Source organism: Leptodactylus fuscus, chromosome 1 (assembly GCF_031893055.1).
Source record: "Leptodactylus fuscus isolate aLepFus1 chromosome 1, aLepFus1.hap2, whole genome shotgun sequence".
In the NCBI taxonomy this organism is placed as follows: Eukaryota; Metazoa; Chordata; class Amphibia; order Anura; family Leptodactylidae; genus Leptodactylus; species Leptodactylus fuscus.
The window spans coordinates 147,818,867-147,963,045 of NC_134265.1; the positions used below are offsets into that span (position 1 = coordinate 147,818,867).

Genomic DNA, 144,179 nt, shown 5'->3' on the forward strand with positions numbered 1-144,179 from the left:
CAAACTGTTTTACTTACGTCAGTTCCTTAACAGTGAAGTAATAAGGTTTCTTTCATGCTGTGTATCTAATGTAATTTCCAACTCTATTTCAATTCCCAAAATTAGACTGTAAGCTCCACAGCAGCAGGTACAAAATGTGTGACTAAATATTTCATAGGCTTTAAAGAACCAGTAATTTAAGGCTGCAGAAAAAGTCGTCCATCAACAACGGTAACAGATGATAAGTAGTGAAAGGAAGTCAGCCATGATCGCTAATGCTTATCTTATCTTATCTTAAGAAACTGTTTGTATTATCGTCCATAACCTAAGACATACAGCCTTCCTTGGGTTGCCTATGATTGTGCCCACTGCTAAGCTTCAAATCAAATAATGCCCTTACACATATAGGGAGATCGCCCGGGAGCTTCTTCAAACAGTGAAATTCTGGTCAATTTCTTGCAGTCAGACATTAGTGGAAACATTAGAGTAATATAACATGATCAGATGCAGAATTATCTTGAGCACCTTCATATACAATTATTGCCACAGAGATTGCATAGGCTGAGAAACTGAGAGGCATAGTGTAATAGACTAGGCTTAAATATACAGATGTGTCCTTCCATACCCATTCTTCTGGATGGACATACCAATAGATGTCCATTGCATCTGCAGCTCTTCTAAAAGAAGCATGATTCGTGATAAGTTAGCACAAAGGGAAAGGCTATTCTACAGCGTTTGCATTAAAGGGAGTCTGTCAGCAGGAAACTCAGTATCACTCGAATTACATTAATTGTAGGGCTGCTTATACACTTTCCAAAGATGCCTTTGTTATTATGTATTTGAGCTCCATTTTCATTAAAATAAGCCTTTTATACCTATGCAAATTAGTTGAAAGGGGTTTTAGGGCCATTTTTTCTCTTTCTCCTTTCACTCCCCACTCCAAATAACCATGAGTAATTGAAGGGGGGGGGTGGATAATAGTTAGGGGCAATTATCTAAAGCAGAGAGCCCTTTTCAGCTAATCTATATAAGATTAAAATGTAGTAGCAAGGCAGAATGAGAAAGGCATCTTTGGAAAGTGTAGAAACCACCCTACAAGGTATTGTCATTAGTTTGATACCAATTTTCTTGCTGATAGACTCCATTTAAAACAGGCCATTTTGTTGGCAGGCTTTTTTAGCATATTGATATATTGTACTAAATTGGGTTATAACGTTCTATTCCTTTGCATTATTCAAATAATTTTTGAAGGGTATTTTTCCTAATAAATAAGGCTTTAGTTTTTATGTTTTTATTGTTCCACGTTTTTTCTTTATTTTAATATCCAATAAAATGTTAAAAAAAAAAAAAAAAAAGGAGGAAAAATCTTTCATATTTTTTGTGGGGTTTTTTATTAAAAAAGAAAAATGTAATTGTTTTCTCTCCCTTATGCTATAGTATAGACCTTTTTAGGGGGGGGGGGTTTAACTTTCATTTTTTTTATGATTTCTCCTGCAACTGGGGCTGCAGCAGGCTAACTTTGCAAGACATATATATACATCCTTGCAGCATTAGAGATGGACCTCCCAGGCGTATATAGTCTATGAGCGGTCCCAAACTGGTTAACAACCAATTTGAGGACCAAAATGATTTTACTGGAACCGGGGGTCCCACGATATCACAACCCCTGGTTCATGTGATCAGAGGCAACGTTTGGCTCCTTGAGTTTCTCCGCCCACTCTTTCCCCGATCTCACAGGTAATTAATTACCTGTGCTATGGGGGCTGGTTTTATTACAGTCAGTCTCCATAGCATAGGTAATCAATTACCTGTGTGATTGGGGAAGGAGGAGGGTGAAGTAAACTGGGGAGCCAAATGTTACCCTCGATCATATGACCTGAGGGTCGTGATGCCATTGAAACTCCCAGGTCCATTAGAAGCATTCTGCTGGACCAGGTAAGTAAATAAATACTCCCTGGACAACCCCTTTAAGTGTGGATACATACATGCGTACCATTAAAAGCATTATATGTGGCATACTGTAAAGGGACTTAATAATTATTACAAAAAGTGCAATAAAGTTTTAAACAATACACAGTAAAAATAAAATTAATATATTATTTACACTGCAAAATACAACATATTGTTTGAATCAAGTTTTGATGTTAAAAGTTTTTTCAGAATTTGTGATGTTTAATTTAATTTTCCACTAGCGTCTGCCCGCGACTTCGTCTGCGGGTCAGCGTTGGTGCTGAGCCGCGTACATGTTGGCAATTGGCGATGGTTATGGTACGCTGTGCCTAGGCCACCCCCCCTCCCGCAGCACCCAGCTCCGGCGGCACCCCCTTCTCCCCCCTTCTACCCTTTAAAATGCTGGACTTAGATACTTTGTGCTTTGGTGTCTTTTTCGCCAGTAAAAAGAATTACAAAATTGTAAAGTGTGGCATAAAACCACCAAAAAAAACTAACAAGGAAATATCAAATGGAATCCCATTAGTTCCATTTCATTACCATTGTACATCAGATTTCTGACATCTACAGTAAAACCACAAAGCCAAAACCGCAAAAACAAGTGCCCAATATGAAGCTAGCTCCTGTTACCTACCACGGATTACGTAATCCAGGTTAATTAACAATAAACATGTGAGATGATATAATAAGGAGAATGGAGCCATCTAATTATTGCCTGCGTATCAGATAAAAAGCAACATTCACAGGTTCACGGGGCAGAAAGGTTCTGTAGCTGGATTTGTTTTGCTTGGTACCACCGCACATTGTAATCAATAATTAGAAAGCAAGCACTAAATTAGCCTAATAATGGTCATTAGCGGCTAATGAAAGTGAGACTTTATACGGGTATTAAAAAAATCTGTCATCTCCAGTCTCCTCCTGTTATCAGCAGAACAATCCTATTGTTCTAAGGGTGATGCCTGCGCTTCAATTCCCAGCAGAAGACACGAGCACGGCTTATCCTCTTGGAAGCAATAGTTAACAGAAAACCAATAATGTCTTTCCTTTCAGGCACTGTTGTTCTTATCGTTTTTTTCATATCCTCCTAAGTAAGAACTTTAACAATATGCAGAAATCATAGCTGTCTTACAAATTCGCTGTAGGACTGACCTCCCCTGACAGTTCTTAAATTATTCAGCTATCAAGGGCCTGCTAAACATTAAATTAAGCATCCTCTCTCCTCTGTCCTAAGCCATTAAGTTATGCAAATGCACAGATAATGGGGCATATGACAGCTGGGGGCATTAATCAAGCAGCTCTGTCTCTGGGCTGTTGTTATGTAGAAACCACATCTGCCAACAGACAGAACAGCCACAATTAGATCTCACTTAGAGAAATGAGAAGGAACTACCTCCATCGCCACACTTATGTTGTTTTGTATAAATTAGGCACTTGGGAGAAGGATTCGCAAAATAAAACCAGGCATTCACAAACATATACTATATACTCCACAACCCTGCCTTAAATCCTGGATGTATGCCCTTTCACAAAGAATGTAGCTGTCTTGTGCAAGCATTCCATGTCAAAATGAACAACCTGCTGTTTACAAGCTATTGATGCTACGGGTCCCACTAGAGCTCACCTGGGACTGCTCCAATTGTTGTTGTAACTGATGATCAGCTTGCCGATGAAAAACAAACAGGCTACAGATCAGATGATGTAAGCAGGGTTGAGATTTCAGGTGCCATATTCACGTGGCTCAGAATAGTTCTCTTTTTCTAAAACCATCAGGCATTTCATGGCTTTATTCCACCAGTGTTATGTATTATTGTATATTATTGTCCTTCAAATGTAAATCACCATGGAATTAATGGTGCTATATATATATATATATATATATATATATATATATATATATATATATATAAAATAATATTTAATTGACAATTTTATAAAGCACATGAAAATGAAAAAGAATAACGTATACTATATAATATAATTGGGATTAAATGTGGATTTATACCTCGAGGTCAATATATGATTTTTACACATCCACTCCATAATCTACATTATGTGATCACTCTTACTTTAAAGGAATGTCTGATATTTCACTTCACTTTCACTCATTGCAATTTAGTATGTAAATGATAGATGTGTTTATATTAAAGAAAATGGTTAGCTATTTCTTGTCAAATACTACCCCGGAGGCTGCCATGTTTGAGGCAGACTCTCTCTTTCTGTATTGTCTGGAGGCTGTCATATTTGAGGCAGATTCTTCCTTTCTGTATTGGCTGGGTACCAGCATTAATGCTTTGTAGTCATCATTGCGTATAAGGCCGGGGCCTCATATGGCGTAAACAATGCAGTTTGGCCGCAAAAAAAAACTACAACATTTTAGGCTGAGGCCTCACGTTGCGGAAACGCAGCTTCTTTTGTTGCAGGTTTTGCTGTGGTTTTTTGAGCCAAAGCCAAAAATGGCTACAGAGTGAATGTAAAATATATAGGAAGCTATTCACATTTCCCTTCTGCTCAATCCACTCCTGGCATTGGCTCGAAATAACGCATCAAAATCTGCAACAAAAAAAGCTGCGTTTCCACAACATGAGGCCTCAGTTTAACAGTCACTGTGTAGTGGATGGGATTCCAGTGAATCCCAACACAGTAGTGAAATACGCAAAAGGGACATACAGTGATTTCCAAAACCGTTACAGCATTGGAAATCACAATGTTAGGAACCTGAAGCAACAAATAACTCAGTAAGTCCTGGGCAACTAGAATCCCCAAGCGCTGAGGCTTGTGCCTTGCTCTCCTAACCGGAGCGGAACCAGGCCCCGAAGTTCTTCACTAGAGCTCCCGATGGTGGAGTTGGACTTTGGTAAAAGTCCGAAGCCCGGATCCGCAACTGCCCAGAGAGTGACGCACACCCAGCGAACCCCAAAAATGAGGACCCAGAAGGACCCAGACACTAACTTTAGAGAGAAGTCCAAGAGAGCAGGAAGGAATGGAGTGCAGATGAGCAGGAGGGTAATCCAGGGAATATACACAGATATCCGAGGAACAATTCCGTGGTCAAGCAAGCCTGGTCGATAACTAGAGGTCACATGGTAGAAGAGGCAGAAGTGAAGTCAGGGAAGCCAGTTCATACATAGGAGGTCAATGGAGTAGCCAATTCAGGATCCAAAAGGGAGGTCAGGTGGAAGCCAAGGGTCATACACAGGAGGTCAGGAAGGTACCAAATCAGGATCACCGAGGAGAGGTCAAACAATCCAGGGAATCCAAAGAGCAGGGACAGGAGGCAGGAGATAGGTGACAGGGAGCAGGAGAGGAGCAAGAGAGGCGACGCTAGGGAGCTGATACCGTGGAGTAACGAATAACCAGAGGCGGGCCAGAGCCAGAATGAGGCCTAAATAGCCTCTGGCCCACCACTGACCCTCTGAACATGGAAGTGCTGGTTGGCAGTACAGCAGAGGCCCCAGCCCCCCCCTAACACACAGCATGTCAATTATACGTACGGAAACGGTTTCCTTGTAATAGGTATTATTGAAGCTTATTATTGTGAGCTTTCTGTGAAAAGCCCTGCAGGAAAAACCACAATGTGTTGCAGGTGCAGTGTTTCTCGCAGCACTCTTTTGCCGTGGGATACTATATGGTGCCTTAGCCCTACAGAAAACAGGTAGTGAAGACTATCTTAAAAGCCATATGCAGGACATACATTATTCACAGCCTTTGAAGATCGGAGACATAGACCCTATTACAGTATGTTCACACTAATGATAAATGGTCTTGTAACACAATCAGGAATAAATTATTACTTGAACCTCTATGAATTGGGTGGTTCCATCTCCTGCCCCCATCTTGTCTCACTTTATTGTAGTATTCAGAAATTACACAGCTTTATTATTTGGGCATGCCATGCTTATTTTACTCTGACAATGATGTAGCGAGGGGGGCAATCTGAACATGTGCACAGGGTACTGATCATTGGGGGAATGCCAACAAGCCACTTCTATGTATTTAGATGCCGATTAAAGCCAAACTGAACTGAACTACTGCCCAAGTGACAAAACGCATAGATAGAGCTCTGGCATAGAGGCCTTCGGAGACTGTGACCCAGCACTGAAAACAAGGTAAACTTTTCTAGAACTGCTGTATTGGTTACCCAGTCAAGTCAATGGGAAAAAATAAATGTTAAAGGGGCTCTATCACTAGGAAAAGTCATTTTTAACTAATCACATCCTTGCACAGCCTTTAGAAAGTCTATCCCACACCTACCTTTAGTATGTAGATTGCCTCAGTGGTTTCTGAATAAGTCCGTTTTTATTCATATGCTAATTAGTCTGGTGCACGATACATCGTGCACACCTCTCCTGTTGTTTCCTATCTGAGGCTGCTGATGATGATGATGACAGCTTCCTGTTTGCCTCACACACATAGGAGATAATAGGAGAGAGGAGGCTGCTGGGAACTTCCTGTGCTGGCTGGAAGCTCATTAGCATGTTAATAAAAACGGACTTATTCAGACACCACTGAGGCAATTTACATACTAAAGGTAGGTGTGGAATAGACTTTCTAAAGGCTATGCAAGCATGTGATTAAATGACTTTTCCCAGTGATAGAGCCCCTTTAACTTTAAAGGGGTTGTAAAGTTTCAGCAAATAATTGTTATTGTGTATGTAACGAACATACAGATGGTGTTAACCCAAACTTCTGCCATTGGTTAAGCTGCTGCAGTGTGATATCCGATCACAGAAGACTACAAAAGCAATGAAGTCATTGTAAAAACATTTATCATAACTTTTTGTTGTTTTTGTAGTCTTCTGAGATCATATATCACACAGCAGCAGTTTAACCAGTTGCAGAAGATCAAGTTAAATGGTTACTAACGTTTCAGTCAACTTATTCTCATTTAATAAAGCACGTGATTCTGGTCCAAGATGTAATGCAACTTATATTAAAAACGTTCAGTTTTTTTTTTTCAGAAAAAAATCTCTCTAAATTCCTGCAACTAGGCGTCCTCCTTCTAGCTATTTTACAGTTCACTCTCTGTTGCTAGGTTAGTTGTCTGCATAGATGTGAGACAGATCAAAGTGAGTAGAAGGGGAGTAGTTTGTCTCTTCACCCAGTGAATGCAGATGAGGGGCTGATTCTTATCATGGACTCCTTACAACACGTCTGCAAACTGCTAAAACTGAGCATTATGCAGCCTCTCACAGCTCACAATGTACAAAAAGTCTACTATGTACTTGTACTACTATGTACTTGTACTACTATGTACTGGCCGCTCACATGGTTAAAAATGGGATATTATTCACAGACAGCGGCAGCTTTACTGACGTGCTCATAGATTGTTCATGTGTCATGTCTGCACGGTATATGCTAGAATGGAGTGGGTATCTGCATATATCTGCCCTATATTTGCAGCTCAGTGTTCCTGGATCTTCTATATGATGGTCACTTGGGCTTTTCTTAGATATTTGTTTGCTATTGTACAATTACTCCTGGCAGAATTACATATAACCGCAGAATTATATATTGGAAGGTGGAGAGGCAGACTGCTCCATATTGTACACACTCACAGCCTCAAAGTATAATGCAAAATGTGCTTTGGCCAAAATGGGGACATTGACAGATGAAAAAACTGATCAGACATCATGTATGAAGGCTTATACGGCCAGAGAACAGACTGCCTAGCAAGCATGCATTTTTACTTTCCAGTATAAGGAAAATGTTCGTTCTTGTACCGTGTTAGCCAGTGGGTTGGAAATATAAAAAAAAACAAAAAAAAAAACTTGATAGTCTTCAGTAGTTGATACCTTTTTAATGGCTAACTCATAATGATGACAGATTTATGACGTTTCGGAACTCTCAGCTCCTTTCTCAAATAAATTTAAAACATTTCTGAAGGATGCATATTTACAGTCCTATGAAAAAGTTTGGGCACCCCTATTAATCTTAATCATTTTTAGTTCTAAATATTTTGGTGTTTGCAACAGCCATTTCAGTTTGATATATCTAATAACTGATGGACACAGTAATATTTCAGGATTGAAATGAGGTTTATTGTACTAACAGAAAATGCGCAATATGCATTAAACCAAAATTTGACTGGTGCAAAAGTATGGGCACCTCAACAGAAAAGTGACATTAATATTTAGTACATCCTCCTTTTGCAAAGATAACAGCCTCTAGTCGCTTCCTGTAGCTTTTAATCAGTTCCTGGATCCTGGATGAAGGTATTTTGGACCATTTCTTTCTACAAAACAATTCAAGTTCAGTTAAGTTTGATGGTCGCCGAACATGGACAGCCCGCTCTCAAATGATCTGAAAACAAAGATTGTTCAACATAGTTGTTCAGGGGAAGGATACAAAACGTTGTCTCAGAGATTTAACCTGTCAGTTTCCACTGTGAGGAACATAGTAAGGAAATGGAAGACCACAGGGACAGTTCTTGTTAAGCCCAGAAGTGGCACGCCAAGAAAAATATCAGAAAGGCAGAGAAGAAGAATGGTGAGAACAGTCAAGGACAATCCACAGACCACCTCCAAAGAGCTGCAGCATCATCTTGCTGCAGATGGTGTCACTGTGCATCGGTAACAATACAGCGCACTTTGCACAAGGAGAAGCTGTATGGGAGAGTGATGAGAAAGAAGCTGTTTCTGCACGTACGCCACAAATCGAGTTGCCTGAGGTATGCAAAAGCACATTTGGAGAAGCCAACTTCATTTTGGAAACAAAGATTGAGTTGTTTGGTTATAAAAAAAAGGTGTTATGCATGGCGTCCAAAAAGAAACAGCATTCCAAGAAAAACACATGCTACCCACTGTAAAATTTGGTGGAGGTTCCATCATGCTTTGGGGCTGTGTGGCCAATGCCGGCATCGGGAATCTTGTTAAAGTTGAGGGTCGCATGGATTCCACTCAGTATCAGCAGATTCTTGAGAATAATGTTCAAGAATCAGTGACGAAGTTGAAGTTACGCCGGGGATGGATATTTCAGCAAGACAATGATCCAAAACACCGCTCCAAATCCTCAGGCATTCATGCAGAGGAACAATTACAATGTTCTGGAATGGCCATCCCAGTCCTCAGACCTGAATATCATTGAACATCTGTGGGATGATTTGAAGCGGGCTGTCCATGCTCGGCGACCATCTAACTTAACTGAACTTGAATTGTTTGTCCAAAATACCTTTATCCAGGATCCAGGAACTGATTAAAAGCTACAGGAAGCGACTAGAGGCTGTTATCTTTGCAAAAGGAGGATCTACTAAATATTAATGTCACTTTTCTGTTGAGGTGCCCATACTTTTGCACCGGTCAAATTTTGGTTTAATGCATATTGCACATTTTCTGTTAGTACAATAAACCTCATTTCAATCCTGAAATATTACTGTGTCCATCAGTTATTAGATATATCAAACTGAAATGGCTGTTGCAAATACCAAAATATTTAGAACTAAAAATGATTAAGATTAATAGGGGTGCCCAAACTTTTTCATAGGACTGTATATACAAAGAGGGCACAAAGGGTTAGAATTCCAGGAGGAAGGGGTGTGGGGGGGGGGTTGTTAGTAATTGGTAGAGACAATGTAAACACTTACAGGTCCTTATCAGTTCACAGGTTTCTGTAAAGTGACATAAGACTGTGTGACAAATTTAGCCCCCTCTCCAGTGTTTGAAGCAGGGTCATAAATTTGCACTCATGAATGCGTCATTCTCTCTTTGATCTGAAATTCCCTCTCAAAACTAGAACTTTCATGTGATCCGTCATATTATGATCCTCATTGCAGAAATGTTTTGATACGGGGAGGTCCATTCTTCGTTCTTTAATTGTATGGCAACGAGTGATTATGAAGATAATCTTGTTTCCCTTAGTCCTAACAGCGGCACAATGTGGGGTATTTCTGCCCCTGTGTGCTGGTAGGACAGGCGGATATTTAATTAGCCAATCAAATGCGTGGCAGGCCCTATAAGAGGGCACAAGAACCTCCCCTCTGCGTGTAAATACAAAAGTACCTCCATTACATTTATATACAGTTTTATACATAAGATATGATTCCCAGGGTGGGAAATCTTGTGCCGCTGTTAGGACTAAGGGAAACAAGATTATCTTCATAATCACTCGTTCCCTGTCGTCCTCAACAGCGGCACAATGTGGGGATATAGCAAGCAGGTCCCCAAGATGGGTGGGACAAACCCATGACCGAACTTAAACTGGTCTGGGCAAAGGCAGTGGAATCTGCCACTTGGTCCTTCAGGCGGTAATGCCGAATGAAGGTGGATTCAGATGCCCAAGAGGCAGCTGCATATATTTGGTCCACAGACAAAGCACTTCTTTCTGCCCGTGAAGTGGACACTGCCCTGGTTGAATGGAGCCGACAGCCCTTGGGCGGTATAGGCGACTCTAATTGTCTCGGTAACCCACCGGGATATTGTAGCTTTGGCGGCTTTGGTGCCCTTGTTTTTCCCCGTGTAGCTGACCAACAGGTTTTCAGTCCACCTAAAGGGGCGAGTGCGCTGCAAGTAGATCTGCAGGCATCTAACCACATCCAGCTTGTGCCATCTTTCTTCTTCAGCAGAAGAAGGGAACGGAAAAAATACTGGAAGGGAAATCAGTTGGTTCCTGTTTACAGCAGATGGCACCTTGGGACGAAACCCAGGGAGGAACCTAAGCTGTACATGGTCAGAGAAAAAGGTGGTATATGGCTCCTCAGCGGACAAAGCTTGTAGTTCACTAACGCGTTTGGCAGGTGTGACTGCCAATAGCAGCGCCATTTTGCCGGTTAGCGACTTGAGGGAGACCTCTTCCAGAGGTTCAAATGGCTGGCCACATAGGGCGTTCAGGACCGGAATAAGGTCCCATTGGTGGACAGGGGTGTTTACCACCGGTCTCAGCCTAGTTGCCCCTTTAATAAAGGTGCTCACTAAAGGATCCTGAGACAAACGCCTCCCCAGATAGGCGGACAGGGCCGCTACGTGTACCTTGAGTGTGGCCGCAGCAAGACCTCTGTCTAGTCCGTCTTGAAGGAAGTCCAGGATCGCCTCCGTAGGGGGATCGGTGGAGTCCACTTGATGCTGCAGACACCAGGCATTAAAGATGTTACCTATTCGACGGTAGTTCCTGTTAGTCGAATCTGCTCTGGCGCTGGATAGGGTCTTCAAGACGGCTTGTGACAGTCCTCTATTTCTCAATAGGGACTGGTCAACCTCCAGGCTGTCAGGTTGAGTCTCCTCAGATCCTGGCATCTCAGCTCTCCTTGGGTTACCAGGTCTGGGAGTGGGGGAAGCCTCCAATATATGCCCTGACTCATTTGTATGAGCTGAGCAAACCAAGCCCTTTTTGGCCAGAACGGGATTATGGCTATTCCCGAGGCTTGGTCCTGTCTTATTTTTATCAATACCTTCGGTATGATTGGAATTGGAGGGAATATGTAAAACAGCCTGAACCTCCATGGGATGGACAGGGCATCCACCGCCAAGGGATTGTCCTCCTGGTACAGAGAGCAGAAGGTCCCCTCCTTGGCGTTGAGTCGGGTAGCCATAAGATCGACCTCCGGGAGACCCCATCTCTGGACGATCTGTTGAAATACGTCTGGATTGAGAGACCATTCTCCTGATACGGTAATACCCTGACTCAGCTGATCCGCTACTATGTTCAGGGAGCCCTTTATGTGAACAGCGGATAACTGGACCAGATTCTTCTCCGCCTAGGCAAATATGAGATTCGTCTCTCTCAGCAAGGTTGGTGACCTGGTGCCCCCTTGTTTGTTTATATAGACTACCACCGTCATATTGTCTGACCGGTTTTTGACAGACTTGCCTTTCAATTCTGGGGCAAAGTGTACTAGGGCCAGGTACACTGCTCTGAGTTCCTTGAGATTGGATGACCCCAGCTCCGGACATCTCCATCGTCCTTGTACAGTTTTGTCTTGACAATGGGCTCCCCATCCCCACTGGGATGCATCTGTTGTCAACAGGGTCCACACTGTCGGGACCGTGGACCTTCCGTCTTTCAGGTGTATCCACCATCTGAGGGAAAGACGGGTAGCGGGAGAAAGGCAGATCTTCTTGTGCAATCCCCGTGGAGACCTGTTCCAGGTTCTCAACACTTCCATCTGCAGGGGACGCAAATGCCATAAAGCCCAAGGCACCGCCCTGACCGAGGATGACATCAGGCCCAGGACTCTCATGGCGGTCCGGATGGTTACCTGCCGAGTGCGCAATAGGAATCGTGCACTGGCTTGGATTCTTTCCTTCCTTGGACTGGAGAGGAAGATCTGCATCGCTTCTGAATCCACTATAAATCCGAGGAATTTTCTTCAGGTGGATGGAACGATTTCGGACTTCTCCCAATTGATAATCCTAACTCCTGTAGGAAGTTGATGGCAAGGTTGAGCTGCTGGAGGAGGGCAGCAGGAGACTGAGCTTTCAGTAGCCAGTCGTCTAGATAAGGGACGATGAAAAGACCCTGAAGTCTGAGGGCCGCGGCGACCGGAGAAATCACCTTGGTGAATACCAGTGGGGCAGATGTGATGCCGAATGGCAGAGCTGTGAATTGATAGTGCTCCCTGTGGCCGGCCATAGCGACGGCAATCCTGAGGAACTTCCTGTGGAAATGAGCAATGGGGACATGTAGATAGGCGTCCTTCAAATCGAGGGTAACCATCACCTCTCCTGGCTGAAGAAACACAGCCACGGAATCCACGGTTTCCATTCAAAATGACCTCTTCCTGATAAACCGATTGAGGTACCTCAGATCTATTATCATCCTCCAGCCCCCGGTGAACTTGGGGACCAGAAAGACGGGGGAGTAGACTCCCAGACCGAGGTCTGAGGCTGGTACCTTCTCCAGGGCGCCCTTGGTAACATATTCGGCAACCAAGGCTTCTAGACTGGCCTGCTGAGAAGGTGGAAGAGTTTGGGTGGAAACGAACCGATCTGGAGGTGGAAGATGAAAGTCGATGTGATACCCGTGTTGTATGATCTTCAACACCCATGGGTCTTGGATATGGGTGAACCATGCTCTGGAAAAGGAGGAAAGACGTCCTCCCACAGGAAGGGGGGCCACAGGGAGCTGCCCCACGTCAAAACTCAGGCTTCCTCTTGGTGTCCTCCTTGGAAGCGCCACGACCAGCTCCCCTAGGGCGATATCTAAAACGCCGTTGTTGGGAAGGGCGTCTATAATTAGAGGAAGAACCTCTGCCTCTAGAGGGAGCACGTCTGCCCCTGGATGCTTGAGGTAGGGACCTTCCCCTACCTTCAGCTAATCCCTCCATAATGGCGTCTAAGCTTTGGCCAGACACCCTTCCCGGCTCAAAGGGGAGAGCACAGAGTGCTGCTTTAGATGCAAAATCTGTCCGCCAAGGCTTTAGCCAAAGGGGTCTACGGGCCGCAGTAGACAACGCCATAGATTTGGCGGAGATTTTTAATTGATGGCAGGAGGATTCCGCCAAATAATCTGCAGCCCTATGAACTCTTTTCATAGAGGCCAGAATCTCATCTCTGTCTACGCCCAAGTCTATATCCCGCTCCAAGGCGGCTAAGCGGTTGCGCAAAAAGTCACCAACCATAGAGGAGGCTATGGCCACAGAGGCTTGCGCGGAGGAAGCTGAGTAGACCTTCTTCAGAACGGAGTCCACCCTACGATCCAGAGGGTCCTGAAGATTTGAACCATCTTCCAAGGGCACCAGGGTTCTGCGGGACAGCTTTGCTACGGCCAAATCCACCTTCGGGAGAGGCCCCCAGGAATCCCACTGGGTAGTGTTAACAGGAAACAAACTCTTGAAGATCCTGGAAAGCGAATGTCCTTTCTCTGTCTGTTTCCACTGCTGCGCCATAAGGTCGGTCAGCGTGGCGTCCGCATGGAAGGCAATATGTCCCCCAGAGGCAGACGTGGAGGCTTCCCCGTCAACATCTCGGCCCACTGTAGACCGGATGGACTTCAGCAGCCTGCCCGTTTGTTCATAATGGAACGCAGTTCTGCTGGAATAACTGAGTCGTCCTCGGAGGAATCATCCTCTGCCACCCGCAGGTGTTACAAGGGGGGGGGGGAGAGACGAGGAACGGAGCTCAGAGCATGGTCTCCTGGTGAGCTGAGACAAGGTGCAATGGATCCCTTTGAGGGAATCATCCTGCAAAACAAAAAGGAGAGTACAAGCAAGGGAAAAACTATTTACCCAAGCGATGCCCAAACTCACCATCTCCTTGACCCATGCCATCATATCTCTGGGAGAGGGCTCCACAGGTGGAGGACCTCTGCACCCGCGACAACGGGCCCACTCATAGCCTGAAAATAGGCAAGTTATAGGACCAGTAGTACCCCGCAGGGCACAACCTTTCAAGCCGCTACCTACCATCAGGGAGCGGTGTGTCGCAATCGAAGCAGGAAAGATGTTTCCTCTTGGAAGAGGTTTTCCTCCTACCATCCCCAGGAGGGGTAGTAGAGGATGACATATCCTACAGAGAGAGATAATAGACCATGCAACACTGTCACCATGACATCATACCAGCTTTTTAAAAAAAGGGTAAATCTTACCAGGTCCTGTAGACCGGACAGCGAGGTGACGGATCCCAATAAAGTTTGCAAACTGGAAAAGAGTTCAAGATCAATGAACACCACAATCGCACGCCTTCAGCAGATACTGCAGGAAGGTCTCTGACACCAGGCCAGCCAGCCTCTTAATTCTGGCCGGCTGGAAGTGGGCGGAGCCACAATCAAAGCAGGTGAGGCAACCTGCCCAGACAACTAACCCTGTAATCAGGGGTCTGCAAAGATATACATTCCCCCCCACCAAGAGGCCCTTAACACGGGCACTTACCCCCACATCTCCCCGTCTTTTCCGGCCTTTAATAAGGCCTGAATCTTCCCTGAGTGAGCGGCCGCCAGCGCCAGGCCGTTGCCATGGCGCTATGATACTTCCGGCGAAACCGGAAGTGCGCGCTTACAGCGGCCGGCGGGGAACAGGATACACAACAGTGTGGTTCCACCCGCCGGCAGTCCGCGCGGCCACCAGAGGCGGCATGCGGAGTCCCCGGACTCTCACCAAAATGTCAGGTAAGTCACAAGGAGCAGGGGAAGCGGAGGAGAGGGGGGGCAGGGGGGATAGAGGGGGGTAGCCACACATGGCTAACAAGCACCTTCTCCCCGCAGGGCACAGAAGGTGACAAGAAAAAAACAACCGCTCAGGAGGTGAGTGATCCTGCTGAGCTTCTCTAAGAGGACACAAGTCCTCCCACCTGTCCTCTGTCCACACAGGACAGAAAAAAACACGCAGAGGGGAGGTTCTTGTGCCCTCTTATAGGGCCTGCCACGCATTTGATTGGCTAATTAAATATCCGCCTGTCCTACCAGCACACAGGGGCAGAAATACCCCACATTGTGCCGCTGTTGAGGACGACAGGGAATGTGAGTTCATCCGCATTCTAAGTTTCTGTTCGGTCTCTCCAACATACAGATTTTCAGTGGAACATTTGGTACACATTATTAAATACACTACATTGGGTGTGCTGCAGGTGAACGTACCTGGGACTTTATATTCTCTGTTAGAGTTTGGTATCTTTATCCTGTCCATTGTCAGTATGTGGAGACAGGTTTTGCAACGTTGCCGTCCGCATGGAAATGTTCCTGTGTTAGTTGGAGGTGACAGTGAGCTGCTGACAACCATATTCCTGAGGTTTGGTGGCCGTCTGTAGCACAGGAGAGGGGGATCTGGAAATATGGATGTTAGACGGTTGTCTTTTTGTAGTAGTGGATGTAGTTTGCATGTGATACCTCTCAGCGTCTCCAGGTGGGGGTTATATGTGACAACCAGGGGCACCCGATTGTTTTCCTTTTTGGTATTGTATCTTAATAAATCCGATCTTGGTATTCTGGTGGCCCTGGTGATTTGGTTATCAATTGTTGCATTGTTGCAAATATGCATCCTTCAGAAATGTTTTAAATTTATTTGAGAAAGGAGCCGAGAGTTCCGAAACGTCATAAATCTGTCATCATTATCAGTTAGCCATTAAAAAGGTATCAACTACTGAAGACTATCAAGTTGGGTTTTTTTTGTTTTTTTATTTTTTACTTTCCATGAAAACTTGGGCACCCATTAACTCTGCTGCATCTGTATTTATACTTTCTGAGCCAATTTCTCATGGTTTCCTAGACCTCTGATTGCTGTTATTGTTTGTTGACTTTAGATGGATAAAAGCTAGTCCATGGTTATGCGATAGACAGCAAAGTTCTCAGGGTCTTTTAGCTTCCAACCACATCAGATAATAGATCATATACTACCTCTCTATTCAACACAGATTATCTGCTGCTATAAAGACCTGCCCCCCTTAACCTATACCCACCATCTTCTGATATTTTGAAAATGGTGGATGGTTTGTGTTGATCTAGCCCCCCATGAGCCTTAGAACCTGAGTAATTCCTAAATCTATCCCTTCCAGAGTACTGGTTCTCAGTTGTGGAGTATATCCCCTGAGAATACATGGTGTACCCCCTGAGGTACATATACCAAAAGTTGAGAACCACTGATCTAGTGGCTAGAAGCCAAACCTAATCGTGTCAAATTGGCAATTGAAAGGTATAAGAAATATTTTTGTTTGATGCAATCTGGCCATTTACCACTACTGGAAAGCTTTAGGTGCAGCGCTACCGTGATGCAGATCATGCCCTTTTCTATGAAAAAATAAAAGATCACTTACATCTCTCAGGATGAAAAATTTCTTTTTAACAATTACATTAGTGTCTCTCTCCAGGTCTTGGTTAATCCTCAAGCACAAATATTAGGCTCTGTGTGGCCTACTTGAAATAAATAGTTCCAATATATGCATGCGTGTATTGAAAATTTCAGTGGGTAGTCTTTTCCATCCTAATGACTGCTAAATAATATAATTGCTGTAATTACTCTCTACGTTTTTCATCCCTGTAAAGCACAAAGAAAGCTGTTAGGACCATATAAATCAATAACGAAAAAATCTGATCCCATTTAATAGGGATACTGTTCATGACATTTTTTTTAGGGTTTGCTTCCCTCTAGTGGATGATGTATATAACCACAACTCATCTTTAGGAAAATCAGGACGCGAATAACATATTTTAGGTAGACGTTAGCTCTGGTTAAAGTGTTCATTTAGTTATTCTTTTATAGATCAAATATTGAGCATATAGGATATGATATGTATAATTCAGGAAAGACAGGCAATGGTAAGACAGCTGTCTCTCATAAATGTTCCAATTTGCTCTTCTCATCTAGGTTTTATCACCCATTTTATAAATCATTACTTATTTACTTAAAACGGTGCCATACAGAATGATAGTGTGCTCAAAAATACAATACAGATGGGTACCGAATGTTCCTAGCCCTGTCACACTAGACACATTGAAGTCAACATCAAAGAAGAATTAATACATAAATGTTGCTTGCTTGAACCCTTGACAATATTTTTCTTTTAGAATATAATATTCTTGGCTCTGAATCCCAGGTTTCGAATAAATTACATTTACATGTTGAAAAATGTATGCCTGCTAGACAGGTGACTGACTTCATATCTGTTCTTTGAACATAAAAAAGATTACTCTAATGCCGGAATATCACGCTTATAGACACATTAAAGAGATATGGTCTCAATGGATCCCTGTATTTAATAATGAAGTCTTTTCGCCCTCTCCAGTTACTGCACAAGGTCAGGGATACATAACCAGTCTTGTACACGAATCTTGCAATCTGTCAAATTGCAGAACTCCGGCTTCGAGTGACACTCAGTGCTCATTGAAGTGTTCTGACATGACTGTTTCTATTACAGATGAGGGGATATCGTCATGGAAGTCAGATTTGCATATTCTTCCCATGTTCTATTACAGATGTCAATTATCTATATTGTCTTCATTTAAAGGGCCACCCTGCAACTAAACCACTAAACCTGTTATATGTTTGTATCTAAATTAGTACATTAGTTCTTGTTGAAAATAATTTTCCCACAACCATTTAGCCACAATTCCAGAACTCAGAACCTACAGGCTGAATTTTAACCACTTAACGCTCCATAACGTAATATTGTATCATGTGTGTTAACCAGGGTCGGACTGGCCCGTCGGGGAACCGGGGAATCCCCCGGTGGGCCCCGGCCCCCGAGCCTTGACTGACAGTAAGCTCGGGGCCCCAGGCTGCCGGCAGCATTGTAATTACTAAAGATGGCCGGCTTCTGGCAGTTTCCCAGGGCCCCGACACTTACACAGAGGGGCCTCCTGCCAGTGGTATACGTTCCCTATTAATATAGGGAAAGTATACATCGGGACTCGGGAGCACACCAGGGGCAGCAGCTCTTTCTCTTGCAATATTTAGAAGTGCTCTCTCTGCAAGCCGGGACTTCCCCCCTCCCCCTCCCAGAAGTGAGTCATTGCTTACATCGGACCGTGTGGGGACAGAGGAGTCTGCTGCTGCAATGATCCACAAATGTGAGTATAGAGTATATTTTTTTCTTTTTTGGGGGGTAAACTGTAATATTTAATATGTTTATGTGTACATTTGTTTAACCCTTAAGTCCTATCATGGAGTCTATCATACACCACTACCATACACATATCGTTATGATAGACAACATGATAGTACTTAAGGGTTAAAGTATGTGTCTTGTATACTGTGTGAGGACTGTATGTTTGTATACAGGTATGTGTGTGTATATACAGTATGCTATAATACTGTGTGAGTGTATGTATATATGGGAGTATATATGGTATATGAGTGTATATAAATGTCTATATGCTAATTATATATATGTATGTGCGTGTGTGTGTGTTTATATATGAATATAAATGTATGAATTTGTAGGTAACTTGCAGTTTTTGGAAATCGCGGCACTTATACCTACAGAAACACCGGAGGTGTCCCTATAGGTATAATGGAAGCAGAGAGTCCTCAAAGGAAACCTCTGTGGAGTTTCTGCAAAAAGCACTGCAGGAAAAACTGATGTGTTGGCGCCGGGGTTTTTCCTGCAGCGCTTTTTTGCTGTGGGACGCTGTGTTAGGTCTTATCCTTATAGTGTGATGTACAGTATATTGAGATGTTAAAGAGGAGCTCTCACCACCTGGAACACTTGCGGTTTTATATACTTCTAGAAAGCCGACAGTGCACTGAATTCAGTGCAGCTTTCCTGTTCTGTGCCCCTGGTGAAGAGCTATCGGTCCCGGTACCGTAGCTCTTCACTGTCAGAAGAACGTCACAGAATGTGAAAGCTGCACTGAATTCAGCACACTGTCGGCTTTCTAGCGGTGTATTAAACCGCATGTGCCCCAAATGGTGAAAGGTCCTCTTTAAGGATTAGGCACAACAGTGAGACGCAGTGTTTTTCAATGAGCTTTTGTCCCCAGCGCCCCATTATCCTCCTGCCTGTGTCTGTTCAGTCTCATGGCCTTATTTCTGGAAATCCTGTATCTAATTAGTGTCAGTGGTCCCATGAGGTGCAGGACTCCCAGCATGGAGGTGGCGACACGAGACTAAATGGAAACTGGCGGCAGACAATGGAGCAATGGGGACAGGTGAAGGCGCTTTCTATTTATTTATTTTTTATTTTCCACCTCCCGCCCGGCACATGGGTTGATCCAATTCCTGGACAAATCTTTAAAAGGATTTATCCATCTTTGTAATATTGATGGTCTGTCCTTAGGATAGGCCATCAATATTACATCTGTGATGATACAACAGCCAGGACCTCTGCAGATCAGCTCTTCCAGGACAGTGTGGCTACAGGTAATGGTAACATTTCTAGGAGTTACGCTGTTCACTTTCCATACAGAGTGTAGCAGTAGGTTTAGGTAGTATGTTGCACATTGTATGGCGGGTGAGCAGCATGGCTCCCGAGATGGTATTACCTTTAGCTGCCCTGTCTCGGTATCGCTGGTCTGCAGGGGTCCTGATGGTGGGCCCCTAGAAACAATTCCACTGGTGGGCCCTAGACACCCCAGTCCGACCCTGGTGTTAACACCTTAGATGCTGCAGTCAATCATGGCCGTGGCATTTAAGGGGTTTTAGAAAGTACTTCGTCAACCACTCCCTATGCCACCTCCAGGTGAATGGCTGTGTTGTTTCTGTGGCAGCCCAGAGTAATGTTAGGTCTGCCTTCTTCAATTCCCCTTCGGACCCTGTGCCTAGTGATCAATTACTCTAGGCCAGTGGTTTTCAAACTGCTGGCAGTATGTGTATCCCTGGGGATATGCTCTAATTTCCCCAGGAGTACGCGTCTCAGTAAAATCTCCCCACCCACAAACTATTAATAATGATTTTTGTTCAAAAAGTTTTATGTATATCAATAAAAACACATGTTCCTGCAAAAAAACAGGCCTCGATCAGCTCTGTTGATGTAAAAAATAAAAATGTTATGCGGCAAAGTTTTGCCAAAATGTGTTTTTATTCTGCAAATTTAGTAAAACATAAAAAACTATATAAACTAAACATCACCATAATACTAACCTATAGAATAAATATAATATATTGCTTATGCTGTATAGTGAAAATTGAAGATTAAAGATTACAAAGCAAAAACAGAAGTGATATTTTTTCTTTATCCCTCCCCAGAAAGAGTTAATAAAATATAGTCAATAAGTTACAGGCACCTCTAAATGATGTCACTTAAAGTTGAATCTCATCCTCAAAAAAACAAGCTCTAATAAGATGACATCAATGAGAAAAAAATATAGCTTTCATGATGCGACTTCGAAAAAGCAAAAAATTACCACATGGCAAAACTGGCTGTGGTAGGAGGGGAATATATAAGGAACTAGCAGGAGGACCTGGCTATGCATGGGTATATTACATTTTTTGTTTGTGTAGTGGCCCCTTAAGAATTGTCCAATTTTGCACTGGTGTATTTTGTATGTCGTTTGTGTGTGTCCATAAGTGTCACGTGATCATGTGTATCTCATTTTGGATATCAGTAAAAAACCTGTGATCAGTTGTTATGGATACCTGGAGTAAATCTGTGTGTATGTGACCTTGTGTAACAGTGTCATCCACAGTGCCCTGCTTCTTTAAAGCTGACATACAGCAGTGAAGAAAAATGGCTGGGTTGCTATGGAAACCTGGAGTAAAACTCCAATGTGTGGTACTCTGTGCAGAGCCATCTATCTAATCCTCCAGCGTATGGTACTGTGTGCAGAGGCACGTATCTAATCCTCCCTGTGTGGTATTGTGTGAAGAGGCGCATATCTAATCCTCTGGTGTGTGGAACTGGTACTTTAGAAAATAGTTTTTCCTCTCCGTTACAGTAATTTTTATTTTGTATGGTGTTGTCGGGGGTGGGGCTATAACTGCATTTTATTGGTGTATTATTTTATTCATTTTTTAAATTATTTTATTTACATTTTTTAACTTTTCTATTATTTTTTTTTACATTGTACATTGTGTCCCCATAAGGTCATAACAGACCTTGGGGGACATGTGATCACTGTTTCTTTTGTGTTGGAGACTGATTTCCCCTGTAACTGGGGCTGATACATTTAGCCCCATTTGCAAGAGGAACACAGCCTACTGTACAGTTCAGAGAGCTGATCTGGGTCCTGTAGGACCCAGCAGTTCTTGAAAGATGCTGAGCCTGGCGGATCACATGACCACCGGGTCAGAGGGCGATCGTATCATGGCTGCACCCACAGCTGTGTATGCAGTGCTCATTGGTCGCTGTATACACAGCGATCGAGAAGGCAGGGAGGGTAATAAACGATCTCATGCAGCTGCTGTGTTCTTCTTGGACGTACTGTTACGTCTTGTCAGAACAAGGGAGCCACCTTTCGGACGTATATACCCAATGGGTGGTCCAGAAGGGGTTAAGGCTCTATTTATGCTGAGCCAGACCACATTGCGTTTGCAAATCTCAAATCCTCACCTTGTAGCAGGGCAAACACTCTGCCGAAGAGTATTGCTCACAGTTCTGCAAGTGCAGTGTAACTGCAGGTTGGTGTGAGTCGGCTCTAAAGGCTCACTTTAAACAAGGTTTGTGTGATCGTGTGAAAAAGGTCTGGGTTGGTCACCAAGATCCCTCTACTCTTGAGCAGGCCATGACTGGCCATCCATATTGACCATAGAATCCGGGAAAATCTTAAAGAGATAGTAGGGCCTGTTTCCTCCAAGTTTTTTGTCTCTTTCTCTCTCTCTTGAAAAACCTACTTGTTCTTCTATCACTCCTGGTGAGGAACTCATGCAACTGGGAGCTGTGAACAGCAAGACTCGAAGCATCATCTCTGGAATAATCTTTGCCTGTACTGTGGTACTTCAGGTCCTATCATCCGAGACTGCTCGATCAGACCCTGCACACCAGTAGAAAAACTTAAGTGCCTGAGTGGTAGTTGTCAGAACCACTCAGGCAACCAGGTATTTTCCTAAATTAGCAATAAGATGTAGAGATGAGCGAGTAGTATTAGATCGAGTATGTATTCGATCGAATACTACGGTATTCGAAATATTCGTACTCGATCGAATACTACTAGCTATTCGCAGTAAATATTTGATTCAGAACTGGCGTTGATTGGCCAAATGCTATACAGTGTATAGCATTCGGCAAATAAATGCTGGTTCTGCAGCAGGCTCGTCCTTGCTAGTCGGGAGAGCTGGCAGCTTCCTGTTACGAGGGAGCTTACTTTTTCTCATAGGAATGCATTGACCAGCGTTGATTGGCCAGTGTACAGCAGTTGGCCAATCAACGCTGGTTCTGCCAGAGGCTCGTCTGTGAGGAGGCGGAGTCTAAAATCGGACCACAGCAGTCTCCATTGTGGTCCGATCTTAGACTCCGCCTCCTCACAGACGAGGCTCCAGCAGAACCAGCATTGATTGGCCGAATGCTGTACACTGGCCAATCAATGCTGGTCAATGCATTCCTATGAGAAAAAGTCAGTTCCTTCGTAACAGCAAGCTGCCAGCTCTCCCAACTAGCAAGGACGAGCCTGCTGCAGAACTAGCGTTGATTTGCCGCAGGCTCGTCTTTGCTAGTCGGGAGAGCTGGCAGCTTGCGGTTATGAGGGAGATTACTTTTTATCAGCACAACTGCAAGTGCTGTGCACTTAAAGCGCACGGACCCCATAGACTATAATGTGGTCCGTGCACTTTAACTGCACAGCGCTCCTCCTAAACACTCTCCTCCTGCTACTTGTGAACTTATTGACTCTCCTTTAGTCGAATAGTGGTTTCCCCTGAAACGAGCATTTTTTCCCATAGACTATAATGGGATTCGACATTCGATGGAGTAATCTAATGTTGAGGCTCTACTTGAAACGAATATCGAATCTCTAATATTTCACTGTTCGCTCATCTCTAATAAGATGTTGTTATCTGTGTTTCTGTCCTCAGGGGACAGATCTGTTTCTGGCCAGGTCCTAGTTGACTCTGGGGCTGTGGTAAACTTGGTTGAATTTCCATTTGTCTCAGTTTTAGGCAGTTTTTAAGCACTTTTGCCACTCGATACCCCTCTGTCGGTTACTGGGGTGGATTTTGCTTCACTGGTCAAGGGTAAAGTCCAATTCAAGACCCCCTTAATCACTTTGCAAGTGGGCTCTGCACATTCTGAGCTTATAAGCTTTTTCATTATGGAGCATCTGACTTCTGATATTATTTTGGGGCTCCCCTGGTTGAACCTCCATAATCCTATTTTTGATTGTGGTAAAAGGGAGTTGGCAAAATGGGGAGATCAGTGCTCATACCACTGTCTTGCTTTACATGCCTTAGATTGTGTCAGTGAGGAGACACCCCTCTAATCTTAAAGCTCAAAAGTATCGGAAATGCCAGGCAAATAAAAAACATTTGTCTGGCCCACCAGTGCCTGTTGTTGTTCAGGGAGATTTAGAATATGAGGCAGAGAAAATACTGAATCCTTCTAAAACTGGTTTGTATGGTGAGGGACCGGTGGCCCCTCATAAAAGAGAGGGTAATGTCTCTTCCCATTCGGGTTTCTGTGCCACCCTCTGATTGCACACTGCAGCGTAGGAGGCATGTTCAGTTTTGAGTCCTTGCTTTTGGTTCTGGCTGAACACTGCTCTATTCTCTCATCTCTGTAATTGATTTTCCACCACATCCATCTCCTTCTTCTTGGTTTTCCTGTGCTCCTCTAATAGTTAATCTTAGCTTTACCTGTGTAATTGATAGCCTATCTACCAATCAAGTCTGGAGTGGGTGCTTCCTATAAACAGGTCATCATGACTTCTAACCTTTGGCTTTTCTTGTGACTACTCTTTTGGATTGCAATTTGGTACTGCTTTGTCTCTCTGGCTTTGACCCTTGATTTGCTGACTCCTCTTCTGTGTTGTGTTGTCTTGTCCATGTTTAGTGTTACACTTATTCAGAGAAGGTACTGTCGCCCAGTTGTCCCTGTAATTAGGACAGATGTGGTAATTAGATAGGGACAGGGGCTGGGTCGAGTTTAGCACTCACTGTCTCTGTCTTTCCTTTTCTCCCTGATTTTAGCAGCAGCACTGGGGAATTGCTCAACTGGCAATTCTATTACAGCTGGGATTGCCATCATTCTGGTCCACTGGGGAACCTGAATGACAGAGAGCCCATCTGCTAAAACAGCGGTATCCCCTCCTGGCCTTCCTTATTGCTCCTCAAGCACACCTTCTAACTTCCCTTTTTTTTTCTTCTCTCTCTCCCCACCCTTTCCTTCCTTTCTCTTTACCTCTTCTTCTGGCCTCTCCTTCCTTCCCTCCCTCAGGTTATGCATATACTTTTCTAAGTCTGTCAATTGTGTGGTATCACACCTTGTTATGCAGATTGTCTCGGTATTTTTTACAGTTTGTTTCCAGTGCCTATTTGTATGGTGGCCATTTTTGTATGGCGTGTGTTTATATTTTTTATATAAATAAAGAATTTATTTAAAAAATTAAAAAAAAACTAAAGTAATGACAATCCTGGGAGCCTTCAATATGTTTTCAGCTGTCATGACAACTGATCACAGCCCTCCAATGACGTTACAGAGAGCGGAGATCGTTAAAACAAGGCAGGGCCCATGGTTCCTGTGACTTAAGTTGCCGCATTTGCGTTGAAAAGGCATCGCAACTTTTTTCCGTAGTGTTTTTCACAGAAAGTCTTCCTCTGCTGACTTTCTGTTCCCCTTATACCTATACGGAAAATGCCGGTGTTTTCATAAGTATAATTGACATGCTGTAATTTGCATTTCTGCTGCAGATTTTTTTCTGCGATGTGTGGATGGGATTAGCCAAGATTAGATTTTATTGCATGGTATTTTGAACATTCTCTATACATTATAATGACTATATGCATGGGGTTTTGCCAAATCAGAAAAAAAATTGTTTCATGGAAGTAAACAGCAAAAACTAGAAAAGAAACCATTACTCGCCTGCTGATCCCTACTAGTCATTGCTTTTTTCCCTGCAGCAGAGAAGGATGCACAATGATCACTGCTGCCAATCTCTGGCTTTCTTAATTTTCCTACAGCGATGATGTTCTGAACACCCACATGAGTGATGGAGAAAATCAACCAAGACCAGCAAGGAACACCAGAGCAGCAGTGCTGGAGCTTTGTAGGGATTATCAGTGGGTTTTATGCCACTTCTTTCCTTTAGCCAATGTTATAAGATCTGCATTATTAATTTCTTAATAAAACTCATCATTTAATAAATTCTTAGGGGAACAATAAATTAATCTATTATGGTAATATAAAAAAAATATTCTGTCACTCTTCAGAGACTACCAGTGGAATTTGGTTATGGATTATGCTGGATATGTCCCAATGAAATGAGATGAAATGATGTGGTGTATGTCATTGATAATGATCCAATCCAACCCTGACATGCACACCAATAATACGAGCAAACTCATTAAATCAGCCTTATTTATTTGTAAAGTAGACAGTGTTTTCAGTGACTGCCGCTTTTGCCAGCTCTGGCTAATGACTCATACACTGTCATAAATAAACTTTACAGCCTGTGAACTAAATGACTTTCCAAACAGCTTCTCCGAGCCGCTCCTTAGTGTGTTTTTCTGACCTTATTAAGATCAAAACAGCATTTTGTTGTTTAAATGATTCAATTAGCAATTGCTTTTGTCTCAGTAAATTGGCTGTAAATTATTCAGGGGTTGTAATTTCTATTGATTTAATCTTCATATACTGTAAAATGCAACTTCTAGATGAGACACAAATGTCACAATAGAACATGTTTTTATATAGCAATGGTTTACAGCAGGTGTCATATTTTATTGATGTAATACAACGAGTGTAATCACTATAATTAGTGGGATTAAATGAGTATAGAACCCATCATTAGGAACCACAACTGGTACCGGCCATTCTGAGCTGGTGAAGACAATGGAAGAGATTTACAAATACAACACTGATCAAATGGGGGACTATAGGAATATCTGATGAACTAAGTTGTATGGCCACTACCTGATGTGCATGAAACGCTCAGCCGACCTTTGTTCACTATTTGTCAATTTGTTGACATTAGAGATGAGCGAACAGTAATTTATTCGATATTCATTTCAAATAGCCCCTCAATATTCGACTATTCGAACGAATATCAAACCCCATTATAGTCTATGGGGAAAAAATGCTCGTTTCAGGGGATCCCACTCTTCGACTCAGGAGAGTCACCAAGTCCACTATGACACTCCAGGAAATGATGCCAACACCCTGGAATGTAACTGGAACAGCAGGGGAAGCAGGGGGAGTCTAAGATCGGTCCACAGCAGTCTCCATTCTGGTTGGATCTTAGACTCCGCCTCCTCACAGACGAGCCTCCGGCAGAACCAGCGTTGATTGGCCGAAACTGTACTCTGTATGGCATTCGGCCAATCAACGCTGGTTATTGCATTCCGATGGGAAAAAGTCAGCTCACGCATATTGCAAGGTGACAGGGATCCTGACAAGATAGAGCCCCAAAGAGCTGGGTGAGTAACATTCCCACCTAAATAAAGGTAATCCCTAGCTAACCCTGCCAGTACATCTATCCCTGTCGCACAATCACATAGTTCACAGTCTCAAATTAACGGAATGTTGAATCTACCATTCGTATAAATTGGAGGTCACCTGATTTAGCCAGCCAATTACTTTTTCCAATTTTTTTTTTCGATGCCTGCGTTGTCGTAGTTCCTGTCCCACCTCCCCTGCGCAGTTATTGGTGCAAAAAAAGCGCCAGGGAAGGTGGGAGGGGATATGAATTTTTAGTGCGTTTGCCTTGTGGCATTTGATTTTAATCGAATACCTCGAACGGCCTGATATTCGATCGAAAAGTGTTCACTCATCTCTAGTTGACATTTAACATGACTGACTCCTTGTTCGCAAGTAAAAAAATTGAAAGTGGCTTATTTTCCTTTTCCTATTGAAAAAACATGCTCATTCAGCTGCGCATGCATATGGGAGGTTGTTAGAATTACTGTCAGATCAATGAGAGTTTGACCAACAACATGCCGCAGGCTACTGAGGTACAAGGGCAAAATAACTTTTGTTGTATTCTTGTACCATCCTAACCCTTCTCATGTCTCTCCCCCTTCCTTACTCACTCCCCCTCCTATACACTCCCTCCCTGTCTAGCTATCCTTCCTATCCCAGCTATCCTATATGTCCTACCCAACCTACTCATCCCAACCCCAGACCCATTATACATACTTACCCTCCATGGCTTTTTCCTGTTACATGGCCTCTTCTCCTCCTACACTGTGTGCATGCTCCTCTAAAGAGTCACCCTTATTGCGTATGCGTAGACATGCAGTAGAGGTGATTAACTGGCAGCAGTGCACGCGCACTGCTAGGAGAAGAGCGCGCACCCTGCCAATACAGGAGGAGGACTAGCCTGTTTTGCCGGAAGAAGCCGTGGATGGGTAAGTATGAGTGAAGTGGTTGGAGGGAGTGGTAGTAACAACACGTTTCCAGAAATGGGGAAACTGATCCGAATCGTCAGCGGATTATCAGAAAATGTCCCTGGGGCAGTCACATGACCGCACCAGGGATATGGGTAAATATAATTTTTTTCTTAATAATGTTATTTAGAAAGTAGGATGTGGGAGGGTGTTTAGATTAGTGTAGGGATTCCATATCATTCCGGACAACCCCTCTCGTCTATTGACTCTTCTGCATGTGTGTGTGCTTTTGTAAAAGTTAAAACAATAACAAAGCGTAGCACCTGATAATATGCCCCTTATCTGGAATTCTAGGAAGGCTATAGAAGTAAAGAAAAGTGACATTAGTAAGACAGCATGTTTCTTTTTACCTTGAGATGATCAGATAGATGTTGTAAGTACAAAGTCCATAGCTCTTTCAGAGATGAGCTGGATCATTTAGTTTATCTGTACAAACAGCAGATAAGGATATGTGTATTTATTGTGGACAATCTTAGCTTATCTGCTGAGAAAGTTTTGTAATGCAGAACAAATCTGCACGAGGGAACATTTCAACGTAAAAGTTGAGGTGTAGATTTCTTATACCTAGCCTTTTCTAGTAAAAATAGTAGAAATCATAAAATAGAAAGGCTAGATGCATACAACCGAGGTCAAAAACGGCCATGAAAAACATTCATTTTTCACGGCCGTCTTGCACCCAAGGTGCCTCTGTCTTCACATTTCATTGTATGGAGGAATCCATGAAAACTACCAAAAACAGGACATAACCTATATTTTAATAGCCCCCATTCATTGATAGTGAAATTAATGCTGTTGTGTGACGTCTACTAAAAAAACAGACATTACATAGTCAATTTTCACATCATGAGAATGTACTTGTGTGATCCATGATGCATATGAGTGATTATAGATTTTATGGACTTAGAAATCAGATTCCTGGAAAATTTTGTTATTCTGCCAATGAGGAAATATGGAAAGTTGATGGACCAGAACAATGATGTAAGAGTGAACAGGAGAGCTTCAAAGGGTGGTTACATTTTGGATAATGCCACTGTGCTAGAGTTATCCAATGCAAAGTTAGTAACAGGGCGTTCTGCTGTGAAAGGGTTCACTTTTTTTTTTTTTGCAAAACCACCAAAGGGAAATTGTATGACACAGTTTCACTGAAATCCGTTGGCTGTCCATATAGCTTACAAATATGGATATATACTCCTTTATGCTTCCAGGCGCCCTCATGTGTGGCTGCCTTTTGTTTACAGCTGCTACAAACTAAACTGATCTTCTCATTCCTTTCCTATCTTACACTCCTTGTCTATCACTATAAGGAACATTAGTATGCTGGATCTGCTGGACTAATATTGCTGGACTGAAATTTGCGGCAGAACACTTTTTCAAAGGAATCTTTTGAGCCTTTGTTTGTGTGGGACAATGCCTTCACACACACAGGGGAGACTTGTGTACACAAAGCAGGCTTTGTTACAGCTTGTGGCTGCAGACATGCTACAGGACAGCAAGCATGCTCTCATCATCCCACATGAGCTAAGAAGAAAACTCAGGCGCTTCAGGAAACGTGGACGGCGGGCCGGTGTGTCAAAACAGGCAAGGAAAAATCGCAACAAGCATGTGATTCCGGCTATCATTATGGGGAATGTGAGATCAATTGTGAACAAGATGGATGAACTGACAGCACTGACCAGACATCAACAGGAGTTTCGTGAGTGCAGTATGATGGTTTTTACAGAGACTTGGCTTACTGAAATCACTCCGGACACACTTGCATCCTTGGTGGGCTTCAAACTTCTTCGTGCGGACAGGACACTGGAGAGCGGTAAGCGGAAGGGAGGAGGGCTTGCAATATTTGTAAATGAGAGATGGTGTAATCCAGGACATGTTGTAGTTAAGAAACAATCGTGTGGAAATTATATTGAACTACTAGCCGTGAGCATGAGACCTTATTACCTGCCAAGGGAACTATCACATGTTATCGTGCTAGCTGCATATGTCCCCCCCTCTTCTAAAACTGACTCTGCCTGTGAGGTCCTCCATGCTGCTGTGAGCGAGCTGCAATCATCTCACCCCCATGCCCTGCTCCTAGTGTCTGGAGACTTCAACCATTTCTCTCCAGCATCCACTCTACCAGGCTTCACCCAGTATGTATCCTGCCACACAAGAGACAACAAAACGCTGGACTTGCCAATGTAAGGGATGCATATAACTCATCTGCCCTACCACCCCTAGGCAGATCGGACCACAACCTGGTACATCTGCGACCCACATACACTCCACTGGTGCGCAGAGAACCGGCGGTTACCCGTACAGTGAAAATCTGGTCAGAGGAAAGTGTTGAGTCTCTAAGGGACTGTTTTAATATAACTCTATGGGAAGTATTTCAAGACTCATTTCCAGAGGACATTGAGGGGCTCACACACTGCATAACAGACTACATTAATTTCTGCTTTGACAGCACGGTACCAACTAGAAAGGTGAGGTGTTTCTCCAATAACAAACCATGGATCAACTCTGAAATTAAAACTCTTCTCAAGGAGAAAAAGCAAATTTTTAGGCCTGGGGACAAAAATAGCCTGGGGGAGGTGCAGAAACAGCTAAGACAATTGATCAGAGAAGGGAAAGCCAACTACAGGCGGAAGATGGAACTACAGATGGGGGAGGGTAGAGTCTCAAAGGTCTGGGACAGTCTGAAGGTGATATCCGGACACAAACAAAAGGCAGCTCATCAGATAGAAGGTGACAGGAAGTGGCTTAATGAGCTTAATCTATTCTTCAATAGATTCGACTCCAAACCAACTCCCCCCTCACAAGCAACCCCCCTCCCCTCACACACCAAGACCCAACCCCCACCGACTGGCAGTAAATTGCAATCCGACTGTCTGATCCTCAAGGAGTCTCTGGTGTGTCGGGAAATCAAGAGGATTAAAGCAGACAAGGCTGGAGGACCCGATGGTATAAGCGCAAGAGTTCTTAAAATGTGCAGTGACCAGCTGTGTGGTATTATTACGCACATGTACAATATGAGTCTAAAGCTGGGAGTGGTACCTCAACTGTGGAAAACATCTTGCGTGGTACCAGTCCCAAAGAAACCCAACCCAATGGACTACAATGACTACCGACCTGTAGCACTGACATCCCACCTGATGAAGGTCCTAGAGAGACTGGTCCTGACACACCTACGCCCCCTGGTGAGCCCCGCTCTGGACCTCCTCTAGTTTGTCTATCGGCCGGGCATTGGGGTAGATGACGCCATCATCCACCTTCTTCACAAAGCTCTCTCTCACCTGGCGAAACCCGGGAACACTGTGAGAATAATGTTCTTTGATTTCTCCAGTGCTTTCAACACCATTCAGCCAGAGCTACTGAGGGAGAAGCTGAACCTTGGTGATGTGGACCATCACCTGTCCAACTGGATCCTAGACTACCTGACAAACCGCCCTCAGTATGTGAGAGTCCAGGACGGTGTGTCTGACACTGTGATCTGTAGTACCACAAGGTACAGTTCTTGCCCCATTCCTCTTCACACTGTATACTGCTGACTTTAGGCACAACTCATCCAGCTGTTACTTACAGAAGTACTCTGATGACTCTGCTATAGTCGGCCTTATCACTGATGGCGACGATAGGGAATACAGAGATTTAAACCGGGATTTTGTTGAATCGTGCCAGCAGAACCATCTCAGGATTAATGCTGGGAAGACCAAGGAGATGGAGGTGGACTTTGGGAAACGGAGGAGTGCTCCGACCCCGGTGGAGATCCAGGGGACATGCATTGAGATAGTCAGAACCTATAAGTATCTGGGTGTGCTCCTCAATAATAAACTAGACTGGGCTGATCACCTGGAGGTGCTGCACAGGAAGGGTCACAGCAGACTCTACCTGCTCAGGAGGCTGAGGGCCTTCGGAGTACAGGGGTCACTTCTTAGGGCCTTTTTCAACTCGGTGGTTACTTCAGCTACCTTTTTCGGTGTAGCTTGCTGGGGGAGCAGTATATCAACCAGGGACAGAAATAGACTTGACAGGCTGATCAGGAGGGCCAGCTCTGTTCTGGAGAGCCCCCTGGACCCAGTACAGGTGGTGGGTGACAGACGGTTACTGTCTGTGGTGACCTCCATGCGGGAGAACAAATCCCACCCCATGCATGAGACCTTGATGGCACTTGGCAGCACTGTAAGTGACCGTCTGCTTCACCCCAAGTGTGAGAAGGAGCGCTATCGCAGGTCCTTCCTTCCAACCGCGACCAGGCTGTATAATCTACATCAGACCAAGCGAAGATCACTCCGCACAGAGAACTAAATGACTATGAATGTCCTCCTCCTTTCTTCTCTGTTCCTTAGCTGCTATGGACTCCTAGTATATCTTTCTCAGCATATGTGTGTCTACCTCTGTAATATATTACTGTGTATTATCATGTATCTGTATTACTATGCAGCTGTAACATACTGAAATTTCCCCACTGTGGGACTATTAAAGGATTATCTTATCTTATCTTTAACACTAATATGCAGTAACAAAGGTGTCTGGCAGTGCCTTATTCATGCACACTTAGCTGAGCATAAATATGGAAGGAGGTGAAGTAGAAGATATACCTGTAGATCTCATAAACGCTCAGCTGTATAAAACCACTAAAGTGTATTTTTCTAACTACAGTTGAAATATACACCTTTAAATGCACTTGTTGCATGATTTTATAGTCTCCTGTGGGATGGGAAATAGAAAATCTGCAAAGAATACACCATTACTGCACAACACCTGGTTTTCATATGTATTGAGCAGTGTTTACATGTGATGCCTGTTGTGGCAATAGTAAAGAACCTGATAATTTGGCCATTGTAAGTTTGGCAATAAAAAACAGATGTATGGTTATAGCACGCTTATTAAAACAAAACAAAAATAACATCAATCATTACATGGGTTTTTGGGTCTATTGTCCTTAACTCTCTCTTTACCTATTGGTATGTGTATATTTTTCTCTCCATACCTGGCCAGACAAACAATGGTGGAGCTACAAAAGCTGGGAATCCTGTCAATATGTAGAACAGAAAGATTATGAATGATAATCTGTTTTCCCTTAGCCCAAACAGCAGCACAACTGGGGTATTCCTGCCCCTAATGAGCTGTTAGGACAGGTGGAATTTTTAATTACCTAACAGCTTTTGACCCCTATAAGAGGCCGGAAGTCATGCTCCTTCCTTGTGTTAGTAACAAGTATGATATACAGAGAGCAATTTATGCCAAGAGCTACACACACATACACAAAATCTGTACAACAGTACCTCCTAGGGAGGGAGCCTTATGCTGCTGTTTGGGCTAAGGGAAAACAGATTATCATTCATAATCTTTCTTTCCCCTTACGCCCAACAGCAGCACAACTGGGGATTTAGCAAGTATTGTTTCCCCTAGGGCGGGTCCTCCTGGCAGGCTGATGCCAAGACGGAGTGCCCAAATGCTGTAGCATCGGCCGTACGCCAGTCCAATCTGTAGTGTTTGGCAAAAGTCATCTGTGAGCTCCATGAGGCTGCAGCACATATCTGGTCTAGAGAGAGGAACCGTGTCTCTGCCCATGATGTCGCCACTGCTCGGGTGGCATGGGCTCGTAAGAAATCTGGAACAGGAAGATTCTGGGCCCAAAGGGAACAGCTGATAGCTTCTCTGATCCATCTCGACAGGGTTACCTGTGATGCTTTAGTGCCTCTATTGTGGCCAAACACATTAACCAGAAGATTCTCTGATCTTCGGAATGGTGCTGTACGGTCTAGGTAAATACGTAGTGCTCTTACCAGATCCAGTGTGTGTAGCTTCTCCTCCTGCTCTGTAGCAGGAGAAGGAAAGAAGCCCGGTAGGGTGATCACTTGGTTGGTGTTCTGAAGTGTTGGTACCTCTGGCAAAAATCCCAGAATGAACCTTAGCTGTACCCTGTCAGGGAAGAAGGTTATGAAAAGTTCGGAGGCCGCTAGGGCCTGCAATTCGCCAACCCTCTTGGCGGAGGTTATTGCCAGCAGGAAAGTCACCTTAAATGACAGGTACTTCCAGTCCACTTCAGATAATGGTTCGAAGGGGGGCGCACATAGCCCTTGTAGAACCGCGGCCAGGTCCCACCTGGGGACAGGGGGCCGTACCTGGGGGCGGAGCCTGGCAGCCCCCCTAAGGAACTGTTTGACAAGAGGATCTTGTGATAACCGTGTCTCCAGGAGAGCAGATAGAGCTGACACTTGAACCTTGAGGGTGGCAGGTGCTAGTCCTCTCTCCAGGCCGTTCTGTAAGAACTCTAGGACTGCATCTCTGTCTGGATCGCGGTGGCTGCCTGTACACCAATCTCGGAATATCCGGGCGATCCTTTGGTAGCTCTGATTGGTTGCCTCCGCTCTTGAATGGGCGTATGGCGCGGTTAACCTCCAGGCAGTGAGGTTGAATTTGTCTAGGCCCAGGCACGGCCGACTGTTCAGTGATACCAGGTTCCTGACTGGTGGAAGCCTCCAGTAGTTCTCCCGACTCATAAGGATAAGGTCGGTGAACCATGCCCTTTTTGGCCAGAACGGCATGATCACTATTGCCGAAGTCTGGTCCTGCCTGAGTTTCACCAATACCTTTGGGATCATCGGAATGGGAGGGAACACGTATGCCAGTTCGAACCTCCATGGTATTGACAGGGCATCCACAGCCAAAGGGTTGTCTTCCCGGTACAGGGAGCAAAACCATTCTACTTTGGCATTGTGTTGGGTGGCCATCAGATCCACCTCGGGGAGACCCCACCTCCTGGTCAGGTAGTGGAAGATGTCCTGATTCAAGGAACATTCGCCTGCGGTCGGGCGGCCTCTGCTGAGTTGATCCGCTAGGATGTTCAGGCAGCCCTGGATATGTACCGCGGCCAGCTGGGAGAGGTTCTGTTCTGCCCAGGAGAAGATCAGGTTTTTGACTTGCAGGAGTGAGGGGGACCTGGTTCCTCCCTGCTTGTTGATATAGTGGACTGTCGTCAGATTGTCTGATCTTACTTTGACCGCTTTCCCTCGTAGAAGTGGTGCAAATGACAGAAGGGCTCGATGAACTGCGGTAAGCTCGCGCCAGTTGGATGAGTGCGTCCTCTCCCGCTGATTCCATGTACCTTGAACCGGGGTCTCCCCCAGATGAGCTCCCCAGCCTGTGAGGGAGGCATCTGTAGTCAACAGGGTCCAGGCGGGCTGGACCGAGGACTTCCCATCTCGCAGATGGGTCCACCAGGGCAAGGTTTGCCGGGTGCTGATGGTTAACTGGATTGGCTTCTGTAAACCTGAAGGACTGTGATTCCAGACTCTCAAGATCTCGTTCTGTAAAGGGAGCATATGCCATAGGGCCCAAGGAACTGCATCTAGGGTAGCGGACATCAATCCAAGGACCTTCATAGCCGTCCTGATGGTGACCTTCCGTGTAGAAGACAAATGATGTGCTGCCCGAGCAATTTTCCTTTTGCGAGGAGAGGGTAGAGAGACTGTCATGTTGAGAGAGTCTAGAATAAGTCCCAGGAACTGAACTCGTGTTGATGGCACCATTACTGACTTCTGCCAGTTTACCAGCCACCCCAGCTTGTCTAGTAGAGCTACGACGGTCTGCACCTGCATGGTAAGAACCTCCTTTGAATGAGCCTTCAGAAGCCAGTCGTCCAGGTACGGGACTATGAATATGCCTTGAAGGCGCAGGGCGGCAGCGACCGGAGCTATGACCTTTGTGAAGGTGTGGGGGGCGGAGGATATGCTGAACGGGAGGGCTGCGAACTGGAAGTGCGCCTCTTTCCCTTCTATGTATACGGCAATCCTTAGGAACTTTCGGTGTGCCAGAAAGATGGGTACGTGGAGGTAGGCGTCCTTCAGGTCCAGAGTGACGAAGTGATCTCCAGGGTGCATGAAAGGTAGTACTGACCTTATGGTTTCCATGCGAAACCGCAGCCTGCGGATAAAGCATTTCAGATACCTGAGATCGATGATCATACGCCACTCGCCTGATGACTTGGGGACCAAGAAGACTGGAGAATAGATGCCTGTGCCTTGATCTGTGCGAGGAACCACCTCCAGCGCAGCTTTGTCCACGTACTCCTGAATCAATTTCTCCAGATGAAGTTGTTTGGGGCCCTGAAGAGGGCGGGTTCTTACCATCTTCTCAGGCGGCTGGGCAACAAAATTAATTTTATAGCCTTCCTGGATCGTCTGGATGACCCAGGGGTCCCGAATATTCTGGCGCCAGGCATCCACATAGTGGGAAAGTCGGCCGCCCACCCCGGGGGCGAGGAGAGGGGAGGTAGGGTGGAAGGATTAGAAGGAGGTGCCCTTATGTTTACGAGAGGAGCCCCGACTTCTACCTCTGCCGGATCGTTGCTGGCCTCTAGTTCCTCTTCTGGAGGTGCCTCTTCCTCGAAAGGAGGGACTCCGACCTTCAAGGGGCTGTGGCAAATTCTTGCCTTTGGAGTCGGCCAGAGATTCCATAATCCGGTCGAGCTCCCTCCCGAACAGCTGTCCCGGCTCAAAGGGGAGACCACACAGGCTATTCTTGGAGGTGAGGTCAGCCTTCCAGGGCCTCAGCCACAAGGGCCGGCGAGCAGCAGTAGCCAGTGCCATAGATCTGGCGGCCAGACGGGTCTGAAAATGGGTCGCCTGCGTCAGATGATCCACCAGCAGAGAGATGTCCGACATTGTTGCCAGGAGGTCATCTCGATCCACTCTGGAATCTATGTCCTTGGCAAGTGGCGAGAGCTCTGCCCGCAGACCAGTGGCCACCTCGTTCGCAACCATGCCCAGGGAGGCCTGGGCCGAGGAGACCGAATAGACTCGTCTCAGTGATCCTTCCACCCGACGATCCATCAGATCCTTGAGACTCGACCCGTCCTCTGTCAGGAGGACAGTGCGCCTTGACAGCTTTGCCACAGCTACGTCAACCTTCGGCGGAGGACCCCACGCCTTTAGCTGACCCTCAGGGACCGGGAATAAGGTCTTAAATCGCTTGGATGGCGCAAAGGGTTTTTCCGGGTGCCTCCATTCGCTCTCCATCAGGCGAAGCATTTCCGAGGACGGTCTGAAGGTATGAGACCTTCGACTTGGGCCTTCACCACCTTCCCGGTCTCTGAGCCTAAGTGTCTTGAACACCCTGGACATCTTCTCTAAGGGGACAATCTCCTTTTCCGCCTCAGAATCGGATGATGACTCCTCGTCCCTAAGGCACAGGTTCTCCAGGGGCGGAAGGGACAACTCGCAGTCCAGCCGTGGTCTTTTGGCTGAGGACTCCATCCTTTTCATGGAGTCCTGGACGAAGCCCTTCACCCAGGATACCATCTCCCGCATGGGGGTTGCCTCAGAAGGGGGGGCTCTACATCCTGGACAAAAACGAAACTGGGAGTCGTCCTCTTTGCCACGGCCTTCCTCCGAGGAGGAACAGTAGAGACATTCTGAGAAGGAACAAAGAAAAAGAATACTAACAACCTTTGCCCTCCCATAGTGGGAACCGCTACCACCCCTTCCCCCTGGCCGCCTCCCCCAAACCTGAATCAACGGAGCTGCTTTCTAGGACAAATTGACCAAGGAGCTTCTCTAGTTGAGGTGCCAGTAACCGGAGCAACAGGCACTGAAAGATGGTTTTGGAGGGGATATATAGGCCAGGGGGCGGGACTAAAAAAGGGCACGCCCCTTCCTTCTTTGGGGCAATGTTTTTGGGGGGCAAAGGCAAAAACTCACAGGGGGTTTCGTTCGCCTGCCGCGCGAACCGCATACCGCGCATGCGCGGCGGACGAGTAGGGCGGTGGACCCGGGGAACCAAAAAAAACGGTTCCCAGGAGAAAGGGTCCTAGCCGCGCAGGGAAGCCCGGCTCCGGCGCGGCAGCACTCCAGGCGCACGCATGAGCCGGCGGGGGAGGAAGCAGCAGAGGCTCAGAAGAGCAAAAAGAAAGGAAAAATATAGCAGTCTTCCGCTTGTCAGGTAAGAAGGAGGGGGAGAGAGAGTAGCAGAAACCTATGAGAGGTCAGAACCCCTGCTCCCCCTACCACCTGTCCTGTCCCACAGGACAGAAAAAAAACACAAGGGAGGAGCATGTCTTCCGGCCTCTTATAGGGGTCAAAAGCTGTTAGGTAATTAAAAATTCCACCTGTCCTAACAGCTCATTAGGGGCAGGAATACCCCAGTTGTGCTGCTGTTGGGTGTAGGGGGAAAGAGGGATGCCGGCCCTTCAGGTTTTCTCTGGTAGAGGAGCAGCTAGACGGAATCATCACTATACAGGTAAAAAAGAGAACTCTAAGGGTAAGTTCACATGTGGTTTTTTGGTCAGGATTTTGAGGCCATATCCGCCTCAAAATCCTGACAAAAAGACTGCTTCCATTGAAATCAATGGGAGCCGGTCAGCCATTTGTTCTGGCTCCCAGAAAAAAGAAGCGACATGCTCATTCTTTCAGGCAGATTCGCCTCGCGACATCCGCCTGAAGACACTACCTCCTGACTAAGCCCATTCATTTGGGCCTAATCTGGAGCGGAGTGCGCTACTGGATGCCGGTGGAGTGCAGTATTCTGGTCCGGAACCTGAGGCGGCCCTAAGGGTAAGTTCACAAAGGGTTTTCTGCAGGCGGATTTTGATGCGGAATCCACCTCAAAATTCACCAGAAATAACATCTTCCATTACATTTCAATTGGAGTCAATCGCAGTTTTTTTCTGCTAGCGATTTTTTTCATCTAACATAAAAAAATGTGACATGATCTATCTTCCAGAGGATTCCGCAGCTCAAGACTCCCTCCTGATTAGGCCCATGGCGTGCCGTGGCGGAATAACGAATGGTGCACTGCATCAACATCCCGTCACAGCTAGCAAGACGAAGAAGCCGGCGGCGGAAAGTGGAGATGAATTTCCTCTTCATTTTCCACCGTGTGAACTTACCTTAAGGACTGAAGGGTGTTCTGGCAGTCAGACTCACAAACAGTATTAAAGACAGACTATAAAGAACATGCCATGTTGGTGGTTTTAACATTTTTTGAAATGTACTGTTAGTACAAAAAAAGGTTAAAGAAGAAAACCGTAAAACCTCAAAAGTTTTATTTTTACTTCTTCCAAAATGAAATTTTCATAGGTATACATTGAATTGCAAAAAACGAAGATATGGGATGGCACTGCTGAATATACAAATAGAATCCAAATAAACTGGAGGTAAATGTGTGGACTACACTTTGTGTATCAAGAGCCGTGGGGGTGCTCAACAACCAGAAAAAGCAACATGAAAATAGTACAATTGTAGAGAAATTTGGAAGGGCACTCACCCATATCTAGGCTCGTCTTCGTGAAAAACTTCTTTTATTAAGGTAACATGTTTGTAAAAACAAATAGTGCAGGGAGGAAAGATAGCATAAATAGGCAAGTAGGCAACAGCCGTTTCGCGCAGCTATGTGCGCTTTCTCAAGCCTCAAAAATGCAATCACAAATGACAGAAAAGCAGGCTTAAATACTGCTAAAACAATCAGGCATAATGGAAAACTCCTGGAATGGATTCAAATTTTAGCCAATAGGAGTACTAGTAATGTCCTCCATGAATATTCATGTAGGTAGAGAGGACCAGAATGAAAACTGTCCTAAAATCTTTTAGCCAATTGGCAAAAAGCCAATGCCAAGCAGCATATGTAAGTCTCCGTGCTTCTACTTCACAAATGGAAGGAAGCACGGGCAAATGGCCAATAAGAAAAAGGCCTATGCGCAAGCGCGCATCGGCTTTTTCATTGTAACACCCCCTTATATGGTTTACGGGCTATCAGCCTATAGAAAAGGCGCCGATGCGCATGCGCATTTAGACGCGAAGATCGCGTCTAAACAATCAATTGACCGTCATAGAAAGACAGCGGCCAATCAGTGAAAAGCCGATGCGCATGCGCAATGAAGCACATCGGCACACACTCACCGGCCGCTGTCATGGAAAGACAGCGGCCAATCAGTGAGACGCCGACGCGCATGCGCAATGAAGCGCATCGGCATAAACCCATTATTACTGCATATACCAACCTGTAATTCAGCGGAGGAAACATTCACAAATAAGTTATTGAATCCACTGTGCCTGATTTTTGAAAGAGAACATATATACATTCACAATTTAAACATGGCATATAACCCGGATCATTAGCTAGAAACAGTGACACTGTATTTATACAAAAGATGGTAAGATAAAGGACAAAACTTGAAACAGAAAGATGACGATAATATAGGGGAATTGTCCCTAGAATTTCTTATAGAAAGATTCCCATATCTAGTCTATCGTTTAACCCCAAAGGGCCTGTCGCGTTAGTACGTAAAATCCATTTTGCTTCACATTGTAATAATATTTTATTATGATCTCCTCCTTGAGGAGGTAAATTTACTTTTTCGATTCCAGCAAACTTCAAACAGCTTGCATCTCCATTGTGTGAATCGATAATATGTTGTATTAAACGGGGAGAACCTTTTTTGGTGGAAATAGATTTGAAGTGTTCACGAAATCTTACATAAAGAGGTCTAATGGTTTTTCCAATGTAGTAATATCCACATGGACAGTAAATTACGTAAACCACGAATTTTGTTTTACAATTCAAGAATTGATTCACCGTATGTTGAATTTTACCTAATGGTAATATACATTTCTTTAAGTTGTAACGACAGTACTTACATTGTCCACATGCAAAATTACCCTTAGGACAAGATTTGTCAAGCCAACTGGGATCTTTTTGTGATGGCAAGCGACTAGACACTAATGTGTCTTTTATGGTCCTACAGCGCTTAAAACTGATGAGTGGTTTCATTCCTGCCTTTGATGCAAGAATAGCATCAGACTGAATTATATTCCAATTGCGATAAATAGCCGATCGAATTTGTTTTTCCATAGGACTATACTTGAAAGTAAAGGTGAATCTATTTTGAATTTTATTTTGTTTGTTTGGACCTTTTAACAATCTTTTTCTATCCAAACTTTTTGATTTATCGTATGCTTTTTCGATGGCATGGTCAGGATAACCTCTTAATCTTAGACGTTTTTTTAAAAACTCGGCCTGTTTTTCAAAAACTTGAACATCACTATTAATTCTTTTTAAACGGATAAATTGGCCGTAGGGGATGGAATTTTTTACAGATTGTGCATGAAAGCTTTTGTAGTGTAATAGTGCGTTCGTCGCTGTGGGTTTTCTATACACTTCCGTGGAAATGCTGTTCCCTGTCTTTTTGACTAAAACGTCTAAAAATTCAAGAGTATCGTTGTTAATTTTAGCCGTAAATCTCATGTTCATGTGGTTAGTATTAAGATAATTCACAAACTCGAAAAAAGCATCTTCCGAGCCAGACCATAATAAGAAAATGTCATCTACATATCGTAGATAGAGATAAATGAACTTTGAAAACCTATTTTTTGTTGAATATACATATTCATCCTCAAAATCAGCCAAAAAGATGTTGGCAAAGGTGCATGCTAAAGGCGTGCCCATTGCCGTGCCGTTAATTTGGGCGTACCAACGCTCATTAAACATGAACGCATTATTGCCTAGTACAGTTTCGGTACCTCGTTTAATAAACTCAATTAAATCATCATCTTTATGTGCATGTTTCAAAATCTTAATGATAGAATCTACCCCTTGTTGTTGTGGAATACGGGTGTATAAGCTCTCTACATCTATAGCTAATTTTAAATCGCCTTCAAACGTAATTTCATTAACTCGATTAAGGAAATCGTTAGTATCTTTTAAATAAGATTTAAACAACCGCCTGGTAGACCTATTGTGGCAGGTATCGGTTCTGCCACCGAACCTGTTTCACAATTTTTGGATTGGTTGCTTCAACCACTTCTCCCTATGATACCTTCTTATTTAAAAGATACTAACGATTTCCTTAATCGAGCTAATGAAATTACGTTTGAAGGCGATTTAAAATTAGCATCTATAGATGTAGAGAGCTTATACACCCGTATTCCACAACAACAAGGGGTAGATTCTATCATTAAGATTTTGAAACATGCACATAAAGATGATGATTTAATTGAGTTTATTAAACGAGGTACCGAAACTGTACTAGGCAATAATGCGTTCATGTTTAATGAGCGTTGGTACGCCCAAATTAACGGCACGGCAATGGGCACGCCTTTAGCATGCACCTTTGCCAACATCTTTTTGGCTGATTTTGAGGATGAATATGTATATTCAACAAAAAATAGGTTTTCAAAGTTCATTTATCTCTATCTACGATATGTAGATGACATTTTCTTATTATGGTCTGGCTCGGAAGATGCTTTTTTCGAGTTTGTGAATTATCTTAATACTAACCACATGAACATGAGATTTACGGCTAAAATTAACAACGATACTCTTGAATTTTTAGACGTTTTAGTCAAAAAGACAGGGAACAGCATTTCCACGGAAGTGTATAGAAAACCCACAGCGACGAACGCACTATTACACTACAAAAGCTTTCATGCACAATCTGTAAAAAATTCCATCCCCTACGGCCAATTTATCCGTTTAAAAAGAATTAATAGTGATGTTCAAGTTTTTGAAAAACAGGCCGAGTTTTTAAAAAAACGTCTAAGATTAAGAGGTTATCCTGACCATGCCATCGAAAAAGCATACGATAAATCAAAAAGTTTGGATAGAAAAAGATTGTTAAAAGGTCCAAACAAACAAAATAAAATTCAAAATAGATTCACCTTTACTTTCAAGTATAGTCCTATGGAAAAACAAATTCGATCGGCTATTTATCGCAATTGGAATATAATTCAGTCTGATGCTATTCTTGCATCAAAGGCAGGAATGAAACCACTCATCAGTTTTAAGCGCTGTAGGACCATAAAAGACACATTAGTGTCTAGTCGCTTGCCATCACAAAAAGATCCCAGTTGGCTTGACAAATCTTGTCCTAAGGGTAATTTTGCATGTGGACAATGTAAGTACTGTCGTTACAACTTAAAGAAATGTATATTACCATTAGGTAAAATTCAACATACGGTGAATCAATTCTTGAATTGTAAAACAAAATTCGTGGTTTACGTAATTTACTGTCCATGTGGATATTACTACATTGGAAAAACCATTAGACCTCTTTATGTAAGATTTCGTGAACACTTCAAATCTATTTCCACCAAAAAAGGTTCTCCCCGTTTAATACAACATATTATCGATTCACACAATGGAGATGCAAGCTGTTTGAAGTTTGCTGGAATCGAAAAAGTAAATTTACCTCCTCAAGGAGGAGATCATAATAAAATATTATTACAATGTGAAGCAAAATGGATTTTACGTACTAACGCGACAGGCCCTTTGGGGTTAAACGATAGACTAGATATGGGAATCTTTCTATAAGAAATTCTAGGGACAATTCCCCTATATTATCGTCATCTTTCTGTTTCAAGTTTTGTCCTTTATCTTACCATCTTTTGTATAAATACAGTGTCACTGTTTCTAGCTAATGATCCGGGTTATATGCCATGTTTAAATTGTGAATGTATATATGTTCTCTTTCAAAAATCAGGCACAGTGGATTCAATAACTTATTTGTGAATGTTTCCTCCGCTGAATTACAGGTTGGTATATGCAGTAATAATGGGTTTATGCCGATGCGCTTCATTGCGCATGCGCGTCGGCGTCTCACTGATTGGCCGCTGTCTTTCCATGACAGCGGCCGGTGAGTGTGTGCCGATGTGCTTCATTGCGCATGCGCATCGGCTTTTCACTGATTGGCCGCTGTCTTTCTATGACGGTCAATTGATTGTTTAGACGCGATCTTCGCGTCTAAATGCGCATGCGCATCGGCGCCTTTTCTATAGGCTGATAGCCCGTAAACCATATAAGGGGGTGTTACAATGAAAAAGCCGATGCGCGCTTGCGCATAGGCCTTTTTCTTATTGGCCATTTGCCCGTGCTTCCTTCCATTTGTGAAGTAGAAGCACGGAGACTTACATATGCTGCTTGGCATTGGCTTTTTGCCAATTGGCTAAAAGATTTTAGGACAGTTTTCATTCTGGTCCTCTCTACCTACATGAATATTCATGGAGGACATTACTAGTACTCCTATTGGCTAAAATTTGAATCCATTCCAGGAGTTTTCCATTATGCCTGATTGTTTTAGCAGTATTTAAGCCTGCTTTTCTGTCATTTGTGATTGCATTTTTGAGGCTTGAGAAAGCGCACATAACTGTGCGAAACGGCTGTTGCCTACTTGCCTATTTATGCTATCTTCCCTCCCTGCACTATTTGTTTTTACAAACATGATACATTGAATTGCTTATAGAAATACTGATGAAATTCCAGGAGTACAAACCAGAGTTTATCTTCAAATCAATGTGCTTTATTATCCTTGGGCAAGTTAATCATTGCTATACATTGTCCTTACACGTGTACATTTATACAGTGTAAGCACATGTTACTCTGTCACGTTTTCCTTACTTCACTTGTGTAGTACATGGTTAGAAAGTTCAGAAAGTTCAATCGTATCTTGGAGATTCATAACCATTAAGCCAACACACTCTAAAATTAAAATACTGTAACATAAAATTACTTTGGGGAAAAGAGGAAATAGGTAAAAGTGTACAGAACATTTCATAGGTTAAATTAATGCTATTGTTGTAATTTCTGACTTGTTTGCATATTTTAGATTTTCTCTAAAATAATAGTTCAAACAAATGAAATGGGACGCAGTTCTTTGAAATGGATGTTACCCACCTTATAGCAATAAATGACTTGTGGTTTGTAACCTGCACCAGAAAAGTCAGAGCTATTGTGCTTGCTATGCCACCATAACTCTAGTTTACTTCCCATAAATACGGCCATATGGAATGCACTTCCTTAGCTTTGATTTCTTCTGCTTTAGGTTTTTTATACAATTCCATAATTGTTCTCTCCATTAAACAAGACGGTACCCTACTAATTCTATAAAAAGGACACCGCAGACTATGGCCTGGTTCACATCTGAATTCAGGCCATTCCATTCCCATCTCCACATGAAAAATGCAGAGAAAAGTCCTACAAGCAGCACTTTTCTCTCCGCATTTTTCGTGTGGAAACTGAGCAGAAACCACACGGACCCCATTATAATCTATAGGGTCCACGGATTTCCTTAGGTATCCGCTTTGTTATGCAGATTAGGTTTCCATTCGGGGGATCCCCAAGCGGACTCCCCGAACAGAAACCCATGCGCAGATGTGAACAGGGCCTATCTCTTGAGATCCCATATAAATATCCCCATGAGTAAAGCACCTGTCAGATGATAGGTAGAGGCAAACTTTAAGCTCCTATGTCTCAATTCAAGTTCTGTAATGGGGCCCCCACTTGCCATTTTCTATTTATAATGCTTGTGCCTTCCTTTTGTTCATGAAGCTAACCCACAAGAGAAAGACACAGTGCTCATGTGCTGTGCTCCAGTTCAGCTATGCTGTGTATACACAAGATTGTTGCTGTGGTCAAATCCATCACAAATCTTTTTCAATATTCGTCATAACTATTACAGCAGATGTTGGGTCTTTTAACACGTTGGCTGCTCAGGAGCTGATCTGCCGCCATGGCCAACAGGTCTCTGCTGTATAATATTGAACATGGGCATTAACCCTTCTCATGCCTCACCAGCGAGGCATGAACTCCAACATTTTGCCTGTGAGTAGAGATGAGCAAATCGAAGCTCAGGAAGTAAAATTCAATCCAAATTTCAGGAAATATTCAATTTGTATCAAATCTGGATTTCCTCACACTTCGTGGTAACGAATTGCAGGCGGCATTGGGAGTTGGTGTTAGCTATAACTGACAGCTAACACCCTGCTCCATAACCAGCAGTCGGAACACATCCAAGAGGTTCCGCCATGCTACATGTCTCCCTCAGCACCCCCCTTGGCGAGATCGGAGGGTTCCAACAGGGCAGTGGCGTAGAGTATGGGGCCCTCTGGAAATGGTCGGGGCCCCGGACCACCAAGACAACGATCTGGGAAAGCCTGGTTCCCCGACCTCTATATATACTGTCAATAGAGAGGGGCCTGGAGATTGCCAGACCTCTTTTCATTAGAGGCCAGGCCAGAGAAGGTGATTATTAGAGATGAGTGAACACTATTCGAAACAGCTATTTCGAATAGTATGCTCCCATAAGAAATGAATGGAAGCGGCTGGCACACGGACTTTGCCAGTGGCCGGCTGCTTAACCCTCTGCGTGCTAGCTACGTCCATTCATTCCTATGGGAGCATGCTATTCGAAATGGCTGTTTCGAATAGTGTTCACTCATCTCTAGTGATTACCGTATATACAGTACTTGAGTATAAGCCGACCCCCCTAATTTTACCACAAAAAAATGGGAAAACTTATTGACTCGAGTATAAGCCTAGGGGGAAAATGTAGTAGCTACTGGAAAATTTCAAACAGTAAAGTGGTTTTTGGGTGCAGTAGTTGCTGGGTAAGGGGAGGGGGAGTTTTGGTTGCCTGTCTGCCCCTTCCCTGAGGACTGTTTCCCCCCCCACCCCGAATTCATCCTGGCTGAATATAGGATATCTAAAGTGCTCCTATTAACCCCTTCCTGACAGAACAGGAGCACTGCAGATACTCTATATTCAGTAGACCAGGTACTTTCAGACACAGGGATACCTGATTTGTATGTGCTTCACAGTAATTCTCTACTTTTATATGTATTCTAGGGAAAGGAGTGACTTAGAACATTTATTTTACTTTTTTTTTCACTATTTTATGGGAGATTCTATACATTACTATTGCGGCTGGTCATAGACCACCACCACCACCCCCCAAAAAAAAAATATATATATTTTTTTTTGGCCTGACTCAAGTATAAGCCGTGGGGTGCTTTTTCAGCACAAAAACTGTGCTTAAAAATTCGGCTTATACTGGAGTATATATATATAAAAAATTATATAACTGATACTCACCTATCCTGGGTTCAACATCCACTCTGGAGCTCTTCCGGGCAGTGACTGGAGTCCTGCTCGCCAAGCACCACTGCTGGGGCCTGTGATTGGGCCCCACTAGTCACGTGGACGTCATCACACCCCACGTGACTGCTGAGGCCCAATCACAGGCCCCAGCAGTGACATATGGGGAGCAGGACCTCAGTCGCAAGGAAGAGAAGCGAGAGCGTTGCAGACTGCTGGATACCCAGAAGAGGTTAGGTAAGATGAGTTTATTTTTAAATCACTTCCCCTGGGCCTCTGATTATTATACTCTGAGATCTGAGGAGACCCCAGAGTATAATAATAGCAACAGCTCTAGGGCACAGGGGGGGGAAGGGGAGGTCTTGGGAGCATATAATACTGTGTAGGTAAGGCCGCTTTAACTATAGGTGCAGCCACACCAGGCCCTATGGGTACAGGCGTCCCTTCAGCCGCCCCTGATTGAGCGGGACTGTCCCACATTTTGGTTAAGGCCCGCTTTTCCAGGCAATGACTACACCTCTGTCTGTGCCCTTAGGTTGAATACTATAGTCGTACTATACAGAAAAGGACCTATCCAACCAACTTCTACAGAAGTATCAGATGGATAAAAAGATCCGCGCTTACCAACCGTAGTTCTTGTTTCATTCGTTTATTAAAGCCTCGCACACAACGCGTTTCGAAACCGGAAGCTGGTTTCGTCTTCAGGTGTACAAAGGCCAGTATTGCATAGATACTGAGAGCACAGAATCCTACAGAATACTATAGTGGAGCACACAGCTGCTATTAGCTAAATGCTCCATTATTCAGCAATCGGCTGATAATGTCTGCGGCAGGGAAGCGCAATGAGTGCCAAGCCGCAGACATTATACAAATAAATGCTAAAAGGGGTTCTCTCATCTCAGGATTTCAGCTGCGCTTCTGTCTTCGCTCCTCTCCATTCTGGTTTTCAGCTCATTCCAGCACAAAGCAACTGCTTGTTTTAAAGAGCCGATACATAGCACTGTATATAGAAATACAGGTGTTACAATCCGGTAACAGAAAGAAATAACATTTTTCAAAGTTTTGAATGGTATTAAAACAACAAGTTTGGTATCACTGCAAAAGTTTCAACCGGTAAAGCTGTGGAAAGAGCTTTTAGAGAGATTGTGCAATTGCATACCACCCCCACCCAATGCCAACAATTTTTTTTCCCAGCACATTGTACAAAGTATTAATTAGTGCCATAATAAGTCTCACAAAAAAATGAAAAAAAAAATTTCAACTGTGAAAGGGAGAATAAAGAGAGTTTTGGCTATTGGAGGCTAGAGAGTAAAACACAATGCAAAAAAAAAATTGCTGTGTCCTTAAAAAGTTTTTTCCTAGAGGAGTGGCTTGACTTTGGTCACAGAAATAGATAGGATAAAGCATATATGTATATATAAAATAAAGTTGAACTATGCATTTCTATAATTTTACACGCAAGTATCCAATAATATTGTACTGTGTAATCCAGTTTTGTTACTAGATAGCAGATACTATGTGCTGGAAATCTACCTATATTTGCATAAAAGCTGTGTACATAACCACCAAAAAATAAACTTAGACATTACACAACGCACATATTTTATTCTTTGCATAAAAATATGCAGGCACATCAATTGTCTCAGGACAATACATTTGACCTCTATTTACAGACAAAAAAAAAAAATAAAAAATTATAAAGTATAAACAGCCAAACCAAAGATATGGAATTATCGTTACTTACAAATAGCCAGGGGAATGTATACAGTAAATGGAAACACAGGCTGAGAGTCAACAGTTAGCACATTTCTAGACATATATACAAGAATCCAGGGTTATGGGATTCTATTACAACAAACTCACTAAAGAGTTATTGCAAAACTACTCATGGCAAGAACATCATTGGTTTGTTTTCTTCGTAGAAAAGAAAGTGACTAGTTTACAAACAATCATCTATACACTAGGAAAATAACTCTTGATAGGTGCCATATTTTATACATTAGAGATACGAATATAAAAGATGTTGTGCTAGTCTTCTCATCTCTGGTGAGATTCCTTGAAGTCTCTCATGAAATCTGCTAGTTTTTCAACATCATCCACAGTGACTGCATTGTAGAGAGAAGCTCTGATTCCTCCTACAGATCTAAACACCAGAAAACACAGATTTAGAATATAAAAGACAAATATGGCAATTCTCAATGCCTGTATAATGTTGCATTCTAAATGGGATATATATTTTATTCGATGCATGCTAATTATGCTAAACTGTAGCAGACATTGCAGTTACCTTGTGCATATACTTGTAAGATAAAGATATGATATTGCTATAACCCAGAGAATAAGGACTCTCCTTGTGACGCTGGGTTCACACCAGCATCCAGTCTCCGTTCTCAGGTTTCCGTCTTCTGCAGGCAGAAGACGGAAACTTGTCAGACCGTATCCGGCCATGAATGCTGGTGAGCGTTTTGTGCTCTCCGCGGCGAAACCGCAGCATGTCCGACTGTGTCCAGTTAGAAAATAAATAAACGGTTTCGCCACGGAGAGCACAAAATGCTCACGGCTGGACACTTTAAGCCCATTCATTTGGATGGGTTTGAAAAATGCCTGCAGGTTTCCGTCTCCTGCCCAGTTTCAGGCAGGAAACAGAAACCTGAAAGCGGAGACCCCGGGTGCAGATGTGAACAAGCCCTTAGGCTCCATTCAGATCCATTTAACAGTTGCAAAAAGACATCTGTTCACATACAGTCATGGCCAAAAGTTTTGAGAATGATACAAATATTAATTTTTGCAAAGCCTACTGCTTCAGTTTTTCTAATGGCAATTTGCATATACTCCAGAATGTTATAAAGAGTGATCAGCTTAACAGCAATTACTTGCAAAGTCAATATTTGCCTAGAAAATGAACTTTATCCCCCAAAACACATTTCAACATCATTGCAGCCCTTCCTTAAAAGGACCAGCTAACATCGTTTCAGTGATTGCTCCATTAACACGGGTGTGGGTGTTGATGAGGACAGGGCTGGAGAGCAATCTGTCATGATTAAGTAAGAATGACCCCACTGGACACTTTAAAAGGAGGCTGGTGCTTGGTATCATTGTTTCTCTTCTGTTAACCATGGTTATCTCTAAAGAAACACGTGCAGTCATCATTGCACTGCACAAAAATGGCCTAACAGGGAAGAGTATCGCAGCTAGAAAGATTGCACCTCAGTCAACAATCTATCGCATCATCAAGAACTTCAAGGAAAGAGGTTCCATTGTTGGCAAAAAGGCTCCAGGGCGCCTAAGAAAGACCAGCAAGCACCAGGACCATCTCTTAAAAGTGTTTCAGCTGCAGGATCGGATTACAGCAGTGCAGAGCTTGCTCAGGAATGGCAGCAGGCAGGTGTGAGTGCATCTGCACGCACTGTGAGGCGGAGACTCTTGGAGCAAGGCCTGGTCTCAAGGAGGGCAGCAAAGAAGCCACTTCTCTCCAGAAAAAACATCAGGGACAGACTGATATTCTGCAAAAGGTACAGGGAGTGGACTGCTGAGGACTGGGGTAAAGTCATTTTCTCTGATGAATCCCCTTTTCGATTGTTTGGGACATCTGGAAAACAGCTTATTCGGAGAAGACGAGGTGAGCGCTACCACCAGTCTTGTCTCATGCCAACTGTAAAGCATCCTGAAACCACTCATGTGTGGGGTTGCTTCTCAGCCAAGGGAATCGGCTCTCTCACAGTCTTGCCTAAAAACACAGCCATGAATAAAGAATGGTACCAGAATGTCCTCCAAGATCAACTTCTCCCAACCGTCCAAGAGCAGTTTGGCGATCAACAATGCCTTTTCCAGCATGATGGAGCACCTTGCTATAAAGCAAAGGTGATAACTAAATGGCTCAGGGAACAAAACATAGAGATTTTGGGTCCATGGCCTGGAAACTCCCCAGATCTTAATCCCATTGAGAACTTGTGGTCAATCATCAAGAGACGGGTGGACAAACAAAAACCTACAAATTCTGACAAAATGCAAGCATTGATTGTGCAAGAATGGACTGCTATCAGTCAGGATTTGGTCCAGAAGTTGATTGAGAGCATGCCAGGGAGAATTGCAGAGGTCCTGAAGAAGAAGGGTCAACACTGCAAATATTGACTTTCCGCATTAACTCATTCTGTCAACATAAGCTTTTGTTACTCATAATATGATTGCAATTATATTTCTGTATGTGATAAAAACATCTGACAAACACACATAAAAACCAGAGGCCAGCAGATCATGTGAAAATATAAGATTTGTGTCATTCTCAAAACTTTTGGCCATGACTGTAGACAGCAAAATTGTTGGGTTTAAAAAAAAAAAAAAAAAAAAAAAAAAAAAAAAACACACACAGACAGGTTTTTTCATGACAATTATTTAAAAATGTTATCTGAACAGAGCCTTAGATTTATCATTTTCTTATCTTTCCTGTTCGGTAAAACATTAAAAAACAAGACTATATTTTATGCTACTGGGGCTCAGGTATTTCTACGAGAGATGACCAAATTATCTAAATTTAGATACTATCAGAAGTCAATACCTGTGTCCTTTAAGAGACATCATACTAAGCGCTGCAGCTTTGTCAAGAAATTCTTTTTCCAAGGCACTGTCACCTTTGATACTTCCGATACGGAAAGGAATATTCATTCTGCTCCTGCTTTTTTTCTCTACAGGACACCTGTAAGAAAATGTGGTTATCTTGTTAGCTAAAGTAATAACATCTGATCATGGATTTAATGTATCTGAACAGTAAAGAGTTCTAACAGACAATGAGATGAACAAATTAGTGAAATTAAATGCCAACTAAGTATTACAGTGTCAGATCTGGTCCACCATTACATATCCTAAAGCTGCTCTCTGTTCCCTATATGGAATACAAACAGGGATTGATGTCCCAATTCAGGATTAAACTCTACAAGGACATTTTAAAGTGTCCTTGCAAATTTTGCAGCTGAACACAGATTGTGATGCTGCAGTCGAAGGAGACTGTCCGTGAATTAGGATCACCATGGACAAGGCACAGAACTTATTAAAAGACAGGAAGTGGTGCTAGGTAGAGATGAGCGAACACCCAAATGTTTGAAGTTCGAAATCCGATTCGAACAGCCGCTCACTGTTCGAACGGGTTTCGAACCCCATTATAGTCTATGGGGAACATATACTCGTTAAGGGGGAAACCCAAATCCATCTCAGGAGGGTCACCAAGTCCACTATGACACCCCAGGAAATGATGCCAACACCCTGGAATGACACTGGGACAGCAGGGGGAAGCATGTCTAGGGGCATAAAAGTCACTTTATTACATGGAAATCCCTGTCAGCTTGCGATTTTCGCAAGCTAACTTTTTCCCATAGGAATGCATTGGCCAGCGTTGATTGGCCAGTCTCCAGAATTCGGCCAATCAGTGCTGGCTCTGCCGGAGGAGGCAGAGCCAGCGCTGATTGGCCGAATTCTGGAGACTGGCCAATGCATTCCTATGGGTATGCGGTGATGCAGCAGAGCTGAGCTCGGCACACACTCACCTCTGCTGTGCAGAGACTCAGCAGTGTTGAGCCAGTTCTGCTCAACTACACCGTGTGCCGGTCAGCTCTGCTGTGCGAGCTCGGCACACACTCAGCTCTGCATCACCGCTGGCATTGGCCAGCGTTGATTGGCCAGTATACAGAATCAGTATACAGAATCAGCAGAGGTGAGTGTGTGCCGAGCTCAGCTCTGCTGCATCACCGCATACCCATAGGAATGCATTGGCCAGTCTACAGAATTCGGCCAATCAGCGCTGGCCAATGCATTTCTATGGGTATGCGGTGATGCAGCAGAGCTGAGCTCGGCACACACTCACCTCTGGTGCATCACCGCATAGGACTGCATTGGCCAGCGTTGATTGGCCAGTCTCCAGAATTCGGCCAATCAGCGCTGGCTCTGCCGGAGGAGGCGGAGTCTAAGGTCAGACCTGAATGGAGACTGGTGTACAGCGATCTTAGACTCCGCCTCCTCCGGCAGAGCCAGCGCTGACTGGCCGAATTCTGGAGACTGGCCAATGCATTCCTATAGGAAAAAGTTTATCTCACAAAAATCACAATTACACACCCGATAGAGCCCCAAAAAGTTATTTTTAATAACATTCCATCCTAAATAAAGGTTATCCCTAGCTATCCCTGCCTGTACAGCTATCCTTGTCTCATAGTCACAAAGTTCACATTCTCATATGACCCGGATTTGAAATCCACTATTCATCTAAAATGGAGGTCACCTGATTTCGGCAGCCAATGACTTTTTCCGATTTTTTTTCAATGCCCCCGTTGTCGTAGTTCCTGTCCCACCTCCCCTGCGTTGTTATTGGTGCAAAAAAAGCGCCAGGGAAGGTGGGAGGGGAATCAAATTTTTTTTTTTTTTTTTTTTTAGAGTTTTCCACGTGGTGTTCGATTCTAATCCAACAGAGCGAACAGCGTGATGTCCGATCGAACATGTGTTCGATAGAACGCTGTTCGCTCATCTCTAGTGCTAGGCAGTTGTAAGAGCTGTTGGGACCCAGATAAGTAGTGTCTCCGGAGGATGTATTTTCCTTGCACACCAGAATTAACTTCACTGTATAAGGCAAAGCAAAGAATTGGTCATATAAGCACCATTACACCCGTTTGGACCCCTAAAACAGTCTTAAAGAGGACCTTTCACCAGTTTTGGGCACATGCAGTGTTATATAATGCCAGAAAGCCGACAGTGCGCTGAACTCAGCGCACTGTCGGCTTTCTGGCAGTATATAACACTGCATGTGCCCAAAACTGGTGAAAGGTCCTCTTTAAGACTGTTTTAGGGGTCCAAACGGGTGTAATGGTGCTTACATCCTCCCTCTGCTCACACAGTTCGTCTATAGACGAGTATTATCAGGAGCGGGAGGGGGGAGTTCCTCCCGGCTCCACAGCACAGCGCGATAGGCGCCGCGAGGCAGAAGGACGTCTCTGGCTAATGGTCAGAAACGCCCTTCTGACCATAGAGCACTACGGTACCGGCACCGTAAGCTCTTTACACCGGGCACAGATCGGGAAAGCCGACAGTGCGCTGAACTCAGCGCACTGTCGGCTTTCTGGCAGTATATAACACTGCATGTGCCCAAAACTGGTGAAAGGTCCTCTTCAAAGAAGTCCTAAATTATAAATTATGATTGGCTTCACACTACAGTTTAACAGTCCATTGTTTTTTGTCCACCAGAGGATCAGAACAATGGCCAGTAAAGTTGAAAGAATGATCCAGGACAGTAACTCCCCCCCCCTTATAAATTAGTAGATATGAATGGACCCCACTGACTAATGGGGTTTGTCAGGTGTCAGTTTTTTTGCTGAACAAAAAAGTTGGGTTTGCAGCACTTTTTTTGTCTACCAATTTATAAACAGATCTTAGCTTTAGAAGAAAAAAAAAGTAACCTACATTGCTGCCAAAATCAAACTTCCTGAAGTCCCAAAATACGTTACACCCAACAGTCAAAGGTAAAATGAAAGATTCTTAATAGAGGATTCTACAAAAGTACAAAATTAGATTACAGTTGACAACTTACACAAATAATCCGTTGGATTCATCTATAACATTGTAAATCATGTCAGATTTGAGGATGCTCAGTTTCTCCATGCATGATGCACCTCCATTATTCTTAATCCATTCCAACACCAATCCCATTATGTAGATGCTGAAACACAAAGACAGATAAGCCAAGTTCAAGTCATTTCTTCTGTAAAACAGCAGGTGTTGACAGAAACATATACTGGTTGTGTAATATCTACATCTCCCGGGAGGGTGGAGAAAAAATAAAATAAAAAAACAAACACAAAAATATTGCCTGTCTTCAGTACTCCAGTATCACCCAGTGTGGTCCAGTACTGCTCCAGTGTTTTCTTTTGGCACAATTCCCTGCCAGACGTGAGCGCCAAAAGACGGCAGCAGAGCTGCAGCACCGAACCTCCGAAAAAACCCTTTAAGGATCATCTTGCAGATTTTCTAGCCACTAGCTAGTAGTAGAAAAAAGAAGCGAAATGCCCTATCTTGCCGCGGATTCCCTCCAGTTTAGGCCCATTTATAAGGGGACGGGCGCCATCACCGCGCGGTCAGGTTTCTCCCCCTTGTCTACCTTAATGGGTATGTTATGTTTAGTAGAACCCCCTACTTTTTGTTCTTTACTTGAGAATTTACTCTCTCAAGTAGAGACCTTTTAGTCTGCTACTATATGGTTGTTGCACACTTGTTGTCATACATGTTTCTCTATTACTTACCTTTGCACACATTGATATTCGACTAGATCTAATACTGTACATCTGGCTTGACACTTTATGTTTATATGTGTCAAATATATGACACTATAGATGTGCAGACTGATAATATATGTACATTCTCACTTGGATGATGCATTATTATGTTGGACATCTAATGTTGATCTAAGGTGGTAATATATGTTTGGTCATTCTAACATTGTTTACAACCATTTGCTTGGGCTATTGAATTGTGAGGAGTTTATTGATTACTGCATATGGTTTTATGCTAGAACATTTCATATGTAGCTACAGGTTGGCACTTAATTATCCTGCCTGCGTGATGATGTTGCTCTTGCCTGATGGTAATTTATCTATCACCTTTTAATTGTCTCATTTTTGTATTTAATAAAAATTGGAATATTTTCATATAATTTGAGTAGTGGTCAATCCATTTTCTTTGTTTATATATGCCCATTTATAAGGGCCTAATCTGAAGCGGAATGCCACGACAGGACGCCGGTGCACTGCATTGGCATTCCATTGCGGCTAACCATGTAGTTTGTTCACACGTGGAATCCATTTTCTGCCGTGTGAACATAACCTAACTCTCCTAAGTAGACACCCATTTTAAAATAACACCCATCAACACATTTATCTAGGTGTGTAGTAAGTAATTTGATCTTAACAGATGTTGCACAGTGAAAGTTGTAATTTTCCACTGACCTGCTATTGTGTTGCTGTGAAAAGACAGCTTTCTAGTTATTATGCAGTGCTTTGAGGCTTTAGAAACACCTCTAATGGTTTGACTGGACATTAGGGCCCACGTTGGTGATAATTTAGGGTAATTTAACATGGTGGAAAATAAAGAGAAATTTAATTTTATCAGCCTTAGATTCCTCTTCCTTTGGCACCTCTAAGAGAGAATGCTAATGCCTGGGTTAGTGTAAGGATTACAAGTTATCCCGGACAACCCCTTTAAACAAAATAATGCCCCCACACACACACACTCGCTTTTTCCATTTGCTTATCTTTTAGTAAACGTTCAGCTACTCGATATCATGCAAAAACTGGCATTATGTAGCCCTTTCCTAGAGTGACACGTACTGTCATTTGTGGTGTTTATTTTATTTTTTACATACCTGAAACATGGCGGTGTGTTATACAGGGAACCATTTCCTGCTTGGATTTTGTAGTCTAGGATAGTAGGGCACTCTTTCAAGGCAAAACCTAATAAATCTTCTCTCACTATTACCACTGTGACTCCTGCACAGCCGACATTCTTTTGAGCTCCAGCAAAAATAAGTCCAAACTAGAAAGCAAAAAAGGAAGTTTCTTTAATTTAACCACCATAATAGCAGCAAACAATGCAGAATTTTAAAGAGGACTTTTCAGCCTTCCACCAATTCCAGCTTTATACATCATTTAATAGGCACTGCTCCACTGATCCAGCACTATTGGAATTTTCTCCCCAGCTCACACCATTCCAGAGCAAATTAGTGAAATTAGTTGTGGTGCCACATATGCTCTTTAGGTTAGGTTCACATATGCACACACTCCATTGATCAAGTCCACTGAAGGACCCGAATGACAGAGCATGAACGCTAAAACAGCGGTTACCCACAGAACTCAGACCATATAATGTTGGTGAAGATGTGATCCTAGCCTTAGGCTCTGTACTCTTAGAAGGGAAGTGTCAGGCAGAAGCAGGCAAGGGGTGTTATTCTGAGCTCTGACACTGGCTGCCTATGATTGGAGCTCTAAATCACACCTTCTGTCTGACACTGTCCATCTGACATTGCAGAGCTTAAGGGCCCCTTCACACGGAGTTTACGCTCCATGTATTCTGTCTATGCACTGTGTATTCTGTACATTTTACACGGGTAAAAATACACATGTAAAATGTAGTTAGCCATTGAGTTCAATGGCTTTTTCTTATAATGCGCGCGTGCAAAAAGACACACGTTATACAAACATGCCATTGAACTCAATGGCTAACTACATTTTACATGTGTATTTTTTACACGTGTAAAATGTACAGAATACACGGAGCGTAAACTCCATGTGAAGGGGCCTAAGTATCATACCAGGAACCAAAACTAACCGCATTTATTGCTCGAGAACAGTGGAGGTTAGAGAAAAAAAAGTCATAGGAAACACAGGAGTGGCAACTATTAACAGATTCTAAGGGCTGGAGATGGGACCGCTTATTATTTTTCAGTATGAGAGTATAATGTTATTCTTGAAAAATAAAACAAAGTGTTCTGTGCAACAAAGGTATGCAAATCAAATGGAAATGCTGAATACTTCTCACAACACTGGCCTCTTTTGTCAAAGCTGAATAATCTAAAACTGGCCTTATTATGCTGGCACATTTTAGATTAATCCAGCAGAAAGAAAAAGTGACATTCTTATACAAGAATTCCTACAAGGGAGACTATATGTGCACACAGCATTTGTTGGGCTACAAGTAGGACTCCATTCTAAAACATCCAGACGTGCTTATGTTAGGCTCACATCTGTGCCTGATCTACAAATGGGGTTTTCGTCCCCCAAACCTGCTCGAAAAATGCGGAGAGAAGTCCTGAAAGCAAGTGGACCTAAAGAACAGAAACCTTAGCAGTAGTGTGAACCTAGCATAAGTCATAGTTTGCAAGAGCTCTACATTAGTTTTGATATTCTTAATTTCAAAAAGACTGTTTACTCCAGCATCATTGCTTCTGTATTTCTAGGAGCCATAAGTATAGAACATAGTCATGATTTATATAATATATTTTATTAAATGAATTTTCTTCCTGTAAGCATTTATCCCCTATCCACAGAATAAGTGAAGACATGGGGACCCTCAGTAAACAGAAGAATGGGGGACAGCAAGATTCTATTAGTGATTCATGTAAATGGCAGTCACCAGCAGTCCGATAGAATTAGATGCAATGATGGGCACATAAGTGCACTGCAGCATCAGTCACATGAAACACTCAAAGGAACTTTCAGCACTCTCTTGTGACCACTGAGAGTCCCAATGGTCAGATCCCATAAATCACAATTTTATATATACAGTACCTTAGAAATATCAATTGGTCTGGAAAGGAAGTTTGAAGACATATCGCAAACCAAAACTGCTCCCTTCACATCAGGAACATCCTGAAACTCCACACCATGTACAGTTTCATTGGCACAGTAGTAAACATAAGAAGCGTCTGGGTTAAGATTCCAGCTGTTTGGATCTGGGATTTCTGAACAAAAACAAAAAACACGCGGTCATTTTTAGCAACCAATTTTTTTTTTTCTTTTACATTATGTTACTAATGAAAAATCTTTCCTCACTGCCCCTTCTCTTGACATTGGAAACACTGAGAAAGGGGTCATGCAAAGGGGACAGGCTGCTAAACATATCAATAGCTTGTTTTCCTGAAAGCCATCACCAGAAAAAAAAAATAATTATATATATATTTTATATACAGAAACCAGCGAAAAGATAAGTCATAGGCAGAATCTGTGGCAGAGTCCACACAGATGTGGATCCAGATATACAGAGGCTCAAATGCACAGGGTGGGCGCACAGCATAAATTGGAATGGTACATTTGAAGACCTTTAAATCACAGTGTGTGGATGAGATTTGGAGAAATCTAATTTGCTATGCTGCTACTGTAAATGTAGTGTGGTAGCTGTGAGTACGCCCAGCATGACTCTAGCTTTAATCTCCTTTCCTTGGATCCCATTTTGACTCATAATACAAATAAAGAGAAATTGTCTGCCACAGGAGATCAGTCAAGTCACCCCCCTATTGAATTCGCAAGCAGCAGATATGTTGCAGAAAATGGTCTCGCACACGTAAACCCAGTTTTTTGGCAGCAAGTACACAGATTTCTGTCCCGTACAGATGAACGGAATAGTTACTAAAGAGTTTACAGCACATATCTGCAGATAGTACTAAGGTCTGTAAAGCAACAAGGACTGTGAAGGACAGTAGAGTGTTACAGGGGTATTTAGGGACGCTAGAAGCATGGACGAAGACTTGGTCAATTACATTTCCAGTGGACAAAGTACTGAACTGCAACCTTAGGTGATAATCTCCTCTTTCATATGCATACATTCTGCACATGACTGGTGTGTAATAAAGGGTATGTTCACACTGAGTTATTTTTTCAGGTGGATTTCGATGCGGAATCCGCCTGCAGAAAAAGGTTTCCCATTTATTTCAATGGGAGTCCCTCGCTTTTTTTCTCGCTAGCAATTTTTTTTCAGCTAGCAGGAAAAAGAAGCGACATGCCCCATCTTCCCGCAGCAGTCAGCCGCGGTGTCTGCAGCTCAAGACACACTCCTGTTTAGGCCCATTCGGAAACTACGTGAAACCATTAGGCGGAAACCACGTGAACTTATACAAAAATAAACCTTTATCACAAAAACGGCTGGACCACTGTACAAGCAATGCTACCTTCGATGCCTCCTGCTCTACTTTATAGATTGTAAGATCATGCGAGCAGGGTTCCCATTCTCAATGTATGAATTGGCTTATTACTCTGTAGTGTATCTTTTTGTTAATACTTGAACCCTACAATTTGTAAAGCGCTGCGGAATATGTTGGCACTATATAAATAAAATGTATTATTCAAAAGTTTAGTTACAAGTTAACTGAAAACCTAAACAGATGGCATTAGAGAGAAGTGTGTGTGCAGACACTGTACCTGTGTAACTTGCAAGTTTTGGATGGACAATGTTTACTTTTCCATATTTCTCCGCTTCCTTAGCAGCTTTTGCAGACCAGGCACCTGTAACTATGTAGTCTGCACACTTAGCTTCTTTAAGACCAATAAGATTAAGAGGCACAGCGCTAAACTGTCCACTTCCACCTCCTTGAAGGAAAAGCACTTTATAGTTGTCCGGAATATTTCTGTTTGGTAACAAAGAACAAATATATTAAGTTAGTTCATGGAAGAGGATTTGTAGCTAGAGATAAGAGAGTAGTGAAATATTCGAAAATTTGATTCGAGTAGACCTCAATATTAGACTATTCGTTCGAATATTGAATCCCATTATAGTCTATGGGAAAAACATGCTCGATTATTATTATTATTATTACTGCTGCTACTGATTTAGTTAGCCAATGACTGTATTAGTTTTTTTCAATTCCTACGTTGTCCTAGTTCCTGTCTCACCTCCCTTGCATAGTTATTGGAATAAAAAAAACGCCAGGGAAGGTGGGAGGGGAATCGAATTTTTACTGCGTTTACCACGTGGTAGTCAATCGAGTATGAGTATTTCGAATACCGTAGTATTCGATCAAATACCTACTCGATCGAATACTACTCGCTCCTCTCTATTTGTAACCTATAGCAGACCCTTCAGGTTGAACATACTACCCTAGAAGATAATAATACGCAGATAAGGTGACAAGAAGAACATTAATATACTACAAATAGCAGAAAGGAGAGTAACAGGAAGATACTATAAAGGTGTGGCCTGTCAGAAGGGTTTGGGGGCCACATGACTGGTACAAGGTGGTGCTTCCTGTTCCTCTCCTGCCAGTCCGTTGCAGCAATCCATACAATAGTCAGATGGGATGTCATTCCATCACAAGAAACTGTTCCTTGTTCCTAGCCTGTGACAATGGCATGCAGTAGAGCATTGAACAGGGTCAGAAAGACTTTGGCACTCCGGCTGTTGCGTAACTACAACTCCAAGTATGCTTTATTCATTTCTATGGGAGTTCCAAGAACAGACAGATAAAGTGCATGCTTCTAGTTTTACAACCAGCGAAGTGCTATAAGTTCTCCAACCTTGGCTTAAAGCCACAATGAAACATACACTCCGATGATTAAGATACTTTTATCCTAACCAACAGGAACTTTTAAAAAATGGTGAGCAAAAATTTGATTTTCATTGCCACACTATTGTTGCAAGCTTTGCTGGCCTGAGGTTGCATATTAAGGAGAGTGAAGACTACTCTCAGGAGCACCAGTAGTGGGCACGGGAGCTTACAGTTAAAGGGGCTCTATCATTGGGAAAAGTAATTTTTAACTAATCACGTCCTTGCATAGCCTTTACAATGGCTATTCCACACCTACCTTTAGTATGTAAATTGCCTGAGTAGATTTTGAATAAGTCCATTTTTATTCATATGCTAATTAGACTGCATTAGATGCATCGTGTACCCCCTTTGCTATTGTTTCCTAAGGGTGTATACAGCACAGGCTGCTGCTGATGACTTCCTGCTTCCTGTTTGCACACACAGAAGATAATAGGAGAGAGGAGGCTGCTGGGAACTTCGTGTGATGCCTGGAAGCTCATTAGCATATGAATAAAAATGGACTTATTCAGAAACCACTGAGGCAATTTACATACAGAAGGTAGGTGTGGAATAGACTTTCTTAATGCTATGCAAGGATGTGCTTAGCTAAAAATGACTTTTCCCAATGATAGAGCCCCTTTAAGTCAACTCACTAAAACAGTCCCTCATTTTAGTTCTATTTAACCTGCAGATATTTCCTTTTTTTCTGTTCAAAGAGACACAGGATAGCGTATTTTTTTGGTACATATTATACATCGTAATTGTAACATTTAGTATTCCATACAATGTACTGAGAAGCTGGAAAATCAGAACAGAATGGAATTGGAGAAAAATTTCTTGGAAGTTGCCATAGTCTGACCAATAACTTTTATATTATGGCGGTTTGGCCATTTTGAGTTTCCAATGGCGTTCATTGTATGAGAATATTTTGCAGGTGAGCCATTTTTAGGCATGGGGATACCCAATTTATTTTTGGTTTGTTTCTTATTATTTGAGATCTATGGAAAGGGAACATTATTAGAATGTTTAAGGCCGGGGCCCCACATGACGTAAACGCCGTGATTTGCCGGCAGCGGAGATGCTGCGGGAAAAATCGCGGTGTTGTACAGTGCAGGCAAAGTGGATGGGATTCATACGATTCCCATCCCCACTTTGCGGAAAAGATCACAGCGCAGACACTCTGCGATTTGCAAAGCCGTTGCGGCTTTGCAAATCGCAGCATGTCAATTATATCTACAGAAACGCTGGCGGCTTTCCCGTAGATATAATGGGAAGAGAAAGTCAGCAGAGGAAAACTCTGTGAACTTTCTCATATAAGCGCTGTGGAAAGAACCGCAATGCGTTCATGCCGCGGTTCTTTCCGCAGCGCTTTAGCGCTGTGATTACAGCCCATGGGGCCTTAACCTAAAAGATATTTTTAGAACACTTTTTACTTTTTTTTTTTTTACTGTTTTTTTTTCAGTTACATGGGCTGAAAACGAAAGGGCTATGGATCTTGGTAAGAGATAGCAGAAAACACAAAAAAAAGAGATTGGTCATTAAGGGGTTATTAAAATAATAGTAATGTATATTTGTGACAAATAAGAAATAAGTTATATAACATGCTATTGTGTGGGTAACTAACTTGAGTTATTTCAACACTGAGAATTGTTGAGTACAGATTAATATGAAATGTTGCAAATACTTACAGTAATTCTCTCATGAAGATCTCTGTATTATTTAAGATCTTTGTGAAGTCGGATGATCTGTGGCTCATTTCTGTCCAAAAAAAAAAAAAAAATACAAGGATGTTAGTAATTTTGAAAATCCTATTAACATTGCAAATCATGTGATAATTTGGATATTTTGCATTGTTGTCAGAGGCTTTTCCTTGCATTTGTCAGGAAAAATGTGGCATTTAACTAATATAATATATATATATATAATTTTTTTTATTTTTTTTTTAATATCCGTTGCTACATGCAAGCTGATCCAAGGACATTGTGCAGATTTCACCCGCACTGCTTTAGCTTCTTATTCAGGAGCATATCAGGAGCGCAGAATAGGCTCACATAGCTGAAATCTACACCAGTACTTAATAAGCATAGATTTCAATTCTGGTACCCGGTAACGTAACAGTACATATTTTAGTGATTTATACACTATATGCACATCACCTGAGAACCGCACAATGCAATTCTTACCTGCCCTCCATTTTGGCTAGACAGGTTGCAAAACCTCAGCAAAATAAAACCCTGCACCTTCTTTGTTAAGCTCTACCCCCAGGCAAGACACAAAGCTCCACCCAGTCTCAGAATGAAGCTCCACCCCTTGATATTTTCCTTCTCGCCAGCGATGCCTGGCCTGCTGATTGTGAGTCACTGGTCTCAAGCTTGGTCAGGCGCCTGACCAACAGCAGAGAGCATAATGTGAAATTAGCAGCAAGGATTGCTCAGAAAAGCTGAGGGCTACAGAAAAATGTCCAACTGTGCTAGGATCAGTGTGGCACTTATTGAACAGGAAGTTGGTGAAGGGTCTTCTATAATAATGGTGAACCAAAATCAAGTCTATTAATACTTGAAAAAGGTTTCAAAAAAGTGCACTTACCAAGAACACTTATGCCAAGTCCTTTATAGTCAATCAATTCTTTCTGAGCTTCCAGCAAAACCTGCAATTAAGAAACAAAAAACGTAAACCTACAACGCTTCATTAAAGGAGTTTCTGCTCCAATTATTATTCTTTTTAATATATCCATGACCTATCCACAGGATAGGCCATCAGGATTTAAAAGATGGGGGTCCGCCGCCTGGAGCCCACAACAATCTGCTTATCTAGGTGCTGGAAGCCACTGCTTGGCCAAGGCCACAAGTATCTCTTTCCCTATTCAAGTAATATCTACAGGACAACCATATATTGCAATGGTGCCGGGTTACTGCAGCTTTACAACTATTACTAGATTAGTGGCAGAGCTGCTTCTGGCCCCACCACAGCAGTAACTTCTGCCAGCCAAACCAGCTGATCAGTGCAAGGTCCAGTTGTCATGTGGGTAGGTCATCGCTATATAAAATGCTGGAAAAGCCCTTAATGATATAGCATCCATTTCTCCATTAATGTACAATGCGTCACTATACATACATCATGCATGCTACTATATACGAAATATTGAAAGCTACAGAAACTGATCTTGAAGCTAATTTTATAAGACATTATAGAATTCTTATTGCAGGTTAATCATAAATCTCTGTAATATAAGCTAGCATTGCTTTTCATGCCATGGACATCTTGGCACAAGTACGGCACTAAAGAACAAGTTTTTACAGGCAGTGGACTTATGAAAGCAGAAGAAATGCTGACAGCGCAGAAGCATTGAGCTGGGCATAAGCCCCACCCCCTGCTGGTGCTCCGCCTTTGATTGGTCACAGACTGACAGCTGATGCAACGTCTCTCTGCATTGAGTCTCATCTGTACCACCAGTACAAGCTCCTATTGTCTAGCCCGATGCCCCCAACATTATGTAATTTACCATACTTGGCATTTCCTTGACGAATGCGCCAAGCAAGATCCATTCAGCCCTGACATTACTGCAGTCTCACACCATCAGAATACTAAACATCTTTGCCATGGAAATGGACTTAAGAGATCCTAACAAATAACTGGCTATCGGCCAAGTCTGCATAGTGGAAATTTTCTAATGCAGGGATTGCTGCAAACCTACACGTTACATGCAAATATCTGTCATGGATTTGCCGCAGATATCACTCTATGCACTGAAAGAAAGGACAGGCTGCGGATTTATAGTCTGTCCTGCGTGTCAATTTCTGCAGTGATTTTTATATTTACATTCTGTGGATGAGATATGGCTACTATAATACACTGCAGACAAATCCACTAGGTGTGAACATACCCATAGTACAACTAAGATGAAGGTTAACCATTTATGTTCCGCATTAGCCACACTGCAGGTGTATATTCTGATGGATACTACTATTCCTGAACTGTAACAGACTATAGAATGTATACAGTTTACTAACATGTCCTCTATAGTCAGTGCGCCTGTTATATTGCCTTGGCATGGACTACAGGTGCCATGTAAATCGGGGCACACTATCGCTACAAGATGCCGGCTCTCTCAGGAGATGCTCCATACAGCATAGAAGACGTCTATCACAGCAGTACTTACAGATGGAGGCAGCTTGGCGGGTCCAGCACCAAAATTAAGAACTTGGGAGATGAGGTCCATGGCGGAGGCTGGTACTCTGAGATTTCGGGGTGACAGAAAGCAGCAGGATGAGAACTGGTGCAGATTCCGAGGCTCTGCATCTCAGCCTCTGTAAATATGAAGCGGATGGGCCTGTTCTCATTGGTCAGTTTCACATGGTGATTTCTGCTCCTGAACGCTGATTGGACGAGCAGTGCAGTCGCTGCTTCTGATTGGCTGAATGTCCACGGGTTCGGCGCGTGATCACTTTGTAGCGATGCAAGGCTGAAATGAGATTGCACCATCCAGCAACAAACCTGCATGTGGAGGGGGCGGGGCCTAACTGCATACCACCAGGTGACGTATGCAGGACCTTATATAAGTAGTCACCTGTATACTGAGCGACTACAGAACACAGCTGACGTGTATTTTGTGTATGTATGTGGCTTCACACCTATTGGCGGTTTCTCTTACTAACAGTGAAGCTCGAATCTGCTTTGTACCTTGCCATCTACCACCTGAGTACATGGGGGTAGACATTGCATATCTCCATCCATAAAAATGGAGCCAGTGAAAGGAAATATGTATATCCAGTAACAAGCTGCACCTAGAAGAAACACACTGCTAGGTTCACACCTGCTTTCGGGTTTTCCTTTCATGGGGTCTGTTTGGGGACCCCACAAACAGAAACCTATGGCTATGATCACATGGTGGAATTTTCCCCCGATCCACCGCCCTTTAATTTGAGGCAGAGATTGCAGCAGGGCCTGGAAATAGAAGCGTCCTGGAGATCTTGCTGCGGATTCTGCAGCTCATCCATGGAGTCTGCAGCTCAAGATCCTCTGCTGCCCAGGTTCATTCATCTGGGCCTTATCAGTAGCGGGGAGCCGCAATGAAATGCCAAGGCCCTGCACCAGCATCTGGTTGTGGCCGACCACGGGCGAAAATGCCAGCAGCGGAAAATGAAGACGAATTCCTATGTAATTTCCGCCTTGTGAACATTTCCCTATCCACTTAAAAAGGTGGTAACCCGCGGACCCCATAGACTAACGGGGTTAGCCGGGTTTCTGCCCACAAAATGTGAAAAGAAAAGTCCAACTTGCAATACTTTTCTTTCCGCTTTTTTTAAGCAGATTCAGGGAAGGAAACCCCGAACGGAGACAGGGCACAGGTGTGAACCTAAGTGCGGTGAAAATTTGGAGTTTTACAACTTTGTATGCTTAAAGAGGACCTTCCACCTCCTGGGGCACCTGCGGTGTAATACAGCGCTAGAAAGCCGACAGTGCGCTGAATTCAGTACACTGTCGGCTTTCCCTTTCTGTGCCCTCGGTGACGAGCTATCTGTGCCAGTACCATAGCTCTTCACTGTCAGAAGGGTGTTTCTGACAATCAGGAACCCCCTTCCTCACAGTAGCATCTATAGCGCTGTATTGAGAAAGGGAGCGTTCCTTACCGCCCAGCCATGACACTGAACGGTGAGGAACTCCTCCTGAGTACTCATCTATGGACGAGTACTATCAGGAGGGGGCGTTCCTCACTGCTCTCACAGTACAGCACTACAGACGCTACTGTGAGGAGGGGCGTTCCTGACTGAATGTCAGAAACGCCCTTCTGACAGTGAAGAGCTACGGTACTGGCACTGATAGCTCTTCAGTGGGGGCACAGAACGGGAAAGCCAATAGTGTGCTTAATTCAGTGTACTGTCGTCTTTCTAGTAGTGTATTACACCGCATGTGCCCCAGGAAGTGAAAGGTCCTCTTTTTGCTATGTATTTTGCTCTGATCTGTCAGTGGATAAACACCACAGATATGTAGACAGGGCCACATGTGATCTAGTAACAGCATGTAAGTCACAGGAGGAATTGCTGTAGCTAACCTGCTGTAATATACAGTACAGTCCAAGTGTAGTGAAACACATCTCACCCACACACTGCTGAAAAATCCTGCATCATGTCAAAGTGTGGTTGCAAGTTTGGGGTGGTTGTCACCTTTTGCAATGCAAAGACTGAATTAATACTTATGGGATTAATACCTATGGGAAAACTACCAAGTTTCCACTGCTGTTTGCCAAGATTTATTCTATTATAGGATAATATCTATTCTGGACCTGCTACGTGAGACCTTACACTATGTTCACATCTGCGTCAATGTGTCCGTGAGAGAACCAGAATATTGGACGCATGGACCTCTAAAATAGTGGACACGAACAGTGCCTAGCGGACCCCATTGACTATAATGGGATCCATTTGGTGTCCGTTCTTTTAAACTGAAGCCAATGGATGGAAAAGCCAGACTTACAGCACTTTTTCGAACCATCAGAATATCGTTCACATGAACAGCCCCCACTCACACACAGTGAAGTTAATGGGACCTTGTGACGACCATTAAAAAAAAAATAAAAAATGGCTGTCGCACAGTTGATTTCCGTGTGAATTTAGGCTTAGACTATTTTCACACTAGCTGTCCATTTTACTGACCAACAAACAAGGACATCACACATCCTGGTGTTTTTCTGTGTGCAAGTGTTTTTTTTTGTTTGTTTTTTTTGACATCCTAATCAAGTGATAGGTAATACCCAGTTCTCTGAGGCACCCATAATGGCGTTGGTTATCAGTGTAATAATTGAGGAGTTAGTTCTAGACTTTCCTATATTTGTTCACAGACACAAACTTGAATGGCCAAGAGGGATATAAGTTAGAAAAAAATAGTGCATGCTACAAGGTTTTTTCTCAGTGTCTCTACGTCCATGAAAAACAATGGACGTGTGAAAGGCCATATTGACTATAATGGATCTGTGTGTTGTCTGATTTTTTTCACATATAGCATGCAGACAGAAAAGCAGTTATACTGTATAGTAGTGTAGTGTGAAAGGGCCCAAAATGTGAGGGTTCGGGAGGTTCAACATTGATTACACTATGTGTTTCACATTGTAGTTAGTAAGCCCATGAAGAACCTCAAAGTCATAAAGGGAGAGAGTAAGTTCATGTGTGAGGTTTATTATGGGGTTAAAGGGATTCTACCATTAAAAACTTTTTTTTCTAGGTAACACGTAATAGCCTTTAGAAAGGCTATTCGTCTCCTACCTTTGGAAGTGATCTCCGCCGCGCCCTTTATTCGAAATACCGGTTTGTACCGGTATGCTAATTAGTTCTCTCACAGCAATGGGGGCGTCCCCCAGCGCAGGAGATGCGATGGGGGCGTCCCCATTGCTGCTCGAAAACCGATTCCAGCCGAACTTCGCCGAACGTACTGCGCATGCCCACGGTCATAGTGCCGACACCCCAAGTTCGCCGAACAGAGCGTACTGCGCAGGCGTCCGACGTCAAGCCGAAGAAGGAAGGGAAGGATGCAGAAGAAGATAGAGGCGGCGCTGGAATCGGTTTTCGAGCAGCAATGGGGACGCCCCCATCGCATCTCCTGCGCTGGGGGACGCCCCCATCGCTGCGAGAGAACTAATTAGCATACCGGTACAAACCGGTATTTCGAACGAACGGCGCGGCGGAGATCACTTCCAAAGGTAGGAGATGAATAGCCTTTCTAAAGGCTACTCCAATGTGTTACCTAGAAAAAAAAAGTTTTTTTAATGGTAGAATCCCTTTAAGTACTATTAATGTGAGGCATATAGAGGTACTAACATTAATAACACAATTAAAGGGATTCTACAACCTCCCCCAAAATATTCAGTTGCTACCACTGTATTACAGATCACATTTTAGTTACTTCTGATAAAGTGAAGGAAATAAGTATTTGATCCCTTGCTGATTTTGTAAGTTTGCCCACTGACAAAGACATGAACAGTCTATCATTTTAAGGGGAGGTTAGGCTAGGCCACTCCATGACCTTAGGGCCAGTTCACACAGAGTTTTTGAGCGCGCATTCTGGCACCTATACACGTGTCAGAATGTGAGCGCTCAAAACAGATTCCATTCATTTCAATGAGTCGTTATAGGCATATAACGCGCATAATTTTGCGGAGACTGAAATATTTGGAGACTGAAATAGGTCTCAATAATGGACAAGCCAGCCACCAAAAGGGTGGTAGGTAAGGTAAAGAAAGGAGAAGTAAAGATGTCAATATATATAATATAGGTATAACCTAGCTGATACAAGGGCTGATCAACAAATAAATAAAGGCAGGTAATATGCATAATGCAGAAGAAATAAATTAAAGACACCTAGAAACATATACCGTATTTTTCGGACTATAAGACAAAAATTTTGGGGAAAAAGAAGGGTGCGTCTTATAGTCTGAAGGTGGCGCCTGGCATCCGCTGTAATAGAGAGGCGGAAGCCGGCAAGTGATAGACGCCATTACAGGTGCCGGGGCCTGAGACATCGCTGCGCTCCTCTGCCATGCATGAAGCCAGCAGCGGCAGGGGCTCCTCCGTGCCCCCGCCGATGGCTTCATGCAGGGCAGAGGATCGTAGCGATGTCTCAGGCCCCGGCGTCTATCCCTCCCCGGCATCCGCCTCTCTAGTACAGCGGATGCCGGGTCAGTATCGGTGGCCCCTTCTCCCCCGGGGCCGGTCCCCATCGGCCCCGTACCTGTAAAGTTGCAGGCCGGCTCCTGCGCGGCGATATCGCAGGAGCCGACCTGTTCGGGTGACAGCCGGGAGCCTAATGAGGCTCCCCGGCCTGTCACTGCTATATATTAGTATTGCGGCTGGGTCTATGACCAGCCGTAATACTAATAGACAGAATGTCCCATAGACGGCAATACAGTTGTATTGCCGTCTATGGGACTTGCGATCAAGTGACCGCAGGTTCAAGCCCCCGGGGGGGAATAAAATAGTAAAAAAAAAAAAGCTTTAAAAATATGAAATAAATAAAAGTTCTAAATCACCTCCTGTTTTTTTTTCAATACAAGGTGATCTAAGCAATAGATATCCCCCAAAATGGTATAACTAAAAAGTACAGCTGGCCCCGCAAAAAAAACGCTCTATGCATCCCCGTACAGCTGCAGGGTCACCTGTCAATGTGGCCTTGCAGCTGTTGCAAAACTACAACTTCCATATATTAAATATTTTACCAGTTTTTGCTTCAAAATTTTTTTTCCCTATTTTCCTCCTCTAAAACCTGCGTCTTATAGTCCAGTGCGTCTTATAGTCCGAAAAATACGGTAATACTGCTACAGATAGACTTAATAGTATACTATACCAAACCACTACCGCACCCGTCCATTTTTCGGCAGCAGAGAGTTCCTTTTTCTTTCCCATATTGCTTGTAACCTGTGCCCTGCTTAATAATGTGGAATGTCCTAGGCAAAAGCCCCACATTGTGGAATTGAAGCCTTTTTTATTTGATTTTGCTGTGGGGGTTTTTGAGCCAAAGCCAGGAGTGGATTTAACAGAAGGGAAACGTCTAACGCTGGGTTCACACCTGCGTTTGGGGTCTCCGTTCTATGGTTTCCGTCTTCTGCATGCCAGAAGACGGAAACCATAGACCGGGTCCGGCCGTGCGCGGCGGTGAGCGTTTTAGGCTCTCCGCCGCGAAACCGGATTTTTTTTATCCGGACACAGAGTACTGCATGTCCGACTCTGTGTCCGGATTATAAAACCCGGTTTCGCGGCGGAGAGCCTAAACCGCTCACCGCCGCGCACGGCCGGACATCTCTCTCACCCATTCAAATGAATGGGTGAGAGAGACTCCTGCAGGTTTCCGTATCCTGCCTCTGTTTTAGGCAGGAAACGGAAACCTAAGTACGGAGTGCCGGGCCGCAGATGTGAACGAGCCCTAACAGTTTTTTGTTGCAGATTCTGCTGCGTTTTTTTTTTTTTTTTGAGCCAAAGCCAAGACTGAAAGGGAATGGGAAATACTGTATATAGGAAGTACTTACAGTTTTACCTTTTGCTCAATCCACTCCTGGCTTTGGCTCAAAAAACTGCAGCAAAATCTGCAACAAAAAAAGCTGCGTTTCCTCTGCAAAAACCCGACAAAGAATGCTGTGTTTTATAGTACCTGCAAAGTGAATGGGATTCTGGCTAATCCCATCCACACACTTCAGAATTTATACATTACATGGTCTGCTTGAATCTGACAGGCAGTCTGTAGGGATAGACTGGCGCAGTCTGGTAGGGATATCCTGTAGACAGACCTCAGGGCCTTCATTAGGCCCCTAGCTGCCAGGTAAAAGCATTGCAACAGATTGCATTTGCAGTGGTGCCGGTACATAGTGAAGTTTCTTGTATAGTATTTACTTGTACTATTAAGTCTTGAAAAGTTGTTTTATAATCGTAAGTCTGCTTTGGTTCAACAGCTGATCCACAGGCACACGTGTTCCACCTGAAAAGTCTAAACATCACGGGCAGGTATCCTCTTTGTTGATGGTTTACAGAAATTTTTTGGTTGTTTTTCATTGTTCAGTGTGAACAAAGAAAAAAAAATACTTGGCAAAACGTCACAGACGTTTTATTTAGAAACTTTTCCCCAGTTTTTGTTTCTGCAGACCTGATTTTAAATTAATTTATTTTCATTAATAACATACTGACATTTTGCTTAAGCAAACATAAAATTGTATGCAGGTGCATTGCAGTTTTGTGTAAGTTATTGGGTATATCCTCAATGTAATGATTATTACGTTACATTATGTTACCTTATGTTTAGAGAATACAGCAAGTAAAATGTGCATAGGCAGGCATGAACTGCATTGAACTCAATGTACTAATTATTAAGCACATGATAGTACCTGTGGGCTAAAGGTTGAGTATTACTGCCAGCAAAACTACGTACATTATAGACTCTGAACGTGCATACAGATATTTTTCCATGCACTGCTATTTTCTACATTTATATAAGGAAAGTGCACACACATACAAGAAAATACATTTCCCTTGTGACTACACACATATTTCTATGTGACTTATTGCCAGATGGCTTTTTTTCCCAATTCAAAGGTTTTATAAAACTTTTAGAGTTACAAAAGCAAAAACAAGCATAAACATGCAAAAGAAACAATTGAAACAATTAAATCCAAACATTGCAATCCAATGGCTGCCTAGAGGAAAATCCAGGGCGGCGGCAAAGACCATTAAGGGCGAAGTAAACATAAGGAAAGCGGAAGAAGAGTGAGAGGAGAGGACAAGTAGGGAAAAGGAAGAGATTAGAGGAAAAGAAAAGGAGACAGTGAGAGAGAAAAAAAATAAAGTCAGAAGAAATTTATAAATAAAGAGTAGGTTTTGGTTGGAGGGGAAGGCGGGATCTGGAAATAGCCCCAAGCACAATCACAGCCCCCCCCCCCCAAAAAAAAAAGAGAAGTTTACCTACTTTTCACTGAAATGGATCAACCAAGTTCATATGTTCACCTATTGACAGGACTGTGTGCGGTCTATTGAGAACATGATCAAGATCTGTCTGACATATAACTCAAGAAATGAAAAACTGCATATTTATTGCAGAAGTTTTACAAATAATCTGCTACATATGAATCTACTCTAAGACCCTCAATTATTGTCCAAGATGAACATAGTTTTATATAAACTAAATACATATAACATGCACATTTATACCTATGAAAAAAATTAGATTTTTTTTTTTTGCTTTCACTTCAATGAAAGTGAAAAACTGATTGATGACAGTAGCCAGTAAGGTTATCTATAGTAATATACAACAAGCAAAGCAGTGCTGATTAAAATGTAGGCCTCAGGCAGAGCCTACTGTGCGTGCCTGCAGCCACAAGAAAAATGGCCACTTACACGGTAAGCGGCCATTTTCTTCTGGCTTGTGGGCTTGCGCAGTCGGCTCTGCCCAAGGCCTACAAGTGTCACCGCCTGTGCCGGAAGAAGATGGAGGCGGCGCTGGAGAGTTCTCTCGCAGCTTTGGGGATGCCCCCAGTGCTGTTTGAGCGCTAGGGCCCTCCCCCAGTACTACGAGAGAACTCATTTGCATACCGTCGAAAACCGGGATTTCTAAGGAACGGCGGCGCAGAGAAGACATCTAAAGGTAAGAGATGAATAGCCTTTCTTAAGGCTATTCCGACATGTTCGCTACAAAAAATGCCATCTGAATGATAGGATCCCTTTAAGGTGGCCCTATGCAGTTGCACCATTAACCCTTTGCCGACATCCATCGTTCTAGTACGGCGGATTCCAGGTGTTTAAAGATGGCGGCTGCCATAGCTGCCGGGTGTCTGCTGTGTTACATAGGCAGGTAGGAAGAACACAGGCTTGCATCCACCACTTCAACTTTACCCATGGGGTGCAAGAGGAGGAGGAAAACCTGAACTCTAGGGGAGAGCACAGTAGTACTGTGGAGACACCGCAGGTACACTTTATCTTCACTGCACGTGCAGCAACCTTTTGTCTGCCCACTAAAAGGGGCAGGAAAAACACTGAAGAGGGATGTGGGGAGGGACTATTTAACCTCTTGTGTGTTTTTCTAATAGGGGATGGAGATTTGACCCGCTGTAGTGCTGTCATGGAGGGCTTTTGGAGAAAGCTATGAGTTCCTATGCCAGAACCAGTCATACTCAACAACATTAAAGGGCACTGCCCACCTCTGCTTCTGTGGTCTCATCCAGCCCCTGGCTGTGAATGGGGTGGTGGGAGCAGAGCCAGGTTCTAATGGTATGAGAACTCATGGCCGTCTTGCCACCATATTGTCATGCTGCTATTCCACTGAATGAATTGTGGCTTGTAATAGCCAACAGAAGCTTTTAATAACAATGATGAAGCTTTGTGGTAAGTAATACCTAACTGAAACACAGACGTTTTCTACATTAGCTAGCAGCGTAATATAAGTACTTCATATTTTATAACTGACATTGGCAGGACTAGGGAGTTTACCTCACTTATGCTAATGGCCACACTTTGTATACGTTTACTATTGATATCACTAAAGGTTATAAGCTAGAAGTGGATTATAGTTGCCTAAGGGCATTTTACATATTACCGTAGTTATCAATCCAACAAGAAAAATAGTTATACATAAAGGCTAGATTACAGAAAGAAGCTTCCTAGAGGTAAAAACACAAGGGGGAATCTGCAACAGAAGGGAAAGAAAAGCATCACAATGTGTGTTTTTGTGCCAGATTTCATTCAGGAAATGATGCAGATTTCCTTCTTTGCATAGCAAAAAGTAAAACCGTGCTGAGAATCTGCAGCATAAATTACCATGTTGCAGAATTTAAACCCGCACCACAGGTAAACTACAGCAGATTTTTTTTTTTTTTTCAGGAAACTGTCAATACGATTTACCAAAATCTCATCCACTAAATTCAAATACTGGGTCATTATAACCCCCATATCCCTTTCCCACTTTTATATCCCCTTTTTGCCATAAAATTCAACAAAAACATTGAAATATAAAATCTCATCCACTTGTGCAAAACGTTGCACATTAACGCATTTACTGTAGCAAAGGGAGTCTGTCAGCAGGAAAATCTGTATCACACTAACAACAGCATCTTATAAGGCGGTTTATATACTTTACAAAGATGACTTTCTGATTCTGCATTGCAGCTCCATTTTCTGGAAAATCTGTATTTTAATCTTATGCAAATTAGTTGAAAAGGGCTTTAGGGTTGTTCCTTCTGCTGGGGCTTCACTTTTTTTTATTCTAGCTATCCGCCTCTAATTGTTCCCCCAACTCTGCCCCCCATTGCTCGAGTGACATCCACTTTGTCTTCAGGTATAGTTCGTGATCTATAGCGCAAAGCTAAGCCCTGGCAGGAGAAGACAGGCCCTTAAACACTTTTTAGTTAATTTGCATAAGAACAAAATATTGATTTTCATGAAAATGGAGCTGCAATGCAGAATAAGAAAGACATCATTAGAAAATGTACAAGCCGATCTAAAAGGTACTGACATTATTTTTATACTCATTTTCCTGCTGACAGACTCCCTTTAATATATAAGGCACCCCTTTAAAAACTGCATGGCTGTACTTTAAACAAATTTTCCCTGCATACAGCATTACCTTTGTTTTTGCGCTAAACTTTTCTGAATAGGCAGTAAAGAAATAGAAACACTAGAAATAGAAAAAACTAAATTTATTTATGTGATCTCATAGAAAAATATTACATTATTATATAAATATCCAAAAACTACACACAAATGTCAACCAATTTTAAAATTTAAATATATTCACATCAACAAGTATAGGTTTTGTTGTCTGACTGCTTTTACTTCAGTTTAAAATTCTGTTCTCCCAGGATGTATTTATTGTAATTTCCTAATGAATTACCTCGAAGACTCTATAGTATTCTCATTTATTTTTGCCGTTCTTAGAGTGCCATCTTACTGGTCCTGAGTGCTCCAACTTGCCCCACTGGGGGAGAATTCATTAAGACCAGTTTTAACCAATTTCCCCATTGGTGTGAGATGCACCAGAATTATTAGGGCTCACTCACACAGGGCAAGAGGGGACAGATTTTGATGCCGAATACACCTCAGAATCTGTCCCCTCACAATAGAGGTCTATGTAGACTGCTAGCTTCCTTTTTTCCGTGAGCGGTATGTTCCCGCTCACAGAAAAAAGACGCAAGCTGCCCTTTCTTCAGGCGGTTTCCACGGCCGATTCAGCCCCTGCATCTGCCTCGCGACAGCACCCTCAGGACTAGGCCCATTACATTTGGGCCTACTCCAGAGTGGGAAGCCGCGACTGACGGAAGCCGCGACAGTCACATTTTGGTCCTATTCTGATGCGGCTTCCCGCGTCATAATCAGGAGCAAAATACGCCTTCACTACCCCCGTGTGGACTAGCCCTTAAAGAGGACCTTTTATGGTCTGGGGCATAGACAGTTCTATACACTGCTGGAAAGCAGACAGTGCGCTGAATTCAGCGCAGTGTCGGCTTTCCTGATCTGTGCCCCAGGTAAAGAGCTTTCAGTCCTGGTACCGTAGCTCTTTACAGTTAGAAGGGCGTTCCTGACAGTGCCTATCGCGCTGTACAGTGTGAGCGGCGAGGAACGCCCCCTCCCTCTACTCACAGTGCTCATCCATAGATGAGTATTATCAGGTGGGGAGGGAGCGTTCCTCCCCGCTCACACTGTACAGCGCTATAGGCGCTGCTTTGAAGAAGGATCTACCTGACAGACTGTCAGGAACGCCCTTCTGACTATAAAGAGCAAATTGAGTACAGATTGGGAAAGCCAACAGTGCGCTGAATTCTGTGTACTGTCGGCTTTCCAGCACTGTCGGCCCCGGACCATGAAAGGTCCTCTTTAAGAAGCTCCGGCCTGTTGATAAATTCCCCCCACTGTGTTTACAAACTTAAAAGTTACCTGGGATTTCTGATTCTACACTGGCATCAGAAAAAAGTGACGCTTTTAAACCATTCTGATTTTCCAAGTTGTCAGGATAAGCTTTGCTTGTCCCTTTTGAGAGGCTTCTTTTTGAAGAGTGTTTCCGATGCTTACCGCTAGTGGATTCCTTAGAACTGCTACTGGCATGGTATTTTCTGCTTCGACTAGAATCTGATCCTGAGCACTCACTATCAGCCCTTTTACTGTCAGACAGGTCGGATTCTTTCAAAACGCCTGCATCTTTGGTGCTTTGCTGTTCAGACGCCATCCTGTTGTTATTGCAAGTCTCTACGTTCTTTATAGAAAGATCAAGACCCACTTCTATTTTGCTCTTCTCTCTGGTAGAACGGATTTCATCAGATGCACAATCAGGAGGGTTAGCTGTCACCTCTACTGTATAGGAGCTCTCTGGTGGAACATTTTCATTATCTTTGCTGTCAGCCTAAAAAATGGCACATATTCAAACATAAGACATGGGAAAACATACCAGGACCTCCTACACACGTCTGTATTTGAACTCTTTATCAAAACCAAAAACTAGGAGCGTTTGAAATTAATTTATATATAGTATATATGTATGTGTGTGTGTGGGTATAGTGTATTCAGATAATATAAACTATGAAATGTTGTTTCAACTGGGACTTTAATAACTTTTAATTCTCAGGATACGTAATCAAAATTTGCTCTGTGGGGTTCAGATGCCCAGGACCTCCACCGATTAGCTGTTTAAAGCAGCAGCAATACTCCGGTCAGTGAATCCCCTTCACAGGCCACGTGATGGCACATTCATCAGACACAATTACAGTAAATGGGGCAGGGTACAGTTTATAGAATTAAGAGTACCATTTTCTTATGGAACAACATTGTACATGATGTTTTATTTAGCTTCTATTAATAATTTTGGAGGGACTGAATGAAAAAAACTGCAATTTCATTTGTTATTTTTGTTTCATTTTCATGATGTTTACTCTTTACATTGGACATTACACTAATGTTCATACCAAGCCAGAAGTTAAATATTGATCAAGTATCTTTAAGATAGATCTTCGATATGTGATCTGTGGGGGTTTAACAAGCACTTTGTGAATGCTGTGTCCTTTTGTCTGTGCTGATGACATGTTCATTGGTCACATGGTAAAAGAGCAGCTTAGTCCCATTCAAGAAGGGCTACGCTGCTATAAAAAGCACCCCCTACCCCTTCATGAGATGTAAAGTACTTTGAATAAGTGCTGCTGTCTGTTCATTGAATACAAGCACTGCAGTATCTTTATCTAGCTGATCAGTGTAGGTTCCAGGTGTTCCCAGTGTTTCACCAGCATTCATTTATGACCTATATATTTCATATACATGACCTATCTTAATCCTAATGTATACAAACAATTGGCACTCAATGAGGTAATGGTGAAATCCAATGTTTTTTTTTATTTTGATATACAATCCAAGGTCAATGTGATGTTTTCAGCTAGATCAATGTAGCCTTCATAAGTCTTGGATTGGATTGTAGCAGAGGAGAGGGATCAACAAGGTGCTGAATGGCCGTAGAATAGAGTAATGGCTCTGGGAATAGTGTACCTCATTGAGCACGAAGTCTTTGTATACAATTGTCTATATGGGGTGGAACCCTACTTGTGAACCAAACCCTGTGGAGTGAATTGTATCCTCTAGCAAGCTATCCTAAACCTAGGTCAACCCAGAAAACCCCTTTATAATTTTTACATAAGTCACGTCACTGGGTGCCAAAGGGCTAAAAGAGAAGCATTTGACTCCTGCCTAACCACTGAAATGCTGTTATTAGTGATTATTCTGTGTTGAAAGCAGTTACTCAGTACTGTTAACTAGCACTGAATGTTCCTTAACTGCCCAGATGGCATGGAGTATGACAACAAACATTGTGTGACAGCTCCCTTAGACCACATGCACACAACCAAGTGTGCATCTGAGGTGGGGCAGAGTTTGCAGCGGAATGTAGTCTGATCTGAGTGCCATCCAATTGCATTCCATTATGTACTTGGTTCTATGGGGGCTTTAATCCATTCTGTTCAGATGAAACGGAACAGAATAGCACCTGCTCTATTTTCATAGAAACAAAATGGACCTTTGGACTCCCCCCTCAGATGGCACACTCTGATGTATGCACAGAACTTAAGTTATAAAATTAAGTAAAAAAAGTTACAAAAATAGAAACTTGTGAGTTACAATATAATATGGAATCAGCAGACTATCGGCTTTCCTGTTCTGTGCCCCCAGTGAAGAGCTATCAGTGTCGGTACCGTAGCTCTTCACTGTCAGAAGGGCATTTCTGACAGTCAGTTAGGAACACCCTTCCTCACAATAGCGCCCTAGACGAGCAGTAGGGGGGTGTTCCTCACCAATCAGCGTCATCCCCAGGTGGTAGGGAATGCCCCCTCTCACAGTACAGAGCAATAGGCGCTACTGTGAGTTAGGGTGTTCCTGACTGACTGTTAGAAACACCCTCTTGACAGTGAAGAGCTACGGTACCAGCACTGATAGCTCTTCACATGAGGCACATAACGGGAAAGCCGCTGAATTCAGCGTACTGTCGGCTTTCTAGCAGTGCCCCAGGTGGTGAAATGTCTTCTTTAATATGAAAAATAGTACAATTAAAGGTGCTGTTCAGTTTCAGCAAATAAATGTTATGGTTTGTATACTGAAAGGTTGTACAATTTTCAAATACATTTCTGAACCAATTCCTCATGGTTTTCTAGATCTCTGCTTGCTGTCATTTATTCCGTTTACTTCCAGTGGCTACAGTCCATAGTCATGTGATATACAGTCCATGGTCATGTGGTGACAAACAGGTGTAAGGCTCATTACAAGACAGAGCTCTAATCACTGAACTGTGACTGTAACAAGTTGTGCAGCTGTGTGTCCATTTCATGGCTATGGACTGATTTGTATCCACTGGTAAGTCAGCAGAATGAATGACAACAAGCAGACATCTAGAAAACCGTAAGGAATTGATACAGAAAGTGTATTGGAAAATTGTACAACCTTTCAGTATACAAACAATAACATTTATTTGCTGAAACTGGACAGCCCCTTTCATAATGGCAAACTGCTTCTACTTTGTTAGTTATTACCTGGTCAACTAAGTATGTTCTTTGCAGGCTATGGAATATCTCAGATGAAGGTTGTTGAGCTCTTTCAATTGTGGAAGATAACTGAGGATCCCCAGGTATGGCAAAGTCTGATTGATCAATGCCGGCCAAACTAGCAAGTTGTCCCAACCTTAAAACAAAATATCTCATTGATTATTCCAGGAATATATATTCTGGGAAGAAGCCCACTGCCAAACACCACAGGAACAGGCTTATCTCATCTGAGAACAAAAGGATTGGGCATGTTGAAATCCAACTGCCCAGTTCTTTTTTCTACCAACATCTGTAGTCAGGAGGCCCCATACACATTAGATGGTTAGCATGTTGGGGGATTGTTAATTTAATGTGTATGGTCAGGTTTTTTTTTGGTTTTTTACTCTTAATTAGAGATGAGCAAACACTGTTCGGATCAGCCGATCCGAACAGCACACTCCCATAGAAATAAATGGAAGCAGCTGGCACGTACACTTTGCCGGCGGCCGGCCGCTTAACCCCCCGCGTGCCGGCCGCTTTCATTCATTTCTATGGGAGCGTGCTGTTCGGAACGGCTGTTCCAAACAGTGTTCGCTCATCTCTACACTTAATGTCTCAGACCTGCATCATTCTGAAACAAATATAAACTTAAGGGGTAATATATACAGTCATCATATATTCCAATCCTAAAAAATAAGAGCAGACACAGTATATGATATTATATTTTGAAAAAAATCTAAATATTTTGTAAAATATGTCACGTAAAAGGCTTTTTATTTAGACACAGTTTTTCTATCCTAGGGCTTTCTGCTGGTGTTCTCAGGAGATCCTATCTTGCATTAGTAACACTTTCCACCAGAGACATCAAGCATTCATTTACACAGATTACATGGTAGACCTGGTATGCACTGTAAGAAGGCCACCAGGACTGTTATCCAGCAGAGTTAATGAATACCATAATTAGGTGCAATGCAAAACAATCAAGTAACAGTAGTCCTGATCTTCCTCCTGTGGATACCACAGACAAGTGTTTACCTGGCACTGCTCGACAGCAAAATCTATTTATGCTCCTTAATATTTTCCATGGACGGCTTCAAATTGTAATGCAAAATACTCTCTCTCTCAAGAGATGTTTAGTATGTATTAAAAACACAACATGATAAAAGGACACAAAAACACACTTGTCTTCCTGTCTGATAAAATACCAGATGGTGTGATTTTATGTTATATGTGCATAGGTTAAAAATAAATACAGTTTTCCTAATTTTGTATTCTTAGTAAGAAGTCAAGGGAACACCTTTTAAAGAGGACCTTTCATCAGATCGGGCACATGCAGTTCTATATACTGCTGGAAAGCTGACAGTGCGCTGAATTCAGCGCACTGTCGGCTTTCCCGATCTGTGCCCGATGTAAAGCGCTATCGGTCCCGGTACTGTAGCGCTTTACAGAAGGGCGTTTCTGACATTTAGCCAGGGACGCCCTTCTGCCCAGCAGCGCCTATCGCGCTGTACTGTGGGGCGGGGAGGAACTCCCCCCTCCCGGTCCTGATAATACTCATCTATGGACGAGTACTGTGAGCAGAGGTAGGGGGGCGTTCCTCCCCGCTCACACTGTACAGCGCTATTGGCGCTGCTTGTACAGAAGGACGGTCCTGGCTAACTGTCAGAAACGCCCTTCTGACTGTAAAGCGCTACAGTACCGGGACCAATAGCTCTTTACCCAGAGCACAGATCGGGAAAGCCGACAGTGCGCTGAATTCAGCGCACTGTCAGCTTTCCAGCAGTATATAGAACTGCCTGTGCCCGATCTGATGAAAGGTCCTCTTTAAAAGATTGCTTGTAGAACAATTATACTGTTTAAATCAGAAAGAAGATAATGCATTATAAAATATATTAAACTATTAAAACATACGTACTACTAGAGTTTTAAAAAATGCCCATATCCAAGCACCATTTTACAGATAAAATATACTGTAGAATTAAAGCTTAAAGGGATTGGCCATTTTCAATCCAATATTGAGAAACAAATGTTATGGTTTGTATAATAAAAAGTTGTACAAATTTTCCAAGAGGCATTTTAACAGAAGAATACATAGCGGGAATAATAAATCTGAGGTCACATGCCAGTTCTCAATAGTATCTGCCGGCAGAGACCTCCTGTTTGCATAGCAATCCATGCTTGAAAAAAACAAGATCACACAGTGATCATGTGACTTACAGCTGATTAAGAACATGATGTGTGAATAAAGCCTTATTAGTGAGTGATATATACTAGAAAATCAGCAATTACTTTATCATTGAAGAAAAATGGAATTGAAAATTATTTCTTCCAATACTAGTTCACTTTGGAAAAATAGGTAATTTATCCCTCAAAAACATTGTTTATTCCCTTTCCAAAGGGGCATACCATTTACTGGGAAACAAAAAAAAAGGAGCAATCTATTATGGGAAGTTTTGTACCTACCCAGCATCCTTTAAAAGATCCAAGAAAGCATGGAATTTATTGAATGATTTTTCAATACTGTCCAGAACACCATCATCCTCAAGGAGTACAGAAGTTACATTTCGTGATTCAAGTGCTTCGGAAAGGGTTTTATTTATTTGTCGCAATCGGGTATTTTCAACTTCCAACTACAACAAATAACATAACATAAATGGTCAAATAGTAACATTTCTCTTTATAAGGCTACAGACACACGACCATGTGCATGTAGCCGGGTCAGGATTATACGCACATGGATGAAACCTGTGCCTCCACAGTCAGTGATAATACATGGGAGTGTGTATGTAGCCATAGAAATGAATGCGTCAGTATGCTAGCTGTGAAAAACAAGGCTAGCACACTGAGAGCACACAGTCACGTGCATGGAGACTTATGAAATTAATACTTGATTTGCTATGATCACCTTTTTTTCCCCCCCATGATATAATGTTAATTTTCTGTTCTTATGAAAATAATTATTTGAATTTGGCTCTATTAAAGGGATCCTATCATCATATACCCTTTTTTCTGACTAACACGTAGGAATATAGAAAATATCTCTGCTTAGTCTACTATGATATGAGGAATGTCACGATTGGAATGAAATGTGCATAAATAATGTAATAAGTAATTTCACTTTTAGAACAATCTATCACATATCTTTATGTGATTATATCATATAAGCCATGTCAGGTGTATTACCACCTGTTTACCTAGTTCATAGCCTGAGGGGACCTTTACGCTAAGGCAAAACGTAGCAAGTAGAGATGAGCGAACACTGTTCGGATCAGCCGATCTGAACAGCACGCTCCCATAGAAATGAATGGAAGCACCTGTGATGCCGTCCGGCTGCCAGCAAAGTCAGCATCACAGGTGCTTCCATTCATTTCTATGGGAGTGTGCTGTTCAGATCGGCTGATCCAAACAGTGTTCGCTCATCTCTAGTAGCAAGCAATAGGGAAAAAATATGACTGTTTTTCCTGCACTGCTTCTCAGAGAAAGTTTGCAGAGTTTTTCTCTACAGACTTTCTGCTTCAATTACACCTGTACAGAAAACGGCAGCATTTTTGTAGGTATAATTGACAATGTGATTTACAAAAACGCAATGGTTTTTTACATTGAAGCATGTCCGCTTTGGATGTTTTTCTGCAATGTGTACATGGGCCAGAATCCCATCTACTTTGTAGGTACTATAAAATGCTGACATGTTTATGCCAAGACCTATCCTTTCCTGGAGTTTCCCTGCACCTGACAATTGCATGATCACCGGGATGGGAGAAAGCATCATAGCAGTTTTCTACCAGTATACACAGCACTCAATGAGCACTCTGTATACAGCAGGGGTCAGCAACCTTCAGCACTCCAGCTGCTGTGAAACTACAATTCCCAATATACTCCCTACACTTCCATGGGAGTTCTAAAAACAGCAGAACGAGTATGCATGCTGGGAGTTGTAGTTTCACAACCGCTGGAGTGCCAAAGGTATACAGAGTGGCAATAAACCAGTTGTGCCTTCTCTATCTGGAGATCTGGCCGTTTCTGTAAGCTTGCATCTCTCCTCTGTAGCTGCACAGTGTCTATATCGCTGCAGATTTTGCAATGATGTTTTAAAACATTACTGCAGTGTTGCATGCCCACCCACTGGGTGTCTACAAAACTTTGATGGTCAGAATGCAGTTAAAAAAAACTTATCTGTTGAAGCTGTACATTATCAGAATCATTTAATAAAACAGGAGATAATGACAGGATATAGACAAGTAAAACCATGGATTATTGTATCCATATATCAGCTTCTATTTACGGGAATTAAGGGTGTAACTGGATTAAGTGCATTACTAGATTACCTCCATTATCCTGTCATCAGCCCTTAATCTTGTTTTTTGTTCCTCCTCCAGCCTCAGTTGACATTCTTGCAATGCAATCTGTCAATAAAAGATATAACACTTTAGACAGTGGTTACAGTAAAAGCAGACATTACATTGAAAGTAAATCAGTCCTTCGCAGAATGAAATACTTCAGTTGCAGATGTTGAGAGTTACAACCACTCATGCCCCTTATGTTATAATTAGCACTGAAAATATAAAGACTGGACCCAGATTAGTTACAAGACAAGGTTAATTACTAGTTTTTACATTTAAAACAGGGCAAAAGAAAAAAGCATTGTCACTGTTCTTCATGATACCTGTAAGCGCTTGTAGTTTTTCATGCTGTTTTTCTCGAGAATTTCACACATGGCAGGTTCTTGAATAATGAGGTCCGAAGAAATCTCTGAATCATCACTGTCAGAGGAGCTTTCACTATGCATGGAGACTTTTATTGGAGTATCTTTCTAATAACAGAAATAGCAGCAGATAGCCGGCATGTTCACTCACAGTGCAATCAAATAGGTGGACATTTGCAAAAGAAAATGACATTCATTGCTATGTAATAAGCTTAAACAAAAAAACACAAAAAAACAACCAAGGGTGTGTCCACACTAGACAAAAACTTAGTGGCAAAATTCGCATGCGTTACTGTAAATTTCTTTGGTGTGGATTTGCCACAAAACGTTAATTTGTAACATGTTAAAAGAAATGTCTAACTAAACTTTATTCATTAGCTATTGTCAGGATACGTCATCAATTAGAGATCAGTGAAGGTCTGACAACCAGGACCTACGCTGATTAGCTGTTGGAAGGGGCTGTGGTGCTTGCTGGACTATCCCTTAAATTTCCATGTGAATTTAATGCTATTTATTTTCACAGTCAGTGTGTGGATAACATAAGGTTACGGAACAGCAATAGAAAAATAACGGTCACATTGGCAACCTGTGTCTCGGGATTACTTAAAGGGAGTCCATCACTGGCTAGATTGTTTTTTTGAATAAGCATATCTTTACATAGTCCTTAGAAAGGCTATTCTAGGCATATCTGTCATTCATTGATCCTTGCAGCCGTTTTTTGAATTAACCTGTTTTTTTTTTATTTGCTAATTACTCTTCAGGGAGCACTGGCAGCGTTACCCCTGTTCCCTGAGCACCACTGCTTCACCAGCCTCCTCCATTTCTCACCGCCCCCTTCTTGAAAGATGATCCCTCCTTCTCCTTCTACTCCTCTTCATGGCTTCCAAACCAGCTAGCCACGTACAGCACATGCATGATATTTTAATCGTGCTGAATGTGACTAGCTACCCAGTGAAGAGGTGGAGAAGGAGGAATTGTCTTTCAAGAAAGGGGAGGTGAGAAATGAAGGCGGCTAATGACACAACGGTGCTCGGGGAACAAGGATAACGCTTTTGGTGCTCCCTAAAGAGTAACTTGCATATCAAGAAAACTGGGTTAGAGGGATCCTATCATTGGCTAGCCTTTTTTTCTTGATAACACGTCGGAATAGCCTTAAGAAAGGTTATTAGTCTCCTACCTTTAGATGTCTTCTCCACGCCGCCATTCCATAGAAAACAGAGTTTTCTTCGGTATGCAAATGAGTTCTCTTGCAGCACTGGGGGCGTCCCCAATGCTGCCAGAGAACTCTCCAGTGACGCCTCTATCTTCTTTAGGAACCCGCCTCTCTGCGCATCTTCTTCCTTCCTGGGTTTTCAATTATCTAGGCCTCAGGCAGAGCCGACCGCGCATGCCCGGGCCACAAGAAAATACCCGCTTACATTGTAAGCGGCCATTTTCTTGTGGCACGAGGCCTAGATAATTGAAAATCCAGGACGGAAGAAGGTGCGCAGAGAGGAGGATTCATCAAGAAGGAGGCAGCGTTGCTGGAGAGTTCTCTCACAGCATTGGGGATGCCCCCAGTGCTGCGAGAGAACTCATTTGCATACCGAAGAAAACCCAGTTTTCTATGAAACGGCGGCGCAGAGAAGACATCTAAAGGTAGGAGACGAATAGCCTTTCTTAAGGCTATTCCAAAGTGTTATCGTGAAAAAAAAGGGTATCCAATGATAGGATCCCATTAATTCAAAAATGGCTGTGAGGAACAATGAATGACAGGAACGCCCTTTTGACAGTGAAGAGCTACGGTATCGGCACTGATAGCTCTTCACCTGGGGCACAAATCGTGAAATTGTCCAGCCTAATTTTTTATTTATTTTTAGTTAGGCCACTATGTGTAATGATGATTTTTTTTTTGCCAATGAGTGTACATGAGATTAATATGTCCCACGTGACCACAGAGGACCAATCCCAGTAATGACTCCAAATTATGTGATGTAAGCCGAAGGCCAGAAAAGGAGGCTGGGGTATGCCGCATGGATGCCCAGCAGAGGTGAGCAAAGTATATGTTACTTACAGTGGGGCAAAAAAGTATTTAATCAGTCACCAATAGTGCAAGTTCCACCACTTAAAAAGATGAGAGGCGTCTGTAATTTACATCATAGGTAGACCTCAACTATGAGAGACAAAATGAGAAAACAAATCCAGAAAATCACATTGTCTGATTTTGTAAGAATTTATTTGCAAATTATGGTGGAAAATAAGTATTTGGTCACCTACAAACAATCAAGATTTCTGGCTCTCACAGACCTGTAACTTCTTCTTTAAGAGTCTCCTCTTTCCTCCACTCATTACCTGTAGTAATGGCACCTGTTTAAACTTATTATCAGTATAAAAAGACACCTGTGCACACCCTCAAACAGTCAGACTCCAAACTCCACTATGGTGAAGACCAAAGAGCTGTCAAAGGACACCAGAAACAAAATTGTAGCCCTGCACCAGGCTGGGAAGACTGAATCTGCAATAGGCAACCAGCTTGGATTGAAGAAATCAACTGTGGGAGCAATAATTAGAAAATGGAAGACATACAAGACCATTGATAATCTCCCTCGATCTGGGGCTCCACGCAAAATCTCACCCCGTGGGGTCAAAATGATCACAAGAACGGTGAGCAAAAATCCCAGAACCACGCGGGGGGACCTAGTGAATGAACTGCAGAGAGCTGGGACCAATGTAACAAAGCCTACCATCAGTAACACACTACGCCGCCAGGGACTCAGATCCTGCAGTGCCAGACGTGTCCCACTGCTTAAGCCAGTACATGTCCGGGCCCGTCTGAAGTTTGCTAGAGAGCATTTGGATGATCCAGAAGAGTATTGGGAGAATGTCCTATGGTCTGATGAAACCAAACTGGAACTGTTTGGTAGAAACAAAACTTTTCGTGTTTGGAGGAAAAAGAATACTGAGTTGCATCCATCAAACACCATACCTACTGTAAAGCATGGGGGTGGAAACATCATGCTTTGGGGCTGTTTCTCTGCAAAGGGGCCAGGACGACTGATCCGGGTACATGAAAGAATGAATGGGGCCATGTATCGTGAAATTTTGAGTGCAAACCTCCTTCCATCAGCAAGGGCATTGAAGATGAAACGTGGCTGGGTCTTTCAACATGACAATAATCCAAAGCACACCACCAGGGCAACGAAGGAGTGGCTTTGTAAGAAGCATTTCAAGGTCCTGGAGTGGCCTAGCCAGTCTCCAGATCTCAACCCTATAGAAAACCTTTGGAGGGAGTTGAAAGTCTGTGTTGCCAAGCGACAGCCCCAAAACATCACTGCTCTAGAGGAGATCTGCATGGAGGAATGGGCCAACATACCAACAACAGTGTGTGCCAACCTTGTGAAGACTTACAGAAAACGTTTGACCTCTGTCATTGCCAACAAAGGATATAGAACAAAATATTGAGATGAGAAATTTTGTTAAGGACCAAATACTTATTTTCCACCATAATTTGCAAATAAATTCTTACAAAATCAGACAATGTGATTTTCTGGATTTGTTTTCTCATTTTGTCTCTCATAGTTGAGGTCTACCTATGATGTAAATTACAGACGCCTCTCATCTTTTTAAGTGGTGGAACTTGCACTATTGGTGACTGACTAAATACTTTTTTGCCCCACTGTATGTTGCCGTACGTCCACTTCTTATACTCTGGGGTATGAAGAGAACCCACAGTTTAATAGTGCTTTGTGGGTGACAGACAACAAAATTTCAGGTTTGGGTCATGCCTGAAACTTTTGGAAAATTCATATTTAGTCCTAATAAGGAACACCCATAGAATTCAAATAAAGGTGCACTGGGTTTTTCTCATGTCTTTACACATCATCTAAATATATCAAGAGGGAGAGACACGCACGCACTTTAATACTGTCTAGATAAGATAGTTGCAGCAGTGGCTCAGTGTTTAGTACTTCTGACATAGAACTCTGGTTGAGACTGGATGTAACCTATACACTGAATGTGTATGTGTTTCAGAGGCTGAAATCAGATGCGTGTTCTGATGCGAGTAAATCTGTACACAGTAACAAACAGTATTTATAAAATATTGTACTCTAAGTGTAGTCATGCTGCCCTCTAGTGGTAACATTTCACAATGTTATCAATTTTATTTTTATTTTTTAACGTAGATTGTAAGCCCCATATAGGGATCACAATGTACATTTTATTTTTTTCCCCCTATCAGTATGTCTTTGTAGTATGGGAAGAAATCCACGCAAACACGGGGAGAACATACAAACTCCTTGCTGATGTTGTTCCTGGCGGTATATGAACCCAGGACACCAGTGCTGCATTGCTGCAGTGCTAACCACTAAGTCACCGTGTTGCCCCTCAATGTTATCAAATTCTTGACCAGTTGTGAACTTTATTTACACTCTGGTGTGTTGGAAAAACATCTCCATAGAGCTGCCCAATAGTCTACATTGCCCTGGTCGGCATTGTGCTTTAGAGACAATTAGAAACTGGTAAACACCTTTAATACTGATTACCTATCCTTAGCTCAACAATATTAGATCGGTGCTGCTTACTCCTGGTTCAATTTGTGGCGAAGGCACCACTGCAGTAGCAAAACTCACTGCTACAAATCATACGGTAAAGTGAGCAATGTGGTTCCTGGCATGTAAATCTTACAAGAAGCCATGCTGTCCAGAAGCAGCAGATCAACAGGGATCACAGGTGTTGCACATACACACATCTAATATTAATGACCTGACCTAAGTATAGCCCATCAATATTAAAAAATTGATAACACCTTTAAGCACATTAAAACCATAAGGCAATGGTGTAATGAGTGCTTTTTAGTATCACAAATGACGACATTTGACAAATGCAATGAGGTAAAGAGATTTCTTTGTAGCAAATACAGCATTAAGTAAAAAAAAAAAATACAATTTACAGCCTAAAATAAAGGTGAATTATGGTAGAAAAAAAACTATCAAGCAAGGAAATACAAAGCTGCAGTACAACTAGCCATTTAGCATACAGCATGAAATAGAGTGGCCGACATAGCAGTAAAGCAGATGTTACAAAGATTTACGGTAGCTCCTAGACAAAGTTAGAAAGTGCCTTGAACATAAACATATTCATACATTACCTTCTCAGAAGTAGAGACTGACACAATATCTCTGGAAAAAAGAAAAAAAGGGAAGATTTAAAATAAAAAATAAAAAGTATAATGGCCAGCTTTGTGCAGTGTACATGGAAGCTGCTTCTTTGTTTATTTTTAATTTTTTTTGTATTTATTGTGGTTTGTCATATGGCAGTAGTTCATGTTAATTTAAAGGGGTTGTCCGGGATCAATTGATATCACTAATCTAAGCTAAACAGCGCCTATCTTCTAAATTACTTAGTGTACAAAAAAAAAAAAAAAAATCTATATTTACTTAGTTAGCGGGGGCAGTCATGTGTCTGCCCCAGGCACATTTTCCAGTGATTTTCCGTTTCCGTCATCTATACTAACCCCTGGGCGGCTGCCGCCTCCTCTTCTTCATGTCTGCCAACCACCCACGCATGTGCAATAGAGCCGGAGTGCCCAGGATGTACGGAAGACAAGCAAGTATGATAAGGTAGGGGTGGGTTGAGTTAGTTAGGAAGGGCTAGAAATGGGTGGGTTAGCTAGGGAAACATAGAAAGGGTGTGAGTGAGAAAGGGAGGGAGGGTGTGAGTGAGAAAGGGAGGGAGGGAGGGAGTGAGGTGATGTAAGTCAGCTCACAGTGAATCTCAAAGCATCATGGTATTTGTTTGAAAAACACAGAACAGGAAAATGCCCATGTAAACAAATGCGGAAGATGCCAGGAGCTCACAAAGAAACCCATAGAGCACTCAAAACACTGGTAAAGGTATTTGGATGCGCTTATTAATCTATTAATAGCACTAACAGACCTTTTTTGAACAATAGTTTTTTTTTTTGTTTTGTTTTTTTGCCTGGAAAACCCCTTTAATACAGTAATGAATTTTTGCTATTTTTTTTAAACTTCTTTATGACATCTATTCCCAAATACACATCAAGTTCTGTTTGTTTGTTGGTTGTTGACATCAAAACATTGTTCTTGTATATTCAGCACAATTATATTAGGTTGGCCTTGAGAAAAGTAAGCCCTTTCGTACAAAGAAGGAGTCTCCAAACTGACTGTCAGGAGAGGGTTTTTTTTTCTTTACTTTAATAAAATTGTCACCAAGAGTTATGGAATGTTTTAATTCTATAAAATATTGTTTTTACACTTTTTTTTGTTGTACTTTATTACTATTACCTTAGTAATGGCCACTGTCTGATTGACAGCATTAATTTAAAAACTTACAGTTAGCTGCTAAAAAGGACAACTCTACCTCTCATAAATATCCTGATATCCACCACCACCAGAGGTGCTGAGAAGGGCCAAGTACAGTCCAACATCTGACATCTAGTGATGTTTGGGCACTGGGGCAGCTGCAGACTGCTGTTATTTGGCTGAAAGTCCAAACATGGTAAAGTAAGGCCAGGCTGCTGCTTTCTTATCTGTCTGAAAAACTACAACTCCCATATTTTTATTTATGTTATTAAATATTTTGCCACATTGTTTGCTTCAAAATTATTTTCCCTATTTTTTCATCTAAAGATAAGATAAGAAAATCTTTTAATAGTCCCACCATGTGGAAAGTTCAGTGTGTTACAGCAGCATGATATTATGGATACAGGATAATAAGTAATATATTACAGAAGGAGACACACAAGCTCAGAATATCAGATGGGAGAAAAATACTAGGAGTCATAGCAGCTAAAGAAAAAAGAAGAGAAGACGTCAGAATAATTTAGTTCTCTGTGTAGAATGCTTTTCGCTTGGCCTGATGCAGATTATGTAGTTTGACCGCAGTTGGGAGGAAGGATTTCCGATAACACTCCTTCTCACACTTGGGGTGAAACAGTCGGTCACTGACAGTACTGCCCAGTGCTGTCATGGTCTCATACATGGGGTGGATTTGTTTTCTCCCGCATGGAGCTTACCACTGGCAGTATCCTTCTGTCACCCACCACCTGTACTGGGTCCAGGGGGCTCCCCAGGACAGAGCTGGCCCTACTAATCAGGCTGTCAAGTCTGTTTCTGTCCCTGGTTGATATACTACTCCCCCAGTAGGCCACTCCGAAGTAGATGGCTCATGCAACTACAGAGTTGAAAAAGGTCTTAAGAAGTGCCCCCTGGACTCTAAAGGCCCTCAGCCTCCCGAGTAGGTAGAGCCTGCTGTGACCCTTTCTGTGCAATGCATCCATGTGATCAGCCTAGGCAAGATTAAAAATACCCTTGTCCCACTCCTCTATCTCCAGTTCCTAGTTCATTGTCAGTTTCCACTGGTTATGATCTGTAGACGCTAAGGTTCTGGTCAATCATGAACAACAGCTTCCTACCTGTGCTCTCTATCAGATGCCGACAACAGGGATGCCAGATTGTGCGTTCTCAACAATCAGCCACTTGCTGAGAGAGTTTTGTGAATGCACGCGCACACACACACACACACACACACACACACACACACACACAGCACTGAGACATCCAATATGAATGATTAAAAATCGGAGAACCCCTTTGATTCTGGTGCATCTCATGGAATTGGAGGAAATGATTATATAGGCAACACCAGTTTTATTAAATTCCCCTTAATGATTTTTCAGTACCTGTTTCTGTTTGCTCTTTCTGCAGTTCTCCAAGGGCAGTAACCTTGTTCTCCTGGAGACTTTGGTTCGGGAGCATACAGTTCCTTGGGAGTACATTTTCTTCCCGAAACAAGCGTCTTTTTAGCAACCAAACCTGTTTAAATGATCAAAAGTGAGAATTTAAGTGTCTCTTTAAAACTCTCAGATACAGAACATAAATGCAGCACTATATGAGAAGATACACAAAATTAATTCCAAAATAACTTAAAATCTGTAGGTTTTTAAACTTAAATGACAGATAAACTAAGGCTATAGTCACAATAGCATTGTGCAAACGTTCAGGGACTCCTTGCCCCATTCTGCTTAAAATATACAGATTTCATGGGGAAATGGACCCCATTATAGTCTATGTGGTTCACGGGTTTCAGCGGGTAACCTCTTTTTAAGCGGATAGGTTTTCAGATTTTTCGGGTCCTCAAACAAACATGAAGAATGGCAACCCGAACTCTAGTGTGAACCTAGTGTCAATGTTATATGTCTTGTGACAGAATATATAGCACTATTTTTACAGACAATACTGAATAAATAGTACACAAAAAGCAAATACAAATTATTTGGGTTGTCCCTGTCTAACTATTTACACAATATGCAGCGTGAATGAAAAGCAGCAAACAAGTGTCCAGCATCTCCTTCAAGACTGTTATACCTTATGAAACTAACTGAGAAAATGCCAAGTGTGCAAAGCCGTCAACAAAGCAAAAGGGGCTACTTTTAAAAATTCACGACATAAAACATATTCTGGTTTGTTCTCATTTTCGCTTACTACTTGATGAGTACCTCAAGTTATAAACAACTTTCTATGCATGAATAGTATGACTGAATATAAGACAATTTGTAATACATCTACCGTATTTTTCGGACTATAAGACGCACCTAGGTTTTAGAGGAGGAAAATAGGGGAAAAAAATTTTGAAGCAAAAACTGGTAAAATATTTAATATATGGGAGTTGTAGTTTTGCAACAGCTGCAAGGCCACATTGACAGGTGACCCTGCAGCTGTACGGGGATGCATAGAGCGTTTTTTTTGCGGGGCCAGCTGTAATTTTTAGTTATACCATTTTGGGGGATATCTATTGCTTAGATCACCTTGTATTGAAAAAAAAAAACAGGAGGTGATTTAGAACTTTTATTTATTTCATATTTTTAAAGCTTTTTTTTTTTTTTTTACTATTTTATTCCCCCCCGGGGGCTTGAACCTGCGGTCACTTGATCGCAAGTCCCATAGACAGCAATACAACTGTATTGCCGTCTATGGGACATTCTGTCTATTAGTATTACGGCTGGTCATAGAGACCAGCCGCAATACTAATATAGCCGTGACAGGCCTGGGAGCCTCAGTAGGCTCCCGGCTGTCACCCGAACAGGTCGGCTCCTGCGATATCGCCGCGCAGGAGCCGGCCTGCAACTTTACAGGTACGGGGCCGGTGGGGACCGGCCCCGGGGGAAAAGGGGCCACCGATACTGACCCGGCATCCGCTGTACTAGAGAGGCGGATGCCGGCACGGGATAGACGCCGGGGCCTGAGACATCGCTACGATCCTCTGCCCTGGATGAAGCCAGCGGCGGGGGGACGGAGGAGCCCCTGCCGCTGCTGGCTTCATGCAGGGCAGAGGAGCGCAGCGATGTCTCAGGCCCCGGCACCTGTAATGGCGTCTATCACTTGCCGGCTTCCGCCTCTCTATTACAGCGGATGCCAGGCGCCACCTTCGGACTATAAGACGCACCCTTCTTTTCCCCAAAAATTTTGGGAAAAAAAAGTGCGTCTTATAGTCCGAAAAATACGGTAATTAAGGAGATATGTTTCCTTCTTCACATTTTATGCTGCTCTCCTGCTCCTTATCTTCAATCTGACTGAATTATATTTGACTCTGTATTCAGCCTCACATATAGAGCTTTAAGGTGAAAGCAGGGGTGGAGTGGAATTCTACTGTGGGCTGGTCAATTGATTTATTTCCTTCTTCTGTGCACTCCTAGCCTCCTATCTACAACCATAGCAGTCTTAAAAATGTACATAGTAGCAAAATGAAGAAACAGTAATTACATAGACACTTTTCAACACAATGCCCCCCCCCCTTCCTCAGAGACTAGAAAGTAACTTTGGAGCGGTGTCCAATTCCTCTAGCAATTGCTTTGTCCATATATTTGGAGTGCACATTCAATATGTGATTTATATACCATTTTTGCTACTGCATCTTTAACGAAGCCTCTTGTGTTTGTCTTGTTTTTATACTTTAATAAAAACTTATTGTTCTGTGTGCCATCTTATCTTTTCCTTTTTTGCTCTATTAGAAAGTAACTCAACCTGAAGAAGAAAACAAATTTCTGTAATAATATATATTACAGTTTTTCATTTTCACCTGTACTATTCACTAATACAAACTTGTTTATACCTGGATGTACGCTATAATTCTATGCATGTTCCTTCATAGTGTATCTCTTCAGTAGGAATGCAGTCGGATGACATAAAAAAGCAAGCATGTAACGAGATGGTGTGTCCAAACTTTTGACTAGTATTGTATATTCGCATACCGTATTTTTCGGACTATAAGACGCACTTTTTTTCCTCCCAATATGGGAGGAAAATGTGTGTGCGTCTTATAGTCCGAATGCAGCGTGTGCAGCGTCTGTGTCCCGTCTGTGTGAATCAAAAGGAGAGCAGCACGGTGCCTGCCTGCTCTGCCCCTCCTTCCCTGTCTGTGTCGCGTGTTTGCAGGAGCGAGATATGAGAGGCAGGGAAGTAAGGGCGGGCCAGACAGGTGAAGGAAGCGTGGTTTCAAGCTTGCCGAGAAAACCACGCCTCCTTCTCCCGTCTGGCCCGCCCCTCCTTCACTGCCTCTCAGATCTGGCTCTGGCAATGAAGCCACACAGACAGGGAAGGAGGGGCGGGCCAAACGGGAGGAGGAGGCGTGGTTTTCTCGGCAAGCTTGAAACCACGCCTCCTTCACCCGTCTGGCCCGCCCCTACTTCCCTGTCTGTGTGGCTTCATTGCCGGAGCAAGATGTGAGAGGCAGTGAAGGAGGGACGAGCCAGACAGGTGAAAGAGGCATGTTTTCAAGTTTGCTTAGAAAACCACACCTCCTTCACCCGTCTGGCCCGCCCCTTTTTCTCTTCTTGCATAGCTTCACTGCAGGGTGTCTCTTTCCATCCATGGATGAGATAGATTAGAGATAGATAGACAGAAAGACAGACAGACACAGACAGATAGACGGATAGATGATAGATAGATAGATGATAGATAGATAGATGATAGATAGATAGATGATAGATAGATAGATGATAGATAGATAGATGATAGATAGATAGATAGATAGATAGATAGATAGATAGATAGATATGTTCAAATCACCCCCATATCCCTAGAATACATATAAAACAAAAACATTACTGTGAAACACATACACATTTGGCATCCCTGTGTCCAAAAGCCCCCGGTTCTATTTACATTGGTGAAATATTATATTAGGTTATTAAATATTTCACCAATTTTTTTTCCTTAAAATTTTTTTTTTTCCCTATTTTCCTCCTCTAAAACCTTTAGTTTTAGACCTCTAGTGCGTCTTATGGTCCGGTGCGTCTTATAGTCCGAAAAATACGGTAGTTTCCTGCAAAGTGCCTCTGTTCCTGCAGAAGATATTGAAGGGTTCCCATAGACACCGGTTCACTACTGAAATTGCTAGACAAATATGGAACCGGCGACTACATTATTAGTATTACCTTACCTGAATGTCTCCAAATTACTGGAGCAAAATGTGAAAGCAAATAAAAAAAAAGTGTAAATACAAAAGCCATAAACAAAATGAAAGCAGAGCAATGGCCCTTCTCTGAGTTGTTCTGAAGTTATGCTCAAGTTTACTATGTGCACGTATTTTTATTATAGTTTACATACATATTCAGATACAAGTCACCCGTTCTTTAATAGCATGTGGGAGCGTATAGTTAGGACAGCAGGGATATGCAGTCAATTGCAGATGAGTGGGGAGGTGGCCACTGAGACACTGTAGGCACTGTGGCCCATCCAATTGTTCTGAGCACAATGCTTGAACGAGTGTATCTGAACAGAAAAAAAAAATACCCAAGTGACCTCTGGCTGTGGTTACATAACTAATGATGAGCAGGAGATTACATATAACAGCTATATGCCTCCCCTGAATTTAATTTGACTATTTATATACATTAATAAGATCATACATACCAATGCGGATTGTGTTCTTTCCCTTTAGTCCATCTCGTAATGTTGTCATCCGTTTCATTTTTGATCTTTCCTTTAAAGATGGTGACGTTAACCATTTGTACTATTGAAAATAAAAGATTATCAGTTATTTTTTATGACCTTATTATGTGGCTTTTTCATAAACATTTATTATTAAACATTTTAACACTATTATTTAACCTAGAAAGCCCCTGTGGAAAAATAGAGTTTCATTGGAATAAATAAAGCTAAAAATTCACAGGTCCATTTAACATAACCACTATCAATGGCAGGCCTCAACAGCCATCTAATAAATTTCCTATAGGCTGCAATACAACAGCAAATTATGAATCTCCATGTCCAAAAATGCCCAAACTACCAACATGCAAAAATATTTGATGCCTTACACAGCTCTGTATATGGAATATGGAACATTTTGCTAAAGGTCTTTAAACAAAATCTATATAAATTTGGCATCATCGTAATTACAACAACCCGCAGAATATAGGAATCATGTTATCTATAGCTGGACAATGCACGCCGTAAAAGCGAAGCACGTGATTAAATGGCATAAGTGCAGGTTTTTTTTTTCAATTAAATCCTCATGCGGCTCAGAACGGAAAAATAAAAAGTTATGATTTTGGAATACAAAAAATAGCTGCAGCACGACACTCAAAAAAAAAAAAAAATCAATTTTTATTAGACTGCACATCAAAGTTGGCTTGATATGTTGCTTAAAGAAAGACAGCTATTGTCTATTTAACCCTAAGAATCCTGTTTAGTTTCTACTCAACATTCATATCCTTTTATAGTATCAAGTAACATGTTGTGTATTTTAAGGATAAGCAACAGGAATCCTTTCCCCAAATCCCCACAGGTTAAGGAATATAAGACCTGCAGAAATAAATCCCCCTGTTCTGCCTTGTTTGATGAGAACTGATGATAATTATAATCAACCTACAAGAGTCCAAACAAAAGCATGCATTTTCTTTTAAGCCAAGCCAGCTATCATACCCTAGCATGATCTAAAACAATGCAATGTTCATTATAACTTTAATTTCATGCTCAAAACTTGCACAGTCTAAAGTATTAAATTGCTCGATGCCCTGCTGTCAGGAAAAAAAGTCAAGGAAGTAAATACATTTTTATAAATACACTAAAGTAATATAAAATAGATAGTACCATGTTAAGGTGGGTTATACATTTTGACACATTGAGAACATTCTGTTAATACAAAATAAAACTGAACTTCAAAAACAATCCAGAATTTTGAACATTTTCATCTTGCAGGTTTGGGGAGAAGGAAAAGAATAACAGCGGTAACCTCCAGCAGGAACACAAATTTCATGTATGCATCACAACTGTCTTTCACACACACTGCACTTCTTTTAGGCATACTATAAACCCCATGACACTATAGCACAGAAACACATGACAAGTTAGAGCCAGTACTATTTCTACCTGTTGGTGTACACTGTGGTTATTATTCCCTTTATATTGTAATCTAAGGGTCCATTCACACGGAGTAAACACGCGCTCATGTTGGCAACATACACGTGTAAAGAATACACGTGTAAAAACAGCAAATTGTCAGCGGCCACTGACAATTTGGAGGACCTGCTAGCGGTCAGATTATACCACTGTGTCATCAAAAGCAGTTGTTACATTTAGCCCCTGATGAGTCCATATAGGAAGAAACACGTAGGGACTTTAGTTTGAGGTGAAGCTCTACTCGCAGTGCCAATTACTTGTCTCCATCTGGCAGTCTGGCATTTGTTTCTCCTGTGTTGGCGTGGCGTTAGGCCGGTAACCTCACAGGATGGCTTATGTCCAGCTGCTGGTTTTGTTTTTTTAAGACAAGTGTGATTATGCATCTAGGCATGGGAGTTGTAGTCTGTAGTCTCATTATCAATTATTAGGGCGTTAGGATCAGTGTCTGAATACGGTATATACTCGAGTATAAGCCGAAAAAGTCCCCCTCGGCTTACACTCGAGTGAAGTGCAGGGGAGATATTGTTATATACACTCCAGACACTGTATTGTTTGCATGGTCTAGGTTGCACTCACATTCTACTGCGGTTGTCCAGCCAGAAGGTCCACGGGGAGTGCCCTCACTATCCGGCTCCTGCGGCAGCTCCAGGCTGGTGATGGTTCAAGGGCAGCTGCTCCTCGCTCTCCGCCTTCAGCTGCCAGCATCGTCACTAACTGCGCAGAGAGTCAGCAGTTTCGGCATCGAGTCCACAGGAAGATGGCGCTCCCCGCGCACCTGAACGATCACCAGCCTGGAGCTGCCGCAGGAGCCGGACAGTGAGGGCATCCTGTTGCACTCCCCGTGGACCTTGCCGCCAAAACTGCTGATTCTCTGCGCAGTTAACTGACAATGCTGGCGAGGTCCACAGGAAGATGGCACTCCGCGCGGGTCCGCCAAAACTGCTGACGCTCTGCGCAGTTAAGGGACGATGTTGCTGGGGTCCGGGCCGGCGGGAGCTGAAGGCAGAGAGAGACGAGCAGCTGCACTTGAACCATCACCTGGAGCTGTCGCAGGAGCCGATCAGTGAGGGCATCCTGCTGCACTCTCTGTGGACCTTCTGGCTGGACAACCTTCTCTCCCTGGAATAACTGCAGCAGAATGTGAGTACAACCTACACTGTGCAAACAATACAGTGTCTGGAATGTATATAACAATATCCCCTTCCACCCCCACCCCCCCTTGAAATGAATAAGTAAGAGTGATCTTTCAACTACTTATCCCCTATCCATAGGATAGGGTATAAATACTAGGTTGATGTTGATGGAGGGTCGGGGTTTGGGGTGCAGTAGGTGCTGGGGAAGGTGTTTTGGTTGTCTGTCTGTCTGCCCCTTCCCTGAGCTTAAAGGGGCAGACCCCCCCCACACACACACACTTGGAATTCAGTCTGACTACAGCCAGGCTGAATATAGGGTATCTGCAGTGCTCCTATTCCGTCAGGAATGGGTTAATAGGAGCACTGCAGATACCCTATATTCAGCCAGGCTGAATTCCAAGTGGGGGGAAAAAGAACCCAGTCCTCAAGCTCAATGAAGGGGCAGACAAACAACCAAAACACCCCCTCCCCCTTTCCCAGCATCTACTGCTACCAAAAACTCCGGCCATTTTAATTTTTGAAATTTTCCAGTAGCTGCTGCATTTCCCCTTCTCGGCTTATACTCGAGTCAATAAGATTTTCCATTTTTTTTGTGGTAAAATTAGGGGGGTCGGCTTATATTTGGGTTGGCTTATACTCGAGTATATACGGTATATCCCTGTCCTTTCCTATCTCCCTTAATTGGGGTCTGATTTTTGATACAGTGGGTTTGTTCCGCACTTTTGAAATTTTGGTCCATTGGGACTGCTTTTAATAGATTTAATAAAAGTCAAGTTTTATACTTTATCATTTCCAATTCTATTTTTGATTACCCTATGAGGATTATTTGATTCTCCACAGTGAATCTAAATTTTAAAGGGTGTACACACTAAACACACTTACAGGACAGGACATAAAAGTGTATGCTCAAAACCCACCTTATTGTATGAGCACATATATCGCACTACCATTTGGTAGGCTGTGCTGTGACAGTGATAACTAGCTCTCCTCCGTCGTGTGAGCCCAATGAGCACTGATGAGTTTTTGTAAAGCTATGTATGTGTTTTTTGTAATGCTATACATTAGCCTATGGTGGAGTGCCAAGATGCAGACTCCTGATGCCTCTTACACCTTTTCAATAGAAGCAAGTTAATACACTAATTAACTAGCTATAACAAAGCTATATGGACAAAGATCTTCCCAGAAATTATTTGTATTATGCAAAATACAATTATTCACAGCAGAAGAACACAGCTACAGTATCACAGTGAAATGAAATCCCTACAAATCAAAAATGGTGCCATTTTGAACGTAATGAACTGAACTGTAGTCATACCTCAGAATGTGTGTCATGGGCATTCAAGAGTACTCTTTCAATAACAGTCTTGAGCAGTGAATGGTCTACAAGAAAAATGTAAATGTATGGTACATTATCTTTTCCAACTACAGTTAATATGTGCATAAAATAGGCATGCACCAATTCTAGAAAAGGAAGATTGGTGGTGCACTAGCCTTCAGTTGTTAGAAATGCTCTTGGAATATGCTGCATTGACTTGTGGAGATGCATTTACAAAACATAATATAAGAAAAACATTTGCATTAGCATACACTATGTAAGCAATTTCATAAAACACAACTAAAACAAAAATCAATACATTTTACAATTGAGCATAAAGAAACAGTTCCATACCGATAAGTGGATTTTTCCTTATATCCAAGACCATCAGAGTTGTATTAGTTTGCAGAGCATGAAGAAATGCTTTTGCACCCTCATTAGATATTCCACACTGTCGCATGTCTAATGCTAGGAGGAGGAAAAAAAATAAAATAAAAATCAAGGACTTGTAAAAAAAAAAAAAAAAATAGACTAAGGCTCTGTTGACATGTGTGTCATGGTTTCTATCATATAACAGACATTGGTGGCAACGGACTGATCCCATTGACTAAAGCTGGCCAGATATCGATTGATAATCAATCATCAACATTAACTGTCTGTTTTGGGGGTAGTTTAGTTATTTAAACAATCAATGCAGAGAGTCACATCGCAACTTTGGTTGATGTGTGACCCAAAGCAGGTGAACGTGTCAAACTGATATTTTCAGGTCATCACCAGCCAAAAATATCCAGTATAGGTGATCTTCTTTTAGCAGACTATAGTCTGCCCTCCACTGATCTCAAATAAAGGTTTTCAGCATTTATATACTCAAAACAGACAAAATCGACCATTTCAGTCAGCGAAAATCTAATGGGTCTACCGAGTTCCACCATCGGAACGGTTTTTAACAAAATGAAAAAAAATAAATAAATGTGCTGCATGCTAGGCTATTTTTTCCAACCAACACTGCAGTAGAAAATGATAATTACTTGTAAGCCGATGGCTGGTCAGGTAATGGAGGGGGTGTACATCTCACACAGACTACTCAGGTGGGTGAGATGAGAAAACTCCAGGAATGTTTGCTCTCAGCAGACAACTTTCATTCAAAATAAAACTCTACCTTTGTTTTGGACTGAAGAAACTGGACTTGTGTGTGTATGCCCACCCCACCTAGCAACCCCAGACCCTGACATACTATAAAAAGTTAAAGGGGTTGGCCACTTTCAGACCAATATTGACAAACAAATGTACAATAAAGATATACAATTTTCCAATATACTTTCTGTAACAATTCCTCACGGTTTTCTAGATTTCGGCTTGCTGTCATTCATTGTTACTTCTAGAGGATAAAAGTCTGACCTTGGTCATGTGATTTACGGTCCTCGATCATGTGATGAGTACACAGGTGTAGCTCGTTACATGACCATGGACCTTAAAATCACATGACCATGGTCAGACTTTTATCCTCTAGAAGTAACAGAATGAATGACAGCAAGCCGAAATCTAGAAAACTGTGAGGAATTGATACAGAAAGTATATTGGAAAATTGTATATCTTTTTATTGTACATTTGTTTGTCATTATTGGTCTGAAAGTGGCCAACCTCTTTAACTTCCTAGACTAGGGACAAATTGGCAGTACTCGCAAACTTATTGCTGGCTATAACACACTTTGATGAAGAGTAGCCGCATAATGAAAGAGAAGAGATTTCTACAAATCTCATCCATGTGCATCAACTAAAACCACAGAGAAATCTGACCTGCATTGTGGGTTTTAAACATGCAATATGTCTATTAAGGCAGCATTCACAGAGAGTTGTTTGGCTCAGGAATTTGGTTAAGAAACGGACTCAAATTCCTCCTCCAAAGAACGCCTCACCATACAGTCCTAAAACATCTCCTGTCACATTGAAAATTTGAAGCAATTTGCAGTATGTAATAGAGCAGGAGGACAGTAATAATTAAATGTTTTCCTTCAAAGCTATAGATCAATCTGCTCAACTTCTGCTCTACAACATCCCGCCTGCAAAATGCACTGCATTTTCAATGTGACGCATTCTCTTTAAGGAACACCAAGGTGCCAGTATCAGGATGTTGCTGACTAGACCTAGCACAGCTTTCAAGAGAGCCTGTCACATGGAAAATGCTGTTAAATCTGCAGGTGTCATGTTAGAACAGCAGGAGCTGAACAGATTGATACAGTATATTATTTTCTTGGAGAAGATTCAGTTATAACCTGTATAACCTACAATCTATCCACTGAAATCTCTGCTTTAAAGGGGCTGTTCACATGAAGGAATTTGACTCTGATTTGAGGGTGGATTTCACCCCCAAATCAGCAACAGATTGCGCCCAGATCTTGCCGTGGCTCAAGATTCCCTGCTGATTAGGCCCATTTATCTGGGTATAATCAGTGGCGGAAAGTCACAATGCAATGCTGATGCCCTGCATCGTATCACATTGTGGTTAGCCGCAGCTGGAAAATGAAGAGGAATTCCTAATTTTCCAACGGGTGAACAGCCGCTTAATATTTTGAGTAGTGAAGTCAGGGATGTGGAGTCTGTAGGCCAAACTGCCAACTCAGTCTTGGCTGATAACCATGATCAGACAGAAGCAGTAAGGGAAGGTTCACGCAGAGTGATTTTCGGCTGGAAAAAAAAAAAAGTCATGAACTATCTTAAGCAAAAAAATAAATAAAAAGGAATTCAGGGGGTTTTGCAAGGAGGAATCTGCCTGAAGGTAGGTCAAGATGCTCTTTTCCTAGATGAAAAATCAGCTAGAGAAAAAATAAATCTGGGAGAGATGGGAGGAATTTTGAGTCAGACAATGAGCCAGATTCCACTTCAAAACCTAAAGCTCCCCTAAATTTACAAAAATTACACTGTCAACCGAAAAATAAAAATGTTACGCCTCAGAAGATGGCGATGCAAAAAACAATGATTTATGTCCCCAAATGTGTTTTTGTTCTGCAGAACTAGTAACACAAAAAAATAATATAAATGAACCGTACCGACCCGCAGAATAAAGGGAACATGTTACTTATACTGTAAGCTGTATGGCGAAAAATTTAAAAGGTAAAGCACAATACCAGAATTGATTATTTTTTTATAAATCCAGCAAAAAAAGAGTTAATAAAATGTATTCAATAAGTTGTAGGCACCCAAAAATGGTGTCATTACAAAATACATCTCATCCCGCAAAACAACAAGCCCTTATATGGCCACGTCACCAGAAAAATAAAGAAAATATAGCATCTAGTAATGTGAAGACAAAAAAAACCCAAAAAACTAAATCTCCAAATTATTAGAACACAACTGGCTGCAGCAGACAGGGAATGTATAAGCTGTGCGAGCGGATATCAGGGGACACCCCATATTTACAGCTTATGAGCGAAAAGACACCAGAAGTGCCCCCCAAAGTGACTCCCCCAATCATAGGAGCTACTGGGGTTACAGTAGGGAATTTCGTGTTTGCAATGTCCTCCACACAGCTTATATATTCCCTCTTCACCATCCGCTGTGCATCCCTGATAAATTCTTTGAGGGGTGAAGTTTTCAAACTGGGGTCACTCCTTTGGGGAATCCACTTTTCTGGTACCTTACAGGCTCTACAAACATGACATGGTGTCTAGATACCAAACATCTGAATCTGCACTCCAAAAGCCGCATCGCGCTCCTTCCCTTCTGCGCCCTGCTGTGTGCCCAAACTGTAGTTTATGCCACATGTATGACACTGGTGTACCCAGGATAATATACAAAATGTCATATGTGGGTATAAACTGATATTGGGGCACAGCCAGATACAGAAGGAAAGAAGGGTTATTGGGTTTTGGAGCACAGACTTAGAAAGGTTGGTTTTTGGATGCCATGACACTTTTGCAGAGACCCTAAAATTGCCTTTACAAAATGTAGGCATTCCAGTTTACTGTCACCTCCAGGGCTTTGCAGAAACAACATGGCCCCCAGAAAGTCCCTCTAAATTTGTACCCCAAAAGCTAAAAAGCGCAGTGCTCCTTCCCTTCTGAGCCCTGCTCTGTGCCCAAGCAGCAGTTTATACCCACAAATATAATTTTTTGCCCCTCAGGATGGCCCACTTAATAGTTTTAGGAGTGCAGGTCTCTGACAGCACAAAGTGGGTGCAACGTATTGGGCACCAAAATGGCATATTTCTTTAACAATTTAAATTTTCAATTTTTTGAGAAGCATTTTTAGTCTCAAAATCATAATACCCCTTGATACATTCCTTGACGGGTGTAGTTTCTAAAATAGCAAAACTTTTGAGGGGTTTCCATTGTATTGGTACTTTAGGGGCTCAGCAAATGCAACATGGCACCAGAAAACTATTCCAGCAATATCTGCCATCCAAAAGCCAAATAGCGCGCTTTCCATTCTGAGCCCCACCATGTACCCATACAGCAGATTATGATCACCTATGGGGTATTGCCATGTTCAGGAGAAATTGTGTAACAAACTATGGGGGGCTTTTAATTCTTTAACTACTTGCAAAAATTTTAAATATGGCGCTAAATGGATGATTTATTGGAAAAAAAAAGAAGTAATTTTTCATTATTACGTCCCAATGTTAATAAAATCTGTGAAACAGCTGTGAGGCCAAAATGCTCACTCTACACCTAGATAAATTCTATGAGGGGTGTAGTTTCCAAAATGGGGTCACTTTTAGGGGGTTTCCACGATACTGGTACTCTAGGGGCTCTCAAATTCAAGATGGCACCTGAAAACTATTCCAGCAAAATCTGCCCTTCAAAAGCCAAATAGTGCTCTTACCATTCTGAGCCCCACCATGTTCCCATACAGCAGATTATGACCATATATGCGGTATTGCCGTGTTCAGGAGAAATTGTTTAATTGTGGGGTGATTTTTCTCCTTTAACCCCTTGTGAAAATGAAAACTTTGGGGATAGAGTGATATTTTAGTCATTGTTCATTTACACATTGCAATGTTAGTAAAATCTGTAAAACGGCTGTAGGGTCAAAATGCTCACTATACCCCTTGATGAATTCTGTGAGGGGTATAGTTTCTAAAATGGGGTCACTTTTAGGGGGTTTCCATTGTTTTGGTACTCTAAGGACTCTGCAAATGAGACATGGCGCCTGAAAACTATTCCAGTAAAATCTGTTGTTCAAACACCCAGTGTCGCTCCTTCCCTTCCATGCGCTGCCGTCTGCCCAAAAATCAGTTTACACCCACATGTGGGGGATTTCTGTGCACGGGAGAAATTGCACAACAAACTGCCAGATGCATTTTCTCCTTTAACGCTTTGCGAATGTGTTAATTTTAGGTCTAAATGAATGTATTAGTGAAAAAAGTTAAATGTCTAAATTTCACCTCCATATTATTTTTATTCTTATGAAATGCTTAAAGGGTTAACAAACATCCCAGATGCTGTTTTACATTATTTGAGGGGTGCATTTTTGAAAATGGGGTGATTTTTTTTGGGGGGGAGGGGGGATTCTATTATATTGGCCTTTATAATTCCTTTCAAAACTGAAGTGGTCCCTAAAAAATTAGTTTGGGGAATTTTCTTGTAAATCTGGAAAATCGCTGTTACACTTGTAAGCCTTGTAACATCCAAAATAAATTAAAATACAATCAAAAGATGATGCCAATATAAAGCAGAGATATGGGAGATAATATTTATTCATGTATTTGGGTGGTATAACTATCTGCCTGAAAAGCAGAGAATTTCACATTCTGAAAATTGAAATTTTTTCCAAATTTCCATCAGATTTCCTATTTTTTTTGTAAATAAATACAAAAATATTGATTAGTGTTTACCACTAACATGAAGTATAATGTGTTACGAGAAAACAATCTCAAAATCACTTGTGTAAGTTAAAGCGTCTCAAAGTTATTGCCATTTAAAGTGACACATGTCAGTTTTGAAAAAAGTCCTTAACGCACTTTTGGGCTGTGTCTCTAAAGGGTTAACACTCGACTTGGTGTTGCCAACTTTTTTTTTTCCTAACTCCGACTGCACCCAAAACTGGCTCTGACTAACTGTACAGAATCAAGGAGGCAGAGCTATCAGTGCCTGATGGTATCTCTTTATGCACATTCAAGGAAGGTTGTTGATCACAGATAGGGCTGCCTCCTTGACTGCTCAACCTACGAAGAGAAAGATTTCAAAAGATACTTAACAGGTTATACAGAATCATTTCTCACAATCCTACAAATCAAAATGGTCACCCCTCCTAACATGCAAATCTACAGACTAGATGGAATTTTTCATGTAACAGGTTCCCTTTAACAATGGTAATCCTCATACTAGGGACTGCTTTCTCTCATAACTGGGACAGCTTTATAACCAGATTTATGGAGCAAAAGTAAAGTGTTAAATAATGAATAAAGTAGTAAATAGGTGAATTGTTGTAAGAATTTACTGTAACACTAAAAATATTGAAATCTGTAATAGTTTCACATACCTTTCAACCACAGGTCCTCTACTAGCACATCTGCTATTGCCTTTGCTCCCTGGTCTCCAATCAGAGTATTGCAATTTAAGGAGATTCGTCTTAATCCAGTCATGCAGTCAAGGTCAGGTCGTCTATATCTTAAGCTTTCTGCCCAAGTCTCACTGTGTCTTCTTGATGCCTGATGCTTAAAACAAAAAAACAGAAAATATAACTTTGAAAAAAAAACCTGCTATTTTAAAGGAAATCTGATAACCAAGAAAGACTTCTGCTCACTTAGAATTCTGTCCTTTTGAAGAACACATGTCATACCAATCTGGAGATAAAATCCCTGGATTGGTTATTTTAACATGCAATAAACAAAATGCCCTTAAACCACCAAAGACTTAAAGGGGTTGTCCCGTCACAAGGATCCTATCTATACTGCTTGTTAATCTGGATGTAAGACTTTTCCTAAATACACTGCTTCAGCAAAACTGCTTTGTTTGTCCACTATTTTACTTTATTCAATTCATTGTTGACACAGCCCTTGACTTATCTGGTCAAAAGCCAAGTGATGTAGCTGCCTGCTCTCAGGGGGGAGGGAGGAGGGACTAAGTGCGCGGGAGCAAGCCTGTGTTTCTAGCTATTCCTGTGTCTGTACTACGTGACCTAGCTTCCTGCTCTCAGATAGGGGAGAGGAGCTGCTTTCATTTCTGAACTCGTCTTCTGTTCTCCCAGTTATCAGGCTAGCTAATTCAATTGTGTTCATTATGGCAGAGACAGGCAGTCTCTGTATGTAACACAGAATGGAGTTGCTCCTGCCTGTACTTTATAGTCCAATATTGTGCATATAGTGTTGTTTGAGGACCTTTGATGACATCACAGGCCCTTCAGCCGCCCCATAGGATCACGCTATGCGGTGGGCGGAGCTACACAGTAATTTTGGGGCGGAGCTAAACGGCAGGTTGCATATGAAACCCCGCCCACCAAATGACGCAAGAAACCAGGAAGAAAGAAGATTTTACAGCAGTGAAGACTGGTGAGTATGCGACGTGGGAATACCCCTTTAATCTATGGGGCTCAACCTCCAGACAACTGGAAGAACAAGAAGGGCTCAGTCCCAGGTGGATCAGTGGTCAGAGGTTTTTATCAGTGCTGAGGAGTCGGCAGGCCAAACCACAAACTCAGAGTACAAACTTCGACAAAATATATCGAAAAATATTCTTGCCGAAGGGGTTATGCCACAAAAGGTATTTACTCTCTATCCATAGAATAGAGAATTAGTGGGGATCTGACCTCTAAGACCCCCACTGATCCTGAGAACAGGTTCTGGATTCCCCCTATTGTAAATCCAGAATAACTGCAGCTAGGCAGAATGGAAGCATGCCTGTGCAGGACACTACACTACTGTGCATTTCCATTCACGGCAATGAACAAATGCTGAATTAACAATGGGGGGAACCAGCCTCTGTTCTCAGGATCACTGGGGTCTCTGAGGCTGGACCCCAAACAATCAACTATTTATCCTGTACCCAACAGATAAATACTTTTCGTGGCATAACCCTTTTAAGGTGTTAGAATAAAACAAAAACTATATAAAAATGCAAATAGTAAAAATGCAAGAACTCATTTGCATATTGACTATATCTCCGCTGAGTGAGTACACTCCTAAGTGAAAATTGGCAAATTGTGCATATTAGACATTTTCCCTCGCTAGTGTCATGTGCCTAAATAGTGTTACAAGGTTTTAGGTTTGAATGGAGAGCAAATGTCTTAAATTTGGAGCTATCGCTCGCGAAGATTCTCATACTGGTCACTGGAAGTTCAACATAAGAACTGTTACTTTACATAAAGAAGTCCTAGGCTATAAGAAGATTGCCAACATCTGGAAACTGAGCTGTGCAGCACAGTGGCCAAGACCTTACAGTGGTTTAACAAGACAGGTTCCACTCCGAACAGAACTAGTCATGGTCAACCAAAGAAGTTGAGTGCCCATGTTGTTTCATATCCAGAGGTTGTCCTTCCAAAATAGACATACAAGTGCAGCCAGCATTACTGATGAGATTAAAGGGATAGGGGGTGTAAACCTGTCATTGCTCAGACCATACACCGCACACCACATCAAATTGGTCAACATGGCTGTTTTAGAAGAACGCTTCTTCTAAAGTTGATGCACAAGAAAGCCTGCAAACAGTGTGCTGAAGACAAGACAACTAAGAACATGGTTTAACTCAACCATATCCTGTGGTTTGATGAGGCCAAGATAAACTTATTTCATTCAGATGGTGTCAATCATGTATGGTGATATCCAGGTGAGGATTACAAAGACAAGTGTGTCTAGCCTACAGTCATAAATGGTGGTGGGAGTGTCATGGTTTGGGGCTGCATAAGTGCTGCCTGCTGTGGGGAACTACAGCTCATTGAGGAAACCATGAATGCCAACATGACTAGGAATTCCATGCGCTGAGAAGGTACAAGGCAGGACTTTTTCTAATTAATAAGCCAGCCAAACCACTGATGGAGGTGCAAGGTGATCCGCAACCTGGTCAGATTGTCCGTCTTGGAGGGAGCACTCACTAGGAGGTCGTCCAAGTATGGAAGAAATGCCTCTGGAACGGAAAATGGCCATGAGGGACACTATTACCTTGGTAAATACTCGGGGGGGGGGGGGGGGGGGAGAGACAGAGGCCAGCCCAAAGGGAAGAGTGACAAACTGAAAATGACAAGAACCCACCGCGAAATTAAGAAAATGCTAATGGCACAGAGCGATAGGAATGTGGAGGTAAGCATTGCGGATGTCGATGGACAACAGGAATTTGCTGGTCTCCAGGGATGCCACTCTGACAGCAGGGACTCCATGTGGAACCTGCAGACATGGACGAACCTGATGAGCCCCTTCATGTCCAGGACTTGGAAACAGTGAACAGATTGGAATAAAAACCTCAGAAACACTATGAAGCCAGGAAAGGGATAATGCTGTCCTGCCAAAGTGGACAGAAAAAAAAAAGTTCCGTTTGAAAGGGAAGGAGAAGTCAATGGAATAACTGGTCATTTCAGGGATCCAGGTGTCCTCAACACTGGCACACCAGATCTTCATTGGCATAATGTTCACTTGCAGAAAGTGGCTGATGTTCTTTTCAGTCATCACTCTGTTTTATTAGCATCAAAAAAGTCATTTTAAATGCACGTTCCCAACTCCAGACCATATATACTTCCTTTGGCCTTTTCTTGAAGGTCCACATACAGTTTCAGAATAGTTGCCTGATCATGCACACTTCTTTCCTAAAACTCACCACTTTGGCTGTAACAGATTGGTTAATAAGTATCTCTGCTTCTAGGGCTTTTTGCTTTGCTATATACATGAATTTATAACAAAAAAATAAATAGTAGTAGTAATAATAATAATACTAATAATACTAATAATAATAATAATAAAATCTGAACTGTGGAGATAGACTGTGGAAAAAGTTGAGTCAGTATAAAAAGTTTGGCTTACCAGTTTCACCCATACCAATTTACAAAACACCATATAGCATTTCATCTGTGCAAACTGCAAGATTTTTTGAAAGAGTTCACATACCTTTACAATACTTGCTATCCATTCAGCTCCATGCCATGTCAGATTACACCCAGTAAAATCTATTACTTTGATTGACGGTGAATTCTTCACACTTTTGCAAATAACTATGAACAGAATATAAACTCAATAAATACAAATGCTACAAGGATAGATAAAAAATGGAGACGTTAGTCTTTTCAGAGTCTGTGCAGTAACAAGAAATCACTAGAACTGTACATCTTTTTAAATCACCACCTTTGAAGTCTTTGCTGATTGCACAATAACCGGATACCATACTAAATTAGAGGGGTACAAGAGTTACTGAAAAATAGGATTTGCAAATGAATTAGGACTTAAAAGGTATGACCACAAAATTTCTACACGGATTCTGCACCTAGACTCATGTGAAATCCACACATTCCGTGAACGTATACTGAATTTCTGCAACCTGTGATAATTTTATATCCAACAGAGTCACTATATTATTTCCTGAACATCAGAGGAAATACATTATCTCATCTGCAACACATTACCCGCTCTGTGAAAGTGGGCGGAGCGTGGTGGGGATGTATCAGCCTGACATATTTATTATAACTCAAACTAAAGACGAAAGATTTAGTCTTACTACATTGTTTACATTCTTTGCCAAAAAGCCAAGTATTAACATCAATGGATGAAAAAGGGTTTAATGCTCGTGCAGATTTGCAGCAGTGTAAACTGCAAATTTGCAGCATATCCATAGCAGAAATCTGTGCGTCAGCTTTGCAATGCTGCAATTGAAAACACACACAAAAACATACACAGCCTTACATAAATCACATATGGGCAGGAAACTTCCTAGATCTCAATCCCATGGAGAACCTGTGGTCAATCCTCAAAGAGCAGATGAACTAACAAAAACAAATTGTGACAGCAGGGCTGGTGTCAGAACCCGGCTTACTGGGCAAGTGCCAGAGCCCCAAGCTCCTGAGGGGGTACACTCGGCAGTGGCATAAAAGTATGGGGTACACAGCCAGCTGTTAATGGCTGGGTCCCCGGACCACCATGACAGCGGTCGTAGAAAGCCTGGATCTCTGGCCGCTATACAGTATATATATGGCTAATGGAAAGGGGAGGTGCCTAATAATAAAAATAAAAATGCTTATACTCACCTTTCCTGGTCTCAGCATCCTCTCTGGGGCTGTGCCAGTCGAGGACTGAGGTAACACTGCTTAGTCGTCACTGCTGGGGCCTGTGATTGGGCTCTAGCAGTCACATTGTGCCCCACATGACCACTGAGGCCCAATCATAGGTCCCAGCAGTGATGTCTGGGGCATGTGACCTCAGTTGCCAGGCAGAAGAAGACCAAGGAAGATGTTAAAGATAGTCAGAAGGAGCAAGGATGCCCAGGAAAGGTGAGGTAAGGGGAGTTTAAGTGTTTGTTACTCTTTACCACTTCACCTGGCTCTCTGATTATTATACTCTGGGGTCTGAGGTGACCCCAGAGTTTAATAATAGCACCATCTCTACAGCCCAGGGGGGGAGTGCATATAATACTATGTGGGGGCCACTGTGGAGCATATGATACTCTGTGGGGGCCACTGTGGAGTGGCACTATTAACACTATTAGGCCCTGCTTATATGGTGGAATCTGGCACAATTTTGTAGTGGATTTCGCCCCTATATCAGCAACAGATTCCTCCCTCATTCAGCCTCCTATTGAAACTAATTGGAGCAGGAAGCTGGAGGGAAAAAAAAAAAAAAAAAAAGCATACTGCTGGATCTTGCCGCAGATTCTGCAGCTGATTCGGAAGCCATAGCTTGAGACTCCCCACAGGTTAGACTCATTCATTTGGGCCTAATTAGCGGTGGAAAGCTGCAACAAAATGCTGATGCTCTGCACCATGAACAGAAAATAAAAAAGAATCTAAGGAAGATGTCCGCTACAAATTCCTCTTTACTTTCTGATGTCTGAACAGCTTGTATCTACTTGTATGGAATGGACTGTATTATGCTCCACTCAGAAAAAAAAACAAAAACACCCAATTCTGATTGTTTTTTGTTTGTTTTTTTGCTGCAGTGTGTATGAGTTACTCGAAAAGGGGTCCACTGGTGCTCTATCGCCCAAGGGCCCACACCAACCTGAAGACGACCCAGACTTTAAGCACCAATGAGGCTGAGATCCAAGATACCAAGTGAATTGGAGAAGTCTTGAAAAATAAGGTACAACACTGAACACAGGGTGGTATTTATTAAGACTGGAAAATGTCACATGGTATCAAGTTTCTTCCTTGCCCAGTTGAAGGTAATGGGATGGGACCTCCCAGCTGTCAATTAATTGGCATCCTAATAGTCTAATTTGCATGTAAATTGCAACAGGAATAATGAAAGAACAGGAGTTCTCATTCATGAAACAGGGTAAGGCTCCGTTCTCACGGAGTAACGCGTCGCGCATTCAGACACGTATACACGTGTCAGTGTGAGCGCTCAAAACAGATCCCATTCACTTCAATGCGTACCAGCTTACGATCGCTACACATTGAAATCAATGGGAGGCTTTTTAACCCATTGATTTCAATGTGTAGTGCGCGTGAGCCGGCACACATTGAAGTGAATGGGATCTGTTTTGAGCGCTCACATTCTGACACGTGTATACGTGTCTGAATGCGCGACGCGTTACTCCATGGGAACGGTGCCTAACAAGAGGAACAGAGGTACATTGGGATTAAAGAGATACCTGTCTCTGGGTATTGACAGGTTTTCTTTAAGCACTTTTCTAATATAATTAAAAAAATAAAAACTTGCTCTAAAGATGAAGCTTTCATGTTTTTACTCCTAAACATTCTGTTCACTTTCCTTTTAGCGTATGAACATCACACAGTGTCCATTCAAGACAGATAGCAGTAACAGCAGTGCCTGCATGGCAATTACCAAAAGGGCACTCCATTGGAGTATCTACAGAAAGACAGACAACCTGATACTTTCAATAACAATTATATATGATATATGCATATACAGTCCTATGAAAAAGTTTGCGCACCCCTATTAATCTTAATCATTTTTAGTTCTAAATATTTTGGTATTTGCAACAGCCATTTCAGTTTGATATATCTAATAACTGATGGACACAGTAATATTTCAGGATTGAAATGAGGTTTATTGTACTAACAGAAAATGCGCAATATGCATTAAACCAAAATTTGACCGCTGCAAAAGTATGGGCACCTCAACAGAAAAGTGACATTAATATTTAGTACATCCTCCTTTTGCAAAGATAACAGCCTCTAGTCGCTTCCTGTAGCTTTTAATCAGTTCCTGGATCCTTTATAAAGGTATTTTGGACAAACAATTCAAGTTCAGTTAAGTTAGATGGTCGCCGAGCATGGACAGCCCGCTTCAAATCATCCCACAGATGTTCAATGATATTCAGGTCTGGGGACTGGGATGGCCATTCCAGAACATTGTAATTGTTCCTCTGCATGAATGCCTGAGGATTTGGAGCGGTGTTTTGGATCATTGTCTTGCTGAAATATCCATCCCCGGCGTAACTTCAACTTCGTCACTGATTCTTGAACATTATTCTCAAGAATCTGCTGATACTGAGTGGAATCCATGCGACCCTCAACTTTAACAAGATTCCCGATGCCGGCATTGGCCACACAGCCCCAAAGCATGATGGAACCTCCACCAAATTTTACAGTGGGTAGCATGTGTTTTTCTTGGAATGCTGTTTCTTTTTGGACGCCATGCATAACGCCTTTTTTTATAACCAAACAACTCAATTTTTGTTTCCAAAATGAAGCTGCCTTGTCCAAATGTGCTTTTTCATACCTCAGGCAACTCTATTTGTGGCGTACGTGCAGAAACGGCTTCTTTCTCATCACTCTCCCATACAGCTTCTATTTGTGCAAAGTGCGCTGTATAGTTGACCGATGCACAGTGACACCATCTGCAGCAAGATGATGCTGCAGCTCTTTGGAGGTGGTCTGTGGATTGTCCTTGACTGTTCTCACCATTCTTCTTCTCTGCCTTTCTGATATTTTTCTTGGCCTGCCACTTCTGGGCTTAACAAGAACTGTCCCTGTGGTCTTCCATTTCCTTACTATGTTCCTCACAGTGGAAACTGACAGGTTAAATCTCTGAGACAGCTTTTTGTATCCTTCCGCTGAACAACTATGTTGAACAATCTTTGTTTTCAGATCATTTGAGAGTTGTTTTGAGTAGCCCATGATGCCACTCTTCAGAGGAGATTCAAATAGTAGAACAACTTGCAATTGGCCACCTTAAATACCTTTTCTCATGATTGGATACACCTGGCTATGAAGTTCAAAGCTCACTGAGGTTACAAAACCAATTTTGTGCTTCAGTAAGTCAGTAAAAAGTAGTTAGGGGAATTCAAATCAATAAAATGATAAGGGTGCCCATACTTTTGCACCGGTCAAATTTTGGTTTAATGCATATTGCACATTTTCTGTTAGTACAATAAACCTCATTTCAATCCTGAAATATTACTGTGTCCATCAGTTATTAGATATATCAAACTGAAATGGCTGTTGCAAACACCAAAATATTTAGAACTAAAAATGATTAAGATTAATAGGGGTGCCCAAACTTTTTCATAGGACTGTATATGCATGTGCATTTAGTATATGGTGAAATATCTAATTTATGCACTTACTTTTCAGGCCTTCATCTCCACATGAACAATATGGTAAAGCTAAATTCTCCAAGGATGACGAGGCAGTTAATCCCTTAAGTACAAAACATGCTAGTTAAAAAACAAACTGCAAACATGGTTTTATAAAGAAATAATAAGACCAATTAGGGAAATATTACATTAAACTTTTGTGAAACTATCAAACACTTTTTAAATCTGGCTTGGTTGTAGTCTGCAGAAAGGAGAATCCAAACAAAGCAGAAATACTTCTTCACTCTTTTGTCATTCTAACAGGGAATTTCCAGCCCCATACTTTTACATACTGATGTCCTATCCACCGATAGATCATTAGTATGTGATCTGACAGGGTTTGATACCCAGACCCTGTATGGATCAGCTGTTGCAGAAGCAGGAGATTGTATATAGCACCATCCTGGTACAAGTAATAGGAGCTGTGTAGCAGTCCTGTCCACTGCATAATGGTGCTTCCAGGGAATTGTAGTCCTGCTACTATTGTCCATTTGCCCTACTTGTGCTTATGGATCCAGACAGTTCCAACTACATGAGAAAGATATGAGAAAGATGCACTAGCAGCAGCTCCCTTTTTGTTGGGCTCATGGACAGTAAAATTACATTTACAACGCAGCAGCTTCCAAAGTGCCTGGTTGTCCATGGTTTTCCCTCCACAAAAAAGATAAGACAACCTCTTCAACATTCATAACCTTCCATGAATGACAACTGTCACTGAACTACTTCAAGATATCCATATGCTCATCATCAATATAGTAAATACTTGCCTTTGCTAAGGTTAATAAGTCCCTTTCCCTTAAAGGAAGTCCATGCAGCTCTAACACTTTTAAAGAACTGGAAACAGTCAGGCAGGCTGCAATTGCTCTACATAGCTGGAAGGTCATGTCTTTTGACCGAATAGATGGGATTCGTCTTCGAAAGTGAACTCCACATTTATCAGCATCTGCTAAACAAATGATGAACTATTAGTTTAGTAGGGTGTTTCATTCACGGATAGTTTTCATAGAAGATCTTTTAAAAAAAGCTAATTACATGAATTTTAGGAAAATTTAGTTACTTCCAAAAACCTAAAAAGTTTTCATTTATTTATTTTTTAAAGGCCTGGTTCACACCTGCATTCGGTATTTCGTCCAGCAAGTCTGCTTGGGGACCCCCCAAATGGAATACCGAACGCATTAAAAAGTGCCGAGCAATGAAAGCACACGGACACCACAGACTAAAATGGGGTCTGTGTGTTTTCCACACGAATCATGCGGAGAGGAAAGCAGTTCTTGAAGTACTCTGCATAACTTGTGCGGATACAGCGCGTAAAACACACGGATCCCATTATAGTCTATAGGGTCCGTGTGCGTTCATTGCTCGCCACTTTTTAATGCGTTCGGTATTCCATTAGGGGGGTCCCCAAGTGGACTCCCCGAACGGAATACTGAACGCAGATGTGAACCAGGCCTAAGCCTAAAGCAATTTCATTGTTACAACTAACTAAACACACCACATTGTTACAACTAACTAAAAACTGTCCTAAACAAAACCTAAAATTTTTGCCCATAGCAACCAATCGAAGCAGAGCTCACGTTTCATGAAAAATTAAAGCTGCAGTTTAGTTGCTATGTTTCATAAATATGCCCATTTATGTCATCTTTGAAAAGTTTCGAAGAAACACTTTACTAACCTGACTCTCCAAGTCCGGGTTGATGGCAGCTTTTAATAGCCACACTTGTCAAGCTCTTGTTGATTTTCAGAGTATTAAGAATGGGTGGCCAATCTGACAATTTCACTCTATCTGCATTAAAGCTGAGAACTCCTCGTTGCAGATCAGTTTTTACAATTTGTAATGGAACAGAGTCTTGTAAGACACACAAGTAGTCATAATGTGATCGGAAGTCCATGGCCCCCTGCCGACGTATTCTTACGGAATCAATCATCTTTTGCTTTAAATGACTTTCTGTAAAAAAAAAAGCAGAAAATAAATATTACTTCACAATTTCTGGTCACTATGATTTATATTTTGCTTTATTCTGAGGTTTCCCTCTCAGCACGCTACATCTCCAGAAGTTTGCAGTTCTCTCTGAACTCAGAAACAGCAGCAGGGCTGTGCAGGACATATATGGGGAAATACTGACTCTAGGTTCACACTAGCGTTTGGGTCTCCGTTCTGTGGTTTCCGTCTTCTGCATACAGAAGACGGAAACCTGTCAGACTGGGACTGGCTGTAAGCGGCGATGAGCATTTTATGCTCTCCGCCGCAAAACCGTTTTTTTTTTAAACCGGACACAGAGTACTGCATGTCCAATTTTAAAAAAAAAAAAAAAAAAAACAGTTTCGTGACGGAGAGCATAAAACGCTCACCGGCGCTCACGGCCGGACATCTTTCAAACCCATTCAAATGAATGGGTGAGAAAGAGTCCTGCAGGTTTCCGTCTCCTGCCTCTGTTTTGTGCAGGAAACGGAAACCTGCAGAACAGAGACCAGGCGCAGATGTGAATGAGCCCTGAGTTGTACTGAAGAGTGAGTAAAATGCTTGATAAACATTCACATTAGCCTAGGCCTGTTTTTTCTTCTCTCTCCTGGACTTCCTGCTCAGTTTTCCCCCTCCCCTCTTTATAGACTTGATCCATGTGACATGCACTCCATCATGAGATGGATAGAAGTGAATTTAAGAATGAAAGTTATTTCAGCAAAGAGAGGGGGAGCAAGGAAACGGCCTGGAAGGAAGGACGTTTTTACACATTCTTTCAATATGAATGTTCCATTTATATGACTTTTTACTAGTTTGACAGCTGCTTGTTTACACATATTCATGCAGGCATTAAAACCACTACTTATCAAAAAACCTTCTCCCCATGCATAGAGATGTGCTGCCGATAGTGAAACTTTTGTGGAAGAACAACAGTACTAATGATTGTTCAGTCACATACAGTTACGATTGTTCCATGTAAATGGTCTAAATCAGCCCCAACATAATAACATTTAAAGGGGTTGTCCCATCACAAGGATCCTATCTATACTGCTAGCTTATGTGGATTTAAGACTTTTCCTAAATGCATTGCTAATATCAAAACTGCTTTGTTTGGCCGCTATCTTAATTTATTCACTTCATTGTTTACACTCCGTTTCTATGGCCCTTGGGATTATCTGCTCATTTGTCAAGTGATGTAGCTGCCTGCTCTCAGGGGGGGAGGGAGGGGCTGGGAGCAGCTCTGAGCTGTTTGAGAAGCTCCGCTACTTAAATGACACAGAGCTCCAGGACTTCTGAGCAGTTGGTTTAATTGAATTTGGCTGATAAGGGCTGAGATAGGGAGTTCATACCTCTGTATGTAATGCAAACTGACTAAAAACCAGCTCTGCTACATCAGCTTTACACTGTGGTAATTCATTTACAACCAATCCCGTGCAAGTGAAACCCCGCCCACCTATGTGCCGAAAAAAGCAGGAAGTGAAGAGAGCACAACAGCCTGCAGGTTAGTGAACAAGCGTCATGGGAATACCCCTTTAAATAACATTGCTTCTTAAAGGGGTTATCCCCCTTTAGAAAATTGATGGCTACAAGATAGTCAGGGATCTAACTGTTGGGAACCCACAGATCAGCTTTTAAATGGAGCACACAGCTTCTAACAATGTGTACATGTCGGGCACTGCTCACCGGCAGAACTTTCAGTAGCAGTAGTTAGGAGTAGAGCAGTGATACCCAATAGGCTTAAAGGGATTGCCAGGATTAATCCATATTGTAAGAACAAGGCCATCATGCCCCCCCCCCCTCCAACTTTATAATGTACATGTTTTAACAATACTGCTTTGTTTTACTGTAATAAATGTAGGTCGTGTGACCTACATATATTAAATTTTTTCTGCCTTCCGGATGATGTTCTGGGGTCTCGGTCTAACGGATATCTGAACCCCAGAATGACATTAGAAAGAAGCCCGCCCCCAAGCCCCATTATACTTACCTGTTCTTCCTGTGGCCATCCGAATCCAGACACGTCAGCAGTGGAAGGCTGCATCTTCATTTCGTGTGCCTGCCACCCATGCATGTGCAATACAGTGGGCGGCCAGGGGCTGGTGGGTGAATCAAAAAGGAGGTGCTCCACAGTGGCCCCTTCACAGCATAATATGCTCCACAGTGGCCTTCGCACAGTATAATGTGCTCCACAGTGGTCCCTGCGCAGTATGATATGGAATGCACATGTGCAGTCCATATTATACGGCGCTACACGCCAGCAGGATTGTCCGCCATCCACTCCACAGAGGTGCTGGCTGGCACCTCTTCTTTGTGATTTGTATCAGCTGGCACCTCCTCTTTGACCCATCCCCAACCCCATTACACTTACCCTTGCTTCCTTTCAGCTCCGGACCTAGGACACATTGCCAGCTGGCATCTCCTCTTTGTGAAGTGTGCTGGCTACTCACTGTATTGGGTATGTGTGTGTAGTTGCCACATGCAATGAAGAGGTGGCATTCCAGCAAAGATATCCCGGGGTTCTGAGGTGCAGATATCAATTAGACCGAGATCCAGCAACATCAGCAGAAATACAAAAAATGTAATATATGTAGATCACGTATATTTCAGTAAAACTAAGAAAAAAAATGTTATTTAGAAAGTTAGAAAGGGACATATGCTTAAGATATAGATTTATCCTGGACAACCCCTTTAACCATAGGGCCAATGGTGCACTTGGTAGCAGAAACCTCTTTGGGGCTGCAGGAACGTCCTGCATGGTCTGTTGCAACTTCAGCCCATCAGACTTCAAGTACGCCGATGTTGCATATAATGATAAAGCAGGGAGCCATCCACTCCCTGCTTAAACATTCATCCCCTCTCTTCCTCGGGAGCTGCAGACGCTTTGTGATTACGGTACATCATTTACATCACGTCCCTAAAAACTCTGAACCAAAACAGCAAGGGAGTGATTAAAGGAGAGTATTGGAGGGGGGGGGGGTATTTTTAGTTTAGTAGGAGAGGGACATATTACTGTGGGGGCATTTGGAGGGAGACCTTATGCTATAGGGGCAAATGGAGGGAGACATTATAGTCTAGTATTATATATTATACTAGTATAGTATAGTATTTCTAAGTGGTGGTAATGGGGGGGGGGACAACATATGAAACCTTTGCACTGGGCCCACCAATGTTATAACGGCCCTGAGTCCCACTGTCTGTTTGCTGTATGTGCCATGGATATACATCAAATGTATCAATCTAACATCACTGATCCACTGGAGGAATAAGAGTGCTGGTTTGGCGTCCGTCAGGCTGGTATTATTGTGCACAGAGTAGTTTATCAGCTGTATAATGCAGTCTTTCTCTTTTTACAGATGACTTTAGCATTGTGGTATATACTGGGCGTACATATAGGAACAACATAACATCTAATATACAGTATAACATCCTGGACAATGCCTACAGCTGGCATACACTCCTACATGTATAGGAACTGCAGCTACAACCTACTGTAAATGAATAAAGTCAATGCATGTGAGTCATACAGACGAATAGTCCAGAGGCACAGAATACACACAGTGAGGCGGCAAGTACTCACCTGCTGCGAGGATGTCCGCTCACCTCACACACTAGCCGCCCTCTTCACTGCTGACAATGACAACCTCCTCCATAGCATTCCGTTCCCTTGGTTTCCTAACCGTCCTCCAGAGCCCGCCCCCAGGTTCCTGGTCTCCTCCCACCGAGCTGCCTTCCCCTTCCTCGGCATTGCTGCCCGGAGCTCCCGCCTTCCTCCTCCTCACGCTCCATATCCTGCAGCCGTCACGTAAACACTTCCTCTTTGTAGACGTCATTGCTGTCTTTGTCATTCCTAATGGTTTTATGGTGTTTCATTAGAGTTTTCCTTGGCCCGTTATTGTTTTCTCTATGTAGCTACTGTATGAGATAGGTGACGTGATCTATGGAGTACAATGGTTTCACCTACAATAGAATGGGGCTTGGTTTAGGCAAGGTATTCCCAGGGTAAACGTATTTCTGTGACAGCAGGGGATTGTGTAAGGCAAGAGCTACACAAGTGTGTCACCCTGCATCCACCAATGGAAATGAATGGAGTTGCATTGCGACCTTGTGGTGTTGTAACAGACATTTAATTCACTAAATAAATCCCGCAGTTCTAATGTTTTTGCAACTAGAAGTCGCCATCACAGCGCTCAGAGTCCATTGCAGTCCATTCACTTACGCTGGTGAAGGTGTTGTAGAGCGACATGAAGATCTTCGGTCACTTCACTTCCAGACTCAGCTAATAGCTCTAACCTTTAAAAAAAAAACCACACAGCCATAAACTGTTAAGGACCTGCGTCCGGTCTCCACTTTGTAGATTTCCGTCTTCTTCCCGGAAAGGAGACGGAAACCCAGAAGTCAGTATCCACCCGTGAGGGTCTTCTGGTCTCCGCGGTGAAACCGTTTTTTTTTTTTTTTAACCAGATTCAAAGTCCTGCATGCCCGACTTTGTGTCCAGTTAAAAAAAATGGTTTTGCCACGGAGAGGCAGAAGACGCTCACAGGCGACAACTTTGCAAACCCATTCAAATGGGTTTGAAAACTGACTGCGAGTTTCCGTCTCCTGTTCAGTTTCACAGGTAGAAGATGGAAACCTGCAAAGCGGAGACTGGGCACAGGTGTGAACCCGCCCACAGCGGGTTATCCTGGGTATAGCAGCTGAGTACAACATACTGTGCCCTGAAACAATCCATTTTCACCATCGCTGTGCATTTCTTTCTTGAAAATAAATTTAAGAGATTTTCAGGGGAAAAAAAATCATTTTTTTTATTAAAGGCCAGTTAGTGCGATTAATAGCTTAATAAGTGCAACCAAATACTTTTAGCGGTATTCTTGGTTTCTTTGGGAGCTTCATGTTCTGTTTTCCCTACAACTACCATGGTGCATTGTACTTCACTTAGAGCTGACTCACACCACCTCTCTCCCTCCTTCGCACCCCCCTACCTGTTTCCTTATCTATAACCCACCCACTACTTGCCCTTCCCAACTAACTAACTCAATCCCCAAACCCAATCATACTTACCTGTCTAATTGTCATGGAACATCACTTCCTTCTCTGGGGCCGGCTTGTCCTCTTCTTGAATGTCTGCCAGCTCCCGCACAATAGAGTGACAGCATACAGTTCCGTGCCAAGAAGATCCGGACAGGAAGACAGGCAAGTATGATGGTGTGGGAGATTAGTGTAGGTGATGTTCTGTTTCTGGAAACGGAAAGTCACTGGAAAATCTCGAAGTGTGCCTGGGTATATGACTGCCCGGCAACCTAGGTAAATATACATTTTTTACTAAACTAAGTTAGAAGGTAGACTGGGGAGAGTGTTTAGCTTAGAGGATAAAAATAATTTTATCCCAGACAACCCCTTTAATGCAAAAGTTGGGGGTTAAATGTTCACTGCACCTCTGGATAAATTACTTTGTGGGTGTAGCTTCTAAAATGAGGTCACATGTTAATGTGTCCATTTTTTTAACTGATCCATTTAATTGATCAGATTTTTAAAAAACTGATACGTTAGTGTCGGTTAAAGAAGACCTTTCAACACCTGTGCCCCAGGTGAAGAGCTATCGGTGCCGGTACCGTAACTCTTCACCGTTTGAAGGGTGTTCCTGACAGTCAGTCAGGAACGCCCTTCCTCACAGCAGCGCCTATTGCCTCCCCGCTCTCACAGTACAGCACTATAGGCACTGCTGTGATGAATAGTGTTCCTGACTGCCTGTCAGGAACGTCCTTCTGACTGTGAAGAGCTACGGTACCGGCACCGATAGCTCTTCATCTGGGGCACAGATCGTGAAAGCCGACAGTGCGCTGAATTCAGCGCACTGTCAGCTTTCTAGCGGTATATAAAACCACATGTGCCCCAAGTGATGAAAGGTCCTCTTTAATGTCCGTTATGATAGGACAAAGTCTTTTATGTTAGGAGTATTTAGGTTCTTTACTTTCTATTTTTCTTACCTGGGGAGTTTTTGGCTGCGCAGTGTCTGGGGTGGCATCCTGGCGCTGCGGGGTTGTCCTGTCGTGAGTATTGGTGCACACCTTCTGACTTGCACGTGCGCACTGATGGTAGTCAGCTTTATCTCCTGGTTGATTAGTCTGTCCTCCCATTTGCACCTGGGAGGAGTGGTCTCTACTCTGTATTTAAACCCATGCCTCCCATGGTTCTGTGCTGAGTGTCGCTTTTACAGAGCTAGGCCTTAGCAGGAGGAGTAGGTGGTGTTCTGGGATAGAGGAAGTTCCGTGGTTGATTTTTGGGAGGTTTGGGTGAACGAGTTGGTTTGTGTGTTTTCCCTTCTGTGTTCACCAATCCTCCCTCTGTGTATAATTGACTGTGTGAGTGAATTGCCTTATCCTTTGATTTCTACTCAGTTTCCCTGTGTTTGTTTCCTAGTGTAAGGTTCCTTCCCATATTGGTTTGGGGGAATCCTTTCCCACATTTTTCCTGTGTGCTGCTTGTGTTGTTAGTCAGCGCACACCCTTGTCAGTCCCTGTCAGTAGCAGCTTCACTTGTTCGTTAGGGGTGACCCCCTTTAGTCTCCAGTCCCTAGAGGTCTTATAGGGCATTCCTTCTCCCACTTCCCTCTAGGCCTACGGAATCAGTGAGAGAGGAGCTGTCGGGGTCAGGCTTAGCCTGAGTACAGCCGACCCACACCCGTGAGGCAGGGACCGGGATAGCTAGTGGGAGTAGTGCAGGGTGAGATTCCCTACTGCTATCCCTTAGCCCCGTTGCAGCTACCTGGACTGACATAACATTTTATAGATGAAACACGCGTCGGGGAGTCTGTGGTGTTGTGTAAGGGGCATCTCCCACGTTGCTAATATGTCTTTGAGTAAGCTGACATTATCTTATGGTATTTTTATAGGTGCATTAAGATTTGTATTGTTCATCAGTTTTCTTCAATACTTACCATTTGTATTATATTACATATTTCCAGTTGTGTTTGCTATAGCTGGTATAACCTACTGGATTAAAGGGGCTCTATCACTAGGAAAAGTTATTTTTAACTACCGTATATACTCGAATATAAGCCGAATTTTTCAGCCCAGTTTTTGTGCTGAAAAAGCCCCCCTCGGCTTATACTCGAGTCAGCAAAAAAAAAAAAAAAAAAATATTATATATATATATATATATATATATATATATATATTTATTTTATTTTTTAGCGGGGGGGGGGGGGGGGGGTCTATGACCAGCCACAATATCAATGTATAGAATCTCCAATAAAATAGTGCAAAAAAAAAAAAAAACCCAGTCCTCAAGCTCAGGGAAGGGGCAGACAGACAACCAAAACACCCCCTCCCCTTTCCCAGCACCCAGCATCTACTGCACCCAAAAACTCCGACCATTTTAATTTTTGAAATTTTCCAGTAGCTGCTGCATTTCCCCCTTCGGCTTATACTCGAGTATACTCTAGTATAAGTTTTCCCAGTTTTTTGTGGTAAAATTAGGGGCCTCGGCTTATATTCGGGTCGGCTTATTCTCCAGTATATATGGTAATCACATCTTTGCATAGCTTTTAGAAAGTCTATCCCACACCTACCTTTAGTATATAGATTGCCTCAGTGGTTTCTGAATAAGTCAGTTTTTATTCATATGCTAATAAGGGCTCGTTCACATCTGCGGCCCGGCACTCCGTACTTAGGTTGCCGTTTCCTGCCTAAAACACAGGCAGGATACGGAAACCTGCAGGAGTCTCTCTCACCCATTCATTTGAATGGGTGAGAGAGATGTCCGGCGGTGAGCGTTTTAGGCTCTCCGCCGCGAAACCGGGTTTTATAATCCGGACATAGTCGGACATGCAGTACTCTGTGTCCAGATAAAAAAAATCCGGTTTCGCGGCGGAGAGCCTAAAACGCTCACCGCCGCGCACGGCCGGACCCGGTCTATGGTTTCCGTCTTCTGGCATGCAGAAGACGGAAACCATAGAACGTAGATCCCAAACGCAGGTGTGAACCCAGCGTTAGACTGTTGCACGATACATCGTGCACTCCTCTCCTGTTGTTTCCTATGGGAGGCTGCTGCTGCTGCTCAGCTTCCTGTTTGCCTCACACACATAGGAGATAATAGGAGAGAGGAGGCTGCTGGGAACTTCTAGAGCTGTCTGGAAGCTCATTAGCATATGAATAAAAAAGGACTTATTCAGAATTTACAATTTACTAAAGGTAGGTGTGAAGTAGCATTTCTAAAGGCTATGCAAGCATGTGATTAGTTAAAAATGACTTTTCCCAGTGATAGAGCCCCTTTAAATTCTAATGTATATCTATGTGCACGTGGTCGACAGTTTCCTCACCACTATTTGTTTCTACTAGTAGTGTGGAGACAGGTTATATTTATACTTCCTCCTGTCTATTTTTTTGCACTGAGGTATCCTACCTAATTTGGATATTTATATACTTGAAGTACCTAATAAAGATTTGTATTTTTATATATACAAATTGTGCTAATGGTTTTCTAATTATTTCTTCTGGAGAAATACACTTCACTGGCATTGACTGTGGTACTGGTTCACCCTCCTGGCACTGGTTCACTGACATTAGGAGGAGGGACTAGTGCCGCATTCAGTGCCAGTAAAGAAAGTCCTTCTGAAGCACACTGACTGTGGCGCTGGCTGGCTCCACAACTCAACAACAGTAACTCTTTTACATTTTTGTCACATTTTTTTGACTCACATTTTTCACTTGGAAAATGCTTCTCAAGTATAATGTGTGGCATTGTTTCCAAAAGTTCTTGAACCCCTTTCCTTCATAGTCCTGAAAGATTAAAGGGGCTCTATCAGCAAAATCATGCTGATAGAGCCCCACATATGCGTGTAGTAGAAGCAGCATGCTACTGCGCATGCGCCCAGGCCATTTTTTTTATACCAATGTCAGTTCGCGAGCACGAGAGGAGGACTGGACCCGAGGACATCGGAGGAAGAGGAGGCGTGGATGAAGAAGAAGACACACCCTGAATGCCCGCCCAGCGTGCACGATGCGTAAGGCTATTCACGCATATGTGGGGCTCTATCAGCATGATTTTGCTGATAGAGCCCCTTTAAGCTCTTGATAACCGCATCTTAAAATTCAAGGGAGATTCCCCTCTGGCCTACTCATTGATTTAAGCAATTTACAGTGTCATTTGTATGATGTCCATAGCCAGCTCTTTATACACACTATAATGTAAGAAGCAACATATTGCCTCACAAAGCATCCTAAACATGGCCATGTACTACATTGGTTGTAGTATAAGATGGTATTCCAATAGGCCCTGATGGGTAGCTTTTTCAGAAGCCCCATGATCAATAACAGGCTCTGTCTCTGCTGTATCTACAGGAATCCACAAGTGGGCTGGACGTAAAATGATATTGGCAATAAATTGCTGAGTATTAAAGGGGTATTCCCACGTCGCATACTCACCAGTCTTCACTGCTGTAAAATCTTCTTTCTTCCTGTTTTTTTGTGTCATTTGGTGGGCGGGGTTTCACATGCAATCTGCCGTTTAGCTCCGCCCCAAATTACAGTGTAGCTCCGCCCACCACATAGCGTGATCCTATGAGGCGGCTGAAGGCCTGTGATGTCATCAAAGATCCTCAAATAACACTATATGCACAATATTGGACTATGAAGTACAGGCAGGAGCAACTCCATTCTGTGTTACATACAGAGACTGCCTGTCTCTGCCATAATGAACACAATTGAATTAGCTAGCCTGATAACTGGGAGAACAGAAGACGAGTTCAGAAATGAAAGCAGCTCCTCTCCTCTATCTGATAGCAGGGAGCTAGGTCACATGGTGTAGACATAGGAATAGCTAGAAACACAGGTTCATTCCCGTGCACTTAGCCCCTCCTCCCTCCCCCCTGAGAGCAGGCAGATACATCACTTGACTTTTGTGCAGATAAGTCAAGGGCTGTGTCAAGAATGAATTGAATAAAGTAAGATAGTGGACAAACAAAGCAGTTTTGCTGAAGCAGTGTATTTAGGAAAAGTCTTACATCCACATTAACAAGCAGTATAGATAGGATCCTTGTGATAGGACAACCCCTTTAATGTTTTTCTGGGATAGATTTAGCTCAATAAATTAATCGGTGAAATAGAAATTTCAAAAGTCTATCTCACTCAGATCTCCTGTGTCAGATTTGATCACCAAGCTGTATGGTGTACTGTGGGAACTGAGGATCATAATTATTTTCATGGGGTAGGGGGGTCATATGGTATCAATTATCTATTGTGTGTCCTCTTAGGTTTCCCTCCTCCTGACAATGTGAAAGACAAGAGATTAAACATTAGTTGTGGATATACCTCAGAAAATAGCTATGGAAAGTATTCAGACCCCTTAAAATTTTTCACTCTTTGTTTCGCTGCAGCCATTTGCTAAAATCAAAGAAATTTATTTTATTTCTCATTAAGGTACCCTCAGCACTCCAACAAACAGGAAAGAAAAACAGAGATATAGATATACTCGAGTATAAGTCGTCCCGAATATAAGCTGACCCCCCTAATTTTACCACAAAAAACGGGGAAAACTTATTGACTCGAGTATAAGCCGAGGGGGGAAAATGCATGACATTCTGTTTGTGCTCGTGTTAATTCTAGCCGGCTTCAGGCCTATATGGTAATAACCCAGATGTCATGTGGTCTGGGATATTACCATATAGGCCCAAAGCCTGTGTTAGTAGTAATAGCCTGTTACTGCTAGCACAAGCTTTGGGCCTGTATGGCAACAGGCTGCTACTGCTACCATAATGCTTTGGGCCTGTATGATAATGCCCCGGCCTGAAGCCAGCTAGGATTAACATCGGATCCCGGAGAGGTGAGTAAAACTGTTTATTATTTTCTCTCACCTCCCCTGGGACTCCGATTATTATCTGAAAAGACCCCCGAGTATAATAATAGCGGCAGTGGAGTCGCGTCTGGGGCTCGGGCCTACTCACTGCCAGCCTCCGCGGCCTATAGTATAAGGTGACGCGGGGGTCGGTAGTGAGCAGGCCCGGTGACAAACATTAAGTTCTCATACTTACCAACCTTACGCTGCTGCTCCCACTGCCGCCACTGCTTATCTTCTCCCGCGGCTGCTCCTGTGTCTCAGCGTAGGGGGCGTGATGATGCCGCCTGTGCTGAGACGCAGTAAGACGTCATCGACATACGCTGGGTGCGGGCCTGAGCTAACGTTGCCATGTCACCTGGCGTGTGTTGTGGGCCGGGGACTGGGCCCACTGCAGCGAGTCAATACGGTCGAGTCAATTACCATATTGACTCAAGTGGTAATTTGACTGGTCCGCAGTAAAAGACATCTGTGGGAGGCCGCTGGAACAGCACTGCTGCCGTTAGGTGGTCGGTGAGGCAGCGCTGTCTCCAGGGCTGCCTTAAAGGGGTTGTCCTATCACAAGGATCCTATCTATACTGCTTGTTAATGTGGATTTAAGACTTTTCCTAAATACACTGCTTCAGCAAAACTGCTTTGTTTGTCCACTATCTTAATTTATTCACCTCATTGTTGACACTGCGTTTCTATGGCCGTTGGGATTATCTGCTCAAATGTCAACTGACATATCTGCCTGCTCTCAGGGGGGAAGGAGGAGGGGCTAAGTGCACGGGAGCGAGCCTGTGTCTGTAGCTGTTCCTGTGTCTACACCACACGTGACCTAGCTTCCTGCTCTCAGATAAAGGAGGGGGGAAATGAGTGCTGCTTTCTTATATAAAACAGTCTTAATCCTAGTGGGCTAAAGGACCTGGTCCCTCTGCTCACTAGGATTTAGCCTTCTTATATAGAGCAGGCTAAAAGGTAATGGGCAGAAGGACCTGGTCCACTAGGATTTAGCTGACTTTATATAGAACAAGCTAAATCCAAGTGTTATAGGACCTTTGATTACATCACAGGCCCTTCAGTCGTCCCATAGGATCACACTATGTGGTGGGCGGAGCTAAACTGGAGGTAGTCGGACAGTGTGGCTTTGCATATGAAACCCCGCCCACCAATTGACGTCGAAAACCAGGAAGAAAGAAGTCTTTGCAGCAGCGAAGACTGGTGATCAAGGGACATGGGAATACCCCTTTAGGATGTTTCCAAGGCAGAGAAGATGCTCTGGAAACATCTTGGGGCGGTCCTGGAGGCAGCGCTTCCTCACCTATCGCTGCTCCAGCGGCCTCCCACAGATGTCTTTCACTGCGGACCAGTCATGTGACATTTTCAAGTACCGTATTGACGCGAGTATAAGCCGAGGCGCACTTTTTCAGCACAAAGACTATGCTGAAAAACTCGACTTATACTCCAGTATATACGGTATTTTTGCAAATTTGTTAAAGAAAAACTGAAATATCACATGGTCATAAGTATTCAGACCCTTTGTTTTGACACTCATATTTAACTCACATGCTGTCCTTCTGATCCTCCTTGAGATGGTTCTACTCCTTCATTGGAGTCCAGCTGTGTTTAATTAAGCTGATTGACTTGATTCGGAAAGGCACACACCTGTCTATATAAGACCTCACAGTGCATGTCAGAGCAGATGAGAATCATGAGGTCAAAGGAACTGCCCAAGCTGCTCAGAGACAGAATTGTGGCAAGGCACAGATCTGGACAAGGTTACAAAAGAATTTCAGCAGCACTTAAGGTACCTAAAAGCACAGTGGCCTCCATAATCCTTAAATGGAAGTTGTTTGGGACAACCAGAGCTGTTCCTAGACCTGGCCGTCCAGCCAAACTGAGCAATAGTGGGAGAAGAGCCTTGGTGAGAGAGGTGAAGAGCCCAAAGATCATTGTGGCTGAGCTCCAGAGATACAGTAGGGAGATGGGAGAAAGTTCCACAAAGTCAACTATCACTGCAGCCCTCCACCTGTCACAGCTTTGTGGCAGAGTGGCCCAAAGGAAGCCTCTCCTCCGTGCAAGAAATTTGATATTCCGCATAGAGTTTGCCAAAACACTCATGAAGGACTCCCAGGCTATGAATAAGATTCTCTGGTCTGATGAGACAAAGATTGAACATATGGCATTAATTCTAAGCGGTATGTGTGGAGAAAACCAGGTACTGCTTATCACCTGCCCAATACAATCCCAACAGTGAAACATGGTGGTGGCAGCATCATGCTATGGGGGTGTTTTTCAGCTGCAGGGACAGAACAACTGGTTGCAATTGAAGGAAATATGAATGCGGCTAACTACAGAGATATCCTGGAATAAAACCTCTTCCAGAGTGCTCTGGACCTCAGACTGGGCTGAAGGTTCACCTTCCAACAAAACAATGACCCTAAGCACACAGCTAAAATAACAAAGGAGTGGCTTCGGAACAACTCTGTGACCATTCTTGACTGGCCCAGCCAGAGTCTTGACCTAAACCCAACTGAGCATCTCTGGAGAGACCTGAAAATGGCTGTTCACCAACATTCATCATCCAACCTGAACTGGAGAGGATCCACAAGGAAGAATGGCAGAGGATCTGCAGATCCAGATGTGAAAAACTTCTTGCATCACTCCCAAGAAGACTCAAGACCAGGAGCGTAACTACCGTGGTAGCAGCTGCCACAGGGCCCGGGCCATTAGGGGGTCCGGTGACAGCCGCTACCGCTGCGGGGTTTTTTTATTTTTTTTTTTTAAATAGTCCGTTACGGGCCCCATTCACTTGCCGATCCTGGCTGGGCCGGGATCGGCAAGTGACACCGTGGGCCCCACAAACACTATCATTATACTCGGGGGTCTTTGCAGACCCCCGAGTATAATGATCAGCGGACCGGGAGACGTAAGAAACATAATAAACAGTGTTACTTACCTCTCCACGATCCTGCCTCCGGCCTCCCTCATTCGTGTCTGACGTCACATGACCCGGGTCTGCTTCCCGGGTCATGTGACATCCGACGTCATTAATGCAGGACAAGAGCGGCAGCCAACAGCCTAGGAGCCGGGCACAGGTAAGCAACTGTTTTTTTAAAAAATGTTTTTATTCCCCCGGGTCTCCGATTATTATACTCTGGGGTCTGAAAAGACCCCAGAGTATAATAATTGTTTATGGATGTCCACAGTGGGACATAATACTGTGTGCAGGGGTCACTATTGGGGTTAATACTGTGTGCAGGGGCCACTATTGGGGTTAATTCTGTGTGCAGGGGCCACTATTGGGGTTAATTCTGTGTGCAGGGGAGACTATTGGGGTTAATACTATGTGTGCAGGGGCCACTATTGGGGTTAATTCTGTGTGCAGGGGCCACTATTGGGGTTAATTCTGTGTGCAGGGGCCACTATTGGGGTTAATACTGTGTGCAGGGGCCACTATTGGGGTTAATACTGTGTGCAGGGGACACTATTGGGGTTAATACTGTGTGCAGGGGACACTATTGGGGTTAATACTGTGTGCAGGGGACACTATTGGGGTTAATACTATGTGCAGGGGACACTATTGGGGTTAATACTGTGTGCCGGGGACACTATTGGGGTTAATACTGTGTGCAGGAGACACTAATGGACATAATAGAGTTCTGAGGAGGGGGTCGGTTGAGGTCTTCGGCGTCGGTTGGGGGGGGGGCCCATGTCAAAAGTTCGCCACGGGGCCCGCCATTCCTAGTTACGCCACTGCTCAAGACTGTACTAGCTCAAACATGGTGTTTTTACTCAATACTGAGCAAAGGGTCTGAATACTTATGACCATCTGATATTTCAGTTTTCCCTTTTCAATAAATTTGCAAAGATATACTACTGTTCAAAAGTTTGGGGTCACCCAGACAATTGTGTTTTCCATGAGAACTCACACTTTTATTTATCAAATGAGTTGCAAAATGAATAGAAAATATAGTCAATACATTAGAAATAATGATTTTTACTTGAAATAATACTTTTTTTTTTTTTCAAACTTTGCTTCTGTCACAGAATGCTCCATTTGCAGCAATTACAGAAGACTTTTGGCATTCTTGCTGTTAATTTGCTGAGGTAATCTGGAGAAATGTCACCCCATGCTTCCAGAAGTCCCTCCCAAAAGTTGGATTAGCTTCATGGGCACTTTTTGCATACCATATGTCAAGCTGCTTCCACAACAGCTCAATGGGGTTGAGAACTGGTGACTGGGCTAGCCACTCCATTACAGATAGAATACCAACTGCCTGATTCTTCCCTAAATAGTTCTTACATAATTTGGAGATGGCTTTGGGTCATTCTCCTGTTGTAGGATGAAATTGGCTCCAATCATGCACTGTCCACAGGATATGGCATGGCGTTGCAAAATGGAGTGATAGCCTTCCTTCAAAATCCCTTTTACCTTGTATAAATCTCCCACTTTACCAGCTTTACCAAAGCAACCCCATCACATTACCTCCACCATGCTTGACAGATGGAGTCAGGCTCTTCCATCATCTTTTCAATTGTTCTGCATCTCACAAATGTACTTTTGTGTGATCCAAACACCTCAAACTTCGATTTGTCTGTCCATAACACTTTTCTCCAATCTTCCTCTGTCCAATGTCTGTGTTCTTTTGCCCATGATAATCTTTTCCTTTTATTAGCTTGTCTCAGATATGGCTTTTTCTTTGCCACTCTGCCCTGAAGACCAGCATCTCGGAATCGCCTCTTCACTGGAGAAGTTGACACTTGCTTTTGCGGCTACTATTTAATGAAGCTGCCAGTTGAGGACTTGTGAGGCGTCGATTTCTCAAACTAGAGACTCTAATGTACTTGTCTTGTTGCTCAGTTGTGCAGCGGCCTATTTGTGCTGTTCTCTGAAGGGAGAAGTACACACCGTTGTAAGAAATCTTCAGTTTCTTGGCAATTTCTTGCATGGAATAGCCTTCATTTCTAAGAACAAGAATAGACTGTCAAGTTTCACATGACAGTTCTCTTTTTCTGGCCATTTTGAGAGTTTAATCGAACCAACAAATGTAATGCTCCAGATTCTCAACTAGCTCAAAGGAAGGTCAGTTTTATAGCTTCTCTAACCAGCAAAACTGTTTTCAGCTGTACTAGCATACTTGCACAAGGGTTTTCAATGGTTTTCTAAACATCTATTAGCCTTCTTAGGGCTCGTTCACATCTGCGCCCAGGTGTCCGTTATGCAGGTTTCCGTTTCCTGCATAAAACAGAGCAGGAGACGGAAACCTGCAGGACTCTTTCTCACCCATTCATTTGAATGGGTGAGAAAGCTGTCCGGCCGCGAGCGGCATTTTATGCTCTCCGCCGCGAAACCGGGTTTTTTAATCCGGACACAGAGTCGGACATGCAGTACTCCGTGTCCGGTTTTAAAAAACCTGTTTCGTGACGGAGAGCATAAATGCTCACGGCCGGACCCGGTCTGTGCTTTCCGTCTTCTTGCATGCAGAAGACGGAAAGCACAGAATGGAGACCAGAACGCAGGTGTGAATCTAGCATTACACAGTTAGCAAACACAATGTACCATTAGAACACTGGAGTGATGGTTGCTGGATATGGGCCTCTATACACCTATGTAGATATTGCATTAAAAACCAGACGTTTGCTGCTAGAATAGTCATTTACCACATTAACAATGTATAGAATGTATTTCTGATTCATTTAATGTTATCTTCATTGAAAAAAACTGTACTTTTCTTTCAAAAATAAGGAAATTTCTAAGTGACCCTAAACTTTAGAACGGTAGTGTATGTACATTTCTGTTTTTTTCTGTCAAGCTGGGTTGCTGAGTGTACATTAATAAGAAATATAATTAACTTTTTTGCTGCAATGAAACAAAGAGTGAAAAATTTAAAGGGGTCTGAATTCTTTCAGTGCATATCAATAACTACAATATCATCAAAAAGTTATTTTTTTAGTAATTTAATTGAAAAAGTGAAACACATATATTATATAGTCATTACAAACAGAGTGAACTTTTCCAAGTGTTTATTTCTGTTACGTTGATGATTATGGCTTACAGCCAAGGAAAACGCAAAAGTCATTATCTCAGAAAATAAGAATATTCTACAAGACCAAATGAAAAATAAAATTACTTAACACAGAAATGTTGGCCAAATGAAAAGTCTGTCCAGTAAATGAACTCAATACTTGGTTGAGGCTCCTTTTGCATGAATGACTGCATCAATGTGGCATGAAGGTGATCAGCCTGTGGCACTGCATAAGTGTTATGGTAGTCCAGGTTGCTTTGATAGCAGCCTTCATTTCGTCTGCATTGTTGGGTCTGGGATCTCTCATCTTCCTCTTGACAATAACCCATAGATTCTCTATGGTGTTAAGGTCAGGCAAGTTTGCTGACCAATCAAGAACAGTGATACTGTGGTTATTAACCGGTTAAGGACCGCTGGCCGTAAAATTACGGCCAGTGATCCTGGTCTCTAAAGACCGGCCTATTGTAAAAATACGGCCGGTCTTCAGAGACCTCCTTGGCGGGGGGAGGGGTGCGGGGGGGACAGGGGTTAGGTGTTACTAACACCTAACCCCTTCCTCAATAACGTCCAGTCGGAACTGAGTCCGACTGGACGTTTTAACCCTTTCGATCGCGCCGTGAAACATCACGGCGCGATCGAAAGGCATCCGCCGACAATTTAATCAGATCGGCACCCCCCGCAGCAAGATCGGGGGGTGCCGATATCAGTAAAAGGTAGTCTGGGGTCTGGCCAGTGACCCCAGACTACCGGAGCCCCCACATACCTGGTGATCCTGCCAGGACCTTCTGATGTCAGGCTGTGCGTCTACACAGCCTGACATCCTGCTACGGAATGCCATGTGGGACACCTGCAGGCTGTGTTTCACATTGCATTCTATGGGTGCATTCACACCGAGTAAACGCTAGCTTATTCTGAACGTAAAACACGTTCAGAATAAGCGGCGTCTAAAGCAGCTCCATTCATTTCTATGGGAGCGGGGATACGAGCGCTCCCCATAGAAATGAATGGGCTGCTTCTTTCACTCCGTGCAGTCCCATTGAAGTGAATGGGGAGTGCCGGCGTGTACGCTCCGGCATGAGCAGAGCTTGCCGTATACGCCGGCACTTCCCATTCACTTCAATGGGGCTGCTCGGAGTGAAAGAAGCAGCCTATTCATTTCTATGGGGAGCGATCGTATGCCGGCTCCCATAGAGATGAATGGAGCTGCTTTAGACGCCGCTTATTCTGAACGTGTTTTACGTTCAGAATAAGCTAGCGTTTACTCAGTGTGAATGCACCCTATATCAGCAAAGTATTGCTGATTGAAGTGTCCTAAATGGACACATGAAAAAGTAAAAAAAATGAAAATAAAAATAAAATGAAGTGTATGAAAAAAATTAATAAAGTTATAAAGCCCAAAAATCCCTTTTTCTCTATAGAAAATGAACGATATAAAAAAAGAACTAAAAAGTAATAAAAACAATGCACATTTGGTATTGTCGCGTCCGTAACAATCTGTACAATAAAACTGAAATAATATTTAATGTACACGGCGAACGCCGGAAAAAAAAAAAACGGAAAAAACTCACCGGAAGTAATGATTTTTCGCCATCTCACCATACAAAATATGCTATAAAAAGTGATCAAAAAGTCATATGCACCCCACAATAGTACCAATAAAAAGCGCAGGTTGTCCCACAAAAAATAAGCCATCAACCAACACTGTCAACCGAAAAATAAAAATGTTACGCCTCTTAGAAGATGGCGATGCAAAAAACATTGATTTATGTCCCCAAATGTGTTTTTCCTCTGCAGAACTAGTAACACATAAAAAAATAATATAAATGAGGTATCGCCGTAATCGTACTGACCCGTAGAATAAAGGTCACATGTTACTTATACTGTACGCTGCATGGTGTAAAATTAAAAAAGTAAAACTCAATGCCAGGATTGATTATTTTTTTTAAATCCAGCAAAAAAGGGTTAATAAAATGTATTCAATAAGATGTAGACACCCCAAAACGGTGTCATTACGAAATGCATCTCATCCCGCAAACAACAAGCCCTTAAATGGCCACGTCACCAGAAACATAAAGAAAATATAGCATCTAACAATGTGAAGACAAAAGTCCGCAAAAATCGCCAAATCATTAGAATACAACTGGCTGCGGCAGGTAGGGAATATATAAGCTGTGCGAGCGTATATCAGGGGACACCCCAGATTTACAGCTTATGAGGGAACAGACACCAGAAGTGACCCCCTAAGTGACCCCAGAGTGACTCCCCCAATCATAGGAGCTACTGGGACATAGTAGGGAATTTGGTGTTTGCAATGTTCTCCGCACCGCTTATATATTCCCTCTTCACCATCCGCTGTGCAGTCACGTCTGGGATACTAATACTCACTACACCCCCTGATAAATTCTTTGAGGGGTGCAGTTTTCAAAATGGGGTCACTCCTTTGGGGAATCCACTTTTCTGGTACCTTACAGGCTCTACAAACATGACATTGCGTCCAGATACCAAACATCTGAATCTGTAATCCAAAAGCCTCATCGCACTCCTTCCCTTCTGCGCCCTGCTGTGCGCCCAAACTGCAGTTTATGCCACATATATGACACACTAGCTGGTACCCGCGACTTCGTCTACGGTGATTGTAGAAGTGGGTATATACAGGCGTGGGTAAGGTTTTCGTACTGTGTATAAGGTATGGAATATGAAATGTAACTTTGTATTTTGTTTTTGCTGTAATTCAGAGAATACGTGAGACTTTTGTGTTGAATGTAATTTGTATTTGAGCTGCTATATATACGGTGTTGTGAGAAACTTTACATAGTGACTTTGGGACAGAAGTATTTGAAGTTAACCCTTTCCCGCCGATGGCATTTTTTGATTTTCGTTTTTGACTCCCCTCCTTCTAAACCCCATAACTTTTTTATTTTTCCGCTCCCAGAGTCATATGAGGTCTTAATTTTTGCGGGACAAATTTTTCTTCATGATGCCACCATTAATTATTCTATATAATGTACTGGGAAGCAGGGAAAAAATTCAGAATGGGGTGGATTAGAAGAAAAAATGCATTTCTGCAACTTTCTTACGGGCTTTGGTTTTACGGCGTTCACTGTGCAACCAAAATGACATGTCCCCTGTATTCTGTGTTTCGTTACGATTCCGGGGATACCAAATTTATATGGTTTTATTTACATTTTGACCCCTTAAAAAAAATCCAAAACTGTGTTAAAAAATTATTTTTTGAAAAGTCGCCATAATCCGACAGCCGTAACTTTTTTATACGTGCGTGTACGGGGATGTATAGGGCGTGTTTTTTTGTGGGACCGGGTGTACTTCGTAGGTGTACCGTTTTCGGGAAATGTTATTGCTTTGATCACTTTTTATTCAAATTTTTATCAGAATCAAAACAGTGAAAAAATGGCGGTTTGGCACTTTTGACCATTTTTCCCGCTACGGCGTTTACCGAACAGGAAAAATATTTGTATAGCTTTGTAGAGCGGGCGATTTTGGACGTGGGAATACCTAACATGTATGTGTTTCACAGTTTTTAACTACTTTTATATGTGTTCTAGGGAAAGGGGGGTGATTTGAATTTTTAATCCTTTTTATTTGTTTTTATATTTTTTTTACTTTTTTCTAAACTTTTTTTTTTTGCATTTATTAGACCGCCTAGGGGTATTGACATGGGTGGGCGGTGTCGCGGATTGTCAGAGCGGTGGGGGTCGGCAAACATGGCTGCTCCGGAGCGTTAAAGAGAGCCTCCTGGAGTATCGTTAAGGTGAGGGGCAAAGTGGTAAAGTATATGTATATGAGATTGTGTGGGGTTAGGGGCTAGGCTGTAGAGGGCAATATGAATTTTGTGGCTTGCTATGGTCCAAAGTGTGTGAGATTGCAGAGATGGTGGTGTGAGTTTGGGTTTTGTGGGGGTCCTGGCACAAACGTATGTGCGCTATTGTGACGAAAAGTAGCCTATTGTTTAATCGAGTGTAATGACTATGTTTGTGGAAAATTTCAGCCAAATCGGTGGAGCGGTTTTTCCGTGATTGAGGAACAAACATCCGAACATGCAAACATCCGAACATGCAAACATCCAAACACACAAACTCACAAACTTTCACATTTATAATATTAACTAGCTGGTACCCGCGACTTCGTCTGCGGTGATTGTAGAAGTGGGTATATACAGGCGCGGGTAAGATTTTCGTAGTGTGTATAAGGTATGGGATATGAAATGTAACTTTGTATCTTGTTTTTATTCAGAGAATACGTGAGACTTTTGTGTTGAAGTTAATTTGTATTTGAGCTGCTATACGGTGTTGTGAGAAACTTTACATAGTGACTTTGGGACAGAGGTATTTGAAGTTAACCCTTTCCCGCCGATGGCATTTTTTGATTTTCGTTTTTGACTCCCCTCCTTCTAAACCCCATAACTTTTTTATTTCTCCGCTCCCAGAGTCATATGAGGTCTTAATTTTTGCGGGACAGATTTTTCTTCATGATGCCACCATTATTTATTCTATATAATGTACTGGGAAGCAGGGAAAAAATTCAGAATGGGGTGGATTTGAAGAAAAAATGCATTTCTGCAACTTTCTTACGGGCTTTGGTTTTACGGCGTTCACTGTGCAACCAAAATGACATGTCCCCTGTATTCTGTGTTTCGTTACGATTCCGGGGATACCAAATTTATATGGTTTTATTTACATTTTGACCCCTTAAAAAAAATCCAAAACTGTGTTAAAAAATTATTTTTTGAAAAGTCGCCATATTCCAATAGGCGTAACTTTTTTATACGTGCGTGTACGGGGATGTATAGGGTGTCTTTTTTTGCGGGACCGGGTGTACTTTGTAGTTCTACCATTTTCGGGAAATGTTATTGTTTTGATCACTTTTTATTCAAATTTGTATCAGAATCAAAACAGTTAAAAAATGGCGGTTTGGCACTTTTGACCATTTTTCCCGCTACGGCGTTTACCGAACAGGAAAAATATTTGTCTAGCTTTGTAGAGCGGGCGATTTCGGACGTGGGGATACCTAACATGTATGTGCTTCACAGTTTTTAACTACTTTTATATGTGTTCTAGGGAAAGGGGGGTGATTTGAATTTTTAATCCTTTTTATTTTTTTTTTATATTTTTTTTACTTTTTGTAAACTTTTTTTTTTGCATTTATTAGATCGCCTAGGGGTATTGACATGGGTGGGCGGTGTCGCGGATTGTTAGAGTGGTGGGGGTTGGCAAACATGGCTGCTCCGGAGCGTTAAAGAGAGCATCCTGGAGTATCGTTAAGGTGAGGGGCAAAGTGGTAAAGTATATGTATATGTGATTGTGTGGGGTTAGGGGCTAGGCTGCAGAGGGTAATATGAATTTTTTTGGCTTGCTATGGTCCAAAGTGTGTGAGATTGCAGAGATGGTGGTGTGAGTTTGGGTTTTGTGGGGGTCCTGGCACAAACGTATGTGCGCTATTGTGACGAAAAGTAGCCTATTGTTTAATCGGGTGTATTAACTATGTTTGTGGAAAATTTCAGCCAAATCGGTGGAGCGGTTTTTCCGTGATTGAGGAACAAACATCCGAACATGCAAACATCCAAACACATAAACCCACAAACTTTCACATTTATAATATTAATAGGATAGGATGTATGATACTGGTGTACCCGTTATATCGGACGTAATGTCATATGTGAGTATAAACTGATATTAGGGCACAACCCGGCACAGAAGGGAAGAAGAGTTATTGGGTTTTTGGAGCGCAGACGGTTTGGTTTTTGGATGCCATGACACTTTTGCAGAGCGGAAACGCCAGTAAAGTGGAATCCCCTGATATGAGACCTTATTTTGGAAACTACACTCCTGAAGGATTTATCCAGGGGTACAGAGAGCATTTTTAACCCCCAAGTGTTGCTATAACGTATTATCCACTAGCTGGTACCCGCGACTTCGTCTGCGGTGATTGTAGAAGTGGGTATATACAGGTGTGGGTAAGGTTTTCGTACTGTGTATAAGGGATGGGATATGCAATGTAACTTTGTATCTTGTTTTTATTCAGAGAATACGTGAGACTTTTGTGTTGAAGTTAACTTGTATTTGAGCTGCTATACGGTGTCGTGAGAAACTTTACATAGTGACTTTGGGACATAAGTATTTTAAGTTAACCCTTTCCCGCCGATGGCATTTTTTGATTTGACTCCCCTCCTTCCAAACCCCATAACTTTTTTATTTCTCCGCTCCCAGAGCCATATGAGGTCTTAATTTTTCCTGGGACAAATTTTTCTTCCTGATGCCACCATTATTTATTCTATATAATGTACTGGGAAGCAGGGAAAAATTCAGAATGGGGTGGATTTGAAGAAAAAATGCATTTCTGCGATTTTCTTACAGGCTTTGGTTTTACGGCGTTCACTGTGCAACCAAAATGACCTGTCCCCTGTATTCTGTGTTTCGTTACGATTCCGGGGATACCAAATTTATATGGTTTCATTTACATTTTGACCCCTTAAAAAAATCCAGAACTGTGTTAAAAAATTTATTTTTTGAAAAGTCGCCATAGTCCGACAGCCGTAACTTTTTTATACGTGCGTGTATGGGGATGTATAGGGCGTCTTTTTTTGCGGGGCCGGGTGTACTTTGTAGTTCTACCATTTTCGGGAAATGTTATTGCTTTGATCACTTTTTATTCAAATTTTTATCAGAATCAAAACAGTGAAAAAATGGCGGTTTGGCACTTTTGACCATTTTTCTCGCTACGGTGTTTACCGAACAGGAAAAATATTTGTATAGCTTTGTAGAGCGGGCGATTTCGGACGTGGGGATACCTAACATATATGTGTTTCACGGTATTTAACTACTTTTATATGTGTTCTAGGGAAAGGGGGGTGATCTGAATTTTTAATCCTTTTTAATTTTTTTTTATATTTTTTTTTACTTTTTTAAAACTTTTTTTTTGGGATTTATTAGACCACCTAGGGGTATTGACATGGGTGGGCGGTGTCGCGGATTGTCAGAGCGGTGGGGGTCGGCAAACATGGCTGCTCCGGAGCATTAAAGAGAGCCTCCTAGAGTATCGTTAAGGTGAGGGGTAAAGTGGTAAAGTATCTGTATATGTGATTGTGTGGGGTTAGGGGCTAAGCTGTAGAGCAGGGGTCGGCAACCCCTGGCACGCGTGCCAAGACTGGCACGCGAAGCATATTTTGCTGGCACGGCAGCCAGCCTGCAACTTTCATACAAATTGAGAGAGAGAGAGCGTCCTTTCAGTGCTCTGGTAGAGCTGCGATGTAGGACACGCCCCCTTCTCTCCCTGCCCGCCAATCAGAGGTGAGCCTCTCACTGCACAGGATAAGGGCTCCCTGGACCTGCTGTTACACATGAGGAGCTCCTGCCGTCTGCAGCCCTGAAGAGGAGAGGAAGCAAAGTGAAAGTAAAAACACCAGGTACGTGTGTTACTAACTATTCTTATTACTGTCAGGCATTTGGGGTTATTACTTTAGTTTTAGTAACTCCATGTGCCTCACATTAATAGCAGTTAACCCCATCATGTCCCTCACATTAACCCTGTGTGGCTCACATGAGGGTTACTGATATGTGAGACATATGGAGGTACTAATAAAGGACCTATATAATGAAGATGTTCACTTATTACAACCATATGTCTCACATATCAGTGTCCCTTATGTAAAGCAGACAGAGGGTTAATGTGAAGGACATGATGGGGTTAACTGCTATTAATATGAGGCACATTGAGTTGTAACCTGTAATATACATGACCAGACTCTTTATCTACAACTGTGGATAAAGTACAGACCTATATATTTCAATTGACCCATATATACAGCCATTCTTTTTGTGGCTCTGTATCTGGGCCAAATTGAAGAGCTGAAAACTATTGAGCAGGTCCTCTATCTGTCCTATACATACCCTGTATCTGTCCTATACGTACCCTATATCTGTCTTATACATCCCCTATATGTGTCCTATACATACCCTATATCTGTCTTATACATCCCCTATATGTGTCCTATACATCCCCTATATCTGTCTGCATTTGCAGCCCTGTCAATTCATTTTTAACATATAGGTCAGTGAAAACCACATGCGTGCCATTTGTATGCAGGAGGCGGAAGGCTGAGGCCCCACATTGCAGAAATGCAGCATTTTTGTTGCAGATTTTCATGCGGTTTATTTCAACCAAAGCTAAAAATGGCTACAGAAGGAGTGGGAAATATATAGGAAGCTTCTTATACGTTTCCCTTCTGCTTAATCTACTCCTGGCTCAGGCTCAGAAAAACGCAGCAAAATATGTAACAAAAAAAGCTGTGTTCCAACAACGTGGGGGCCTTAGGCTAAAGCCCCACGTTGCAGAAACAGCTTTTTTTCGTTGCAGATTTTGCAGGGTTTTTTTTGAGCCGAAGCCAGGAGTAGATTGAGCAGGAGGGAGACATATAAGAAGCTTCCTATATATTTCCCATTCGTTTTCTAGCCATTCTTGGCTTTGACGTAAAAAAAACAAACAAAACGCAGCTAAATCTGCAATAAAAAAGCTACATTTTTTTTAATGTGGGGCCTCAGCCTTAGTGTGATTCTATTGGACGGTGACACTGTAACTAGATGCAATTAAAGCCAAATCCAGTTCCTGGGCACCAGTGCGGCCACTTTGTTGAAAGTGTGACACCGATTAATTTCTGGCTGTGGTTTTGCTGTTACTGCACCACCAGGAACTAAAAGTGACTGAAATTAATCTGCGTTTCACTTAGGGAGCGTTCACACTACCGTCTGTGTCCGTCAGGCAATGTCCGCTGCTAATGTCTGTTCAAAATCTTGTGTGGACATTAGCAGCGGACAATAGCTGTGTCCATGACATTTTGCATTGATTTAAATGGACATCGGGTGCGTTCGTTTACTGTTTGTGGGTGTCCTTAAGTGTCCGTTCCCAAAGATGTCCGACTTTTCAAGCGGACAGAAAAACCTACATGTCGGGTTTTGCTGTCCATTTAAATCAATGCAAAATGTCACGGACACATCTAGTGTCCGATGCTAATGTCCGTGCAAGATTTTGAACGGACATTAGCAGCGGACACTAGCTGTCGGACACCGACGGTAGTGTGAACGCTCCCTTACAGAAAACTGAAGTTACTAACGGCCGAGGACTGGATGCAGAATACAGGTACATTGTGTGTCAGCTCTTTACAGGTATGACCTTACTCTGCTCCCAGTCACATACATTACCACTAATTGTGGGTTACGCATGTACTTACATTGCTTCTAAAGGAAAAGCACATGTGTACCCAGGCAAATAGTGGTAAGCGCATGTGGCGTGGAGCGTATGACACAGCGTATGACAGCACCCCTATGTTGTGGTTTGTGCTATATGACTTTAGTGTAGGTATCGTCAGCTTTACAATTATTGCCCGGCACTCCGAGGACCTCATCTTTGATTTTTTAATTTAAATCGGCACGCCGAACAAAAAAGGTTGCCTACCCCTGCTGTAGAGGGTAATAGGAATTTTGGGGCTTGCTATGGTCCAAAGTGTGTGAGATTGCAAAGATGGTGGTGTGAGTTTGGGTTTTGTGGGGGTCCTGGCACAAACGTATGTGCGCTATTGTGACGAAAAGTAGCCTATTGCGCAATCGGGTGTATTAACTATGTTTGTGGAAAATTTCAGCCAAATCGGTGGAGCGGGTTTTGCGTGATTGAGGAACAAACATCCGAACATCCAAAACTCACAAACCCACAAACTTTCACATTTATAATATTAATAGGATAAATGAATACGAAGCTGATTGTGAGAGGTGAAAATGACCATTTTTCCAGGAATACGTCATTTCTGTGCGTAATATATTGTGCCCGCCTTGTATCAGAGATGAATGCTCTAAAAGTCGTTGTTGCACACTAAAATGGCAAATCTCTGTAAAATTTTCATTTTTAACTTCTCTATCAGTTGCGATTTCATTTCTGGAAACTAAATAAATGCAACACTCAAGGGTTAAAAACGCTCGCTACGCCACTTGATAGGCTAGTGTCCAAAATGCGGTGACATGTCTGCAGATTCCACTTTATTGACAATTCAGGGGCTTTGCAAAAGTGGCATGACGTCCAAAAACCAAACTGTGCTCCAAAAACCAAAATAGCGCTCCTTCCCTTCTGTGCCCGGCTGTGCCCGAACAGCCGATTCTACCCACATATGGCATTAAGTACGTTATCCGGGGTACACCAGTGTCATACATGTGGGCATACACTGCTATTTGGGTACCCAGCAGGACGCAGATGTGAAGGAGCAATATGTGCTTTTGGAATGCAGATTTAGATTCTTCGTTTTTGGACACCATGTCACATTTGCAGAGACCCTAAAATTGCCCCTACAAAATGGGGTCACTTCTTGGTGAATTCCAGTTTACTGGCACCTCCAGGGCTCTGCAAAAACAAAATGACGCCTAGAAAGTCCCTCTAAATCTGTACCCCAAAAGCTAAAACGCACAGTGCTCCTTCCCTTCTGAGCCCTGCTGTGTGCCCAAGCAGCAGTTTACACCCACATATATAATTTTTTTAACCCCGCGATGGCCCACTTAATAGTTTTAGGAGTGCAGGTCTCTGACAACGCAAACTGGGTGCAACATATTGGGCACCGAAATGGCATATTTTAAAAAATTTCAATTTTCATTTTGTACATTAATTTTTGGAAAGCATTTTAGGCACAAAATGATAATACCCCTTGATACATTCCTTGACAGGTGTAGTTTCTAAAATGGGGTCACTTTTGAGGGGTTTCCATTGTATTGGTACTTTAGGGGCTCAGCAAATGCAACATGGCACCAGAAAACTATTCCAGCAACATCTGCTTTCTAAAAGCCAAATAGCACTCCATTCTGAGCCCCACCATGTACCCATACAGCAGATTATGGCCACATATGGGGTATTGCTGTGTTCAGAAGAAATAGTGTAACAAACTGTGGGGGGCTTTTAATTCTTAAACTATTTGCAAAATTAAAACTATGGCGCTAAATGGACGATTTATTGGGA

At 42.7% G+C, this 144,179-nt stretch overlaps 2 protein-coding genes across 2 annotated transcripts; both read right to left on the reverse strand.

The window, feature by feature from the left end:
* Positions 1-48,478: 48,478 nt before the first annotated feature.
* On the reverse strand, positions 48,479-64,933 carry PSAT1 (phosphoserine aminotransferase 1). The gene is made up of 9 exons (XM_075278196.1): positions 64,801-64,933; positions 63,228-63,288; positions 62,330-62,399; positions 59,539-59,744; positions 57,913-58,085; positions 55,992-56,161; positions 54,165-54,293; positions 51,156-51,293; positions 48,479-48,743 (listed from the first exon to the last, which is right to left on the reverse strand). Exons 1-9 carry the CDS (start codon positions 64,858-64,860, stop codon positions 48,638-48,640), a joined length of 1,113 nt encoding a protein of 370 aa, XP_075134297.1. The 5' UTR covers positions 64,861-64,933; the 3' UTR covers positions 48,479-48,637.
* An 11,062-nt stretch (positions 64,934-75,995) lies between these two features.
* On the reverse strand, positions 75,996-116,317 carry CEP78 (centrosomal protein 78). The gene is made up of 15 exons (XM_075278244.1): positions 116,047-116,317; positions 115,142-115,320; positions 114,366-114,438; positions 109,730-109,833; positions 106,180-106,354; positions 100,054-100,167; positions 99,700-99,764; positions 95,764-95,863; positions 91,533-91,665; positions 88,980-89,010; positions 83,813-83,959; positions 83,475-83,552; positions 81,613-81,779; positions 79,159-79,306; positions 75,996-76,499 (listed from the first exon to the last, which is right to left on the reverse strand). The coding sequence occupies exons 1-15, from the start codon at positions 116,297-116,299 to the stop codon at positions 76,026-76,028; spliced, it is 2,241 nt and encodes a 746-aa protein (XP_075134345.1). The 5' UTR covers positions 116,300-116,317; the 3' UTR covers positions 75,996-76,025.
* Between the last annotated feature and the right edge of the window lie 27,862 nt (positions 116,318-144,179).

Bases quoted from the DNA above. Each gene is read 5' to 3' on its own strand.
- PSAT1 (XM_075278196.1), bottom strand. From the start codon at position 64,860: ATGGACCTCATCTCCCAAGTTCTTAATTTTGGTGCTGGACCCGCCAAG. The intron at 63,289-64,800 runs GTAAGTACTGCT...TCTTAATTGCAG, and splicing joins CCGCCAAGCTGCCTCCATCT to GTTTTGCTGGAAGCTCAGAA. The intron at 59,745-62,329 runs GTAAGTATTTGC...GTTACCAAACAG, and splicing joins ATCTTCATGAGAGAATTACT to AAATATTCCGGACAACTATA.
- CEP78 (XM_075278244.1), bottom strand. From the start codon at position 116,299: ATGATTGATTCCGTAAGAATACGTCGGCAGGGGGCCATGGACTTCCGA. The intron at 115,321-116,046 runs GTTAGTAAAGTG...TCATTTGTTTAG, and splicing joins ACCCGGACTTGGAGAGTCAG to CAGATGCTGATAAATGTGGA. The intron at 100,168-106,179 runs GTATGTGAAACT...TCCTCCTCCTAG, and splicing joins AGAGGACCTGTGGTTGAAAG to CATTAGACATGCGACAGTGT.